Source organism: Patella vulgata, chromosome 6 (genome assembly GCF_932274485.2).
Source record: "Patella vulgata chromosome 6, xgPatVulg1.2, whole genome shotgun sequence".
Lineage (NCBI taxonomy): Eukaryota > Metazoa > Mollusca > Gastropoda > Patellidae > Patella > Patella vulgata.
Window position 1 is genome coordinate 24,343,207 of NC_065884.2, and position 114,823 is coordinate 24,458,029.

General features: G+C 36.0%; 3 protein-coding genes and 1 long non-coding RNA gene across 7 annotated transcripts; 2 read left to right on the plus strand and 2 right to left on the minus strand.

Annotated features, from left to right (window-relative positions):
- Positions 1-5,567: 5,567 nt before the first annotated feature.
- LOC126824876 (GATA zinc finger domain-containing protein 14) lies at positions 5,568-29,701 on the minus strand. Of its 2 annotated transcripts, none has more exons than XM_050554282.2 (11): positions 29,607-29,701; positions 28,274-28,335; positions 28,008-28,125; positions 26,086-26,736; positions 25,712-25,814; positions 25,324-25,488; positions 21,996-22,053; positions 19,807-19,960; positions 17,053-17,153; positions 7,213-7,253; positions 5,568-5,843 (listed from the first exon to the last, which is right to left on the minus strand). In XM_050554282.2, exons 2-11 carry the CDS (start codon positions 28,277-28,279, stop codon positions 5,693-5,695), a joined length of 1,548 nt encoding a protein of 515 aa, XP_050410239.2. In that variant the 5' UTR covers positions 28,280-28,335; positions 29,607-29,701; the 3' UTR covers positions 5,568-5,692. The 2 variants fall into 2 exon arrangements, with proteins under 2 accessions (XP_050410239.2, XP_055957808.1); XM_056101833.1 differs by lacking the exon at positions 29,607-29,701 and adding an exon at positions 29,469-29,603.
- A 3,540-nt stretch (positions 29,702-33,241) lies between these two features.
- On the minus strand, positions 33,242-71,940 carry LOC126824879 (nucleoredoxin). 2 transcript variants are annotated; one of them, XM_050554287.2, is made up of 7 exons: positions 71,537-71,940; positions 44,221-44,475; positions 39,071-39,275; positions 37,641-37,729; positions 36,440-36,530; positions 35,357-35,466; positions 33,242-34,608 (listed from the first exon to the last, which is right to left on the minus strand). In XM_050554287.2, exons 1-7 carry the CDS (start codon positions 71,840-71,842, stop codon positions 34,408-34,410), a joined length of 1,257 nt encoding a protein of 418 aa, XP_050410244.1. In that variant the 5' UTR covers positions 71,843-71,940; the 3' UTR covers positions 33,242-34,407. The 2 variants fall into 2 exon arrangements, with proteins under 2 accessions (XP_050410244.1, XP_050410245.1); XM_050554288.2 differs by lacking the exon at positions 71,537-71,940 and adding an exon at positions 55,340-55,444.
- Positions 71,941-76,647: 4,707 nt separating this feature from the next.
- On the plus strand, positions 76,648-94,394 carry LOC126823991 (methylcrotonoyl-CoA carboxylase subunit alpha, mitochondrial). Of its 2 annotated transcripts, none has more exons than XM_050553062.2 (16): positions 76,648-76,756; positions 78,905-78,939; positions 79,281-79,420; positions 80,924-81,019; positions 81,476-81,597; positions 82,307-82,454; positions 84,400-84,521; positions 85,324-85,435; positions 85,656-85,737; positions 86,678-86,989; positions 87,662-87,771; positions 88,461-88,674; positions 89,233-89,319; positions 90,816-91,006; positions 91,490-91,669; positions 93,426-94,394. In XM_050553062.2, exons 1-16 carry the CDS (start codon positions 76,650-76,652, stop codon positions 93,528-93,530), a joined length of 2,163 nt encoding a protein of 720 aa, XP_050409019.2. In that variant the 5' UTR covers positions 76,648-76,649; the 3' UTR covers positions 93,531-94,394. The 2 variants fall into 2 exon arrangements, with proteins under 2 accessions (XP_050409019.2, XP_050409020.2); XM_050553063.2 differs by lacking the exon at positions 76,648-76,756 and adding an exon at positions 76,809-76,894.
- Positions 94,395-100,294: 5,900 nt separating this feature from the next.
- LOC130013175 (uncharacterized) lies at positions 100,295-108,794 on the plus strand. Its single transcript, XR_008788529.1, has 5 exons — positions 100,295-100,869; positions 102,333-102,493; positions 105,462-105,621; positions 106,670-106,816; positions 107,446-108,794. It is a non-coding gene; the product is annotated as an uncharacterized LOC130013175 (long non-coding RNA).
- The last annotated feature ends 6,029 nt before the right edge of the window (positions 108,795-114,823 follow it).

Here is a 114,823-nt window from a genome sequence, read left to right on the forward strand (position 1 = left end):
TTTATTAAGAACAGAATGAATAAAAACGGGGGAATGCACGGGATTTTTCTACTTTTTCTCGTGCCCCTTATCTAGTGACAGCCAATTCTATTTTTGAATTGTGAGACACCCTCCCACCGTCCCATATAATAACTTTTCAACTTCAACGGAATTATCAGTGAAATGAAATTCGATCGTTTGTCTCTTACCGCTCGTTACTCCAGTCTGTTATATAGAAGGACAACTCGTGTTTGTCATGTTTGGCGTCACTTCCCGTTTCTTCACGTACTTGTTACACGTCTCCCGTAGCAATGATCTCTGTGTTATATAGAAGGACAACTCGTGTTTGTCATGTTTGGCGTCACTTCCCGTTTCTTCACGTACTTGTTACACGTCTCCCGTAGCAATGATCTCTGTGTTACAATTATATTTGGAATGTATTTAACCAGTTCTATCACATATGTAATAATGACTGACACCAATATTGTCCTTTAACCATAATTTTTACTGCCAACTGTTTTATATAGACTACGTACATGAATCCCTAGAACACATCAGTAGGGAACCAATATCTCGCATCTTCACCACACGACTAAAGAAGCTTAGAACAGATTAATAGGTCGCCATGGTCTAAGATGGGGGCGTAGATTTCCCTGACGTCATTACCGTTTGATCGCCAGTATTTTAAATTAGCTATATCAGAGAAAATCCGAATGTCAGTTGAAATTTTTCTTAGTTTGAAAAAAATATCACACAAGACTAAAAGAAAAACAAAAAACATTCGATGCTAACAGAGCTAGCCAAAACTGCAGAATGAGTTACATGTCCAGAATCAGCAAAAGAAATTCAGAAAGCAACATTCCATGTTAGCAGAGCTAGCAAAAACTGTTGAATGAGTTACATGTACATTGAATGGAAGTTGATGTCGAGAATCAGCAAAAGAAATCTAGAAAGCAAGAAAATTTGTGATTCCAGTCTAGAGGCCAAAAACGAAAGACACACAAAAAAAGAAAGAGAGAAAAAAAAGAAAGAACAAAAAAAAAAAATTTGTAATAAGTCTTAATCAAATTTATTTAACTGAACGAACAGCAATGAATATTAATCTGTTTTATATTGTCTAATTAAATTACTATAGGACAAGAAATTCCCGATATAAAATGACGAATTATTGCCGTTTTAATAAAAGAAAAGAGTCTTCAAGGATTCCCTAGCGAATCTTTAGTTGACCAGTGGATGGGGGTGGGGGAGGGGTGTTGTAAAACATTTTTTATAATGAAAGTAAAATCAGATCATAAAGTAAAGTATGACATTTGATTCCATACACTACATACGGATAATTATATATAATATACGCACTATATACAGTATTATATTATTTGAAGATTATTCACACTATTTTTTATTTTTTGTTTTAATAAAAGGTGCGAAGAAATCATTCAGTCTATAAATCTGTATTCACATCCATTTTTATTTTTGATCTTTTATTTTAAATAATGGTTGTGAAAAAATAGGCCCAATTGTAGCTATGAACCTATACATGTACATATATAAATGTCATTTTAAGACATAATGGTCTTTTTTATTCATAGGTTGCACTAATATTATACGTAGGTGTGATTTATTTCGTAAGGTCTGAACAAATTCATACCCCCAAGATTACGCAACCCCTAATATATATGGCTACCTTATCTTATAATTTGTAGAAATTAACTACAGCTTAAACACTCCCTGGCATAAATGATTTGTATTGCCGCCATACCCGCAACACTGCCCGTCCGTCTTTCCATAATTATTTTTCATTGCAATTTGGACACACTTATCATTAAGTCCTTTTGATTTTAACTTTTCCAGATTTTTCCAGTTGTGGAGGAGGAAGTTCATTGTTTTCAACGTTTTTCTATTTAAGGGGAAGAACCCTTTTGATTCTCATAGTTGAACAAATTACGAATGTGGTTCCTTGGTAGTTTTTGTTGCCAGTTTGGTCTAGGATTGAAGAAGATACATGCCGTTATCGAAAGGAGCTGAGATCTTTGGAATATAAACATAGTATTTTTTAAGTTACGTTAATACCGGATAAAAATATGTCGTCGACACAGACTAGGGCGTGTAATAAAAATATTAAACAGATAACAGCGTGTAAATACTAATCATTTTTATCATTAGGGGTAAAAAAAAAACCCGGCTTACCAAGTCTGTTAACATCGACAACAGCGTCATCTGTGCCCTCGGGTACTTCTTTTTCTTACAAGTTCTATTCTAGGACATCGGTAACGACTTCCGAGTTTTCAAAATTCAGATTAGGTCAGTAATCTGAATGATATCGCCACCTCTGATGAGTATTATTCTACACTTTACTATTAGCTGTAGCCTATTTACCATTCCGTAATTTGATTTCCAGAAATGCTGCAGATAAGGCACATCAAGCTAGTTAACAAATTAATGGGAAATTAAGTGTTATCTAAACCGTAATGTTGATTGAAATATAATGCCATCTTAACTGGGTGTTAAACCTAGTAACTGTAATTCTTCTAAGTAACAGGCTAGTTACATATGTACTAACACCTTTAAAGTTACAATTTCATATTTTCTAAGAAAGTCAAAACATAATCATTTCTATGTCTTTTGCTCAATAGGTTGTCAACTCACTATTATACGATCATAGGTTATCTTTCTCACACTTAAAAATCTTCACACCGGAAATAATAACATAATTACCTCCCAATTACCTCCCTTGTTTTCCTAATCCCCCACCATGGAATAGCTATCTTCAAACGTTTGAATTTGAATTTGAAAATGATATTTTTGCCAATTTCTCAACTGGCAATAGTGAATTATAGGATTAATAGGATTATTCTTTAACAAGGTAGGACTGTTTATAGATACCATCTATTTTAGGGCTTTATTTTAATACATTTTAAAAATATAATTTAAAAATATGAAATTGTAACTTTAAATCCACTAGACAACTCATTGCACCATATTGAAAAGAAAATGTACCTCATTTGCATAAATATTCATTGCACATGTTTTTGTGGCTGTGAAGTGAAAACCTGGTGTATCTTTTCTTTTCCACATATGACTTATATAAGAAGAAAGGGTCTCATTTTGTTTTTCTGTTATAATATTCCAAAGATAGAAACATATAAACAGTTTATTCTTTAATTTTCTATTTAAATACTATTGTAGGAAATTCTAAATTATATATAATATGACTCCATTAGCACTTTATTTTCAGCCTGATTAGGACAGTAATTATCATGCCATATGACCTCATATAGAGAGGATGTTGACATTCTCCAACAAGTCTACAAATTTGCTGACGTCAACTGTACGAGCTGAAGAGAACAAAAAATCAATAATTTGAAAAGCTGGTTTTGTCGTGTTGGAGGAGAACAAAGAACCTATATCCAGAATTTCTTTTCTAATATATCTAAATACATCCTGTGGTATTACAAAGATTACAGTGGATAATACTTCATATCACGTACTTTATCAAGAAATGTATCACTTCTTAAAGTAACATGTTTATTTTAAACAAATTAAATTATTTGGAAAGTACTACTTTAGAAGGTATTAGTAATTTAATTGCGTTTTAAATACGATAAGGCGAGGTCCGGGAAGATGTTTTCCATCCCAATTTATGAGAAATAACGCCTGCTGCACAGGAAATTATGTTTGTCAGTTGTCCCGCAAGTCGAAGGGTAGGGAGAAACCCAGCTGCCCTGAAAACTACCCAAACAATGCAAACGTTACCGTTTCCACAGCATTTTAAAATAGACAACGCGTATAAATTTGCCCACACAGCAGCTAAAATAGCCATAGCGGATTATCGGAAAGGAAAACGTAAATATTAATAAACTTTAATAAGGCTATTTATGCCTTCAAAAATTGTTCACCACGTTTTCTGGGCACATGATATGCGTCTATCTTTGGAACATAAAGCCACATTCTTAAAATCAACAGGGTTTATCCACTTCATTCCCAATGCTTCACATATGAAAATCTCTAGGGTTCATTCTCCGACCGAAAAACATTAGGGTGAAGCATCTCCCGTCCAATATGAAACAAAATCCATTAAAAACTGTAGCCCCTATCACATTCACAATGTAATGCATCTTCCCCAAAAGATTATTACCCATATATTGTAGCGTCGAATACAAATAATGGTACCCTCTAACCGAACGGAAAGGTGACTGTAATCATTAGTATAACGATTTTTGGGAACTTTTTAAATTTTAATTGTTGTTTTTGAAAAAGTTGGCTTTTGTGCTGAATTATCAATCATACCACTCTTGGTGTGTCTTTTTTCAGTTCTAATTACGGCCTTTCATTTCAGGACAGCTATGGTTATTATTCGAAAGAAACCATACTAAGAACAAACAAAATCTGGGTACTCTAAAAGGCGCATTGACGACGATGCAGTTCCCATGATGATGACTTAATGACGCGAAAATCGGACGTTGAACTTGTGTCTGGTGGTGTTGAACCAAAGTTAACGTCAGTGTTTAGTCTTGACATCTTGTATCTTTAAGTCAAATGGTCTAGGGACAAAATTTTATATGGTACTACTATGACGCAGTTTGCTCGAGGCTTAAAGTGTCCTTGGCAAAATACTTCCGACATAATGAAGGCTTACGATCAATGACCCGGACATTTAAGTTATAGTTTTATTCTTGATAAATACTCTGAAAATCAATTTGGTGTTCTGAGAAATGTTAGTGTGATTTAATTTGCCATTTCGTGTGCACACATTAAAAACTAAATAATCAGTTCGATCACTGATTTGCTGTTTGGTTCAATTCAAGTAGGTTCTTTATTAGCGTAGCAGAATTGGTCGTGGGTATTCACGCTTGAACTGACCCTCAAGAACATTCATTCTGTCAAGCCCCAAGACCAATGATGCAGGGACGTTGAGTGGCCGAATCATAAGGTCAGGTCGCGAGATTTCGATCCCATACTTCTACGTGTAAACGAGTGGGTTTTCTTCGCGTCCTCCGTCCCCCCCCCCCCACACTGCTAAAGACCCCTACGCGCAAGCAAATTATTGAAATAAAATTGTACCGCATGTAAGTCCCGAAATCTCCCTACCCTGTAACTCTGGTTATAAAATGTTACCTCTTTAAAAAGATGTTGACAGTAGGGCTTTTCAAATAATACCCAACAAGCAACGCAAAACAATTAATACTGCAGCTACCTCGATTATTCAGACACCTGGATCTTATAAGCTGATCATGAAATTAAATCTGGGTGGAATGAGTCAAAAACCCACAGAAACACCCCTTTATGGTGTATTCTAGCTTTTATTTTATAAAAATGAGTTTTAATTAAACAGGCTTTATGTAAGAGATGGGCCTTAAATGTTATATGAACTATTAATTAAACATTTATTAACATGACAAAACCATAATCATGATTCTATGCCATCGGGTAGGTCCGATTTTAAGTACCGGTAGATTAGAACGGTTCAGCCATTTAATGATTTAATCTAAAAATGGCGAAACGAGGCTAAGCCTCGAACAACTAGGGCGGTGGTTATACTTAGTGCTCACATCTTGTCAAACCTTCAAAGGCTTATATCTTCGCTCAGAATAAAGTAATTTGAAAGAGATTTTCAATATATTCATTTGTCATTATCTATTTTTGAACTATTATAGCAAGAAGACCAGCTGTTTATCTAAATCTTACATTATTAATACAACAAAATTACAAGTAATTATTGTTCGTTAAAGCTTTTAGTAAAGTGTTGTAACCATCGTTCTGATACAGCGGCTGTTATCTTCGCTGTCTTTCTTTCTTCAGCAGACGCTGGTCGTATAGCAACACATTTCATTTTACCAGATCTCATCTGTAGGCTTCCAACACACCTTCACAAAGAAAAATATAAAAATTGGCTGGTCGAATTACGTAAATTTACAAAATTTATCTGTGGTCAAATTCAAAACCAATCCCTGGTTCTTTAATACATGTATTATGATTATAACATAAGGCTGATCACAAAAATCCAATCTACCGTTCTTCACCATCCGATTATAGATACGGATGATCTCCAAGATTTCATATCCCAACTCCATCAGCGAAGATTATTGAATATAATCCAGGAACTATAGATCCAAATACTAGTTTGAGAATTTATTCCAACAACATAAAACTGGAGGTTAACAGATGAACCCTGCAGCAAAGACGTCCGCGTTACCTATAACAAGTTTCTATATGGTTTGACAGAAAACTGAAGCTGTTAGAATGCGATGAATCGAAATAAATAATTCACCCAAAACGTGGTTTTGCCAATCGCAGATTTGAAAAATATTGTGCAGTTTTATTTTATCATTAATTAGTCTTTTTATCTAAGGCTACAGAAATTGTTATATCAAAGTGAAAACATGTCCCCAATCATCATAATAACTGGACTCTAATTCAAAGATTTAAAATAACCCTTGATGTTTTCGATAATTTGGTGAGTCTTAAATGACGTTTTACATATATGTGAACGGATAGGTTAAACAGGTTAGTAATACAAATGAAAAACCGAAAGTGAAGATCATTGCCATTGTTCGTTCGTGATGTCTTGTTCCGGGTGGGACGCAAAAATAGGAGACCTTGTGTGTTAGAGAGTGGTAACTGCAGAGGGTTTTCAGCTCTGAAGACGAAGAGTTGTAAAATGGAATACTGACTATCTCTACACGATTTGCAAAAAGTTTTTTTAAGGTGCGACGTCTTCTGGATTTGCGATCGGAAATCAAAGCCCTGTCAAAATTTCGATAGGTTTTTTTCCGTAGGACTTGCAAAGCTTGAAAATATACCACCCATCCAATGACTTAACCTGGTAGAAAAATGTTGATCGAGTAAGTTGGACCGGGTTTTATTTATTCTTGAATCAATGAAAATTGAAAACATAAAATCTGATCGAAAATGTCTTTATACAGTAAAGCGTTTAAACAGACGTGTCAATTACATCAATACATTGTGCGTATTTGTTTTAACTGTATTTAAGTCTTTTACGTCATTGCATTTGACCAGAAATAATAAATATTGCTTTAAGGTTTATACTAACTCCTGTTCTTCCGTATCTTCACCTCTAAATGCCGTGTATGAAAACATTTATGTCCAATCAATAAAGTATTTGTGGTAATTTGATCTGCTTTTCATAAAAAAAAACAATACCGGTCAAATATGTAGGATAATCTACTGTTGATCTATTAGTACGGTTCAAAGATATATTTTATCAAAACGTACCTGTGCCATTGTCCTCTAACTAATCTTTGTAATTCTCTGTCCTGAAACAAGGCCAAATAGATTTATTGATTTTACATTGAAGTGAATGCTTGAACTTATTATAATTGATGGATGATAATGACAGCTACTTGAATTAAAGAATTCATAATAACTATCCACGAAACAAGAGGTCCGGGGGCCTGAAAGGAGAATGCTACCACAAAAAGTTGTTTTAATATGAAAAATAAGTGTAATATTTGCATATTTCCGGTCCGCGAAATTTTAAAAATCTTTCTGAATATTATTAAAAAGGAAAAACATACCAAATAAACCCTAATTCGGCTAAATCTATTTTGTTAAGGCCAGTTCAATTTTCGTCAAGGTCGTTGAGATGTATATAAGGTTAGGGCACGTGATTGTTGGCGGGCTTTTATCGATCAAGTTATCTTTCTATAGCTATGTTGGTATGTTGAACATCAGTCATGTTTGGCCTAGTTATCTGGAATAGTTGAAGAGGGACGCGGGCACTGGTTTGGCATTGAGTCGTTTCGGCCTACTTGGATATTAAGGAAGTTGTTTCGGCCCAGTAGAATATAACTTTTATTTTTACGGGATTCCAGACCACAGTTGTTTGTCAAACTGACTTGAAAATTTAATTGTCCCCGAGGGATGTAGCGTTTTGATATTGATATAAACTACATACAAATTTTATCCTTAACTGACACGTGATGAAAATTTGAAAGGGCACAATAATAACTCCGTCAATAATATGCAAAAGTCATCGCGGGTTGCGTAGTTATTCCTTTGTTTAAGAGTTTGACTTGAATTTAGTCTGGAGTGGTGATCAAACTAATTGTATATGTAATCTAATTTCTCATGAAGTCTTCAACAAAAGTAAAACGATTTTTATATAATATTATTACATAAGCACGTCTTAAATCAAGGACCATAATAATTATGTCTGGAGCATTATCGCCCGGTTGATTCTAGGGCATCATTGCATTTTTTTCTTCAATAAAGGTTATATTTATAATGCAGAACACGGCATGTGTGTTTGTGAATGGTCTCTCTTATATAATTTTGTCCTTTTCCGGTTTTGTGAAATGAAATGAAATAACATGGGGTTTAACGTCCTATTGTTCTGCTCCAAACTGGGCTAATGAAGACGGGCATACGCCATACAGTGTGCTATGAGGGAAATTTTGCCCGGACAGCGCCACTACGGCCTACTCTTATATCGAATTCCAACTGTCAAGGGATCTTTTACGTGCACGCCAATATGTACACGGGACCTCGGTTTTCCGTCCCATCCAAACGATTAGACAGCTGTCCTTGTCAGGCCCTCCGTCCTGCATCACTGACAAGGGGGAGAAACCACGGAGAACGCTAGATTGGAGACGGTCCTGCGCATTTTATGACGTCATATGTGGATTGTGGGTTGGGATAAGGATGAACTTTCTCCGCCAGTCAATAGTGTCACACTTTGGACGAACACTCAACGAACAACTTTGTCAAAGATGAATATTTTAATAATCCAGCATGGTCAGTGAAGGAACCGGAAGAGAGAGACACACTCGTTTACGCGAGTCAACAATACAAACATTCAGTACCATTCGACACTACTCGGTACTGGCGTGACTTCTCTTTTCCTTTAATTTACATAAAACACATGTACACATTATAAATGATCACAATAAAGTAATGAGTAAAATGTCTATTAAGTCTCATAGTCTTTAAGGTACGTTGGTGGTCTGCGAGGTCGTTGAGGACGAGACGGAATCAACTGATTATTTGGTAAAGGTGTTATCTCATTTTCAATTGTGCTGGGTTGAAAGGTTTCTGTCATCTCAGAGTCAGAGGCTGCTAGCTCGACTGGGACTTCGGGCAAGACTGGCGTTACAGGTAACGCTGGTACATGTAAAGGTTGATATTCATCTATAGTACAAGTATCAGTTGTGACAGTATCTGTTTCATCCTCATTATTTTCATGTTGTGGAGGATGAGAGGGAACACTGTGCTCTGGTACTTTAAAGATGTCATGTAACTTGACTTTGTAAGGCATGGAACGAAGCTGTGATCCTGCAAACTTTCGAATAAAACATCAACCATTTTCTACACTCATAACAAGATAACGATCACGAGCGCCGGTCTTGTTCCCTTCAGAGCAAAGGTAAACCAAGTCGCCGATTTGAATGTTCATAGCTGAGGAAGGACACACGTGTTGGTTTAGGTTTTTGGAAACTTCACTAAAGGCATGGTTACGGAGTCGTTGACTGTGTTGGGCCATGATGATGTCTTGGTCCAAGACAGGAATTTGTTGATTAGAGAATTGGTTTCGGTGAGTCCACAGTTCTCTTGCAGACAATCCACGACCACGAATTCGCGAATTAAGTCGTGCAGTTGCAATAGTGAGCGAAAGGGGGGTAACTGTACCACCTTTCGGTTCCTGACGGAGAAGTTCATTTTCTAATTCAGCGATGGCTTTCTCAGCAGTAGGATTTTTGTTTGGGTTCTTGGGGTAGCCAATTTCCAAACACAGATGGTATTGATTTAATACTGGATCGTTCTTTAATGCAATAAAGGCAGGAGCAGGATCGACTCGAACAACTGCATGGGGACCATCAAGAGGACGGAGTGCAATGGCTAGTTGTAATAAACCATCACGTAGAGAAACCTGTTGTTCATTTTCCAGTATACATGTGGCAGTATATGATGTAGTGGTTTCACGAAGAATAAGAATAAGTTGCCGGTTTCTCTTCATTACGTCGGCCGCGAACGACACACCTACTACTTCGGGTGGGTCTTCTGATGTTTGTTCAACAAAGGCATGCGGAAGCTGTTTAAGAGAGGCGCAAACATGGCAGGAATCCGATACTCGTTCCAGAGCAGAATCAAGATCAAGGGCATAAAAATGGCGTTTTACAACTAGTTTCAGTTGGTGCCGTGATGGGTGGTCCAACTTCAAGTGTAATGCAGTTAATAATCCGTCCAGAACTGGGCGTGGGACTATAATCAATTCAGTTGAGGTCATCAGAGGTGAATCCTGGTTAACTACCAATAGCCCGTCCTTAGAGATAGTAGCAAGATTGAGGTAACGTTTGATGTCGCGGATATTTGTTAACTTTTGGACGGTCGAGTGCCTTGTTTGAGGTGGGCATGAACACGGCGTAAATCAGGACAGTCATGTTGAGTTGCGATCCAACCAGAACGTGTGGTAAAGGGTAACCGTTGACTACCATTCATGACGTCCTTAACAGAGATACTCCGTACCACTGAATTTTCCGTAGTATTAATGAAAAGACAGATCTGGCATGTTGGTTCTACACAAGGAAGGGCATTTCTACTGGCAAAATCAGATGGCACGTTGGCAGTACCTGCCAAGTGCCGAATACTCACTTGGTATCTGCTGACAACCGAAAGGAAGGATGTTACACGTGGGCTGGCGGAAAATTCACCACGACACAGACGTTCAAATGCTTGTACACACGGTTTACTGTCTGTGAGAAGGCAAGCATTATGGCTGGATTGGATGATGTATGGGCTAAAATGTTTGACTGCTGCTGCTATACATAATGCCTCTATCTCACAGGGTAACCACGTAACCTGGTGTTTGCGAAGCTTAGCGCTGAAGAATCCAGCTAATAACTGCTTCTCTGAACGGGTAACGTACAGAGTTGCGCCAATGCCATGTTTTGATACGGAACCATCAGTGATTATCCATAGTTGATCGGTTGACCGAGGTAAAACGATGGATCGGTTGGTATGTAGGGACTGTTGAGCCTTGGTGAAGTGTAGTAAAAGTTCATCCGACCAAGTAAGTTTATCTTTGGACTGTAAACCTGTGATTGAGTCTTCGAGAGGGGTAAGTATGTGAGAACAGTTAGGAATAACTCGGCTCAAGACCTTATATGCGCCTAAAAATGACCGTAAACCACGAACAGTTGTAGGGGGTGGATATGACGAGAGCGTACTGATCCGGTGCTGACTAGCTGATATTGAACCTTTCGTCCATATCCAACCTAGTATAGTCGTAGTAGTAGGACAAATGACAGTCTTGGTAGGAGATAGCCGAAGATCACAAGAATTGAGCGCCGATAATGTCTTTTGAAAATTGGATAACAATTCCTCTATGGTGTTGTCGCCTATATACAAATCATCTGCTAATTTCGCAATAACTCCACTCTGTAAGAGGTCACCAAGAACACGAGACATAAGCTCTTCAAGTGCTGTCTCGGAACCAGGCATACCCATAGCAGACCTGGTGTAAACACGAACTCCTTTGTATGGGGTAGCGACACCACAGTATTTCATCGATTCTTTTGATAGGGGAATCTGATAAAATGCATTTGTTAAGTCAGTTACAATGATATACTGCCAGGAAGCAATTGTGCGAAGGATAGATTCAACGTCCGGCATTAATGAAGGTTGAGGCTTGCTGTATCGTCCAACGTCGGCAAAAGCGGTAACAAGGCGGTAACTACCGTTAGGTTTCTGTATTAAAAAGGAAGGGTTAAGATACTCTACTGACACACCAACATCTTCAGAACGACGAAACACCCCAGCTGCTTCCAGTTCATCAAATTTTTCCTGTAATGCTGTAAGTTTATCTCTAGCGTACTGCGGAACTCTGCCTTTTCTTTGTGGGGGCTGGACAGGACCCATGTTTACTACAGCTTGAAAATTACCAGCAGCACCATTATAGCACGATATGTTCTTACTGAAGAGATTATCAAATGTGTGTAATAGATTCTGGAACTTACTAAAGTCATCTGAAGACAAAATATTATCGGGATCTAGCTTTATGGCTGCTGAGTTATGACCCTGTGGCTGTTTAGTTTGTGGTACATTAGCTGAAGTTGTGACGGCCAATGAAGAATTGGTATCACCGGGTGTATAGTCCTTTACCAATCTGGCTTGACAGAAATGTGAATGTCATGAAATTGATTGTGGTTCAATAGATGTGTTAGGAATGCGAAGTTTACCGGCAACAGCGTCTAGTATTGTGGGTTGAGGCCATATCTGTGATGGTTTACTGTTTCGAGAGTGTGGGGAATCCCATCGACCTTCTATCGCAAGAGTACTATCTGGGTCAATATCTGATGGAATGTCAACTTCGAGGTAATCACCTGGCCATACGATGGTGGATATAGTAGGCGAGCGCAACACATATGCTTGAGTTCTGCGAACAGCATGGTGAGATGACTGCAGCGGATTAGGGCCATATTGAATGACATTTTCACCTAGTGTGACTTGCTGCAAGGCAGGTCGAACCGAGACATCATTCGTTGTCATAAACGGGGTACCGGCCAAAATATCCACATCTAAATCGTCGACAACCAAAGCTTCGAGTTGTAGAGTGGAATTACCTCTTGTGAGGGTGATGTAAGTCTCACCAATAACGGAAAGGTGTGTGATCCCATCAGCTTGCAGAGCACGCTGTGTGCTTTTTTCAATAGGGGCACCAATATAATTTGCCACTGATGATTTAATCATATTAATTTCGGCTCCAGTATCGATGGTAAGTTGTAACGGGTGGTGGTTGTAAAATGCTTTGATGTGGGGAGACTGCTTTATGCTAACACGACAGGCGATATGTCCAGGAGGAGATTCAACAGGTACAGGAGGGTTGTCGTCTTCATCATCACCATTGTCTCCCTCAAAGCTACAAATAAGTCTGGCTTTAGAAAGGAATTTTTGATCAGCTGTAGGTAAGAACGGACACGAACTGAGATAATGTTGGTAGCGAGGACGGCCAGCCTGTTTACAAATAGGACATGACTTGGCAGAAGGAGGTCTTTTACTAGTGTATGGCTTCTTGTAGTAATCATTTGTAGATGAACGAAGAACACGAGCTTCTGACGAGGATTGTATTTCATCTAAAAGGGAATCCAGGGCTTGTGAAATCTCAGGTTTCAAGCTGGCAATGGTACGTGACCTAAGTTCTGTTCCATACCGCTGTTTAACTAATTGAGGTAGGTCGGGATGAATGAGGCGAAGCCAAACCAAAATGATGATATTTTCCAATGATGGAGAGAGTTCTTCATCAAGGACGGGTACTACACCATGATGCGATATATCACCGTTAGCCTTTAATAAATTATCTTCAATAAATGACATGAGTCTTTGGTATAAATCCTCGGGACGCTCAGATGAATCCAATCGAATGTTATTAAAGTCCAAGAAGTGTGCGCCAGTGGACTGGAAACCAAAATGAAGGCGGATACATTGCCAGATTTGATTAATTGACGTAGAATTTTTAACAATAGTGTTCCTTGAAACAACCGGGCAATAATTTGCAATCTGACCCAACATTAGGTCTAGATGAGTAGCTTTTTGTTGAGCTGTACGCCTTGGGTCCGGTGCGTCTCGTGGGTCATTCTGAAAGCCTCTTAGAGGTTCAGCATTAGTTTTCTTTCGCCATACTGCACCGTCAAGCAGGAAAGGTGCAAAATTCGGATCCAGCGATAAACAATATTGGAGATTCTGTCGCCATGATTCAAAGGAAGTAATATTCTCGTGTTTAGTGAGGCACCACTGTTTTGGTGCACGTGTGTTATTCGCCATTGGTGAACTTGCTGGTTAACACAAAAATATACACAATACAAAGTATGGGAGAATTGAGTGAAGACAATTTATAGTAAAAAAAACTTCGTCCAACCGCCGTTTCGGTAAAGCGACGACACTTTTGACAGGTTTTTTTTTTTAAACTAATGTACAAGTTTATAATGAGCGAAAAGTTTGTATCCCACTCCGTCCACCACGCCAGTCAATAGTGTCACACTTTGGACGAACACTCAACGAACAACTTTGTCAAAGATGAATATTTTAATAATCCAGCATGGTCAGTGAAGGAACCGGAAGAGAGAGACACACTCGTTTACGCGAGTCAACAATACAAACATTCAGTACCATTCGACACTACTCGGTACTGGCGCTCGGCCAACGCAAGGATCGAACACCCGACCTCCAAGGTAGCGAGCAAGCGTCTTACCCACTTAGCCACCGTGACCCCCTTTCCGGTTTTGTAGATGGGCCTTTCTTTAAGAGAGAGAGAGAAATGGGGTTTAACGTCCACTCAACACAAATTAGTTCATTTCGGGACCAACCAGAAAATGCTCATCTTCGAACTCCATCAAGGCACTGACCTAATAAACACCTACACCAAGTTTGAACATTCTAGCTCAATTAGAAGGAGAGTTATTGTGTCCCAAAAAGTGTGACGGGCAACGATATGGCTTTAATCATTACCGGTATTAGGACTTTGTACATTGTACTTTTTACATACAATCAATCGAAAATACATTTTAGCGGACATTTAATATTGGTATAGCGATACCATTCCATACGTGTCACGCTATTTGGCGTTCCCGTAATTGGGGAAATTCAGAAAGTGTTTTAACGTTATTTTTTTTTTTTTTTTTTTTTTAAATAATTCTGAAATGCGTTACACAGTGAACTTAGTAAATGATAAAATTAAACTTTTACTATGGCATTCTCCTTTAACGGCACTGAAGATGTCGCTTTGAGAGCATATGATAAGGATTACTATAAAAGAGACAATCAAACATATTCAAAAACACCATAAAACGGCACATTATGATCTGATCAAAACTTTGCTGAAATTTAATAAGTCCAAAAAAAATGTCAAATAAGCTCCACCAAACTGGCCCTGTTTTGGGCTCATTAATCAAAGCAACGTCATCTAAGCAAATCTAAATATTGGCTATATAAGCTCTAAATTTAGCTAAAAACCACCATGGGTTTTAGCAGAAGAACTCAACAGTGTCTAATTTTACCCTTTAAGGTGTCCCTCTCCTGTTAATTTGCAAATCCGGACAAGCACACCCAATTAATATAACTATCAAAATTGGTTGAAATTCTTTAAGTCGTTTAGGAGAAAAAGTTGAAAATACATAAATTTGCCCATTAAGGTGTCGTTGCCCCAACCCTGTGTTTGAACAAAACTAATTAACAAAACTAATTTCACCAGACCCTAGTCAAAGTGTTACAATTTGCCTCGTCAATAAAACTATGATCACAAGGGCAAGTATGCAGACACATGAATGTCCAGACATTTCTTTGGGGTGAAATTTGGGGATTTACTGTTGACCCCTAATGTGAAATAGAGCCTTAGCCAGATCCATAAGATAAAGATTTCAGATAAAGGTTTCAAAACATTTCAAGCATATCTATAACTAGTACGATTTATCTGAGGCTTGTTCCTTTAACATCACAATTCTCTTGACAAATAGTTTTATGTTTATTGCAAACCCAGCAAACATGATTAATACATGCGGTATCTATATAGAGATATCTGTAATTAAATATATTTCTGTTATATGAATAGCATTACAGTGGGATGCTATTAACACTGTTACCATATACCTGCGAGCCATATGTTTACAACAGTATTATCCGTGTAAAATTATTTCAACATTCTTAAGTAAACTTGGTAAAATAAAAGCTATGAACTAATGTAATGTGGGTTAGCGATCAGTGTATTACAGTATGTTCTTCTACATGATTTTTACAATTCGTGATGCCATCTTGTTCGACGTTCGTCCCACTGACACTGAACACGTTTAGCATTATATATATCCAAAGATGTAATTTCGTGAATAAAGAGGACAGTCGGATACACGTATGTAAAATATAACGCTAAATTTACGGAATCAGTTATCCCATTTTTGGAGAAAAAAAATCACAGGGAGTAATCCAACCACCTTGTAATGACGTACTGTCAGGATATAGTTGCATTTTATAGACGCCATTTTTCTGACTGTTAAGATATTTAAGATTTAGATAAAGAGCTGATCGTTCTTGCAATAATAGTTCCAAATAGATAATAGATAATTCAAAATTAATATATTGAAATTTTCATTCAAATTACTTTGTAATTACTTTATTCTGAGCGACATGTCACTGTTTGAAGTTTTGACATAGATTGTTTATTATCGTACCAATGTTACTTGTTACTCGAGACTCAGCCTCGTTTCTCTATTTTTAAATTAAACATACATTATGCAAGAGCTAAATCTGCCTATTGCAGGTCTTTCTTTAGGCCTGAAATGTTTTCTAAATTATAAATTAGACATTGATTAACTTATTCAGACGATAATCAACTCTCGATGCCATCGGATTTCTCCGATATTAAATAGATTAGAACAGTTCAGCCATATATTGATTTAAGCTAAAAATGGAGGAGCGAGACTTGACTTTGAACAACCAGTACGGTGGTTGAAATTATTGCACACGTCTTGTCAAACTTTCAAAGGCTAATATCTTAGCTCGCAATAGAGTAATTTGAATGAAATTTTCAAATTATTCATTTTACATTATCTATTTTCGAACTATTATAGCAAGAATCGCTAGCTCTTCTTACATAATGTATCTTTAAATGGCGATCGTATTTCAGTCCGTTTACATCTGCGCCATCCCGATAATCTACAGAGTTGTTTATAGACTTGGTATGTGAATGAATGTCTAAATAAGAATTTATAGCATTTGAAGCTAAAACATAAAACCTGCAATCGGCAGATTTAGCTTTTACATAATGTATCTTTAACTTTACCAACCCATCCGTGATTATTGTTTAATGAACATATATTTAAACGTTAATCGAAACACCACAAACTCAAGTGAACGGACGGACATGGGCAACTACATAAATCGTCCACGTGAAAATGTGGGCGTATAAACATTGTGACCTCTAGAGTGTTTACAGACAAATTATATAGACGTTCGGGTGGACAGGGGCAACGGCATAACCACAGCATAAAAAATGAAACGAACGTAATTATCGACTGATTGCTGTCAATAAAAACTGCCTAGTCTTGCCCATAACAATTCCTTAAATCTTACTATTTCGTAGAAGAGACACTGTATAGATGCTGATCCATCATTGAGAATAAACTCTTTCCCCGTACCTGGAGCATTCATCAAAACAGCAGAGTCAACCATTCCTATATTATAAATTAAACAAGGTTATCATTTTATCTGATACTTTGAAACACCTTTAGGGGATGCCTCACAATTATATAAACTTACGGAACTTGCAAATTACATAAAACACTAGACACTAGGCGAGTACCATGGGAGCCACAATAGAACAAATGGGCGACGAACAAATAACAACATGCAATTGAAAGGCTGACAGCAGAATTAAAAAATAATTAATAGACAAACCACATCCAAATATATCTGAAATCTTGTAATTTTAATTGGGGAGCTGCAATTACACAAAATAAGATCCCCCAGTGTAGCCCACGACGACTTTATCACGTATGTAAATCTGCAAATCTTCAGACGGACGAACTGATTCCTGTATACTTTAGAGGTGTAAATTCTCTCTTCGGATATAACAGACTTCGAGAGATTCTTCAATTCTTTAATATACCGGAACATAAATATACATATATCGTCATACAGTACTGACAGGCCAGTTACTGCACTTAGTAAGGGATCCTAACTAGTGACTGCCTTCAATGTACAAATTTTGTAATATTTAAGGAAAATCATATAGAAAGATAAAAGTAAATGTAATTAAAACTGACATGTCGATAGATGAACAATGCATAAAAGATTAAACAATATAATAAATCAACAAAAACAATAGATGGGATTAACGTCGTTACCAATGACGGCTTGAAAAGTGGTAACAGGTTAACGACTTACTAGGAAGTTGACCTTAAAGTGGTTAATTTAAGAAGCATTAATTATATTAGCGATATCAGATTATCACACCATTATAATTTCCTGTGTTTTAGAAAAGACGCGTCCCTGCGTCTTAATTAACGATACAAAAGAAATGATATATTATTTGTTGAATGATGAAAAACACAATAATATTAAATATTGAATTCGTAAAGTTAAACAATCGAGCAAGAGAGAAACAATTTGAGCCGAACACGAATACTGACTGTAGCTAAGATTATCACACTATTACAATTTCCTCTGTTTTAGAAAAGACGAGTCCCTGCGTCTTAATACACGACATGAACGAAATGATACATTACATTGTTGAATCATGGAATCAGGTAAATAAAAAGATGACATTAAATATTGATTTCATTAAGTTGGAAGTCCTAATCAATGATTAACAAAATACACAAACGGGCAACAGTGGTATAATTCAAGAAGCAAATACTAATAGTACTGTCTACAGCCAGGAAATTTAGATCTCCATTTCCAGTTAGATTCCCATTCATAACTATTATAGCTTTCCACGGGCACGGCTCTTAGATTATAATCTCCACATTGTTGTCTTACAGTTTTTGCACATTCCCAGTATGTCCCTCGTTCGGTTTGTATTAGGTATTCATGGTCATCCGGATTGCCCAAATATCGCTGTCGTAGAATGTTTTCAATCCGAGCAAAGGGTGTAGGTTCCACTGGAACTTTAAGGTTTGGCATAATACTCTTGTGCTCCCCCATCAGCGTCACGAAGGTGTCGTCGCGTTTCAGATGTGGCAACCCAAAAATGTCGATATCTTCGCCGTACATGCCATCGTTCATCGAAGATTCTGTTTGAGAAATCGGGTCTTTGGTAACAGTAACAGCTACTGTTTGGGTTGTCTTGTTAAAAACACGCACTGCTTTTGTCTGGCATAACTTCGACTTAGATTTCTTTGTGGGGATATCAGGAAGAGGGTGCTCTCCAGTCAGTTTTTCTTCTGTATGTGTAATGGTACTTACGTTTGGTAGTTGAGTCTGCTGTTTTTCTTTGTAACTCTGACTTCTGTACCAATCTCGCTTGAGTTTACTGGCTGATTTCCTCTTTTGTGGCACCGAAGAATAGAAACCACTCCATGTTAGCACAACGCTAAAATTATTTCCTCTGCTTTCTATTCTCCATTGGTTGGCCACTGTTTCAATGTCCATGATTTTAAAAATCTCAGCCAATTTTTCAGGGATTAAAACCTGTTCCATTGTGAAGTTGTCGTTTGGGGCTGGCGTGGTATACTAGCTATGACTTGTAGAGAGGTTGGGGTCTTGCCACACAAAACTTCTCCGCCAACTTTAGAGGTGTAAATTCTCTCTTCGGATATAACAGACTTCGAATGATTCTTCAATTCTTTAATATACCGGAACATAACTATACATATATATCGTCATACAGTAATGACAGGCCAGTTACTGCACTTAGTAAGGGATCCTAACTAGTGACTGCCTTCAATGTAAAATCATATAAAAAGATAAAAGTAAATGTAATTAAAACTGACATGTCGATAGATGAACAATGCATAAAAGATTAAACAATATAATAAATCAACAAAAACAATAGATGGGATTAACGTCGTTACCAATGACGGCTTGAAAAGTGGTGACAGGTTAACGACTTACTAGGAAGTTGACCTTAAAGTGGTTAATTTAAGAAGCATTAATTATATTAGCGATATCAGATTATCACACCATTATAATACTAACTATCTCGATCAGCTTCGTTTGAAATCAAAAGTCACTTTTAAAGTGAATCCGAGAAGAGCGTGATGGAGTACCCGTGTCCATTTATACGTCCTAACGAGGTTTTTTTTCTGTCTATTTTTTGTACGCTTAAATTCTCGTTGATAAACAGAGAACATGCAAAAACTGTAAAGTTCATCAGTTCATACTTACCAAATATTTCAAACAATAAAATGAAATTGGTTTTGACTTGACCCCATCGTTTAACGCCTTCAATATCAGTTGTGATTAATTTCAAACTCTTGTCGATCTCATTATGTTTAGGTTGTTCTTGTGTATTTATACTTGTATTTAGAGATTTACCATTCTGATCGATAAAAAATTCAGATTAATTTTGAAATGATGTAATGTTAATTTGGATTTGGCTTAAATTAATATAAATCGACTTATAAACGCCATTTTATGTAATGAACATATTATTTGAACTTTAGTCAAAATGGAAAACATAAAGTTTACAAACAATTTATGTCAATAATATTATCATACATTGCACTAAATGAAAAGCGCAATTTTTGAAAATATGACATATTTATGATGCATATATTTTTATTTGGATGTAATACAGTTTTTGAAATAGATTTACTTGTACCAAATACAACTGGCGTATTTACAGTTCCGGATAAACCATTAACCAGAATAAGGACGTGCTTAAAGCACCAATGGAAGGGGCCACTGCATACGGGAATATTTTTCGACATGGTTGAAATCGTGACATTTAACCCCAGGGCCCACAAAAAGAGGCCCGTATTATTGGAAATTTTCTGGGATTTTGGTTTAGAAAAATAAAGGTTATTTTAATATCAACATACCGAAGTTTTATTCTATTTTAACTTCTTATTTTAAGCTTTAGTAACGCATTTTTATTATTTTGAATTACATATTATATGGGAGCACTACTGAAACTATCCGTCCTCATTAGCCCAGTCAGAGCAGAACAGTAGGATGTTAAACCCCATTTCATTTCATTTCCTGCAACGATATACCGTGACTGCGTGAGACGGTAACCTCGGTATACATGTCATGGTTCGGGTCACAGTACTTTAATTTAAATAGGGACCACGGTGGCTAGTTGGTTAAGACGCTGGCTCGCTAGCCTGGAGGTCGTGTGTTCGATCCCTGCATTGGCCGAGAAAGTTCATCAGGATTTTCCGACGTGGTTTCCCCTTGTCAGTGGTGCAGAACGGAGGGCCTGACAAGGACATCTGTCTAGTCCTTCGGATGAGACGAAAAACCGAGGTCCCGTGTATATATTGGAATGCACGTAAAAGATCCCTTGACAGTTGGAATTCGATGTAAGAGTAGGCCGTAGTATTGCTGTCCTGGCAAAATTTCCCTCAAAGCACACTGTATGGCGTATGCCCGTCTTCATTAGCCCAGTATAGGAGCAGAACAGTAGGACGTTAAACCCCATTTCATTTCATTTCATTTTATTTAAATCCGTACCGCGGTTCGGTACACACGATGTTTGAGACGGCATATGACGGTATACATGCCACGGTTCGGTTGTGAATCGCCCGTTTTCTTCACAAACTCAACTATCACGTGATAATGAGGAAAAAAAAAGGCCTCCACTTCAACATACAATATGCAAGAGCTAAATCTTCCTATTTGCAGGCCTTTCTTTAGGAATGAAATGTTATATAAACTATTAATTTGACATTTATTAACATGAAAAGACCTAAATCAACTCTTGATGCCATCTTATGTGTAGGATTTTCACTGGATATGAATCCAATCTGCTGCTCAACGCTCATTGATGATTCAATCCAAAATTGGATAATCGAGACTATGTTTTTTTTATCGTACCGACTTTAGTAATGATGATCGGAGCTAGGCCTAAAATTCAATTGCTAATATCTCGGTTCAGAGTGGAGCAATTTCACTGAAATTTTCAGCATATACCCTTTACATTATCTAGTTTTCAACCATTATAGTGGACATTTATTGGCAGTGCCACAAACGTAATTCTGAATAAATATGAATTGTTTATAAATTAGCCTAACAAATATGTTTCAGCCGCCATGATTGGTTGAGATGTGTTTTATGTAGTCGGCACATGCGTTGTACTCCGAAATTCTCCCTTTCACTCGATTGACACTAATTTGGAAATTGAGAGAATCTAATTCCGGAACGTTCAACGGAGTGTCCCTTTCGTGTTTGATAGGCTTATAAGGGGGATAACTCCAGTTAAGATCTGACTTGTCCTGAAATGATTGATTCCGTCTCATTTCAGAAATATCTGGAAATCATACAATGAAAATAAATCAGGATTGTGAAGCAATGCATATTTATAAACATTTTTTTAATCCAGAGACGCAAGAGATCATATATTACATACTTACAAGTGACTGATTAAATGACATCGGATAATACCCATAATTCTGTGTTGTCGACTGATACCTGAAAAGTAAACAACATCATGATCAGTACCCATATCGCGGTTTAGCGCCCTACATTACTTATACTAACAAGAGCATCGCTAACGCTGCAATATACGTCCACATTCCAGCTTTGATTGATATGGTACTTTTTAAAATGAAGAGAATGAAATATGAAATGGCTGTAATATGATCAGAGGCAAAGAAGGCTAGGCGTCTGGTTTGTTTTGCCAAATTTACAGAAATGAAATGAAATGGGGTTTAACGTCCTACTGTTCTGCTCCTATACTGGGCTAATGAAGACGGGCATACGCCATACAGTGTGCTATGAGGGAAATTTTGCCCGGGCAGCGGCACTATCGCCTACTCTTATATCGAATTCCAACTGCCAAGGGATCTTTTACGTGCATTCTAATGTATACACGGGACCTCGGTTTTTCGTCTCATCCGAAGGACTGGACAGCTGTCCTTGTCAGGCCCTCCGTTCTGCACCACTGACAAGGGGAAACCACGTCGGAAAATCCAGATGAACTTTCTCGGCCAATGCAGGGATCGAACACCCGACCTCCAGGCTAGCGAGCCAGCGTCTTAACCACCCAGCCACCCCAAATTTACAGACAAAATACTAACAATAAAGTGGGTGTGACACTGCCCCAAGAGGTCGGGGCAAGTATCAAAATAAATAGTTGCTGTCTTTATGGTATAAGGAATAAATATGCAAAGTTCCAAGATGATCCATTCAGAATTGCAGCCTGTAGACGATAAATACAAAAATTGGGCATGGCTCTGCCCATGGGGGTTGGATATGGAAACAATATAAATAGTTGCCGTCCTTAGGGTATAAGGAATAAGTACTCCAAGTTCCAAGATAATCCATTCAGAATTGTGGCCTTTGGGCGTTAAAGGGAAAATTGGGCGTTGCTCTGCCCCTGGGCATTGGGGCATTCACCAAAATCAATAGTTGATGCCCTTAGGCTATAAGGAATACATATGCCAAATACCAAGTTGATCCATCCAGAATTTGGGCCTGTAAACGATAAACATAAAAATTGGGCATGGCTCTGCCCCTGGGGGTCGTGACATGCAGTTGTCGTCCTTAGGCTATAAGGAAAACATATCCCAAGTTCAAAGAAATCCATTAAGAATCGTGGCCTGTAGGCAACTCACAGAGACACAAAGAAAAAATGGGTGTGGCTCTGCCCCTGGGGGTTGGGCAATCACCAAAAAAATAGAGGTCAGCCTTAGGGTATAACGTATAAGTATAAAAAAGTTTTCAAGATGATCGATTAAGCATTGCAGGCTGTAAGTGACATACAGACACACAAAAAGAAAATGGGTGTGGCTCTGTCCCTGGGCATTCACCACAAACAATAGGGATGTTCCTTAGGATAGAAGGAGTATGCATGCAAAGTTTCAAGGTGATACGTTATGAAATGTGGTCTGTAGATAACAAACAATGAATACAAGAAATGGGCGTGGCTCTGCCACTGGGGGTCGGGCATGCACCAAAAACAATAGGATCATCCTTAGGGTATAAGGAATTCATATGAAATTTTTTCAAGACGATCGATTAAGAATTGTGGCCTGTAGGCGACAGACACACAAAAAGAAAATGGGCTTGGCTCTGCCCCTGGGGGTTGGGCATGCACCCCAAACGATAGGGGTGTTCCTTAGGGTACAAAGAATAAGTATGCAAAGTTTCAATATGATGCGTTAAGAAATGCGGCCTGTAGACGACAAACAAACAAATACAAGAAATGGGCGTGGCTCTGCCCCTGGGGATCGGGCATGCACCAAAAACAATAGGGATCATCCTTAGGGTATAAGGAATAAGTATGTAAAGATTCAAGATGATAACTTAAGAATTGTGGCCTGTAGGCGACACACAGACACACAAAAAGAAAATGGGCGTGGCTCTGCCCCTGGGGGTTGGGCATGTACCCCAAACGATAGGGATGTTCCTTAGGGTACAAAGAATGTGTATGCAAGATTATAAGTTAAGAAATGTGGCCTGTAGACGACAAACAAACAAATACTAGAAATGGGCGTGGCTCTGCCCCTGGGGGTCGGGCATGCACCAAAAACAATAGGGATCTTCCTTGGGGTATAAGGAATAAGTATACCAAGTTTGAAGAAAATCCAGTAAGAATTGCGCCCTGTAGGCGACACAAAGACACACGAAAAGAAAATGGGCGTGGCTCTGCCCCTGGGGGTTGGGCATGCACCCCAAACGATAGGGATGTTCCTTAGGGTACAAAGAATGTGTATGCAAAGTTTCAAGATTATTAGTTAAGAAATGTGGCCTGTAGACGACAAACAAACAAATACTAGAAATGGGCGTGGCTCTGCCCCGGGGGGTCGGGCATGCACCAAAAACAATAGGGATCTTCCTTGGGGTATAAGGAATAAGTATACCAAGTTTGAAGAAAATCCATGAAGAATTGCGCCCTGTAGGCGAACCACAGACACACACACACACACACACACACACACACACATACATACATACACACACACACACACACAGACAGGGGCGACGGCATAATACGTTCACATTATGAATGTGGACGTATAAAAATGACCAGTCCGGGTAGTTAAAAAACATTCTAAACAAGTTACATAAAAACCAAATATATATAGTGACTGACGGAGAACTAGGAAAATCAATAGGCCTTATCCTCTCGCTGCCCCAATGCTTCATATCGAATTTGAAAATAAATGTTAAAAACTGTAGCCTCTATCCCGTTGAGAAGATGTCCGGCAAACGGGGGTAACTCCGGAACAGAAGGTTGCGTAAGGCTGAATATCGATAGGGTTCGTCATTTCATGAACCAAATGCTTCACACCAAATTTTAAAAAGATCTGTTAAAATTGTAACCGGTCTATCGCATTCACAAAGTTTTCGACTAAGGTGTGTTTGTTTCTAAGCTCTTCTAGGAAGTCTGATTATTGATAGCGTGCGTCATCATGACCCCAATGCGTCAAACCAAATTTGAAAATATCTGTTAACAAGTGGTTGCCGTGCAAGATACGAGCACAGTTTGCAAGAGATGGATATCACAAGCTAAAAACGCGATTTTTCGTACAATATGGGTGAATAATCAAGGCAGTTGCGGTTCGTTATGTGGCAAAATCGAAACCTATCCGTATCCACAAACAAATGTGAACGGGCCTATAATTATTTTAGATTTCGTCGAAAATCGATAAAAAAAATTGCTGTATAACAATGTAATAGAAGGAGAAAATAGAAAGCAATATGTATAATTATATATACATATCTACTTCTACTTACTGGCTACTGTTATCAAACATAGATGTTTGAGGTTGTTTAACTACCTGGGTTCCCCAATTTAATGGGTTAGGACCACTACCAGTACTGTATATATTTCCTGACGACGAGAGTGTTTTACCGCGTGATGGCGTATTCTGGTGACCAAAATCGGGTGCCTTTTGGAATCTATAAAACAAAATAGTTCATCTTACCTATAATTCAGACAATCGATATTTATATGTCATTATCACAGTCGTTTCCGTGGAACCAATTGATACCTTTGTTTGGCGCCCCTTTGTTGATGTTGAGTTATCTAATTTTAATCACGAAGTTTACGGAATGGTAATATTTTGACATTTTAACTACTTTAAAAATGGAACATAATTTTAATATATTCATGCAATCCTACCTGCCATCAAAGTTGTTCACTTTAGTGACGCCTTGATTTCCATGGAAATTACCAAAACGGTTATTCTGTTGATACTGATTTATTGCTTGATTGGAAATAACCTCTAATAAAAAAGAGAAAATTACTAGATCAATAAATAGAAAGGGTTTTGGTTTATCATTTATGAAACAATATATCTACCAATTATTCATCAAATGTGATAAATTAAAAGGTAAATCAGAGCGGTTAGGGAATTGGGTGTATTTGGTTTCAAGAAATGTTTCACAAACCAATAGGTTGTCATTATAGTGGCGCCTGACGAGAAGGAATAATACTGAGTAAATGGTGTATGTATTCAACATTTTAAAACTCCTGTTCCGTACCCCATTGCCTACCTGTTTTCTTGTATTTGTCACGTGAAGGAGAATAAAAGTCACTATATTCGTAACTGTTTCCGAAATTGGACCCAAAACATGATTGCTTAAATTCATCTCCGCTTCCTAATCCACTGCTGTTTGATTGGATAATGTTTCCTCTATTATTAGAACTAATTGGGTGGAAGACGTTGCTTCCCGGGTTACTGTTAAAGTTTGCCCTGTTGAAATTATTGTTAACTTGATTGAAGTCGCCTCTGTTATTATGTGTAATGCTTGACTGTTTAAAGCCTCCTCTGGTGTTACTTTGTGTTTGGTAGAAACCGTCTCTGCTGTTATTACTTGATTGATTGATATTAACGCTGTTTGGTTGGTTACCGTTGCCTTGAATACTTCTATTACAGACATTGCTGTTTCCATTTTTAAACTGATTGAAATGACCCTGTTGGCTTTGAATTTGTTGTGATTTGTTAAACTTTTCACTTTTAACATATAGTGTTTGATTGAAACCGTCACATATACTGCTCGGTTGATTAAAACTAGTTGAATTTTCTGTCTGGTTATAATTTTTGCCAGTCGTAAAGTGCCCTCTGTTAGATTTGTTTAGTCCACCTCTTGAAGAACTGGAGCCACCACCTCTTACACCCGAATATCCACCAACGGGCATCAAACCTGAAATATATAACTTGCCAATGTGGGACAATGGTGTCAAATATTTGTATGGGTATTTATTATGGTATGATTTAGTCTGTATACAGACCTTACGTATATAAGTAATATTTACTTTATTCTTTATCATACCGCGTTAAGGACTGTACCTTTTGTGCAAGTGGTGGGTTTTACCGTCGAGATCTAGATAAAATTGTTGCATTTGCTGATTATGTATTGCGAGAGAAGGCGAGACACTATATCTAGGGCAAGTAGTTGCTAATGCTAGGTACTCGCACTATCAGGATTCACGCTACATTGAAATCGTAGTTTCAATCGTGGGATAATCGTGGTAATCGTATCAGGTCTTATCATGTCTTGAGGTCAGTCGTAGCAATTGTGTTAATAGTAAAAAAAAGTTCTGGACGGTTCAAAATTTTTCTACCTTCAACAAGATTAATTGTCAATCGAGCACATCGTATTGGATCTTAACAAAGCGCAACAGATCGCATATAATCGGGCTTCCAAATCGTGGTGATCGGGATCAGCCTTGGACAAGAAAAGCACCACGCTCTGTAATCCCCCCGTCAGACCGAGTGGCGCCCCTACTGCGACGCTTCGGCGACGGAAAATGGTCGCAGAGCGTTGTGGAAACGCCAGATATTGTACCGTGGTCTCCATGGTCGCCAATAATCGCCGAGTCAAAACAAACGCCAAGGTTCTGCGATCTAACCTATACAGCTGTAAGAACGTGACTTTTTTCAAGTTTGTAATTTTTTGGGACATTTTCTTGCGTTGTGTTCACGGCAACCTTGTGCATTTTCTGGTCGCTGTACGGTCGCAGCAGCGCAGTAAGGACGCCACCCTGGTCTGACGGGGCCATTAAGATGCAATGCGATCTCTGTAGAAGTTCAGGAAACAGTGAAGACCCTGGTCAGTCGGGCTGTATATATAACAGTCGGGGTCCAATCGTAGCTCAAATCGTGGCACCATTCATTGAAGAAAGTTACGCCGATGATTTGATTGATGCTCCGTTCATCTAGATCAAATTTTTGCAGTATCATGAGATGAGTATTTCCATAATTTCCCTCATAATTTAAAGACATGATCTAATTAGAAACTTCTATAAAATACAGGATTTTATTGTTCTAACGGTTAACATACAATTAAAGTCCATTAAAATTTGGGGGTTATTTTCTGTTTGACATTAGAAATATAAGCCTACAGTAAGCTTATTCCTTAAAAGTATTATGTAAAATACCATTGTTTGGTAAGTCTAATTGGCCCTTTCTTACTTGTTTTAGACGATGTGGTGTTACAAGGATTGGTGGCAGGTTGTCCCGGGTTGATATCTGCAAATATTGCCTGTCTCTGCCTCTTTCTTTGATTAAATATGGGTGCTGGCGCTAGGTTCTATATATAAAAAAATAATTTAAATGTAGCATCTGATAAACGTTGGCTTACAATGTATTACAATTCTAGAAAAGGGGTTTAACGTCCGGGAATTGAAAGATCTATGATTGAGTTTGCATCATAAAAGATAGAATTAGAACCTGAATACCTGCATAACGATCGTTCTCTTGTTTTATCAGCAAGATGAAAACACAGCTTGGACTTTAAAATCTGAAATATTAACAGTTACATAGCATATTTTAATTAGCTGGAAGAGTAAGTAGTCGTTGGGTACAATCTAATCATACTTAGTCTTGTTCCATTTTTAATGTTGATTACATTAGCACTAACAGCAGAGAAGACAAACCAGTATTATAATATAAATGGATTTAAATGGATTGTTTTGGATTAGTAACTAGTCACGAACGGGTTAAAATCGTGTCAATGTAAGCCGATGATAATCACAGAGAACTTTTCCAAACAGATCCCCACACTTGTTTCGGCAGGTGTATATTATAACGGCTTCGGTTTTGTTGGGGCTTGACAAAAAAAGATATAGGGTAGAAATCTAGTGTTTAATTTGGCTATTTCGTGACTAGGCTATAATAATACCTGGAGGCTGGGTACGCTGGCGGCGTTATGAGTACTCATGAGTCTTACTACCAGTACCGGTACTTAATTAGAGACTTGACAAAGAGTCCTTATAAGCTGTGGGCTAGTTTCTCGGTTTGACCTGGTTCATTCCTTGTGGATGAGACGCCGGTGAAACCACAACGTTCATGTCTCTTTGTTTCCCTATTTTCATACCTATTTTATAACAGCCGGCCAATAATGATTAAGTCTATTTCTTTAGTGTGCTTTTCTTTTATAAAAAAAAACAAGTGTTTATTATCAGTATTTAATGGTAACGTGCCAAATCGCGACGCCGTAACACTAACAGTGACATAAACATAGATAGGGCTGTACGGTATCGTAGACCTACTCTACTGTGTTTAGAGCATATATGTCAAATAGCTAGGCCTTGTCTTTTTATGACGACCATTTTACTCTATACTTATATTATAGGCTTATATTATAGGCTTGTAGTCGTGCGTCGCTTTGCCGCTTTTTAATTTCTAACATTTTCCATTTTGATCAACAATAAAGATCATAATTATTTTGACTCTTGACTATATAGGCATGCGGCTTTGTGGGAGACTAGATAACAGGTCTTACAAATAGGCTACAACATCGAACATCATCAGTAGCCTACGGTAGGTAGTACGTGACAACTGTATCTAGTCTAATCTAGTCTGGTCTCCTGTCAGACTCAGCAGACGTAAAGTTGTCATCATTATATTAATACTCATAAAGATTTGTGAGACCTGTTATGATTCAAGTTTAAGGGGCCCAGCAAGGCCTACAGTTCTCGATTGTATCCCACGAAAAAACCCTTTGCTAGTAGACCTATTAAATTTTCCAAACTGTTTCCGGCCACTCGTTATGATGAAGTGAAAAAAAACCTTTCTTTGATGCCTTTGGCTTTGCATGTCTGCTCGATTTGACTTGTGCTCCGAAATAAGAGTTGCCTCCCCTTTACCAAAAGCCTCGTTTTATTCTTCTGTCTTTGATACACTCGGCAAACCTCAGCAGATTCCAGTACCTCATGGAATCTGCCGAGGTTTGCCGAGTTACTTTCAATGACGATTACTTTCATACATAATATCTCGGAGGAGGGGGTTTGCTAGCTAGGTGGTCCGGGTGGGTTGTCTCCCCCCTGCCTTGAAATATTTTTTTTAGAAATAAATGGCGTCTATCTATTTTTTATTGTCATTTTGGCGTATATCTGGGATAAGTAGGTCAATTTGAGAAAACACAAAAACTGGGATTTTACATAAAAAATTAAAAACATAGACTACTATGCATGTAGCCTACATACTACGTTACGTTTTAGTTTTACTGATATGCAATAAAATCAGATGAACTGCACGATTTTGACAGGAAACTTTAAGGAAGCATTATTGAAAAAAAAACCGACCTAAATATCAAGAAAATTCTCCACAGTGGTCGGAGAACACCAATCACTACTTGACTCATCCTCGGTATCCTTGGGGTCACGGTGGTTGTGGGTAAGACGCTGGCCCGCTACCCTGGAGATCGGGTGTTCGATCACTGCATTTGCCGAGAAATTTCATCCAGATTTTACGGCCTGGTTCCCCCTTGTCATTGATGCAGGACGGGGGGCCTGACAAGGACAGCTATATCAAGACGTTCGGATGGGACGAAAAACCGAGTTCCCGTGTACACATTGGCGTGCACGTAAAAGATCCCTTGACAGTTGGAATTCGATGTAAGAGCTGGTAAGAGTTGGTAAGAGTAGGCCGTAGTGGTGCTGTCCTGGCAAAATTTCCCTTGACAGTTGGAATTCGATGTAAGAGTAGGCCGTTATATAGTGCCGATGTCCAGGCAAAAGTTCCCTCATATAGCACACTGTATGCCGTATGTCCGTCTTCATTAGCCCAGTTCGGAGCAAAACAGTAGGACGTTAAACCCCATTTCATTTGATCGATGTAGCGCACTGCTGTGATGCCGCCTCCTCTCCCTGGACCAAAATTTGGAACGCCACACGACCCACTCTCTGGCCCAAGCCGATTCCACCCAAAACAATTATGCTTGGACCTCCCCATGAGTCTGGTTCCATGACACATTGGTCAGAATAACGCCGGCGACGACAACGCCATATTATGGTCCTGCCATCTGCAGTTGATACATAATACCGACTCTCGACTGTCAACAAAACAGTTCTCCATTGCCTGTGTCGCCAGTTCTGGTGTTGTTGGGCAAACTGTAGACTTTCACGTCGATGGCGATGGGTGAGGATTGGTCCACGGCAATGGATGTTCTCTCTGGTGAGACGTCGGCGCACTGTATCGGTACCGTACTGATGATTCTTCCGTGTGTTCCCACCGTCTGACGTGCTGTCTCAGATGACTGTGTGAAGGGATACTGCGCGTGCTGTCGCACAACATGGCGGTCTTGTCGCCTTGTGGTAACCCATGGTCTACCAGTTTGGGGGCGATCATCCGTGGTGTTGGTAGCCTGAAAGCGTTGCTGAAGCCTGTAGATGGTCCGGGGTTTAACGTCCACTCGACACAAACTAGGTCATTTCGGAAGTAACATGGTTCAATTTTATTTCAATAATTCGCATGCGCGTAGGGGTCTTTAGCAGTGGGAGGAAACCGGAGCACCCGGAGAAAACCCACGAGGTTCGACAGGCGACGATACTCCTTGTCACGTACAACCGGGGAATCGAAACCCCGCCAGTTGACTCAATGACAGACCGTATGATACAGCACAGCACGCACGTGCTAACCATTCGGCCATCAAACCCCTCTAGATGGTCCGAACATTGACCTGGAAATGATTGGCAACAGCTTGGGCAGTGTGGCCACCAGTATCGAGTCTTCCAAGCGCCTGGTTCCTCTGAGCTTGCGTGAGTTGTGGCATGCTGCTGACGTGAATGATTCAACCAGGTATGGGGGTGCATTTTATAGGGCTGGTCCCCATTGAACAGTACGTGCAGCATGAGTTACAGGAAAATCATGGAAAACACATTACCATCTCAGAAGTCAGGTTGCATTTTTGAGAACATTTCCTGGGTTCAATTCTGTGTTTGGAAGGGAGTCTTGTCGCTCAGGTAAAGTTGGAGATGTGGTCACAAATATACAATAAAACATTTAGCAAGTTTTATGCAATGCGTCTAATCAGAGTAACATACCAACCTGACGTTTCTTTTGCTGCTTAGTATATAAATATAACATTTGTGGATGAGTTCGAATTTGGCGAAAATCAGACTTTAACTTCCCGTTAAAATTGCCCTTCACTTTTTTATGCACACAGTGGCAAAGCATGAAACACTTACACTAGTGGGCCCTCTATAGGCCACCATTTTGTCCATTTGAGATGAACTTTACATATTATTAGCCTATGTGGATGAATTGAATTTTGGCGCTCGATGTCAAGGCTAGCCTTCGATGTTGGCTGGATTAGATTCCTATATGCCGCTAACGGCTATTGATAATTAAATCAATAAAAGTGGATAATCGAGACTATGCTGTTTATATTAATGATTTTAGTAATGATGACCGAGACTATACAAAAATTCACCCGCTTCCTTCTCGGTTCATAGTTTATCAATTTGACTGAAATATTCAGCAAATTACCTTTACACTATCTAGTTTTTAACTATTATAGCGAGAACTGCCATCTCTTTATCTATCTCCCATAATGTATCTTTAAATATTCTAATTCAGTCGCGGATAGTTTTAGAATCAAATTTATAGAACATATAGAATCGTTTCGTGGTTGGTAGATTTGTTATTGTTTGGAATAGGGCAGTAACTCATATTTCTAGAGCAAACGTACATCGTGGTTGACTTATTTCATCTTATTAGTAAAATAATATGTACCTGATCCTAATAATTGTGTAGCAATACTATTTTCAGTAAGTTGATAGTGAAATATCGTCAGTCAGGAGGTAATTAGTAGTTGAAATATTGCTAGCCGGATGTGGACAATGTGCTTGACAATGTACTGGATGTGGGCATGGCCTTCTTCTGTTTTTGTACGTCGATACAATCGCCATGTTTGTTCTACAAATTGAAAACAAGTATGGCAATTGTTTAGGGCAATGTGCTTGACAAGGTACTGGATGTGGACATGGCCATCTGTTTTTGTACCCCGATACAATCGCCATGTTTGTTCTACAAATTGAAAACAAGTATGGCAATTGTTTAGGGCGTTAACTTTTTTTTATTTAATTATTTCTTTAGTTTTGTAATCAGAGTTCAGCTTTAAGGCTGAGTATGGTTAAATACATCATGCAAGAACTAAATCTGCCTATTGCAGGTCTTTTCTTTAGGCCTGAAATGTTATCGAAATTATTAATTAGACATTAATTAACTTATCCAGACCATAATCAACTCACGATGTCATCGCTAGCCTGCGATGTTTATTGGATTAGGTTCCGATTTGCTGTTCGACTTCCATTCTTGATTTAATCATGAAATGGATAATCGAGACTATGTTTATTATCGTACCCTTTTAAATTATGATGGGTCTAGCTAGTGACTGTCATAAATTAAACACATAATTCTTTTAATAAATCCGGTTTTAATTAATTTTAATACAAATAATCCATACTTAAATCATGTAAAGACATGAAAAATAAAACACATTATCGTTATATCTACATGTATTGTATAATCAATATCAAACAGTACGATTATATATTTTTTGTTAATATTAGTACTATTATTTATCGCTGGAAAGTTATTGACAATTCTTCACATTTTATAGTTTAGGCTGAACATCCAAACTTTTCAGTACTAAGTTAGAATGTTTTTAAAAACAAGATATATGTGGAAAATAGAGTAGTTTTCTTTTCATGCAATATAATAGGTGGAAAAAGCATGACTATAATAAAGGAATTTAAGATTTTAAATTGGAAAACATAATCTTTTAGACTAGGCTACCCATTTTACAGTACACTTAAATATAAGGCTACACTTTTCTTTTCAGTAAATGAACAGATTAATGATATGCTAAAATATCATTTTTAAGGCAAACAAACTTTCCAGATCCTTAAAAAATTATTTTTTCAAAATGTATTAAATGCCACTGAAAATTCTTTATTTCAAAACCATTTTTAAATTTCTGACCCCTATTACAAATTAATTATTCATAAAAGAACAAATGAAATATTCTATTAAATTCTTTGAGATATAATTTTATCTTTTTGTTCCAGAAAAGAGGTCTTGATGCATGTTATCATACTTTTAACACCAGACAATCTGAAAATTGAGAATCTATTTGAATCATGTAATTGTTGGGTTAAAATAATTACAAAATACATGAATATTATTACCACTAACAAAAAACAATAATCACAAATATATTGTACATAAAAACAAAAATGTACACTCTTGCTTGAAACATCATACTCGTGTACATTAAACTAACAATCATTTAAAAGCAACCAATTTCAATTTAAAATTGAATATAGATTTAAGTTCTACTGAAATTACTTGCAGACGGATCATAGCTACACATCAATGTACATGTAGGAAAGTAACAAACAAATTAAAGGATGTTTTAACATCTTTTACATCATTCATATATCCCAATACGATTTAACATATACATATATCATGATCAAGGATACTCCTTTCCGTTCATTAAATTTCTGTCCAATTACTCTGTACAGAACAGCCATCATTAATAAATAACACTACACATTAACGTCACTAATAACTACCATATACTTCACACTGTTTTAGACGCTTTGAATGGACGCGGAGTAAGTTTATTATTGTGATAATTCTCAGTAAAATTATTTACAATGTCTTTTGTTATATCTTTCTCCGGACAAACATAAACCTGTTGGTCTGGAAGATCAAGAATGGCTAATAACGGGTTTTGATCATCCAGATTTGTAAAATCTCGAACCTGATCACAGAACTCATCCTGAAACGAAAATAATAAAATAACAACTTTACTTGCCCAATACACATGATTCTCTGTCTGCAAATAAAAGTTAACTATCCTTATATACATGTACCGACATGCCTACGCATACTGGATCGTTTATGTTTGGGAGGGCTCTGAAAATTTGCCTGTATTTATCAATGAACATTGCTCTATTATCCTACATTTGCTGAAAAATCTACTGTTTTAAAATTGGTTTAATTTGGCCAGAAAATCAGCCCCCTCCTGCTGCTTAATACATGCATGCTTACACAGCCTACATTTATGGATACCATGCATTTGCAATTCTTTTGAAAAATATAAACTCTGGTCTAGAAGTTGTGATGGCTGACTCACAAGCGGCAGGATATGCTTACTTTTTATGGAACGTCTGATTACTGATAGCACTGGCCTCATTTATGAGAGGATTCTTGTACCTAACAGCTTTGTTCACATTGACATTTGCATTTTTTTAAAGTTTGTTTTGTGTACTTGTATTGCCTTTTTGACATTTGGTGTTGTACACTCATTTTTTTAAAAAAAACTATGTGCTGCCTGTTCCTGTATTTTTTGTTCTTTGTATAATTACTGGACAGCATTCCTATTTGAACCAAGGATCCAAGGATGCACATGGAGCACAAAAAAATATTAGACAAATGTTGGTGCAGAAATATATTATTTTCACATTTAAATTAAAATAACAAATCTCTGCTTCTATACAAATGGAATCTTTATTAATTTAACTTACATCTCCACCATAGAAAAAAAAGAGTTCTTGATCTTCACCCTTCTGATGTTCTTTTGTAGCAGATTCTAATAATAATTCTTTAGCTCGTTCTATTTCATCATCTTCACCTTCTGTTCATATAATAAATTGATTTATTACATTAAACTACTGGTAAAAAAATACTATCTACAGACAAAATATATTACATGTAGTTTACTTTGTGTAATATCAACACTTTGTGGAATGTGTAATATCATAACCCTCCTTTACACAATTTGAAACTGTCCTTGTGTATGGGCTGTGATCATGAACCTTACATGTAATCTAGTATGGTCCATGTTGTGATCAGAGGCGTAGCCGTGAAATATATATTGGGGGGGGGGGGGGGTATGCAACCCTAACCTCTAACCCTAACCCATTTTTTAAAACCCCCCAAAAATATAAACAAACACCATGTGGCCATGCTGTCTACCAGGACACCGCGTGCAAAACCATTATGGTTACGTTGTTGGCTGAGCGGGCGATAAATATTTGGTTTAGGCGGTTATGTTTTTGGGTACCTACATGCGATCCACTCTGATAAGTGGCAGAAAAAAATTAACAAAATATTACTGACAGGCTAACTAGACACAATTTTATGGAACACAGGTACTTTTCACTTCACACATGTTTCCAGGATGATTATCTCTGTGTTTTATTTTAGCAGCATAAACCATATTGGGATATGTACAGGTTTTATACAGATAAAATCTTGACTAATCCTAATAATTGTTGTAAATAAATAGGAGTTTGGGCCTACTATGTAAATTTTGGGGGGGTCCAAGTATATTCACCCCCCCCCCCCCCCCGAAAAACAATTGGGGGGGGGGTCGGACAACCCCCCCCCCCCCCTCCCCCATGTGCGACGCCCATGGCCGTGATTGATGTGAGGGAGAACTTTTGCAGGCATGAGCATTATTAAATAAAATTTGTTGTAGACTGGACAATTTAATTTTATAAAGGATAATTTTATTACTAATTACATCAGGCAAACAAATAGGTTTAATTGTTTTGGCTCAATATTTAAAACATTTTTATTCTGTATAAAAATAAATATCATCTCACCAGTAAATAGGACCAAACACACTGATTCATTTAACTGTAATGCCGCATTCTGGGTAAGTTCATCAAGAGGTTTGGGATACCATGGAAACTCCTGCAACAGACCATATTATACTCCATTAGATGGAATGATAAGGTACCTAGTCTTGCATATTTTAAGATCAATGCACAAGTGACATTCTCTTATCTGGTCTTATCATAAATATCAGAAGAGTGCATCTGTGTGTAAGTTATGATATAGAATTGATTGCTTATCCAGATTGCTCTAATACATGTTCATCCATGTGATGATCATCTAAACGAAATGGCGGAATAAACTTAATGTATTACGGTAGATACAAGAAATGAAATAAAATGAAATAGGGTATAATATCTTACTATGCCAGAGCCATCCCCACCCAAAATCCCAAAATTTTATACAAATCTGTTGGATATCATTAACAACTCCTTTTTGACACTAAAACACATTTCTTATTTAATCAAGTATGGGAGACAATTCAGTTCAGATAGACCACAATTAAATTCAACCATCTAGGAACCATGAATGTGGCTCCTCTCTCCATCTCTCTATCTCTATCCCTGGCCATTTTTGTTGAGGGTTTGAAATGATATTTTCTACCAGGTTTTGGTAAATATTCATGGTTTACAAGCGGAAGGAAAACAAGAGTTATGAGGTTGGTTATGGTTATATATGGCAGATATTTACATGTTTATAGTATACTACTTAAGTCTGTGTTTCTCAAAATTTCAATGGTCAACGTCATAGAAATTCTGAAGCAATAACAGGGACAGTTGTTGCTCTGACTGTGGCGCCTGTAACGTGGAAAATATTTCGAAAATAACATCAAGCTATGACTAAGTATATGTCTAAAGTCTGTTAATTATGTCCATGTTCGTAAGCGAGATTATCAAATAACTGGTCTGATTCCGATTTCTAACTCAGGGGCAAATAACTTGTCTGAAAACAATTCTCTTTCAGTAGATACGAACATGGTCGTAAAGGACTTTAGACATATCCTTAATCATAGCTTGATGTTATTTTTTAAAATATTTTCCATGTTACAAGTGCCTGTGGGAAACGATACTAGGAATGAAATGGGGGAAATTAATGGTGGTCTGCCTCCAATATAATTAACTTCTATGAAATTGACCCTTATCTTGCCGCATACATTAGTTAATATCATACCGGAAATAGTAAACTTACACTACAGTTTCTATCTAATAATATAGATGTTCTACCATTAATGGTTATTATAGAACCCTTTTCATCTATCATCACTAGAGTTGGTATACCTGCAGAAATAATTTATACTTATATACTATATTACAAAGCAAAGCAAATCACTTGCTATAGCCAACACAGGTACATAGAATAAATATCGTGATTATTGCACAACAGATACGGAACATAATTATAATAGTGAGTGCTTGATATTTATGTTGATAAACTTGATGGTGAGCTTAAGCGTACAACAGTTTCTGAGATAAAAACCATGGAAAAAGACGTAGGCATTGGATAATCCGAGAATTTAATAAGGCTTCAATATTTATGATAAATAAATAGCGATCAAAGACAACATCGTCTTGTATATGCAATGAACTCTCCTCCGGCTTCGCATCCGTTGCTAGGTATCATGTCAGCCAAGTCACATGACACAAACATGACCTCTTTTAATAGATTTTTATAGCAGGTGTATTCCCTCACAATTACAATGTTTTGAGAGGGATTTGAAGCAAAATTTTGATAGATTAATTAGTTTGAATATGTTTTTAGTCAAAATATATCATCAAATCACTGAGTTTGTATGCGAGAAGGTATCTTTAAAACTGCCATTCATATTACAAATCACTGTGCTCGTACTCTAAGATGGTTAGCGTGTGTGTGCTGTATCTTAAAGTCTGTCATTGAGTCAACTGGCATAGTTTCGATTCCCCGGTTGTATGTGACAAGGAGAAGGCTCGTCGGTTTTCTCCGGTTTCCTCCCACTGCTAAAGACCCCTACGCGCAAGCGAATTATTAAAATAAAGTAAACCATACCTTAGTCCCAAAATGACCTAGTTTGTGTTGAGTGGACGTTAAACCTCATTTCTCTCTCTCTCTCGTACTCTGAAGCTACAAACCCGACAATCGTTACTAATCAAAACTTGAAATCATTTCATACTTTCTTCCCATCTTGTCCAACAAACAGAGTTAACTCTTTGAGGCGCAAAATTTGTGAGGATTATTAGTAAGTTGGATGGAGAGAGAGAGAGAGAAAAATGGGGTTTAATGTCCACCCGACACAAACTAGGTCATTTCGAGACTAACACATGGTTCAATTTTATTTCAATAATTCAATAGGGGTCTTTAGCAGTGGGAACAAAATGGAGGACCCGGAGAAAACCCACGAGGTTAGACAGGCGACCCTACTTCTTGTCCCATACAACCGGGGAATCGAATCCACGCCAGTTGACTCAATGACAGACCTTATGATACAGCTCGCACATGCTAACCATTGGGCCATCCCCTGTATGTTGAATGGAAAGAAATTATAAATACACTTTTTGATAAATAAAATCAACCTGATGTGTAGTTTTTGAGTATGACAACAATTATCAATAATCAAGGCATGTATCTTTTTAATGTATACCAACCATCTACTCCATATTGTGATGTAAGCAGTTGAAGTCTGTTGTCACCAAATGGAACAGCAAACCATGGCATACAACTGTAATATTGGGAAAAAGATTCTGAACTTCGATCAGATGATATAAATATAACTTCAAAACTTTTTCCTTCTTCTTTTAATTTCTCATATGTTTTTATCAACTCTGGTGTAAAATGGCGACATGGTGGGCACTGAAATTACAAAGATAAATACAAGCTATAAGAATTTAACAGAGAAAAGATATTAATAGTGTGAAAAATTTTGTCCATGTGTCCATGACACTAACTTCAAGAGAATACATTTTTAATAGCTCTTATCAATTTCAACTGAACAAGAGATCTAATTATCTTCAAATTATTAAATACTTTTTGTTGTAATTATCTGCACATAGGTCAGGTAGAATCCCATTTTTTATTTAAAACCCACACATTGCCTTGCGTCTTGTAATTACAATCTTGTCAATATTTTCAAAACTGTCTGCTTAATTTGTGAAATGAAATGAAATGAAATGGGGTTTACTGTCCTACTGTTCTGCTCCGAACTGGGCTAATGAAAACGGGGCTTGATTTGTGTATGGTGTACTAGAGAGCAAGGTGTGTCCAGTGGTGGAGAGCCACTGCACAATGATGCGATGGCCCCACATTTTTAAAGGGCCAAATAAATGACCATAGTAACTAAAACATCTAATAATCATTCAGCATTCATGGATTTATTTTTCTACTGGTGGGGAGTGGGGATATTCGTATTATTTGGTTGCCCCTGGGTGTGAGGGATACAATTAAGTATGTGGACCAAGCCCCACTTCTTTGTGAAATTCTGGCCTACAGTCTGCAAACTAAATATTCCTGGTATTACAATTAGCTGAAAAAAGTTATAATATTGATTCTGTAGAAATAATTTTTTATTTGATTTCGGCTCTATATTACTGGTAATATCAATCAAAATTGATATGCATGCTGAGTTTAGTCGTCTATGTCAACCTAACCTTTCATATTCGCAAAATTATATTTTGGGTTAGGGTTTTTTTTTCAGACATGTTATTTTCATTAGTATCTTCATAAATCTAATTTTCTTAGATCAAATTCTGAAAGCAAACTCAGAAAACATCAGTTTAAATTCCTATCAATTATCCATTTCCTCTTTTGAAGTAAACATAACAGTCATGTCTTCATTTTTTGGTAATAGTTTAATATCTTTAATAGATGTAAGAGCAGAAAAATTGAACCCAATTCCATTCCTCAAATTAATATTTTTTTTAATTTTTAAACTAAATGGTTGATAGTTAATTGTGATACAATAAAAAAAATCTAACCTAAAATACATACTGGTAATTGTAATTCATAAAACAAGGGTAAATCATCATAATTTAACTGTCATAGCACAGGATGGTAAATCAGATATTCTCTAAAAACTGGCAGTATTATGACTAGGAGTGCACAGCCTAGGTTAATAGGAATACATTAACCATTTCAGAATGCATAATTAAACCAACTTCTTTTAGCAAGGTTCAAATTCCTTTAGCACAAGGACATTTAAGACTGGCAAATGTTGCATACGTACAGAAAAGACAGACACAAAATGTCTGCAGATACAAATACATCATGTATGTGAAAAAGTCCTAAAAACTCACGTCTGAAGATTTGGGATGATTTTCTCCTAGTTTGTAACCATCTGTGCTATTTATTTATTACATAACCTGATGCAGAGTTCGAAAAACAGATTTAACATTTTACACAGCTGTTAGTTTCTTTATATTTTTATCTTCATCTTTTATCTTTACCTATATAGACTAGTAAACAGCAATAAGAAGGTGTTGATCTTTTAAGCAGTTCTAAAGCACAGATCCTGATTCTTTTCAAGTCATGTTTCTATGAAGTTATGTACTTATTTTATTTTGTAAATCTATTTACATGGACAAAAATCAAAGAAAACAACAAAAGAAAACTATTAGAATGTAATATCAAAGAATTATTGTAGTATGATTCAATCAGAGGTATTCTGGCTGAATGACAACTATAGGTGTTAAAGGGAATAATCTTGGATTAATAATGCTTTAATTAACACTGGCAAATGCTCCACTGAATTATAGTAGACAACATCCTGGACCACACCTTTATCTCAAATATTTTTGGGTCTTCTATGTTTAATTGAACATATATGTATCTGTAACACGCGTATCTTTTCATCTTGTGTATCTAGCACTAATTTCTTTCACATCCGTTTAACATCAAATCCTTGTTTAAAAATTCGTAAAAATCATTTAAGATCACCCAAAAGCATAAAATTTGTACATGTGTCCAGTTTAAAGCTGCCTTATAGTTTTTAATTCACCAATTTTTTTGAATAAAAAGTGGACTGACAGAATCCGATTCTAAACCTACCCATGCCTCTAGGTACCCACATTCATAAAAGTCACTGTTTTTCTTCTACTTATCGATCAAGTAACAGTGTATATTTTTTTATTAATTTATAACTACAAATTTTTTTAAAAAACATTACTCGGCATACCTCTGGTCCCAGCTACCCACCACCCACTCACAGGCCCTGACGGTAGCTGATAAGTAATGAAGTTCATTTATATACATTCACCCACATTATTCAAGTAATTTATAGACAGTCTGAGTTTGGAATTTAAACAGGGTGTTATTCATGAATATCTATACAAGGTAGAAAGGATAAAATCTGTTCAAATGTCTGGCATACTTACTTTCAGTATGCACCTGTCTCCCTGACTATAAATGTGCCATTTTATATTCTTATTCTAATGTTTATTGGCTTTTAAAATTATCCCACATCCATATATCTTATTAAAATATTTACTTACTGGCTCCACCATATGAATTACAAAACATTATTTTGCTTGTGCTCTTGATTACAAATCTTTATTGTAATCTATTAAATACTGCTTTTGTATTTTTATATGCCCACATTTTCATGTGGCTGTATATTGTGGTAGCACCTGTCTGTCCATCCGTCCACAATTTGTTTGTCCACAATCTACAGGTCACAATTCTTATCCGATTTTGACAAAACTTGAAATATAGGTTTATCTCCAAAAGATCTCAGTTAATTTCGATATTGGCATGTATTGGATCGACAAAACTTCATGGATTACGGCCCTAATTGTACGAAAAATCATAATTTTTATCCGATTTAGATGAAACTTGAAATGTGTGTTTATAACCCAAAGATCTCGGTTCCTGTTGATATTCACAAATATTGGACAGCAACTTCCTGGATTAGGCCCCTGATTGTACGAAAAATCGCATTTTTACCTTGTGGTCACCCTAGAGGTCACAATTTTTATATGATTTAAAAAAAACGTTCAATTATATCACTGTTACACCATAATGATGATTAAGTTCGAATTTCGTGAAAATCGGACAGAAACTGCTCTAGAAAATGGCCGCTCCTCAGTAAATAAAGTAAAAGTAGGGTATATTAAGGTGGTGGACTCTCTTTCTAGAGATAAAAATTTTGAACCGATTTTGATGAAACATTAAATTGATGTATATATCACAAAGATCTTGGATCCTTTGGTATTTGCGTATATCAGTCTGTAACTTCCTGGATTATGACCCCTGATTGTACAAAAAAAATCGCGATTTTAGTTTGTGGACCCTCTAGAGGTCACAATATTTATTCAATGTTACAAACCGTTTAAACATATCACCGTTACACCTTAATAATGAAGTCGTATTTGCCGAGACTTAACTGACTGAAAGTGGCATTTGCATGTCAGAAAATTAGAATTTCATCTTGAAACACTATAAATTCTGTTATTATCTAGTTTATGTGTATAAAAACACTTAAAAATAAATTAAGAAATTGGGATAATTCTAAAACTTGTCATATTTTTTGGAAAAAAATATCTTGTAATCTGAAGTAAACAATAAACTTCAAAAATTGAAGTGAAAGCACTGTTCTACACTCCAATTCCAACATGATACGGCACACTTTCAATATTTCTACTCCATGTCAATTAATCAGTCAATGAAAAAATATATCACAATATTCTCTTTTAAATTAAGTCACGTGTGAGATAATTACATATACATAAGCAATTATTTTAAGATGTATACATATAGATTTGAAAGCTTCAGACAGATTAAAGAAAGATTCATTTACTCATATAAGAAAGGATGAGTATATGCTGACTACTGGTATATATTGACTTTAGTAAACACGAACAAGTAAGATTATTGTTGCTCCACCAAATACACCTGTTTATAATGTCTACGTAGACAAATAAATGTCATGTGCAGTTTCTGATTCCCATCCAATAATAAAGACTGTTTCTGATAGTTTTCTAATAATAAAAACCTACATACTTCCCAGGATGTGCTCGGAGGTTTTTATTTAGCCAATTATACAGACTGACACATACATTTGTAGCATGTCTCAAACTTGAAGCTAGATTTGTCTGCAAGTCAGTTTTCTTGAGGTATAGCAGACACCATGGTTAGCATTAAAGGTCTAGCAGCCAAGCAATAAAATCTATACAAATATGTGTATGTAAAGACACACAAGGTATGTACCAGTATACACGGATCTTTTTGCAGCCCAAGAAAACCAGAGTACCAGTACATTTACAAATTAAACTAAATTCTACAGTATTTGGTCTCAAAATTTCATTAAACTTCAAATAATTTAGTATGATTTGTCTCCAATGCAATATGAGCATGTTCTAGTTCAATACAATTTTGCAAAAAATTTGTCCCATATCAAATTAGACCCACCACGCTACACACTGGCTAAATAACACCAATGGCACTTCCGTCCGAAACTAAAAATAGATTGCAACTTTCAGCAAAAAATCATTATGGGATATAGGTTCATACCATCAAACCTTTGTCATATTTGAAGACACTCGGTATATCAAATGTAAGAAAGTTCTTCCAAGCATTTTGTGGTTTAAAACAGTTACCAGATCCCTGCAATGTGATTATCTACATACGGTTAGTATTAGTTCTTAAAGTATAGGTCTGGTTAATCAAAAAATATAAAATCAGATCAACTTTAGTCGCGAGATAATGCGATTAAAGCTCAGTTTCAGATCACAAATCTCATTATATGCTGAATCAAACAAATTATAAGCACTCGTTGACCATAAAAAAATTAAAGATTGCATCTTACCCAATGAGCTGAGAAGTACAATCCTACTATTTTTCCTTTAATTAATTCGTTAGAATCAATCAGCTCGTCTTTTCCATTTAATAATTTTCCTTTAATCATTTCATGGAATGGTTTGATACGCCAAGGAAAATCTTTTCCTGTTTCGTCCTCCATTAATTGGCTAAACCCGTCTGTTGTTATTAATTTGCCGTTTTCTCCATCCAATAAAACGAACCGTGGTATTCCACCAACTTTATATTTCTTCGTCAATTTAGCCTGAAGTGAAAAAGGAAAGAAAACATTAGAGAGTTAATCAGACAACTCTCATCAAACATTACCTCACACAGAAATCACAAACCATACCCTTCATAACCCAAATGTTTTAAATCTTTTACAAGAAAATCAATAAAAATTCCTCAATAAAAATCAAAAGGTCTGTGAAGTAATCAGCTTCTTTTTAAATTCTAATTTTTCAAGTCAAATATCATTGCAGGATAAGATGTGTCTTCCTTGGTAGCCAATTAATTTCTCTCTGGAGGATGAAATCCCAAATACATGTTAAAGTGTCTTAACTGCAATAAAGAGTTACCCAAGTCACAGAGAAATAACTGCTAACGGAAGCAACTTAATCATTTTCCAAAGAAATGAATGGAATGGGTTAAAGGGGGAGACCAACGATTTCCAAAAAGGTTTCCATAAATCTTAAATATATATTCAGAAATAAGCGCCTCTGTAACACAAGCAAAACCGTTTTTGTAAGCGAAAAATGAATTTTTATCAAAACCGGAAGAGATGTAGAGAGAGGGAGAGAAATGGGGTTTAACGTCCACACCATATAAACTAGGTCATTTCAGGACTAATATATTGTTCAATTTTATTTCAGTAATTCGTTTGCGCGTAGAGGATTTTAGCAGCGGGAGGTAACTGGAGAACCTGGAGAAAACCCATGATGTTGGACAGACGATCATACTCCTTATCACGTACATGCAGAGAATCGAAACCATGCCACTCGACTCAATGACAGACCCTATGATCCAACACCCACGCGTTAACCATTCGGCCACCGGATTTGGGTATGTTTAGTGCTGTATTATGTTCACACAAGGGACACTGTTTATTGGGATATTATATATAAATATGAAATTATGTGTTTTTAACGTTTAATATACAAATCCGACATGTAAATTCACTCATACTGAACAGTACGCTGTGGCCCAATTCACGCCACACAGGTAATTAGTTACATCACATGATTTGTTTGACACCCAGCAAGAGACAGATATTATGTCTGCTTAAAATGTTTTTGTGGACAGTTCACTAACTCTTGAATACCATGCCACCCCTGAAGAAACCAATCAAAATAATTCTTCTGTGACTTGGCACATTCTCCCAGTTGTCTTTATTACATTTGAAAAGAAGGTCGTCATTGTTGTATCTTTTTTGAAAATGGACAAAGCAGGAATAACTTTACGTATCATAAATCACTATTCACTATTCACAAAATGTCAAAAACAGTTCTGAAGGTCAAACAAATAACTCAGGTTTAATAAGAAATAACATCAAATACAATTATTATGGAAGTTTAAGTGCTTCCTGAATACATAGGAATGCAAAAAAACAAGTATTACCAAGTGAACAGTACGGTAATTAAGCAAAATATTACTGCAAAAAATACTGATCAAAATGCCTTTTGAACATTTCAATGGTTGCAAGCCTGGTTCATGACCTTTAAAGCAAGTATGATATGTGGGATAATGTGAAGTGTACTCTCGCACAAAGCCTTCCAGGATCCTCCTCACTTCATACTCATGAGTAAAGTTTGTGGATCCATGCAGTGGCGGATTAAGCTCCACCAAGGCCTGAGGCGGCAGTTGCTGGAGGGCCTATTTAGTTTTTAAAGTTAGAGCCAAGGTAGTTGCTAACATTATAAACGTAATGTAACTTTATATGCCCATAAATGACGTCACGTGGATACAATATATTAAGCAAGACATAACCGAAAACTTACAAGGATTTAACGTACATTGTAGGCCTACGTTTAAAAAATAAGATCAGATCTCCAAACAATAGGGCCTATTTAAAATGGCGTGGGCCTAAGTAATTTTGGGTCAGGGCCTATGTTGATTCCCGTTGGGCCTAAACCCCAACCCCCTAACATTCATTGTCTATGCGTTTTTAATCGTATCAGACAAGTCTAAAAAAATTTTTTTTACAAAATCTTTGGGCCTGAGGCTGCATCTTCATCAGCCTCACTGATAATCCGCTACTGGATCCATGAAAGTTGGGAAAGCATGTGTCCAGACAGGGGGTTCACCATTTTGGCCTCACTCCACTGTAATACTAAACATGTTTGCATCGAACTGTCCAGAAATTTTGTCTCAGAGCTTCTGAGTTTACAAATTCTCGGTTAATCCCCAAGACCTATAGCTCACACCAAACTTGTTGTCTCCAACTTGGACCCTGCTCTGCTCCAATACCTGAACATGCTCCTACTAGGTCAAAGTAAGGGACATGATCATCAAGACTATATTATCTGAAGAGCAGGTAAAACAAATCTATCTCATATAAAAAGCATAAGATCTTTCCCATAACCTTTGATTAAAAAAGGAAACAGGTTTTAAAATATTGGCCTCTACTGAAGGGTGTGTAAAATGATCTTCAAAGTTATGTGAATGTCAGTATGACCTGAGTAAAATAAACTACAAATTATAATTAAGTTAATGTTGCGTCCATCATGTTGATAGAATGATTAGTACCATCAGTTTGAGGAGATTTCATGCTGGGTGATGATCTGTCTATAGAGATTTATAGAATACAGTTTTTACCCCATCTTAAATACATCTAGTTAGTTCATATATACTTCTCTAAATAATGGTGAAAACTATGGTTTTATATTATGAAACATTGGTTGTTCACTTCAAAACAATAGTTTTTGTTTAAAAACTGTACTATGGTTTATTATATGGAGTCAAAATGTTTGAGACCTGTGACAACTGTGCCAAAATTTAATGTTGTCTGAATAATATTGGGAGGTGGGGGGGATTGTGCCCCACCCACCCAACACTGTACACCGTGCACTGTATCCCTTGCTAAAATCGTGTAAAACCATATACTAGATATACAGGTATTGACAAAGAAAATTGTTTTTTAAGCCATGTAATACTGCTAGTTCTATACATCTTTAAAAAAAACATTCTATACTAAAATTTGAAAATTAGCTATCTGTGTTCTCTTTGTATTTTATTTGATACTGTCTAATGTTGGTGTTAACATCAAGTTTTTTCCCCTTTTCTAAAGATATAAACTGTTGACAGAGGAAACATCTTTTATCAACATAATCTTATAACACATTCAAATACATCAACAATGTAACAGTACACACAAAAGTAAAGTGGAGGTAATTTTGGCAAGATGAAAGAAGAAGAGAATGTGATTATATGAGTTAAGTGTGAGATAACTTGGTAACTGTTAAACAGAACAAGACTTTTAACTAAATATACTAGACTTCCTAAACACCATGAACTGATAAAGTGAAGAAGGTGTTGCATTTTAGATTCAGTATTAGAAATTATACTCCAACAGTGACAAGATGTCTTGGGCATGTTCTAGAATTTCACCCGAAGGGGTCCAAGTTTGGCATGGAATCTGAAGGAAGCTCTGGGACAAGATTTTTGCACATTTAGATGCATACATGTTTTGGATTCGTGTGGAGTGTGGCAAAAACGGCAGCAATGCTTTGCATGTTTGTTTGTTCGACTCTTTTTCGATGAATGTAGGAGTAAAGAAATATAAATATGCTCTGCATGAGCAGAGAAGGCTCTGGTCAGATTTATAAAAAAAAACAATTAATTCATGTAACATGCCATCCTTGCCAAGTTTTCTCAAATGTGGTTTAAAATAATCTCTACAGCCTGCTCACAAGGTTTTAAAAGAAATAATCATAATTTGAGATTAATTTGAAAAGAAAACATTTACTCTATAATGATGTCTGACAAGCAAAATTATGAAACAGCATCCCTGCTCTAAAGGCAAAACCAGTTGAAAATCGGGAGCAACGATGGCTCAGTGCGTAAGACATTGGCTCGCTAGCCTGGAGGTCGCAGATTCGCTTTTGATGTTGGCCAAGATAGTCCATCGTGATATATCAGCGTGGTTTCCACTTGTCAGTGGTGCAGAACGGACGGCCTGACAAGGAAAGCTGTATAGTCATTCGGTTGGGACAAAGAACCAAGGTCCCATGTACATATTGGCACGCAAGTAAAAGACCCCTTGGCAGTTGGAATTCAAAATAAGAGTAGTTCGTAGTGCCACTGTCCGGGCAAAATTTACCTCTTAGCACACTGTATGCCCATCTTTATTAGCCTAGTCGGAGAAGAACAGTGAAGTTAATTTCATTTTAATTGAAAATGTGTTACATGGTTTTGATATTTTCTCTGAAATTTTTGCAGGAGCTTTTTTTTCGTGATAAGAGCCTCGATCATGTGCAAAACATGGGGTATGTAGTAAGTTTTTCCAATTCCCTTAAAAGCTGGCTGGACATGGGTGAATAAAGGGTCTAATGCCATCATCATATAACATAATCTCACATTATACAACAATGAAATTAAACAAGAATCCCCATAGCCACAGGTGTAATTCCCAATTGACTTATATATCAAAATCTCATTTCAAATTCATTATCTTTCAATGAAACTGTTTGAAGTGTTTTACTACAATATTGACAAAAAGAATCAATTAGAATTAGATTTTTTTTTTTAGTAAAAGCAATAACTTAATTATAATAGTGAGATATTTCCTTTAATCCTCTACCTCATTTGAATTGTTTCCTTTGATTAGCCACGCGTAGTAAATTTAAAATCAATATGTGTATTAAGGACATTATTTCTAATACCTCGATTTTATAGCCCCATAAATCATTATGCTAAACACACACATAAAAGCCGTAGAATACTAGCTAAATGGTAATACTGTAAATCGTAAGCTCCGACTGTTTGATTCCATAGATTAAGTTACGTAATTTGCGACTTCAAAGAAGTATTGCAATAGTTTTGATACACTATTAGATCATACTGTCATCAAAATGACATATCAGCAATTAACTAAAATCTTTCGACAGGCTATCAAGTCAGATCGATTTCGGTTTTTTCTTATTTTGGCCATTAAAGAATAAATATTTTACTTTTGCTTCTTCATCCCTGACATTAAATTCGCTTATAGAAACAGGGTTATGCTTGATGGTGAAATATGAAGGATTCTGATAACACCAAATATATAGTTTTAATGAACTACCATTTCAAATGAGCTTTCATTTTGATATTGGATTCTTTGATGTGACATGAAAATATCCCTTTGGTTAAAAAAAAAAAAAATTCATGCGCTTAAAATTCTGAAAAAAACAACCCAGATATTCGTTAAATTTGCCAAACATTTTATGGATATTAGTAATTGAATATAAAGTTTTTGATCTTGACAAAAGAATTAATGAGTGTTAGTTTCATATGTCATTAATAAGTCATTAAGCTGCAGCTGCAACTCATATTTTAATCTTGTATCAAGACCATCAAAAGCACTGGTGAATATTTTCTGTGCTGAAATCCTTTTGTTACAACATCAATAGTTTAATCATTGTGTTTGTTAACCACATGACTTGTTTTGGTGACTCGCAATTCAATTGTTTATATCCATCAAACTTTCAGAATCAAGCAGTGTCATTAATTAGAGGAAACGTTGCAATTAATTCAGACAACGAACACTAGAATATCTGCATATTTTATAATCACTGTATGTAGCCCTGAGAGTATTGTTATTATTTCATTACACAAATAGTGTTTACAAGAAACATCTTTGATCCTATTTAATCATCCAGACACTTTTAAGGATCAAATTTTATAGAACCAGCAGAAGAAAGGTCTGTTTTATATATTGATTGAAAGAATGTATCCTGCATGGAAATATTTGGATGGGATCACATCTACAGTTTATTTTCATCCAAATATTTACTTGTAACAGTTATGTTTATGCCCAATAGTCTCCAAAACTAAGTTATTAAAAGCTCAAAATATGCACATTTTGTTATTGTGGGTGTAAAAGCCATTAGCATTAGAACAACTACTTATAGTGTTCTTAATTAGTTAACAACATTGTTACTAGCAATCACCTTGTGCCTGATTAAACCTGTTTATATTGTATGCCTGTGTGCAGTGACATCATCCTGCGATGCTTTTATTTGTTTGGTTTTTTGAATGAGTAATAGAATTTTGTAGTTCTGATTAATGTTGATCAGTTAGGTAAAATATAAAATAGTCATTTTTTTTTCAGGTCACTCAGTAGAGAACTGAGAGATGCCACTCTGAAAGAGGTACATTTTAACTCTTATAAACTAAATGACTAAATATGTTCAGCTTAAAGGGACTATCCTGATTTGAACGGAGTCTAAAAAATAAAAGTCTGAGTACGTATGAAATTTAAGCATCAAAATATAGAGAAGTGGTGTATTTACCTTGTCTCAAAATTACAGCTCACAATATTGAGTCGTTTGAACATGAACATCAAAACTGCTTATCAGGACACGTAACCCTTTTAAGATTTCAGGTCAATTTTTTCATTGGGTGACCTGATAATCAATTCCCGTTCCTTTAGAGGTCTATACAATGAATGACCCATGTGCTGTACTTGATAACGAAAGGTAAATTTCACCTACACATTATTTTTATAAAATAAAAGTCTGCTTTTATCCAGACACCACATAATACAGCTTGGGACACTGGTCTCCATTTCCAGATGAAGACTGATGGATTTAAGTTGTTTGAAAACGTATCACATAAGGTAGAGGATTTTAAGGGATTTTAACACAAAACAATGTAAAAACATTGGACTATCACCTTAAACTAATGTTTGAGAGGATTTCAATAAATATTGTGGTTGATAAGGTTAGCAAAGTTAAACCAGGACTTTAAACTTTGATAAATATTGTAGTTACTGATCTTTTCAAAGTTGAACCAGGAATTTTAACAGAGAAAACAAATAATGTATTGGTCAATCGACAGATCAGTTTACTGTGGATTATAAACCTCTTAAATAATGTCTCAGCTTAATCCACCTTCATATGTACTCAGATTGATTATTTAACGGTTAATTAAGAAACAAAATCAAAATATCAAAGCTAGATGAGTAGATAATCTCCCCGATTGGATTTAATTGGACAAAAACAGGCTCATCAATTAGAAACATAAAGATGGTGGTGGGTTTGTTATAATAAGCCTACTGTAGATTGTAAAACAGCGGAAAGTTTGACTGCAAAGAAATGTAGAACAATGTTGTTGACAGATTTGGTTGTGAAAAAAAAGCGAGAAGGTTCAGAAAGATTAAAGTATACCATTTACAAAGGGAATGGCATAGATCACTGAAATTTAGTACCACTAGCAGGATATCCGGATTCGCCCGTTGCTCAAATTCGCACAGCGCCCAAATTTGCCAGGGGCCCAATTCGCCAGGAGCCCAAATGCTGTTTAATTTGAAACCACATATGTAGGGGTACAGCGCGACAACGAAGCGTGATTAGCCCGGAAGCCCATACCTAATTTTGCCCAAATTCATTGTCCTAAAATATTCATAGGGTCAGGTGGAGCACAGCGACAAAGCATGATGGGTGAACATACACACAGCCATACATACTCACAGACATCTTTGATTTTATATATATAGATAATCTCTAAATCACCCTCATTTTGTTGAGAAGTTTATTTGTTTTTTTTATAATTGAAACAATCTGTCAAAAAAGGCAGGCTCCTCTGATTAACATTCCTTAAATAAGTTGTCAAATCAACTAAGATTTAATATATTAAGTAAATTAATATACCTCCTAGTTGTTAAATAGTACTTTAACATGTCTGCTTTCATTATACATATATAGGGTAGATAAGACTGTTCACTATGTGATGGTTAATAATATACCATGTTTAAACTATTAAACAGCATGGAACCAATCTAAGATTTCTACTTAAAGTATGTAAAAATATACTAAAACGTAAACTAAACCTTTATTATAAACAACTAAACACATACTGTACATGACAGTACTGTAAACTTCTACCGACTATTTGAAGATTATCATCTGGTTGTCTCTGCATTTTGCTTTACACAAGTTTGTAAAAAAATAATCTTATAATCGCAATATTTCAAGTCCCTAAAATAGACTTTTCCATAATGATCAACTATTTAACTTAGACAATCAAATTTTATCTGAAGATCTGATATTTATATAATGCTCAGAAAGCTCAGAATTATAAAACCAAAATGCATACATAACAAGCTCACATTAAATCAAGCAAGTTCTGAAATTAGCATTTCAACGTGTTCTGTTCCCCCATTACATAGCGATCTTGCTAGAGTAAATGCAATATGCATTTGTATGGCAATAAGATGTATGTTAAAATTTGTATTATGTAATGTTTTGGGTAATAATTATATTTCCCCCCATTGTTTGAATAGGAATTCCTGTTGATGGTTGTCATTTAAGTATGTCTCTAAATCAACTATTTTCTCATTTGAAAACTGTGACTTTTTAACATTACAAACTAATAAAACATATAAACCTATGAAGTGATGAAAATTTGACCCAACATATATCATGACTCCATGTTGTGTCAAGGAGATTGGGTATCTGAGTATTCAGTCATTTACCAGATGTTAATTTTGAATCTTTGGATGAAAAATATACTCAAAGAATAATATTTCCAGCAGCTTTACATAAGCTCGTAAAAATATATATCCCAACAGAATATAATTTACATGCGAAAATGTACAAAATGTTTTTGAGTGTAGGTTTTTATGATAGAGTAAGTAATTTGACATCAGGATGTGTTTTTTGAAGTCTGTGAATATAAAGACATGTTAGAGACTTTGTGTGTTTGTTCTGACCATACAGTTTCTATTGAGTTGTATCTGGTAATAGTTTGTCCATGATATCATTATACCTAACTTATACCAGATCTCACCATTCCAAAAATATCTCGTACACTTTTATTCACCATTCTATATTCTTTTTATATGTAAAATAATCTTGGGTATAAATCTCCAATTTCACAAAAACATTTTGGAAATGGAATGCTCATTATAAATCCGAAAAATCAGATTTTTACCAGGTATACAAAGTAATTATGGAAAAGATTTGGGCAATGTTACTGATGGAATCAATCTTTTTACAGTTTTCATTTTCTATGCAGGTAACTTTGGCTTTCAACACATCAATCCTTGTAAATGAGCAATATAGGCTCAGTAATCTCTTCAAATGAGAAACAGCTCCAGTGAACCTTAAAATGAGCAATGTGAGCTTAACAATCCTCCAAATCAGCAATCTCTCCAATTGAGAGACCTGCATCCAGCAATCACTCTAAATTAGGTAATGTGGGCTCAGCAACCCTAAACACAGCTGTCCAGTATATGTCCATCAGTTACATTTTAAAGGTTGGCTTTTCAGAAACAGTAACTATACAGAAAATTGATGGACAAGTCTGAAATTTGTAGTACTAGTCTCACAATCACAACAAGTTTAAAAGATAAACCAGCATTTGCCAGGCAAGATACGCCCACATTTTGTAAGAGATGGATGGAGAACAATCGAAAAAAAAAAGTGATTTTTCATACAATCAGGGGCTATAATCCAGGAAGTTATGTCTGATAAGAGCGAATATTGAAAGGGACTGATATATTTGGGATATAAAGATATATTTCAAGTTTCATCAAAATCAAATAAAAATTTTGACCTCTAGAGGGTCCAGAACCTTTGTATTACATACTTTTACACAAGTAGTGTACAAGAAGCGGCCATCTTGTTGGGCAGTTTCGCTACGATTTTGCCGAAATTTTAACTCAACCTCCATTATGGTTGAACGGTGATATACTTAAATGTTTTATAAAACTGGATAAAAATTGTGACCTCTAGAGGATTTACAAGCTAAAACACACTATTTTTTGTACAATCAGGGGCCATAATCCAGGCACTTACGGTCTGATATGCATGAATATTGAAAGGGACCAAGATCTTTGGGTTATAAACATACATTTCAAGTTTCATCAAAATCGGATAAAAATTGTGACTTCCAGAGGGTGCACAACCTTGGCATTACATACTTTTACACTACAAGGAACCATTTTGTCCAGCACTTTGGTAAGATTTTTATGAAATTCGAACTCAACCTTCATTGATAAATATGTAACAGTGATATATTTAAACAGTTTTTAAAATTGAATACAAGTGGTGACTTCTAGCGGGTACTCCAGCTAAAAATGCTATTTTTTTTTAACAATCAGGCGCCATAATCCAGGAAGTTATGTTCAGATATGATTCGAAAGGAATCAAGATCTTTGTGGAATAAACATAAATTTGAAGTTTCATAAAAATCAGATCAAAATTGTGACCTCTAGAGAGGATCCACAATATTGATATACCATATTTTTTACACTATTTGTAAACGAGGAGCAGCCAATTTGTCCGACAGTTTTGGTCCGATTTTCAAAATTCAAACTCAACCAACAAGATGGTGTAAAGGTGATATATGCTAATTTTTTTTTTTAAATCGAATAAAAATTGTGATCTCTAGAGGGACCACAAGCTAAAAACATGATTTTTTGTACAATCTTAATTCAGGAAGTTACGATCCGATATTGCGAATACCGAAAGGAACCAAGATCTTTGGGTTATAAACGCATACCAAAATCGGATGAAAATTGTGACCTCTAGAGGATCCACAAGCTAAAAATGCGATTTTTCGTACAATCAGGGGCCATAAACTATGAAAGGAATCGAGATCTATGGGAGATAGAACTATATTTCAAGTTTTGTCAAAATCGGATAAAATCTGTGACCTGTTGGGGACACATGGAGACAGACAGACAGATGGATGGACGGACAGGGACAACGACAATATACGTATAAAAAACGTAATTTCAAAGGGGCTCTCCTTAGAATTAGTCAAACAATCCCAGCAATCCTACTACAATGTTTACAAGATGTTGGTGACAGAGGCAGCAACTCTGCAAAAACTCTATGAGCTACTCTAAATTTTAATAGGATTCATCCTTACGGTAGCTTAACAATCCTTGCATGTTTGACAAAAATGATTTAAAACAAAACTCTTACCTGTGGAGTGTTTACACGACTTAGGTAAAGATGGACGTCGGACCGGGGTGAAACTAACATACTTTTACAGGAGCTTAACAAAATTCTAAATCAGAGAACTATCCGTTCAACGAATCATCAACTGACCACATTTATTGTACTGATCAATGAATAAATTTTTTTTTAAAAAGCATGAAAAAGTTTTGTATTCAGAAAGAATAAGTTACATGTTAAATAGATACTATATTAATTATGGCAACATAAAGACGTCAATTCCACGTTCTACCTATTTAGTAAGCAATACAGTCTGTCTTGTAAAAGTACCAGAAAAGCAGTTCTGACAATAAGTTCTAGTCTCTTCATGTTTTATGGGACTGTCAGGAATTCCTGGGTATTTTATATTATGTTCTGACAGCAATTAAAGGTTTTTGTTGTAATAACATCATCATTACAAGGCTCACAAACTTGCAATCATCTATGAATATTGGCAGAGATAACAGTAAAACTTTCTTAACTTGAAAAACATAAATAACATGATAATATTTATTTACAAGATAAATGGTTTTGTCCATATGTTAATTATATACATTAGTAACACTTCGATGATATGGACATGTTTAACTATATCTACCAGATTTTACTGTCTACTTGTGATAAAGTAGGAATTATCACAGGCATTGGTGTAGGACACTGTAGGTGGCACATGGGGCACAAATAACAATTTGTGTTCCCCATCCAAACTGCTAAAAAATATATTGCCATCTTGTTGGTATGAAAATCAAAAATATAGATAAAAGACATAGGCCCCTATACATGGTAAATAAAAAAAAACTACATGTAAACATGAATTTTCAATGATAAAAAATAACTAAACTATCTGCTAATTCTTGGGCTGACTAATCTGCCCAAAATATGCCAAATAGGGACCAGTCTGAGATGTAACTACAATCCGGGATATCTGGCCCAATAAAAATATGTGCCCCTGTTTATGCAAAAAAGCATATTTCAATACAGCACATTCTAAAAAAACATCGTTATAGCTATAATGAACTTCCAAATCCATCTTTCTCTTGTTTGGAGTTCAGATGTCAAACTGTGATTAGGGCTCCCTCTACTTTTAATGTGCTATTTTTGTTAAAGGTGAAAAAATATGTCTGGATATTTAACAATATTGATTAAATATGATTGTAAAAATCTTAGACTAAGTGTGTCATGAATTTCACTTAATCTTTATCTCATGACTGCAAATGTTGAGCATTCACAGAGTTTAACAAAGTGAAACAAGAGCCATTACCTACTCTAGACATAATTAATGGAAATTGCTGAAATTCAATAGGCTTCTTCGATTCACTAATGTTAGTGATACATATGAATTTCATACCGATCAGATGATAACTTTTGGTTTTAGAGCATTCAAAAGGTTGCACAAGGTGAAACAAGGCCCATAACTCTACCAGTAATTGACAGAAATTGCTGTTATTTAATAGGCTTCTTTTCTTCACTCATTTAAATGATGCATATAATTGATACTGATCGGATAATAACTTTTGTCGTGAGAGCATTCACAAAGTTCAGGCTTCTTCGTTTTACTAATTCAACTTGGTGTTAGAGTGTTCACAAGGTGCAACAAAGTGAAACAAGGGCCAGAAGAAATTAATGGAAATTATTGAAATTAAATAGGATTCTTCATCTCACTAAAGTAAACAACATATATCAATTTTAAAACAATCAGATGATAAATGTAGTCTGTAGAGTGTTCACAAGAAATTGTGGACGACGGACGGATGGACGAGGGGCGACAGCAGTATATGGCCACATGAACTCTAACTTGATAAAATTGACAAAAAATTCAACCAAATACTACATATGACATAGAGTTCTTTTAAAAAGAAAGTTCATACAAGAATACGTTTTTCAAATTAACAATTTGAAACTGAATCATCTCATCTGAAACTTGAGAATTTTGAAAATTTTCCAGCTATTGTCTGTGTGTTATATGATGCTTTTGTAATATATTTTTTTACCAGCAGAAATCAATTCACCAAATGTTTTACATGTTCTTATTCTTCATCACCATACTCAAAATGTGTAAAATCTGGTCATTATGATAAATTGAATCCTATCATATTACTTTATGAAGCACCCAATTTCCTACAGGGCCTATGAATAAATAACGCCAGCATGGATCCTAGATTTTTGTAGCAAGGCAACCAATTATGAAACACATGTTGCCATTTGCCAGGAAATGAAACATATGCCTATCAACAGCTTTGGTGTTCGGACAACAAAACCAACAACGGTCAAAATTGTAATGATTTTGGGGTTTAACGTCCACTCAACACAAACTATATCATTTTGGGACTAACATATGGTTCAATTTTATTTCAATAATTTGCTTGCACGTAAGAGGTCTTTAACAGTAGGAGGAAACCAGAGGACTGGGAGAAACACCATTAGTAAGTGCTGGAGGGACGAAATACACACAAAACAAAGACAGGTTGCCAGGCATCAAAACATATGCCCACAGCAGCTAAGTCATCCGGGGAGTCAACCAGGGTTGTCTCATATTTTTTCTTTTGTCAGAAATGAAAACATTTACCGGTACAACACACTAAAATCTGATTACAAGTAACAACCCATTTGGCTTTTAGTTCTGCCCTATTCTAACATTTAGCAGGGAATCAGAACCACACCACTTGACTCAGTGACAGACCTTATGATCCAAGGCCACCCAACCCCCTCAATGTTTTTTGGAAGACCTAAGTATCTAGTTCATTTTACTGAACATCAATAGAGTTCTTTCTGTCAATACACTGATCAACCTAGATTTTCCGGCATGGTTCTCCCTTGTCAGTGATGCAAGACAGAAGGCCTGACAAAAACAGCTGTCTAGTCATTTGGATGGGACGAAAAACCGAGGTCCTGTGTACACATTGGCGTGCACATAAAAGATCCCTTGACAGTTGGAATTTGATATAAGAGTAGGACGTGGTGCTGCTGTCCGGGCAAAATTTCCCTCATAGCCCACTGTATGGCATATGCCTGTCTTCATTAGCCCAGTTCGGAGCAGAACAGTAGGACGTTGAACCCCATTTCACTTCATTTCATTTGCACAGATCAATTACAAATGTGTAGATCAAAGAATCCATCAAATTGGCCATAGTACTGCATGGAAATAGTCTAAAATCTCAGACCACATAATACAAAGGGCAGCCATTTGAAACAGTGCTCACTCACTCTCAATACGGTGAACAAGGTACTAAAATTTCAGTTGACAACAACACTAATTCCACAAAAAAATGTAAACACGAATTCAATTTTTGGATTTGAATTCAAAATTTGTGATCCAGAAATCCGAAATTTTATAGAGTTCTTTCATACGGCCCAATGAAGAATCCATTAAAACTTCCATTAAAAACTTTGATTGGAGTCGTTGCATTATTCTTCCAATTCTGATCAAATGCGGTATGTGACTTTACATCAACGAAATCTCCAACAGGATCAACTTGAATGCGATTCATTATTTAGTTGCCATGTAACTGCCCCATAACTTAGTGAAAATATTCCAAGAATAGCTAGCATAGTTTGTGGAGTTTTCATTGAATTTAAATGAAACTTTCTATGTAACCATTGATAAACGGTGAAAAAACAGATTTACGAAAGTGAAAAATTATCTTCTGTGTTTATTTTTAAATTTAGCAATTTATATAAATGTTAGTAATAAAATATTCCATATCTCATGCCGGATAAAAGATAGATTTTAATTTTATGTCTTTGAAGTTTTGTAATTGAAGTAGGTGTTTAAGTTCAAACTGCACAACCACATTAAACTATATATAGATTTAATTACTCATACCGGTATCATATTAAAATCTGTTTCAAAATGGTTAAGATACCATTTACATGTAACTTTGCATCTGTACACATTTTACGAACCCTTCCAACATCTCAGCCATGGCAGAACTGGAGACTATGGAAATGATACAAGGAAATGTTTGATGTACATAATTATTAGTAAATATTTACTAAGTAAATATTTGAGGGAGAAAAGTGTAAATTGACATATTTTAGAGGTGTAAATTCTCTCTTCGGATATAACAGACTTCGAATGATTCTTCAATTCTTTAATATACCAGAACATAAATATACATATATCGTCATACAGTACTGACAGGCCAGCTACTGCACTTAGTAAGGGACAGGCCCATAGCCAGAGGGGGGCAAGTCAAAAAAAAAATTTGCCGACCACAGCTCTAAAATACCTACTGTAGACTGTGCCCCGGGTGTGCCCCCCCTAAAAACTTCACTGCCCCTCCGAAACTAGCACTAAAATCAACCTAATATTACCCAATCAAATTACTAAAATTTGGATTTTATCTTAGTTAAAATTTCGTGAAACAGGCCCCTGGTAAGGGATCCTAACTAATGATTCCTTCAATGTACAAATTTTGTTATATTTAAGGAAAATCAGATAATAGGATAGAAGCAAATGTAATTAAAACTGACACGTCGATAGATGAACAATGCATAAATTGTTAAACAATATGATAAATCAACAAAAACAATAGATTGGATTAATGTTGTTACCCAATGAAGGCTTGAAAAGTGGTGACAGGTTAACGACTTGCTAGCCAGTTGATCTTAAAGTGGTTAATTTAAAAAACATTAATTATCGTAGTGATTGGCAGATTATCACACCATTATAATATTATATTTAAATTGTAACTTTAATCTCACAACAACACAGAAAAAACTCATCACATTAAATTATATTCAATTTGAAGACAACATTGTAAAACATATAATTCCATTTTCCAAATAGAGGATCAACATGATTGCTTTGACTGACCTAAATTAAAGACTTGATAGGATCACCATGATTACTCCACGATTAAACCACGATATCAACCGTAGCGCGAATCGTTATAGTGGGAACCTAGCATAAGGAGTAGACTTACACTTTCACCCTCCCCTCCCTCCCCCATCCTCAATACTTTAAAAGATTGGAATTCCAAATAAGCTCCTAGGTTTTCAAGCAAAGTCCAACTCTGTTTGGATGGTCCAGGACGGATTATTCTTCAGACTATATGCAAATTGGTCAGTCTTTTTTTTTAAAAATGACAATACATGTACATGAAGAGGGCAGTGTAACCAGAACTAGGATGATAGCAACATGCCACATGTGTATATATTTTTACTTTAGCTCAGAAATCATGTTAGATATAGGTACCAGTATGTTAACAAAAACATTCTACTGTCAATATTTTGTTAACTTATCAGTCTTACTCTCTCTTTTTTATCCAAAAAATTGAAACATGTAAAAGATGATTTTGTCTACAAGTAATAGAACATCAATCAGTGTCTGCTGTGTTATCTTGTTACTTTGTAATAATATTTATTTAAGTTTGTTATCTTAATAACAGTGGAACAATGCTATAATAACAACTATGATACATGTACCAATACTAGTCTATAAGATATGGTTATACTATAATAGCCTACCTAGTAGTTTGTGGTATCTTTAACTAGTTTGTACTCTATCATTGATAATATAATAGTGCTTCATGCCAACTGGTAAACTATAAGCTATGTATAATGAGATATGCAGCATGTCTTTCATGCATCTTGAAACAGAGAAAAAGTGGGAGAAATGGCCTTTACAGCTCATTATTTTGCTTTGGGCAAAGCATGCCATGTTGCCTGTTGTTACACAGAATTATACTCAAACTTACAATGGCACCTATGCATCGTATTATAGTGCAGCTTAACCCTAACCCCTTTGACAAGTTCCCACTTAAGTTTCCTGTTATGTGCTATATAGAGTTGGGAAACACAAGACCCTCGGAGAACATAGTGTAACCAAACAACAAAGACAACCTATTATTTTGATCTTTAGAAAATGAAGTTAATCACCACAAATTAAAAACATACAACATAATATGCCTAAAATCTTTTATGGAAAAAGTTACACCGTTATTATTCTGAAAACTTTATAGATTTATGTTTCCTAGAATGAATTCCATATTAATTACAAAAATAATTCCAATAAAGCTATGCAAAAGTACTTTTTCTGTCTGCTGGATAATGACGCATAATTGATAAAATTCATGACATTAAAAATGAATTCATTTTTTAACAATAAACTATAATTTCTAATAAAGAGCTTCACCAGTCATTCACTGGCTTGTCAACAACTACCATTATTACATTCAGTTGCAGTCCATAATGTAATTCATCATACCATCTGCAACCGGATAATCCGATCAAACAGAATCATAGTTATCCAGTCAAAATTCCTTTCATTAATTTATTGCATGCTTCATATAACACACAAACATTCCACGATAATGCATGTTCATTGCACGTGTTTTAATCAATAGGTTGCACATTATACAGAGGAAATACAATAAATTATGAACATTAATATCACAGCAAATAAACAAGGGCCTTCTACAATCTTGCTTCATGTTTGGGTAATATTATATATCGGCACGCATTCTTCATGTCTACTTATATTTAATGCATGTGCATTCTATCTTTCAAATAACATCGTACTTAACAAATCACGGTCACAGTATCTCAGAAAATAAATAATGCTGCTCTAAAATCTCATCAATTCATACTTTGTGTAATGTTACACATTCTTAAAGCATGTTCAATGCATGTGTATTTCTCAGTGGAGAATATACAAATCCTAGTTCACTAAAACCAGAAATATAATATTGCCTATTAAAGACAGAAAACAAACAAAAGATAACGATATCAGCCAAGCCTAATAACCTGCTGTTGTTCCGTCAAATCTAACTTATAAACTTTCATATACATATAAACTTCTTCCAGATTTCTATGGCATCTGGGAAACATACTTGTAAAATCTCTTCATTTATTTATCTTATATTGGATCTCATCCCTCTAACAATATATTACTTATATATACACTATCAAAATAAATCCACAAATATAAACGTCTTGTCGCTAAAGCCTTGAACAGTAAAAATGGTTGCAAATGTTAAATTTAACATCCTAACAGTTCAGTAGATTGATTTATTCAGAAATCTATTGTTTGGACTTGTGTCCTGTTGCTCACTGTACAGACAGGACATACTCAACCTTGTTTACAACAACACTATGTGATTTTATAGTACCACTGCCCTGGCAAAATTCAATCACTATATATAATAAGCTAATCATATAGCGGTCTTTGGTATTGTTTCATTTAGTATGTAAACATACAAAATGTATGCACACTACTCTAATGGGAAGTGGTATCAGATTTTCTTAACATAATAAGCATACCATGCCTTATGCATAGCAACCATCTCTACTTGTGGCTAAAAGAATAATTGATTTTATAAGCTGAAGCTATTGGGTAGATCTGGGATGGCCAATCTTTCACAAACCATGCACCAATTTGTCACACACGATTTTAGATGTGCCATACAACTCTTGTACTCCCATTTACAGACATAAATTGGCATTTTTACATGATAAAATTATCAAATACGAAAACAATGTCTGATAAAGTAGATAAACATCAATTGTGCATAAAGTAATAAATTCACCAAAAATAATGAGTAGACTTACTGCCTTACGTTATTATTATCACAGGGATGCAATGCACGAACCAACCGTTTGTCATCCCAGGGGTAGATGGTATAATCTTGTGCTAAAGACTATGAAGTTACAGTGCTATAAAATATATTTCAGTTTATGAAACAGTACTGTGTGTTTGGTACACTTAACACATGTTCTTTTTTATCTATATTAATCATTGTCTAGCTAGTTCGTGTTTGAAATGTCAAATTTTTCTCTAAAACTGATAAAAAAGTAGACAATAATACATATAATATGTCAATACAGATTTGTTAAACTTATTTGTTAAGAAGGATCCCAGGAAAAGATTTGGTTCAAAAGACTGACAATGTTTGTGGTGATTTAGAACTTAGAACAATGGGGTATCTTAATAATATCACGATCCCATTTTCCAGAAAATATTTTTTCAAACAATCCCCAAATGCAATTTGAAGCTTTCCTTGTACTTCAAATTTCATCTGACTCCAATCCTTATTCTAAACCTGTGTGACTCCAATCCTTACTCTAAACCTGTGTGTGATCCAATCCTTATTCTAAACCTGTGTTACAGTTTGGCTTATTGTTCCCAATTGGTGTGTTCTCTTGCATATGGAGAGGTATGACTTCCAAATAAACTGTCTTCTAAAATGTCTTTTCTAATGATTGAATGTAATATGTAAAAACTCATTATGTCATTTACACTTTCAATTTCTCAGTTGATTTTATTATACAAGAAGAATCTGATATTTCCATAGATGTTAATTTACATTTCTTTGCGTTTTGCATCTCTAAATCATTATCTCTAAATTATTATTTCGTAAAAATGACACGCAAAAAGCATAACAAACAAATGACATTTGGGCCATTTGGCTATTGTAACATTTAAATGCAGGGTATGCTTACTCTTTCTAGAATGCTTGATTTGACTTTCAATAGAAGATTTCACATATTATAACCAGTACCACATTTTGGGCTGAGTACAATATCAAAAGTTCCATTGGATGACTGAAAGATTCTAATTTAGATTTCAAAATATGAAGGTCTTTCTCTGAACCCTCATTCGGTCGGCCTACAATTGGGGGCCCCATTCCAACCCCTGGCTGTTGCATTCAATAGGGCCCCTTTTACACCAAAGACTATATAGAGTTCTGTGGGTAATTTTGACTTTGGCTTCAAATGTGAGATGATTCATATGACTGATTGTCTTTAAAAAGGACTGGCTGGAATTCATAACTTGATTTAAGTTTGAATATACCTCACAATGCACCAAAATGAATCTATTTTTCAATTTCTTAATTCATGCTCCCCCCACCTTCCACTGGCTTGTCCTGGGACCCCAAACGGTTAATTCGGCCATGTTTATAACCAATTCTATTTTACAAATCTGTATTTAATAGACAATACATCATACTCCTAGATATACAACTTTAAGAGAAAAACAAAACCATCAAACTTTGTCATTCATGCAGATTCAGATCTCAATTCTACTCAACTCAGTTGCTATATAACATTTATGTAGCCAACATGTATATACTGTACTCAGACTAATTTACTGGCTAATAGTATACATATGTAAATAATGTTTGTTTAGTCTAGAATCATGTTCTGTTCATTAATGATGTCTTCCCTAATTATTGTATAGAAATTTATTAAAGTAACAAAAAGAGGATACAAATTTCATTTCAGAATTTAGCACAATAGTTAAAGAGACTTAAAGACATGATGCCAGTGTACATGATGTTTGGAATCGTTCCAGGAATATCTTATCTGGACCTTTTTATGGAGCCTATTATCATGTAGAAAACACTGCTTTACATTTTGATAGCTGCATAAAGCTAATTTTATTGCAAAGCCATAGGCCTACATTCTTATCACTGAATGCAAGCTTATCACTGAAGTCAACAAATTAGTCAGCAAAAGTCTGAACCTTATATATGATTTAAAGACACTGATTGGCATTTGAGTGGAGTTATTCTCAATCCCCCGCAAACTGCAAAGATGAATCTCTAAAAAGAATATCAGTCCAAAAATCGTTCAATTCAGTCAATGCCGGATTAACCATGGTGGGGGCCCTGGAGCCTGGAACATGTGGGGGGCTCCTGATCACCGACCGCGGAGCCGGCCACCGCGAGCGCCACAAAGCCCCCCAGGAAATTTTCAGAAATTGGAGGCCGGAAACGTGATTTCCTGGCATTTCAGGCACTTGTGTCGGAGCCATTTAGAAGTACCTCCCCTAGAAAAAAAAAAATTCTGCCACAAAATTAGCGCATTCTAGAGGGGGGGGGGGGGGGGCTGGAGTCCATTGAGCCCATTAAATCCGCCACTGTAAGTCAGCAGAGCTACATCAAACCTAATTTTGAAGTCGCTCAGTGATAAATAACGGGGTCACTTGATTCGGAATCGTATAATATCCCCCACGATGATTTGATGAATAGAGGCCGTAACGTTACGACCAAGCCGGACTCGATTTTTGACGAACGTCTAACACTGTAAGTACCAAACGGTAATACGAGATTTAATCAAGAAATCTGAATATTTCGTGTGATCATGATGTGCATCTCATCAAATTCAGCTTATACCCCAAACAAATATCAACAACACTAACAACAACAACAACTACAGCTTATATATACAATCGTACGTCAATCTGAGGCAAATTTCGCGCTACTCGAAATGGTGGGGATGGGTAATTTGTTCGAGTTAGACGATGTTCGGTCCGATAGAAGATCTCACGACAATAAAAGACCATGTGTTACACCCTTAGATAAAGCCACAAAAAGCGTTTATTTTTCAAATCTTCAAGTTTCCGAGAAAGTTGACAAGGCAGAAATTCAACCCCGTACAAGGCAGTACTCTCATTATAATTTGACAATTCGCCTGTAAATAGTGTTGAATTCCGGCGATCCACTCAGAAAACATATCGGAGCATCGGAGGGGCCCCGTCACTAGGTCACCGGCCGTTGGAGTCCTCGGTCCGACCATGCTCGAGGAGCTCAACTGAGATTTTTGTGGGGGGTCCTCTAATGTGGGGGGGCCCTGGGGCCTATGGGGCCTATGCTACATATAACAACATGTAGCATCTTCTGCAGATGATATAAACAAGACTGGACCAGATGATAAGATCTTTTAATAGGTAATTCGTTTGAATCCAAACTGGGAAATTATCTACCATGGATATTTTGGTTTGTTAAATGATCAATTTCAGTATATTTAAGCGTGGATTAAACTGTAAAAAATTACAATTTGTCTGAAAAATGCAAATGACATCTCGGTGCTTTAAATGACACCATAGAGAGAGAAAGAGAGAGAGAAATGGGGTTTAACGTCCACTCGACACAAACTAGGTCATTTCGGGACTAACATATGTTTTTTTTATTTTATTTACATAATTCGCTTGCGCGTAGGGGTCTTTAGCAGTGGGAGGAAACTGGAGGACCCAGAGAAAACCGACGAGGTTGGACAAATGACACCATAACTTGTGTAAGATTATATTAAAGCTTTTATAAGACTGTTTCAATCAATCACAGTGTAAACTTACATGTCACTTTCAGTCATGAATTTGTAAAATAATTGTTTCAAACTTGTATCTTGGCCCTAAATGTAGTTTCTTCATGTACCTGGCCATTTTTCACAAGTATAATTTTTCAGATTAAAGTGTTTTGTGACATTTTGAAAGGCAAAAGAGTCTCTTATAAATCTATTTTCTGATTGTATTAATGTGTACACATATATCATTCCTTTAGCAGGGTTGACAGGCTGTGGAGAGACCCTATAATTTGTTTTTTGTTTTCTTGAACTTTGCCCTCATTACAATTTTTCCAATTCTATTGTCCCAATATTACTTCTGAGTTCTGATGGTCTAAAAAAATTCAGCAGTTATTACATGAGGCCAACTTTACCTTGTACTTGATTAGGAGTATGGTTGCTTGTCTAATCTTGTCAGTTTTCTGGGGGTCTGGCTTCCCCCCCCCCCAGTTTCCTCCTCTCACCCCAACCCCCACCCCCACTGTTAAAGTGAATTATTGAAATAAGATTGTACCATGTTAGTCCCGAAATAACCTAGTTTGTGCCAAGTGGATCTATCTCTATTGTATTTATTCATCCCAAATTTTCATACCTGATGCCATAACTCCAAACAGGATTAAAGGAATAATAAATGTATAATTTATATATAATCTTGATTACATCTGTCAAATATCGTCAATCATACATTTGAATTATTCTCTCTAATTGTCAGTCTACAGATGTTACCAAACCGCTAGACATGGATTGAAAATTGGAAAGTTCAACTCAATTTCAACAAAGAAATGAACTTTAAAATATAAACTTATTTGTCATTTAGTTCAGTCTGAATGAATAAAGATAATACTTAAGTTGTGACTCATTGAAACGCACCAACTGACAAAACATTAAAAGGAAATCTCCAAAGCCAAAGTATAGAAAGTTAAGGTTGATTTAATCCTCAGTAGGACTTCATAAAATAATCTCTTTATAGTCTCAAATACATGAATATGATATGTATTATATTAGAGTGCTAATAAAATAGATAGATGTTTGTCTTTCATCTTATCTAAATGTATTTGGTACAACTTGAGTGTTGACTGGAAAGGGAAATGTAATCTATTATTTTTCACTTTTAACTTCCAGAATTTATTACAAAAACATAACTAAATAAAGATAATACAATTAAATATGTGTGAAAGATAGTAAAATTTAAAATATTTATGAGATTGTTTTGTGATCTATTAATTTATTCATCAGTATAATAACTGAGTATGAGAACTAATATCTAAACGGTAGAGTATATCACAAGTAGATATTATTGTATTATTTTATTTGATTGTCAATCATGTGTCAAGTTGTATCCTTAGCACTTTTGGTCAACTACAATGAAAAAGTTTGCCGGTTTAACAATTTTCCCTATGTCATTTTCATATTTTGTCTAACAGTTTAAGTGTGTTTGATGTGTTTTCATGGGAGATGTGTTGGTAAGCTTAAGGACCGCCCAGGGCGGCACAAACTCTAATTACACCACTGGTTAGGAAGTGTCATTATTAGGGAACAATTCACAAAGGGCACATTTGTTTAATTAGCGACCTATGGTATGGACAAACAAAATTTTACTGGAAAAGAACCATTTGTCCATCTACAAGTAAATGACAGATTTACAGTAAACATTTTGAGGTTAAGATATTTTTATTTATAACAAGTTTAGAGAAAAAAGGGCACATTAATTATTAGCACTCTTGGATTCACTGTTGCAATGGTATTTCACCTTATGTGAACAGAGTCTACCTGCATTCTACACTTCCAGTCAAATTCACACATAATGACCTTTTAAACTTGTATCAGTCAATTCATGTATGTGTAGCCTATTTAAAATACAGTTGAGCAAACTGAACTGATGAAAGTCATATATTTAGATTGCTCTCTGATTTATGTTAAAAGAACTGCATTTAAGGAGGAATTAGTACCACTTTCATCAAGGAATAATAAATCTTTAATGTTATCATTTCATGCAAATTAACCTAAATAGGGCACAATGCCAAAACTTAAGGATGGGTACAAGATTTTAACAGTATTTAAAACCATCATGAAACTCCAACCTTGTAATGATAGGTTAACAACAGATAAATTAGCACTTTATCTGTTTTATACTTTATGCCTGCATGAATCTGGTCATCTATTAACTTCAAAGACTATGACACAAACTGTGCAGTTTTAGAAGGTCACCCACCCTCTGTCAAATAACCCATGCTTTCAAATAATTTCGCATAATGGTATGCATTTACCTTGATGACAACATAACTGATTTACTGCATTAAATTTTTATATTCATTATATATACTGAGTATTATATGTGATTTTAGCAGCATAGAGAAAGAATGAACGTTATTACTAGTGTCAGTTTAAAGTTAGATAATCATGTAGTGCATGGGTGTGTCAGGAATCTGATTAAATATCAATGCAAATAACATCATTTAGTCTAAATCTCAGTAATGGATCAGTGAATTAATTAATCACAAATGTTGCACACAAATAACTATCTAAGATGAACATATCAAATCATATTCAGTTGAATACAGTGTTTCTGATTGGTCTTTTCTGCCAAATTGAGAGTGCCTCTTTTATGTCATTGTTGTAAAACATTTCAAGCATAAGAAAGACCTTAATAACTTTCATTTAAATACTTTAATAGCCGGCCTAACTTTTTAAGTAAACAGTTTTGACATTTTATTTGAATATGTTCTTATACTATTTTCTTATAATGAAGTTAAAGTCTTTAACCATGTTAACTTATTCAAAGTTATCTAGGTCAAAAAAACTTGATATGCTTTCACATAACCCAACTGAACTAGGATATTGTTTTAAAGATGCCATCCAAGACTTTACTATAATGTTGATATGTGGCTGTAAATACAGAAATTAACCAATCTAAAGAAATAGCCTCATCAACATTTTTCAGCACAAAACAGAGCTGTTCAGAAATGGATACACCAAAATGGTTGTAGAAGAAAGAATAAGATTGTGGATTACCGAAATATAATTTATTTTTAGGTATAAGGCTTGACTTACATTCAATCGTTTCTGTTTTTTCTCTAATTTCAAATAAGTTATGTTCACCGAAATATGCCAGAAGTCTCAATCGAATGACAGTCTCTAGCATCTGGTTATACCAGCCTACACAGATAGTATTTATTGCGCATACTCTCGAGATAAAAATATGGCATCACCGTTTCACATGACTTGTGAAATATGTCTAGCCTTATTCTGCGAGTTCCTTGTTACAAATGGCGCTGAAATGCATTATGTTACACGTAAAATGTTTATTTTTGTCTTAAATAATGGATATCAAAAGCCCATCTTTTCCCCGTAAGATCACAACATCAATGTTGATTTAAATTGACAAATAATTTGTGTTTCAAATGTCGAAGATATATTGAGTTAGATACTTATAATAGCTACTTTAAGTCATCATATGTTGCATTTTCAAATTTAGAGCAAATTTCAAAAATAATAAAACATTGCTAAAAAATGGAATTTGACACTTGTAAATCTATATAAGCCGGGTATGCTGCTAGTTCAAGATATAGAACATACGACAGTTGAAATATCCGACAGAAACATAACTTAAACTATCTTTTAGACGCTTTATATTTATGGTATGCAAATGACAACAACTAATCCCGTAATTTGTGCTCTTTTCAAATGACAGCTCACTTTCTGATGTGCCAATATAATCACAAATATGATTTTTCTATCATTTTATGTATGACACTGTTGCACACAGCTTGTAATATAAGATTATTATACAAACATCAGATTTTAAATGTTTTTAGATTATTATATTACCAAGAAATTAATTTTGATTTCAAACTTGAGTTGTCTTGTTATTATAAGTCTTGCTATTGGATCCATTAAGAGGGACGGCAACACTCCCTTGACAAGGTGACTAAAGCTGGTTATTATAAAAGTTGAAGATGACAAGAAATTAAAATCTGTAATACACCCAAAGTTACTTATAAATGAAATGAAATGAAATGGGGTTTAACGTCCTACTGTTCTGCTCCTATACTGGGCTAATGAAGACGGGCATATGCCATACAGTGTGCTATGAGGGAAATTTTGCCCGGGCAGCGGCACTATCGCCTACTCTTATATCGAATTCCAACTGCCAAGGGATCTTTTACATGCATTCCAATGTATACACGGGACCTCGGTTTTTCGTATGATCCGAAGGACTAGATAGCTGTCCTTGTCAGGCCCTCCGTTCTGCACCACTGTCAAGGGGAAACCACGTCGGAAAATCCCGATGAAATTTCTCGGCCAATGCAGGGATCGAACACCCGACCTCCAGACTAGCGAGCCAGCGTCTTAACCAACTAGCCACCGTGGCTCCCAAAGTTACTTATATCTACAGTGTCTAAAAGTCCATATTCCTGAAGCAATGCTTCTGGTGTTTCTGATTGATTATCTACACTAAGGAGGCTCACAATTTCACTCATAATGCATCAGCATCTAGCTATGAAATGAACTATAAATTTCCAAAAAGCTTAATTGATGCACATTTGAATGATTACGGGGGGGTGGGGGGGGAGGGGGTTAATACAAGTACAGACATAAAAACATTAGAAAGTGTATGCACAATCATCTTGACTAAAAGGCAAGCAAACAATCTTCAGATGGGATTAAATCACATTTAACAAGTGATACCAGTTGTTTCAAAAATGGATAAGCAGACTCTGCTTCATGCACAATATTGTCACTCAATGAACACAAGTCATATAAAACCAAAGAGCTAAGAAATAAGAAGAGAAATCTGAGATATTACAGTAAATACAATATTATTCCTGTACCTAATTTACTATAAAATATAAGAAGTGATTGTGCATGCCAATGTGTAATTTTGTTCAGTTTTTAAAATGAATAATACTTTCTTAATACGGTTACTATTGGTGAAATTAGCATCTCTGTTCCCGTGGTATGAAGACTACCCGTCGGGCATAACGCAAACAGTTATGCAACAGTTATGTTGACTGCCTCAGAAGCGTAACGCACGTTAATTCAGAATACACAGTGCCATAATTGTCCATAACTCCCGATCCAATATTGCAACGTTATATTGGAATACAGAATAAAACCTACCTTTTTGTCTCGATCAGAATATGGTATGGCAAGCCATGGCATTGAAGAGAAATACTCCGTAAATCCGTCTACATCTTTATCCCAACTTACAAAAATAATTTCCAAATTTTCACCTTTTTCTGATTTCTTAAAGTTTGTATAAAAGTCGGCAAGCTTTGGTGTAAATCCCCGACATGGCGGACACCAATTTGCTGAGAAATACAGCCCGACAATTCTGTCTTTTCCACATAATGATTTGGTTAAAACTTTGTCTCCATTTTTCTTTATGACACTCTCACCAATTAATCCTTCTAATTTAGCTGCCATTATTGCCTAAAATGAATAATTCCACACAGACGACAGAACGTAAACCACGCGCTCCGAACCGCCACACAGAATACTTGAAGCTTTTCGCTAAAAATAGAATTCTTTATTCTCGTTTGAGGTAGACCTATGAAAGCCTGCGCGGGACATTAAAACCTTGGATTGTTCGATATTACTGAGCCCTGGTTAACAAGTTAAACACTGCATTACCATACGGAATTTAGTAACTTATGCTGACCAGGCCCATGCAAGGAGAGGGGGCCGTAGCCGGTACATCGCCGCGGACGCCCTTGGAGTCCCAGGGGGCCCAAAAATATTTAATATTTTTACGTCGGCTTTGCCGATATTCGTGTACTACTCTTGGATGTGGGGGTGGGTCAAAATTTGTCACGCTCTGGCACCTAAGATTATCTCTGCGGCTCTGCCACCATACTCCTCGCAGTGTTTCGTTTGATTAGAGCTAATCCCACTACTCACTGCTGTAAAGAAGGCAAATTCTTGTTCTAAATTATAAATGGTCAATAGTCCGATTAACAACCAATAGCTAACTGCGTAACTATACCAAACAGAGCTCCAAATTGGACCAAATATGTTTAGATAACGTTACGTCATGACTCACGATTTTATTATGCCCAATTAACCAGTGCATAGCAGAATTTTGCAGAAAAACTAATTGTGTGACAAACGAGGCTATCAGCACGGGTATAATGTAAACAATATTGTTTTGAGTCGAACAACACTTTCACCGTTTTTAATACCTTAAATCACTGTCCACTGTTTTAGAAAAGGCCCATGATTAAAAGAAGGGCTGTCATGTTGCTGTGCTTGGGGATAGATTTGATTGAACGGGAAGAATCTATGACACACTCTCTCAAAAGCGCAAGAATCAGAAGCTAATCCAGCAATGGCCAGAGAGGGATTTCTCGGACCATAGCTTCAGGAATATGCTCTGCCACTGACATCAAGTAGATATTTAGCTGTGTGCAGAATGACTACAGTATGTATACAGTAAAAGGGAGTAATGCAGAATAACGAACGGTCTAGAACTCAGGTACCCCCGCCCCCCCCCCCCACACACACCTCCACACCCACGCAAACGCACCCACACACACGCACACACACACACAAATAGGTTTCGAGGACGTTACTAATGCCGGTGTCACGGTTTGACGCGCCACCCGGTTTGAAATGGTTTCTTGTACATGACATGCATAAAACTGCGCATGTTACGTATGATCGTATATGTTCGGATTCGATTCCTATTTTCTTATGTTACCTATTTTATAAAAACCCAGATTTCATTTATTATGTTACGTCATTGTCTCATCGTCTTTATTTCAGCAGCTCGGGGGGTTGGATGGCTGAATGGTTAGCACGTGCGCGCTGTACCATAAAGTCTGTCATTGAGTCAACTGGCGTGGTTTCGATTCCCCGGTTGTACGTGACAAGGAGTAGGGTCGCCTGTCCAATCTCGTGGGTTTTCTCCGGGTCCTCCGGTTTCCTCCCACTGCTAAAGACCCCTACGCGCAAGCGAATTATTGAAATAAAATTAAACCTTATGTTAGTCCCGAAATGACCTAGTTTGTGTCAAGTGGACGTTAAACCCCATTTCTCTCTCTCTCAACAACTCAATTTTTTACTATTATTATGTTACGTCATTGTCTCATCGTCTTTATTTCAGCAGCTCGGGGGGTTGGATGGCTGAATGGTTAGCACGTGCGCGCTGTACCATAAAGTCTGTCTTTGAGTCAACTGGCGTGGTTTCGATTCCCCGGTTGTACGTGACAAGGAGTAGGGTCGCCTGTCCAATCTCGTGGGTTTTCTCCGGGTCCTCCGGTTTCCTCCCACTGCTAAAGACCCCTACGCGCAAGCGAATTATTGAAATAAAATTAAACCTTATGTTAGTCCCGAAATGACCTAGTTTGTGTCAAGTGGACGTTAAACCCCATTTCTCTCTCTCTCAACAACTCAATTTTTTACTATTAGTATAAATATTTTCGAAAACTTTTTAGTTTGGCTTAGCCTTAGGTCTTCACACAACCATATATTATAGTTTCAATTTTTTTATTTTAAATGTATTGCAGATATTGCTAATGAAGGCACAACTGTCGTGGCGAGGTCTTTACAACGACATGACAAATATATATATATATATATATATATATATATATATATATATATATATATATATATATATATATATTTATATCACTAAATACAAGATCAAACCACAAGGTTCAGTTTATGTGTCAAAATAAAAACACCGAATATCTCTATCACAAATGTAATAAGTGTTCCTGTAAGAGTAAGAATAACTTATAACCTGCATCGTGCACGACGTTCAACAAAACTTGACGTCCTACTGTGCCCTCCTTCCCCAAGTGTGTTTCTCGGCAAACTTAATCGTGTTGTTAAGAATAGTCTTCCGTAAATTCTCATGATCAGCTGTCGGTGCTATTCGTTACGGGACACCAAACGTGTCAGGAAATCTTTGCAACTGAGAAGTGCATGTCGGAGTTGCTAAGATATAAATCTATTGCACGAGGTATAATTAAGGTTGAAGACAAGTGTTAAGATAGTATAAATTCATTTTGATATAAAACTGTTTAGTTTATCAGTTGTTGATGTAAAGTTCGAGTGTCAAAAGTACAAAAAAATTAACTGTTTATACGTATATAGTTAATTGAACTAAACGGCTTGATTGCAAACCTGCGGGTATGCTTAGAACCCAAGGAGATGTTTATACATTTACATAATAAAATCTTTTATTTTCTTATCCTTTTACTGGAATTAGCATATTTGTGTGTCTTATTGTGGAATATATAGAAACACGTTCGCCAAATGCTTATAAAGGGGTTTATTGGTTCAGTTTTTAGTATACCAGTAACAGCTTTATCCTGGAAGAGGAAATATAAATCATTCCATAAACTAAGTCTAAAATGGTTTGGGGTGAAACTACCGTCTTACTGATACAAAAAGCCTATAGACCTTACATTCTTTAGTCGACAACGGTTGTAATTTAAAGCATTACATTACTTCTAACTTTCACCAGTTTTTCCGATCTTTCTTCAGGTTCTATTGATAAAACACTTGTTGTATTCTGGCAAAATATCAATTCTATTATATATTCGTTTATAAATCACTAATTCCGATATATATACATGTAAATAAAACGGGGAATATCTCGAAATTCTATTTGGCCAAAATCCAGCGTTTTTCGGTAATAAATAATTTACGTGTCTTTTATCTATAAAACGATAACATTAATATGCTATAAATTAATGTAATTAATTGAAACTGTTGAGTAGATTCCCCTCTTCACATATTCTAGATTATCTTATACCTATAAAGTAATATGCAGATAAAATTGCCAGGTGCAAGTTATCAACAGGAGCTAAATCCACAATTAGTTAATAGTCACTCCATAAGTCAATATGTCTGAATTTCAAAATATTTCGACGCTTGATCTCTGCTCGTACGTTGTTAATTTTCCACTGATATTTATTTGCCGGGCTCGCGCGAGGAAGTACATATTTGATATAGTGTATCTTTGTATATATTTTATTATTATTTTGAGTTTAGACTTGTCTGATGAATTATCGTCGTTAGTTTTGGAATAAGTAAGCAACAACCTCCAAAAAAACAGCACCACTGCGGACGTAATGGGCCCTTTCATTTTGGTGAAGTGCTAATAAATTTTTTGTTTGCACAATTTTGTCAAAGAATAGGCCTACGGCCCGAACAACTCACTTTTTGGCAGAGCAAAGGCATAATCTCCCATCATACAAAATGCTTTCCGAATGTAGACGTGTGTAGCGTATCAATTATTTTATACTGACCAGTGGCTATCGCTTAGCATTTCTGTGGTGCCATTTGCCACGTGCGTTTTTTTTCAACACTTAATGGGTGGTGCGTGCCGCTTGGAATGTAAAACGTCATGTCTGTTTACTTAACGGACAATCTGGCGGGAAGATAGGAATTATTCCAGATGTAGACCAGACTTCAAGTCTCATTTTCGTATGTGTGGTAATTGGCGAAAGCCACAAGGGACTGGTAGATAAAACCTAGAAGATGCTTATCAAGGCTTTACAAGATTTCTTGTTAGAATGATTGACGTTATTTTGGCAATTTCTGATTTTCATCGCTGGGGATTAGCAGAATTTTTCTCCCAGACTAAAGAAACCAAGTTTGGATTAGCAAAACATTTAGACACAATACTATTCTTGTATTAAAAAAAGTTATCGTGCACGAAGCAGATAACTGATACAATTCTGGAACATATATCATATGACATTTTAAAATCAATAAATGTTCGGATCGTATCTGATTTTTAAAGATGGGCAGTGTATTATACAATTTTTTATTTATTTATCGGATAATAAGGCCTATCTATTGCTTTCTTATCTGGAGTTATAGATAAAATCCTCTCGGGGAAAATGCTGGATAAACCGTTGCAGTAGGGGCCTATAGGTTATACTGAAATCATACCTGTCCGTTCAAATTAAATCTATTTCGTGACAATTATTGCAGTGCCCTGGCCTAAAATTGACAAGGAGTTTGGTTACAAGCGGTGGGCGCTGGCGGTTATTTCATCTGTTTTAACAGAGTACACAGGTCACAATTCTAACAGAGGTAATGCGTAAGCTTTATTATAGCGGCCACGCGAATATTCACTGCGATCAGTTTGACAGTTGCCCTTTGGGTAATGGGAGGTAACTTCATTTCTGTTCATGGTGTAAGCGACCGCGCAACTGAATTTTCTCAGGGGGGATAACTTTAATTGTTCTTTTTTAATGATGTGAGGGGCCACATGATAAAAATAAATAAAACTTTTAATTTATCTTCAACTCTGATAGTATTTGCAGGAATGGCTTCTAGATTTTCAAATACAAAGCAGATTCTTAGAAATCTCACACGGTGAGTTATCTGAGAGTACAAATTGTTATTACTAAACAGAAAAGAAGTGTTGTCAAAGAAGATCAATAAAAGATAATCGCTCCTACTCCTAGTCCTGTACCAAGCATATTAGAATAGACACTATTAAAGATAGATACCGTAATATTATATAATATGTAACAGGCATGCATTGCCTGAGTAGAGCGAAGCTGATTATTGTCAAATATAAAACCTTCATAATTAATTTTCTCAAGTGATACAAAAAATGTTAAATAATTTAGTTTTTCCAAATTGATTTTCATTTAGATCTAAATTGTATACATTAATTTTGTTTTTAAAAAAAGAACAAGAAAGTGTGAGAATTATTTTCATTGACATCAAAAATATGTGACGTCATTGATTAGACGCGTCATAGAAATAGTTCTATGAGGCGCGTAATCTCGCTTGGGCGAGATTTGGTAAGTTGACATGCGCATTGCCTGTTTTGCCCAGCGTATCCGGTTCCGGTCTGAATTTTTTTTTAATCAACAGTCTGTGGGTGACAATTTCAGTTACGCTCCTGTGTTACCGGAAAAGAGCTTTGCTCAAGCACCGCGCTTCGCGCGATGCTTTAGAGCTTCGCTCTATATTAATTATAAGGTCCATCGCTTCCATTCCATGGTTATGTTGGTATCAAATGTATGACCTTATGTGAAACAAGTGTGCAAGTTTAGTAATTATTGGGAATCCCAGATTTGATCTCAGTGTTCCTGCCTGGGGATTTTCCTGTTAGGGTCGCCCTAATTGTCAATGGCCCAAATGGAACAAATAAATTAATTAGTCCCATGTAAACATGAGTTAAAACACCCACTTTCCTGAAAATTTTGTTAGCACGATTGAGGCTATTCACCACCTGGCTGGCAAAGAGTAATTTGCCAAGCATGATTGTATTTATTTCCTATACTAACCCAAATGCTAAACCTAACCTTAGAATATAGGCTAGAACCGTACCGTACATTAAATGGAGGTTTCTCTATCTGTCACTTGGCTGAAAGCAGCATGGATATTTGCCACCCAAGTGAAGCTAAGACTCAAATATACCAGTACCATGGTTACGATAAATAAACAATCAATGCACACAGTGGGTCAAATACTACAAACAGTGATTTAACTTGGCTCAGAATAAAGTAATTTGAATGAAGTTTTCAATATATTCATTTTGCATTATCTATTTTTGAACTATTATAGCAAGAACAGACAACTCTTTATCTGAATCTTACATAATGTATCTTTAATGTTCTAGAGAATACCACGATGTTTATTGTTTACATCAAGTGCCAAATAGGATTGCCATACATCCCGGTTTTACCGGGATAGTCCCAGTTTTGGGTGGTCTTTTCTTCTGTCCTGCCTCTCATGAGCCTAAATGTCCCGGTTTTTACATTAGGTGTTTTTCAATTGAAAATAATAACACAAAACACATATACTAGTGATTAATGTATACTTTGTTTGCTACAAACACTCGTGCTTCATCATCTAAATATAGTTCAGTGCATATTACAGGCCTAAAACAGGAATTGGAATATGCTTGTCTATATAGAAATTGACGTATGATCTTGGGTATAATTTTATTGGTTAACGACGTAGAGGTTTACAGACTTTATAACACAATACAAAATACAATACATTTAATTAAGACTTGTAAAACAATCTACAAGTTGACAAATCGTAATAATAATACCCATCAATTGTCCATTCAACAGCATAATATGTTTAGTGTAACTTACTACCTTCACAAAATGATGGAAAACTTACTACCAGCTTCTAGAAGTGAAAAAAATTCTGGGGCTGCATACTCCCAACCCCCATAGCAAATTCGCCCCTTCGGCCCACAAAATATCGCACTCTATGGGCGCTCATTTACGTCAAGCCCTACAGGTGCTTCACTGCCTTCAGGTTCATTTTTGCCTTTGTCTTATCAGAATAACAAATGTCCGGGTTACTTCAATGAATAATCTGGTAACCCTAGTGGCAAATAACAATTTGTTTTGTTCTAGGATATTTTCGCCACCTGAGTAGCAAATAACCACTCCCATTGACATTGTATGATAATTTTACAGTCATATTCATTGTAATTTGAATTGAGTAAGATAATAACCAAATTACCGGTACTGATCTGATATTCTTCAGGTCAAGATCATGCAATCAAAGAAAAGCCTCAACAGGTTGGTACAAATTTATCAAACTTGAAGATTGCTTATTGCATTTAATTAGGTGTTAGATATTATGGAAAGCCATGCTTTATTTTATGTTATTTTTTTGTTGTCTGAAATATTATTTTTTTCCTCGTTCAGTCATTGTGAAATCACTTGAATACACCAGCCTATTATTTTGAAATTGCAAGTGGTTCCTATAATTATTGTTTTAGAGGATCTGACAGTCATAGGTTGAAACACTGTCAGGTTATATGCAGAAAAAAATCATTTTATACCTTTCTGAAGAGATCTAGCTATTTTTTTTTAGCATATTGCACTACTTGATACTTCTTCTGTACTTATTATTTTAGTAACCCAGCCTATAGACAAGATACTGATTGCTAATCGTGGAGAAATAGCATGTCGTGTCATACGAACAGCAAAGAATCTTGGAATAAGAAGTGTAGCTGTTTACAGTGAGGCAGATAGCGAGTCTATGCATGTTGCTATGGTAATGGATCCTTTTATATTTCTTGATTTTTATACGCCCACATTTTCATGTCGACGTATTAAGCTGTCACCCCCGTCCATCAGTCCGCAATTTGTTTGTGGACACTGAACAGATCACAATTTTTAACCGATTTTGACAAAACTTGATATATTGGCATGTATCGGACCATAACTTCATGGATTATGACCTCTGATTGTACGAAAAATCACATTTTTAGCTTGTGGACACTCTAGAGGTCACAATGATCATCTGATTTTGTTGAAACTTGAAATTCATGTTTATACCCCAATGATCTTGGTTACTTTCAATATTCATGCATATCGGATCATAACTTCCTGAATTATGGCCCCTGATTGTACGAAAAATCATGTTTTTAGCTTGTGGTCCCTTTAGAGGTCATAATTATTATCCGATTTAAAAAAACGTTCGAATATATCACCGTTACACCGTAATGTCGGTTGATTTGCATGATAATAGGACCAAAATGGTCGCCCCTTGTATGCAAATAGTGTAAAAATATGGTATATCAGGTTGATGGTTATAACTCAAAGATCTTGGTCCCTTTCAATATTCGCGCATATCGAATCGTAACTTCCTGAATTATGGCCCTTGATTGTACGAAAAATCGCGTTTTTAGCTTGTGATCCCTCTAGAGGTCACAATTAATATATCACTGTTACACCCTAATGATGGCTGGGTTTGAATTTCGTGAAAATCGGACCAAAACTGACAGACAAAATGGCCGTCCCTCGTACGCAAATAGTGTAAAAATATGGTATATCAAGGTATATATGGTATATAGAGGCCACAATTTTGATCCGATTTTGATGAAACTTTAAATTTTTGTTCATATCAAAAAAGTCTTGGTTCCTTTCGATAATCGCGCATATCCGAATGTAAGGTCACAATCTTTGTTTGATTTTGATGAAACTTAAGATATATGTCCCAAAGATCTCGGTTCCTTTCGATATTCATGCATATCAGACTATAACTTCCTGGATTATGGCCCCTGCCCAACAAAATGACCGCTCATTGTACGCAAATTGTGTAAAAGTATGTAATACGAAGGCTGTGGACCCTCTAGAGGTCACAATGTTTTTATGAAACTTAAATTATATCTTTATATCTCAAAGATCTCAGTCTGTTTCGGTATTCTTGCATTTCAGACATACCTTCATGGATTATGGCCCCTGATTGTTTGAAAAATCACGTTTTTATTTTAGCTTGTTCTCTATCCATCTCTTGCAAAATGTGGGCATATCTTGCCTGGCAACCGGTGGTAGGTTTTAAAGTACATGCCAGAACTGTCAGTTTAGGTTTACTCATGTGAGAAATCCTCTCACGCAGACTAACACAAACTACAATAATTCAACACTCTCACTTGACTGTACTTGGTCGTATTTCAGGATTCTTTGAAAGTTAACATAAAAGTTACCACAAAATTCCACCAAAGAAGGTTTATAGAATTGATTCATGAATTGAATATTTTAATATGTATTTCAGGCCGATGAAGCTTATTTGATTGGTCCTCCACCAGCCAATCAGAGTTACCTGTGTCAAGATAAAATAATGCAAGTTGCTAAACACTCAGGAGCAAAGGTAATGTATTTCTGTTACATTTTATTAGATTTCATCTGTGTATGTAATCTATAATTATCAAGTGATTCTCAAACTAGACTTATGGCCCCCCATAGGAGGAATCTCAAGTCTAATGGAATGACTTTTTGTCAGAGGAGAAATTAGACAGGAATTTTACTTTTAAGTCAAAAAAAAAAAGAAAATACCAGTATGCACAATAATAAGGGTGATCATGAATAAACAATTCACAAAAAGCTACTGCTTCGATCAGATATCATAAAGTTGGAACTATTCAATTATTGATGTTTGAAAAGCTTGCTCCTGTTACTATAAGTTTTGTGTTGCGAGGATTTATTGTGGAGACATTTATTAAAGTGCACGTTTATGCCCTTCCTAATTAAGCCTTAAATTAGTGACTGGATCACAGAACAGATTTGTAAAATTTGAAATTTGTGTTCATTTTTCTCTCATGTACAGGCTGTTCACCCAGGATATGGTTTTCTGTCTGAAAATACAGAATTTGCAGAATTATGTGAGAAAGAAAACATAATTTTTATTGGACCACCTGCTTCAGCAATTAGAGATATGGGTATAAAAAGGTAGATAATTATGTCTGATTCATATGTATCTCTGATATGACTAAGGGGGATCACGTGGCTAAGTGAGTAAGACGCTGGCTCGCTAGCCTGGAGGTCAGATGTTCGACCCCTGCATTGGCCGAGAAAGTTCATCCAGATTTTCCGACGTGGTTTCTCCTTGTCAGTGGTGCAGAACGGAGGGCCTGACAAGGACAGATGTCTAGTCCTTCGGATGAGACGAATAACCGAGGTCCCGTGTATACATTGGAATGCACGTAAAAGATCCCCTGGCAGTTAGAATTCGATATAAGAGTAGGCGATAGTGCAGCTGCCCGGGCAAAATTTCCCTCATAGCACACTGTATGGCGTATGCCCGTCTTCATTAGCCCAGTATAGGAGCAGAACAGTAGGACATTAAACCCCATTTCATTTCATTTCATTTTGATATGACTTAAGAAGCTGATGTTAAATCCTACTTATTTACATGCTGCATGAAATAAGACTTAATAAAGATGCGAGTATCTTCGTCAAAATGTCACTTAGTATTAAACTCAGTAATTGTGTATCCATAAAATTATATCTTGTGTTAATATATTCAATTACTAAATGCCTATCAAAGAAGACTTGGTTACTTTTGGTTAGTTTTTGGTTATAGAACCTTTAATGAAGTGCGAAAAAACGTATTGTTCATGGATTCTTTCAAACTAATTTTTCAAAATGTTTATTACAGTACATCTAAGGCTATCATGGCTTCGGCTGGGGTACCTATTATTGAAGGTTACCATGGTGAAGACCAATCAGATGAGAGATTAAGAAAAGAAGCAGATAAAATTGGTTTTCCTGTCATGATTAAAGCTGTGAGAGGTGGTGGAGGAAAGGTGTGTTCCTTAAAATTCTTTTCTGATAAGTTTGAAAGTATTTTACACTGCAAATTGGAGTTTCTCAAAACATTGAATGATTTTTTTAATCAAAATTTGTGAACAAAATCTCAATATAGATCCAAAAAAAAGTTAAACATGCATTATGCAAGAGCTAAATTTGCCTATTGCAGGTCTTTCTTTAGGCCTGAAATGTTTTCTAAAGTATTAATTAGAGATTAATTAACTGATCCAGGCCTTAATCAACTCTCGATGGCATCAGATTTCTCCGATATTAAATAGATTAGAATGGTTCAGCGATACTTTGATTTAATCAAATATGGAGGACCGAGACCTACCTTCGATCAACCAGTACGGTGGTTGAAATTATTGCACACGTCTGTCAAACCTTCAAAGGCTAATATCTTCCCTTGCAATAAAATAATTTGAATGAAAATTTCAAATTATTCATTTTAAATTATCTACTTTCGAACTATTATAGCAATAATGGCTAGTTCTTTATCTAAATCTTACATAATGTATCTTAAATATGAGCCTTAGACAATAAAATACAGCACCAAACAATAATTTGCAATTTTTTACAACCTCTCTGTATGTCTCTTGACTCTATGAATAATATCTATATGCCACGGTCTGCTTCACAATTATTTTGCCTGATCAATGATCATGTATAATTTCTCTTTAAAACATTCACCCGTGCAAATGTGTCAGGACTAGGAACCGATCCTTGATTTTACTGCAAAATATTTCGGATCAAGTATTAACAAACCAGAATAAACTAGAACTCCGAAGGAGTACTGACATGTTTTGGTATGTCACGTTACATCGGGCCACGCCTTGTCACATCAACAATCATGTTACACCATGAAATATTGAGTATAGTAACATCCAATATCTATTAAAGTGGAAAAACTCTTATAATAGGACAGGAATTTGTACTCTATGACCAAGTTTTTTTTTATATTAATTGTTAGTAGACATTAGGTCATCATACATACAAAGGTCAAGGGTCATTGAAAGGTTAGGTCACCATCTAGAAGGTGAAAAGTCAAACAAAATTCAAAGTGACACCGGAAGTAAACAAAATCGAAATTCAAAAGACGACTCCATAAGAATTGTTGCCATTTGGAGTAAGTTCAATACAAAGAATAGTTTTCGAAAATCGGAATTAAAATGACGGCTGAATATCGATTTGAATGTTTTTTGTAAATCCAATATGGCGACCAAGCGGTTGAAAATGTTATCGAACAAGGTCTTTGAAAATGAAAGATAATATGCCATTTTGAAGGCATCGGTGTGTTCCTTATTCCTACTAAGTTTCAACTTGATACGTCAAATAGTGACAGGGATACGCCATCTTGAATGTCGAAAAAATAAAGGAGAAAACTTTTGCAAATCTTTGATGTTAATATTAATCGATCAAAAACCATCAGTCAAAGCCCATATGGGATTCGTCCAAAGAATCCAAAAATAACCGAGATATAGGCAATCTAAGATTATTTTTTGTCCCATCCGTTTGTCAAAAATGATCCAATTTATATATAATATATAGATCGACGGAGGCCAACCACAGCTACGTTGGCAGAATGTTTGCACCATGCACAGTTTTGGCTGCAAACTCTGACTAAATTTCCCACCACTCTCCCCCCCCCCCCCCCCAAAAAAAAACAATAAAAACACTTATGAAAACAATAAGCAATAAAATCAATATGAGAAAAGTGGATAAGATTTAAATTCTGAACATTTTGATTTCGCATTAATTAAAATAATAGTTCTTTCCCAAGTACATAATATACCTTTTTTCCGGTAGTTTTTATTGTCATGAATGTTTGTACATTCAATTACATGTAGTAGATAACAGCCTTGAGAGATTTGATACGATATGAACTCTTAATAACCGACGAGCATATAATCTTAATAGCTATTCTTTCTGTGTTTTTTTCAGGGTATGAGAATAGCACTAACTAAAAAAGAATTTGATACACAATTAGAATCAGCTAAAACTGAAGCCATGAAATCCTTTGGTGATCAGATCATGTTATTAGAAAAATATGTTGAAACTCCGAGGTAAAATTATTTTTGAATACAAAACTTATTTGCCATAATAAATGATAAATAGACAGATAAATTTATATTTGAGAAGGTATCAATACATGTAATTAGTTTTGAATACCATGTGACAAGTTTGTAGTAATCGGTCTATAGATATTTGGTCAACTCCACAATTGGACGAACCCTTCAAATATGATATCAAGAAAAACAAGAAGACTCAGCACCCATTTCGAAATATACAAAAAATTTAGTCAAAATCCAAGAAATTTCTAATAAGCAAAGGACACATTTACTGTACATAGTTGATTTGTGTACAGAGTTTCACAGAATTATCTAGAATGGTTTATGAGATATGCTTCTTTCAGCACCAGATAATAAACTTTAGGCAGTGGCTATTGTTACGATGAGTCGTAAAAATAGTCCTCAAGCTATTGTTACGACGATGCTTTCAGAGCCCTCATTTGGCAAAGTTTAGAATGAATTCCAAAATGGCTGCCAATCTCCCCAACACCAGCTTTGAAAAAGGAGCAGTATTTTCAACGTTTTCAGAACTGAAAGCAGCAATTAAGAGATGGTTAGGGTTAGGGTTTGGACCAGTTTTACGGCTATTCAGTTTTTAACTTCGCCGATAGAGGGCTCTGAAAGCATCGTCGTAACAATAGCCTGGGGACTATTTTTACGACTTGTCGTAACAATAGCCACTGCCTAAACTTTATATAATCCATTTCCCAATCATGATTAGGATTTTACATTTCAAGAAATCTTGTCCATAGAATCTAATTACATTGTTTACGAAAATATGAAATTTTTATTATAGACATGTTGAAGTTCAAGTATTTGGTGATCGTCATAGTAACTATGTCTATCTATTTGAGAGAGATTGTAGTGTACAAAGAAGACATCAGAAAGTTATAGAAGAAGCTCCAGCAGTAAGTAGCACCATGTAACAAATAAATAAATTGAATTCACTGGGTAACAATAATATGATAGATAATTCTCTTTAAAAAAATATCACACTGAATGCAAAGTTTACAAGTCCGAGGCTTTTTCAGCAAGTAATCAGGAATTAATCAAATTGAAATTAAATAGTCTTGATATATTATGAAAAATTCAAATAGGAAATGTTTAATTATGATTACTATGTTTTAGCCTGGTTTAAGTGAAGAAGTAAGAAAGTCTATAGGTGAAGCTGCTGTTAGAGCAGCTGAAGCTGTTAATTATGTTGGTGCAGGTATAAATACTAAAATATTTTATTTTAATCTTATTCTAAATTTTAAAAAAGCTGTGGGCCTAGACCACTACCCTTACTGCAGATATTACAAAACCTGATATTACTACCGTGACTGCATATATTACAAGACATGATATTACTACGCTTATTGTAGATATAGTTTTCAAGGTGTATCAGTTGATACACTGTCTCTGTTTTGAGTGAGGCTCTGATTTGAAGCCGAGGAGATCTCCTCTCAAAAAAGAGACGGTGTATCAACCATACACTGAGAAAACAAGGTATATAACTGAATTATAGTAAATACTTTTTCAAGAAAAAGACATTTTTTATATTTTTCCCAATTTCAAAAGCATTTTCATTTCACAAATTTATCAAAGTTTCCCATTCAGGGCCCCTCAATCTTCTCTTTGCAAATGCTTATTTCTACTCGGGTAAATATGTCAGTACATCGTACATGCATTTCACAGTTTAAATCAGGTCAGAGAATATGTTCATAACAGGGCTATTGATTGGTTGAGAAAAGCAAATGTCATCCAATCATTTTGTACAATAGTTATTTCTTGTTGTTTTTCCAACATTCTGGTTGTGTCGATTGTAGTGGATGGAAGAAAATGGATGGGGAATTTGACGAAGAATCTGTCTTTATAATTTGCCCTTACTGTAGAAAACAATAATATCATTACCAGCCTTATAATTACCGGTAATCAAATTTTCAAAGAGGTCAAATGAATTGTGTATTTTATAGTATTAGTATTTTGTGTAGAAAGTCAGATATTTTTTTTGGTACAGTATTTATCATATTCTGACTACCCATCATCTCACACCCTTATTTTTATAGTTGGTACCCAGATTAAGGTTTAAGAGCTTAAACGACTTTGACCAAGGTCCTGCTGCTATTTGATGTAATTAATTGTATGTAAAATATGCTTGTATATTTCAGGCACTGTAGAATTTATAATGGATAAGAACCAGAAATTTTATTTTATGGAGATGAATACAAGACTACAGGTAGAGCATCCAGTCACTGAAATGATCACTGGTACAGATCTAGTAGAATGGCAGATTAGGGTGGCCAGTGGAGAAAGAATTCCCAAGACTCAAAAGGAATTAAAGTTCAAAGGTCATGCTTTTGAAGCTAGAATCTATGCTGAAGATCCTAACAGTAATTTTATGCCTGGGGCTGGTCCCTTATTACATCTTAGCACACCAACACCCACCGATAGTATTAGAATTGAAACTGGAGTTAGGCAAGGTAAAAGTTGTAACAAAAAGAGTATTTTATCTGTTAACAAAGTTATACAGTTTGTGTGTACAAAATATAATTAGTTGATTTAGGACAGGGTTTGCATTGGGTTAGGTCGATACAAAAAATGAATGCTACTAGAGTTATTATCAGTAAAAGAGTCAATTTGATGTTCAGATTATCAAAAAGATTACACTTGTCAGTTCCTCAGTGGTGTCAGGGGCCTTATTCAAGAGGACTTTAACTAAAATATGTTAGGAATGCATCTTTTTCATTAGCCAAGAGGTAAAATTTGTGCTATGATTTTACTGCTAAACCAATAAACCATTAGTATTCTTCTTTAGAAATAAGCCAAAAGATTGCCGAAACAGGGTAAGTGGAAGCCAGGTTTGAATTATTTTGAGTAACATTAGTGTTGTCTTTCTGGAGCATTTATGATTGAAGCTGTAGTTATCTCCCCTGCTGTTGAAAACTTTGAAGCCAAAAGTTACGATTAGAGTGTTACACCAGTGTTATATTACCTCAGGAATATTTACTCAAATGCTGCTTCCGCCCTCAAACATTGAAGAATTCTTTAATGTCCATAATACTGATGGTTTTGTTGTGAATGAAAATGTTTGTTTCCTCAAAGGAAAAGAAATTATTGACCATGTAGATATTAAATATTGTGAAATATTACAGGTGATGAAGTATCTGTACACTATGATCCTATGATAGCTAAATTAGTTGTATGGTCAGAAGATAGGCAATCAGCCTTACAAAGAACAATAGCGGCTTTAAATCAGTATCAGGTAAATTGTTACCCTATTCTATCTATACTGGGGGAGGGGGTAATGGCCGAATGGTTAGCATGTGCACACTGTATCATAAGGTCTGTCATTGAGTCAACTGGCGTGGTTTCAATTCCCCGGCTGAACGTGACAAGGAGTAGGGTCGGTCGCCTGTCCAGCCCCGTGGGTTTTCTCCGGGTTTTCCGGTTTCCTCCCACTGCTTAAGACCCCTACGTGCAAGCGAATTATTGAAATAAAGTTGAACCATGTGTTATTCCCGAAATGACCTAGTTTGTGTCGAGTGGACGTTAAACCTGATTTCTCTCTCTCCCCTATCTATACTGTAGGTATACTTTGTTTGTGGAACAGTTTAGGGTTATTTAAGTATGATGAATAAGGTGTCAATCCTGTATATTTTTCCAAAATTCAATAAATGTTGTGCCATTTTTCAGGAAAAAGTTTCTCGGAAAACAGACAGTTCATAAATAGATCTGTTGTGTTTTAACTAATAAATACTACTTATGTGAGACATGTGAAAATTGTTTTGAAAAAAATGAAGGTTTAAGTTGATTTTGCAAAGAGTTCTTCATAGTTTGGCATTATCTTTATTGTCTATGTATTGTATTATCCTTTTGATAGAATATGAATTCCAGATTTTAACATGTAATTGATTAATGTACTCTAAAATATCATTCTTTTTATTACTTTAGGTTGTTGGTCTTAGTACTAATATACAGTTTTTAGTAGATTTAGCCAAACACCCAGAATTCCAAGCAGGAAATGTAAATACAGACTTTATTCCACAGTATTCAGATGAACTCTTCCCTAGTCGACCTTTAACCAATCAAAACTTATGTCAGGCTGCTCTGGTTCTGATATTATGGAAACAGCGTTCTTTATATACAAAGAATATTGATTCTTTAGGTAAATGATATATTTATTGTATCTACCAAATTAGGTAATTAAACCTATATAATTGATATAGCATAATACAGAAATATTTCCATATTTATAGATGATTCCTTTCATTTGTTAAGTTAAGAGCTAATAATCATCACACTAAAGACTACATATGGAATAATAATGGCTATAGTTTATTAACATGCAACAATTTGATGGTAGTACTTTCGTCTTTATCAAGCAAGTGAAAACATGTAGGGTGTGTGTGAAATAGCTTTATTTAATGTCCGCTTCCACCGAAGTGATATCGCAGCTAACGAAAAAAAACAAAGAAAAAATGTATAGGCAAAACCCTAAGTATTTATACAGTAGAAAGAAACCATGAATGTATATATCATCAACATATTGCATATTAACTAATCAGTCATTCTTACTGTTCAATTACTAAATGCCACTCAAATAAGCAAATAATCAAGTGTCATTGATCAGTATTGTTCAGTCAATTTAGTTCTAAAACCGAAGATTATGATGTGGAATGAATCAATTGGATAAATTGGTCTATTTTATTAACTTCATTTTCAGATCCATATTCACCATTTTCTTGGTTGTCTGGAACAAGAATTAACGAAGATAGAAAACAACAGGTCACATTATTTGATGGAGATCAAGGTAAATATATCTCAAAACCTTATTTTAAAAAAATTAGAACAATTATTTTAAGTCTTGACCTTGTACGCCTATATTGAAATAAAATTGTACCCTGTGTTGGTCCCAAAATGATCTAGCTTGTGTAAAGTTGAGGTTAAAACCCGATTTCTCTTTTTTACGCCCACATTTTCATGTGGACGTATTATGCCGTCGCCCCTGTCCGTCCGAACGTCCGTCTGTCCACAATTGTTTGTGGACTCTCTACAGATCACAATTCTTATCCGATTTTGACGAAACTTGAAATATAGGTTTATCCCCAAAAGATCTCGGCTGCTTTCGATATTGGCATGTATCGGATCGAAACTTCATGTACGAAAAATCACGTTTTTAGCTTGTGGACCCTATAGAGGTCACAATTTTTATCTGATTTTTTTGAAACTTGAAATATAAGTTTATAACCCAAAGATCTCGGCCCAAAATTGACAGACAAAATGGCCGCCGTTCATTCTCAAATAGCGTAAAAATATGGTATATCAAGGTTGTGGACCCTATAGAGGTCACAATTTTTATCCGATTTTTTTGATACTTGAAATATAAGTTTATAACCCAAAGATCTCGGTTCCTGTCGATCTTCGCACATATCGGACCGTAACTTCCTGAATTATGGCCCCTGATTGTACGAAAAATCGCGTTTTCAGCTTGTGGACCCTATAGAGGTCATAATTTTTATCCGATTTATTATTATTATTGAATCACCGTTACACCCTAAGGTAGGTTGAGTTCGAATTTCGTGAAAATCGGCCCAAAATTGACAGACAAAATGGCCGCCGTTCATTCTCAAATAGCGTAAAAATATGGTATATCAAGGTTGTGGACCCTATAGAGGTCACAATTTTTATCCGATTTTGTTGGAACTTGAAATGTAAGTTTATAACACAAAGATCTCAGTTCCTTTCGATATTCGCGCATATTGAATTGTAATTTCCTGAATTATGGCCCTTGATAGTAGGAAAAATCACTTTCTTGTTAGCTTGTTCTCTATCCATCTCTCGAAAATGTGGGCGTATCCTGCCTGGCAGCCGCTGGTTTCCATCATCATATAAAACAATCTGATTAAAACACAGATCCTATTTTGTTTCGTTTTTTATAGTTCAAAATTTCGTTTTACTTGTCTTTACTACACTAGGATCTGGAAGAGTTGTTATATAACCTGCATCCTGGTTGAAGTGAGGGATAAGCCAATGAAACGGTCTGTTATGGCGAGTTCTTGGCGTGCGATGAACGGAACTGTTGCAAACCACTAGAAACGTCAACGCTGATTGATTAATCAATGTCTGATGTCATAGAGTCAAAAGCTGCTCATATGACCCCTGACCTGACCTCACAGTACAACCGGTCAGATCTTCATGTAGTGTGGACCATCGAAAGTAAAAAAAGGAAACGAAATATATAGATCTGTATTTTAATCAGATCGCATATAAAACATAGTGCATATGTATTTGTTTTATATATTTTAGAAGTAAAGGTAGATGTAATACAGTATCGTGATGGTAGTTATGATATGACCACATCAGATGGTATACAACATCAAGTTACTGGTGATATAGATGGTGATGGTGATCAACTTAAATCAACATGTTTTATTGATGGTATCAAAACTACATCATCAGTCGTTGTTAATGGAAATTCTCTACATTTATTCTCTGGGGTAATTGTTAGATATTTATCTTTAGATTGAAATATTCATATTATATACATATTATTATATATATTTTCATAAACTGATGTTTCTGATCCTTTACAGTTTAATCATTACAATGCTCTTATTGAATCTTTCCTTTAATAAAAATTCTATGCTGATAAGCATAACATGAAAAGTATTAAGAATTCTATCGTAATAGACATAATATTATGAGAAGTAATAAGTAACATTAGAAGTAATAAGTATATTTATTATATTAGAAGTGATTAGTATACTGTATATAATAGACATATATTAAAAGTAATAAGTATTCTGTTATAATAGACATGTTATGTTATTAGAAGTAATAAGAATTCTATTCTTCCAATAGTCATAATAAATAATCAGAATTCAGCCCTACTAGCAGACATATATAAGAAGAACAAGAATTCTCTTTATGGTAAGGGATACTTGTATATAGCCTACTCCAACCATATCCTCTTCTTTTAGGATGGAAGTTATGAGCTTAAATTACCAGTACCAAAGTACATGAAGTCATCTGTAGCTTCGGGTGCTGCAGGTGATGCTGTAGCACCAATGCCAGGTGTTATAGAACGTGTGGTTGTAACAGAGGGCAGTACTGTAGAACAAGGAGATTCACTAGTTATTATGATAGCAATGAAAATGGAAGTAAGCAACAATTATTTTAGTTGATTTACTGTTTGTTCACTCTTTCTTGTAATAACACCTAAAAATTGACTTGTAGAGAGATTTTAATACACCGTATCAGGAATAGATATCATGTTGATTTTAGTTCTTACAGAAATATTGGACTATTTAAATTTGAATAGTTTTTCAGGCTGTTCACACTGATTTTTTAGTATTTGTTATTTTCAATGCTGATTAAAATTAAGTAAAAATACTGGAATTTGATCAGCTTCTATTTCCTTACAGAAATTTTAAATCATAATCAAGTTGAGAAGGGGTTTCTAGAAGTCACGGTGGCTCAGTGTGTAAGATGCTTGCTCGCTAGCCTGGAGATCTTGGGTTTTGTGTTGGTCGAGAAAGTTCCTCAGGTTTTTCCATCATGGTTTCCCCTTGTTACTGGTGCAGGAAGGAGGGCCTGACAAGGACAGCAGTCTAGTCATTCGGATGGGTTGGAAAATCGAGGTCCATTTATAACACATTGGTATTCACTTAAAAGAACCCTAGATAATTGGAATTCAATTAAATAGTAGACTGTAGTGCCGCTGTCAGGCTTTATTATCCCAGTCAGTGTAAAAAAAAGTAGGACGTTAAACCCCATTTCATTTCATTTCATTTAAGGGCATTGACTAGTCTAAGATACTTTTAAGCGCCAATCTTATTAAGACTTTGCATGTCTGTTCCATTTGTAAAATAACCCAGAGGATACATAAGAGTCTTGACTGTTTATTGTGTACTAATGGAGATACAAATGGAAAGAAAAAAAACTAATTATAGCAAACAAGGTTTCCATAACCTAGATCTGTTGTTGAATGAATTATGATGTCATACACATCAATCACGTAATCCACAGTAAACACAAACAGTAAACATGATTGCCTCCAGCAACAGTATCATGCTGGATGACCACCGATCTATTGAGTCATGTGACCAGAAGGAATCCCCACTATGACGTGATTATCCAGGTCAACCGACGCGATTATTCAGGTCTACCATCTATTATGACTGGAACATTGCTGAATTTCTTTTTTTTTGATGGTCAAAGACTACCATTTTTGAATGCATAAAATGAGTTTGAGTGCGGCGAAGTAAATATATACTTTTTACGTCCGAATTGTTGTATTTTAAAATTTGTTATGGACATATTCAAAGAATTTACCCAAAATCACAAAATCTCGTTTGGGGGTAAATAATGAACAAAGATTTTAAAATATTTTTTAACAGTCACAAATTTTGTCCGATTTTGATGAAACTTAAAATATATCTTTATATCCCAAAGATAAAAGTCTCTTTCGATATTCGCACATTTCAGACCATAACTTCCTGGATTATTGCCTCAGATTTTACTAAAAATCGTGGTGTTTTTTTGTTTTTTTTTAGCTTGTTCTTTATCCATCTCTTGCAAAATGTGGCCATATCTTGCATGACAACCGCTTGTATTAATATTATCATGCATTTGGGCCAAGTTTGGAATATAGTTGGTAAATAAAATTGATAATTTTTGGGGGTGATTAATCTGTAGTTTATCATCCCTAATAACAAAAAAATGTCATATCTTATGAACAAAACTTACAGTGCTAGCTTTAAAATGTGCATTTTACAGTACTCAATACCCTTAAATAGGGGTTTACTGTCCGACAAGCAACCTTTTACATTGTTCACCTCTAGCTGATCTGGTCATCATAATTTCCAAATAAACAAATTTTAAACAATTTTTTTAAAATCCTGTTTGTTTTTTCAGTATGTAATTAAAGCTCCAAAGGCTGGTGTTGTTGAGAAGATAGTTCATCAGGTTGGAGAAACAGTAGCAAAGGGAACATTATTGATACATATGAAGGAAGACTAGTCAACTGTGATGTTATATTATAAAACTAACAAACTACTTTGAGATCAAAACACATCTACCGTAGTTGGATACAAGTGGAGCAATAATCATGTCCAGTGTCCTTGTTTTGTAGTCTCTGTCACCCAGAAAAATATTCTACAAATATTAGTCTGGATGTGTTGTCAACATTTGAGAATAATAGGTCATTAGCTAGATTATCGGTCTTTTACATTAACAAAGTCTATGTCGACGCCCATGAAATAATTTAAGCGTGCAATTTCAGATTATTCAGAAAATCTATTTGATTTCATTGCCAGATCAATATCCAACATTCTTATTTTTTTTTACTGTAAATTTCTCTTGTCATGGGCCATATCTATGTTCTAATTCGTTGTCACGATTCATGTTTGTTTATAATAATGCAAAAATTATGGGATTTATTGCAGGAAGAGCTGCAACTCTTACTTGACTTGGCCAAGGATACTCAATAATCAACCACATAAAAAACCAAACTCCCGGATATGCATGGGCAATGGAACTTTCTGTCAAATATTGACAACGCTCCCAGACCCTCCGTACGTTGAAAACTAGGAGGTTCTGAGTGACCGAGACTACTTGTTTTGTTGTGATTACTTGATTGAGGTGAAATTATATTGGCTCTCTTCAGTCAGTATTACCTGTATGATATTAGAGAAAAACTAATGGCATCCGTTTTGCACATAAATATGGAGATGCATGATATTTCAACAAAAACTATATAGTTTTGCATTTAAGATGATGCCGTTTATTATTAAAATTGTTAATATAGATGACCATATTAAATAGTAATTATTATTAGTAGAGTGTACAAATGTGTATATATTAATAAACATAGGTAAAACAATTGATCTATATTTTCTTTATAGTTTTACAACCCGATGAAAAGTATTTTATTTTAGGTTTTCGTGAATAAATAGATTGACTTCCAGTCTATCCAATGAAGGACTGTATAGGGCTGTTGGGAGCTGGGTTGAGGAAGTCTGTTGCCTTAGAAGATAGGTTGAGGTCAATGTGAATCTTATAATCTAGCAATAAAAATACATGTATTTTTAAATCCCTGAAAATTAGGCAAGTGCAGCATCATTTAACAGACATGTAACAATTCCAGTATATTCTGTTGTTTGTATTGCTAATGTGTCTTGCTTTTTGAGGGCGTTAGGAGGTATGGGGTCACAACTCACATTAATCAATAATATTCAATAATATTAAAAAGTTAAATATCCCTAAATGTAAATTGATACAAATCTGTAAATTGATACAAATATGCAAATTGATACAAATATGCAAATTGATACAAATATGTAAATTCCCATGAATTTGTAAATTCACACAAACATGTAAATTCACACAAACATGTAAATTCACACGAGTATATAAATTCACACGATTATGTAAATTCACACTCTTCCTTGAATTATGTTTTTATCTTGAAAAGCATAAACAAATACCCCGAAATGCCTGTTCAAGAAACATTGGTATATTTAGCTAGACTGAAATCTTTGTTATAATATTAATATAATTATAGCCAGTGACATACTATAGCGATATACATGTAGGTGGTAAAAAAAAAAAAATGTAAAATTTATATGCAGCCATGCATAACACTGTAGATTTTCTATTTACAATAAAAATAGCCCACACATGGCTAAATCTATTTGTTAAGGCAAGCTTAATTTTCGTCAAGGTCGTTGTGATGTAAATAAGGTTGGGGCATGTGATTGTTGGCGAGATTAGGATTAGGGTAAGCATTAGGTCTAGGTCCAGGGTTAGGGTTGGCATTAGTGCTAGCCCTGTTTACATCTCGTGACCTTTGACTAAACTTGAAGTTGGCCCTATCAAATAGATCTAACCACCCACACATATATTTTGTCACATTAACTCGTCTTTGGAGATTCGCTCATGTGAACCCAGTATCGTAGCTTATATTTTTGAAATTTTTTATACATGTAAAATGTCAATCTGTTTCATAGAGATTGTGAAAGCAGGGGCGTAAATGTGGGACCCCCCCCCCCCCCCCTCCAGATAAAAAATAGTTGGTGCAGTCGGTCGCAAAATAAGAGCAGTCAGTATCAAAATAAATGCTCTCTGCATACGTCACGCTACTCGCGCAAAACTTTAGTATAAAATAAGCTTGTCAACTTATCATGTTTAAAAAAAATGTGTTTCAATCTTATTCTGTTGTATGTTGGTCTAGGAACAAAATTTCCCCCCGGGAGAAAAACAGTCGGTCTCAAAATAAGTGCAGTCACTACAGTCTGTCTCAAAATTATGCATACGTCACACAAAAGTATAGTATAAAATAACCATGTCTGCTTGTCATGTCTGAAAAAATGAATTGCACTCTTATTCTGTTGTGAGTATGTTGTTCTAAGAAATGTTTTCCCCCATGGTAAAAAAAAATAGTCGGTCTCAAAAAAAGTGCTCACCGCAGTCGGTCTCAGACTAAATGAATTAATGAGGTAGATAAACAATGCCAAAATAGAAGGGAATAATTTTGTGTGAAATGAAATGAAATGAAATGGGGTTTAACGTCCTACTGTTCTGCTCCTATACTGGGCTAATGAAGGTGTGAATCTGTGCACCTAAATTGCAACGGTATAGTATAAAATAACCTAGTCAGTTTGTCATGTTTGAATAAAAAAATTCCCTGTTATGAGTATGTTGGTCTAAGAAATTGAGAGAGCTTTTTTCGAAGATTTTGATATTTCAAATTATATTCTTGATTGTCATACGAATAATATTAGTCGAGCAGTTGGTAAGAAGTCATCGGAAGTATAGTTTGTTTCAGAAATAGTAAAAAACTCTTTAAATTATGAAATTTTAATGCGATCTATTGCACTTAAGAATTTTTACTTGTTGCATATTCAATCCCAGGAGAAATTGAAATGTATTTTACTCATGTTGTATGTGTTTTCTGACCATCAGAATTCTGCAAAATCTCTCTGCAAAGTGCCCCATTGAGATAAAGTGCCCTCGGGGGACAGTCCTCAAAAATTAAAAGCTCAGTTACATATCGTCGCTCAATTCCATTATGTCATCATCCCAAAAAATTAAAAGCTGTTACGTGTCTGAAATATGTTCGCGCCGCCGCGGCGGCGCTCGATTCCATTATAACATCATTCTTCCACTCCTCTGTTGTCTTATACTGTCTCAGCACTATCATATTCACGGTTATAGTGAACTGTCCAGTTATATTATAATTAGTAGTACCACTGGTGTGTGGGTCGGGGGGCGTCAGACTGTACAAATGTTAGTCAACTCTTGCAAAACAGGCGGAATCGACAGGGGAAGATCTCGAGATTCTGTCCCATTGACTCACATTTTTGATCCTCAATCCCACAATAATACATCCCAGCAATGACCTCAAATGCCAGAATATTGACTCAATTTTTCAAAATTTTCTCAGGTTGCTCAGTGTTATAGGCACAATCATCATTTGATGATATAAACTTTATGTCAACATAAATAAAAAGGTTTTCCGGCGAGACAACGATCGGCGAACAACTATATAATTATACAATACTATCTATGTTCTACCTGTATTTTGTTGACATTCATTGTGGGGTGGGATCGTGGATGGCGGCCTAGATTTGGAACCGCCCCCACCCCACCCCCTATTCCCAGCGTCTAGATCCGCTACTGCACATGGCCCCTAGAAACTCGTACTAGGGGTATGTACATCTCAGTCGGTCACATTTTGGCTAAACACCCCCCCCCCCACCCGAAAGCCTTGCAGCGGTCTAGCGAATATTGACTGCTGATCCGTATGGTAAAATGTACGTTGTGCTGAAGGCAACGAGTCGGAAATATTACACTGCGAACATACATAATATATCCCAGGTGCAAATGTCTTACAAAGATCGGCACAAAAAAATATGTTTTTATCTGCTATAGCTTTGAATGTCATATTATATAACTATACAATTTATATTTTAAGTCTTGCATTCGCTTATACTGCATGTAAATTAAAATGAGCGTAGAGAGGTGTAAATGTTTCAAGGAAATATATCCCACATGGATTTTCAGTATTTTAAACAAAACAAGTCCCCATAGTCAACTTGCCTGACAACAATATTCCACATTTTAATGAACTCGATATAAAAGTAACTAACACAAGGATGAGCTGAAAAGGTTGCCAATATCTATGTGTGCCACTAGGCTCACTATCACTATATGAACGCCTGCCGTGCCTGTTGTTGTGGGTGTGGACAAGAGGGGCAAAGAAAATTGGCCCAAATCAAAATGCTACACTAGCTCGTTTATTAACCGTGGTTCGCTTTTCGGGGATTTATTGTGGTTAATTTTGTGTGAAAGATGTTTCGAAACCTTGCGGATCTGTGATACATTTTTGTAGAAAGACAAATTTTCAGTTTCCTTGTCAAGTGGGCCACAACTCCTTAAAATCCACGCTGTATAAGTTAAGATACATTTGGAAATAATAGAATTTGTTGAGGCATTGACACAATTTAAATTACTCTCGCCGAGAAAGTAAATGTAATTAACATCACAACATCATCAAAATGTCCATAGATTCTCCAAATTATCCAAAAAAAAGGTACTTATATATGTGTCAAGTAACGTATTTTTCGCAAGCGTTTTTATAAAACCCTTCAACACCGACAAATATTTATATGACTCGTAAATTGAAAGTTTAAACGTCTATAGATATCTCGACGATGGTCAGGTAGATTTGTTACAAGGTTTACATATATATAATCTAATTTGAATATCCCCGATGTTACTGTACACTTCAAAATCGGTGAATCCTAAATAAGTTGTCTGAAAGGCGCAATTTTTCATAAAGTGCCACTTTTTCAAAAAATATTTAAAAAAAAAAGTTTTGTTCACTATTGAGATAAAAGTTATTGTTTTCATTTTTATTATCGACTGGTCTTGGACAAACATTCTTTACTATGTTTTGATTTCAATAGGCTCACATTTTCATGTGGACGTATATTGTCGTCGCCCCTGTCAGTCCGTCCCTCCACAGTTTGTTTGGGGACACTCTACAATTCACAATTATTATACGATATTGACGAAACTTGAATTATAGGTTTATCTCCAAAAGATCTCGGTTCCATTCGATATTGGCATGCGGATCAAAACTTCATAAGATTATGGCCCCTGATTATACGAAAAATCACGTTTTTAGCTTGTGGACACTCTAGATGTCAAAAATTTTATTCGATTTAGATGAAACATGAAAAGTATGTTTATAACCCAAAGATCTCGGTTCCCTTCGACTTCCGCGCATATTGGACCGCAACTTCCTGGATTTTGGACCTTAATTGTACGAAAAATCGCGTTTTTAGCTTGTTGTCCGTCTAGAGTTCACAATTTTTTATCCGATTTTAAAAAAAAAATTCAAATTTCGTGAAAATCGGACCGAAACTTTCGGACATAATCGGCGCACTTTGTACTCAAATAGTGTTACATTATGGAATTTCAAGGTTGTAGGCCTTCTAGAGGTCACAATTTTGATGAAACTTAAAATATATGTTTACATCGCGCATATCGGACCCTAACTGCTTGGATTATGGCTCCTATAGTTGTACGAAAAATCACGTTATTAGCTTGTGGACCCTCTAGTGGTCACAATTTTTATCTGATTTTAAAAAAGGTTTAAATATATCACCGTTACACCCAAATGACGGCTGAGTTCGAATTTCGTGAAAAGCTTGACAAAATGGCCGCTCCTTGTACGCAAATAGTGTAAAAGTATACGTAATACCAAGGTTGTGGACCTTCTAGAAGTCACAATTGTTATCAGATTTTAATGAATATGTTTATATCCCAAAGACCTTGGCTCCTTTCGATATTCGCGCATATCCTGGATTATGGCCCCTGGTTGCACGAAAAATCACGTCTTTACAATTTTTACCCGATTTTAAAAACCGTTCAAGTATATCAACGTTACACCATGATGATGGTTGAGTTCGAATTTCGTAATAATCGGAACGAAACCGCCCAACAAAATTGCCGCTTCCTGTACGCAAATAGTGGAAAAGTATGTAATATCAAGGTTGTGCACCCTCTAGTTGTCATAATTTTTATCTGATTGTGATGAAATTTAAAATGTTTATATCCCAACGATCTTGGTTCCTTTCGATATTCGCGCATATCGGACCGTAACTTCCTGGGTTATGGTCCCTGGTTGTACGAAAAATCACGCGTTTAGCTTGTGGATCCTCTATGTATAGAGGTCACAATTTTTATCCGATTTTAAAAACCGTTTAAATATATCACCGTTACACCATAATGATGGTTGAGTTCGAATTTCGTAATAATCAGAAACTTCCCGACAAAATTGCCGCTCCTTGTATGCACATAGTGTAAAAGCATGTAATACCAAGGTTGTGTGGGCCCTCTAGAAGGCACAATTTTTTATCCGACTTTGATGAAATATATGTTTATATCCTGAAGATCTCGGTTCCTGTAGATATTCACACATATCGGACCGTAACTTCCTGGATTATGGCCCCTGATGGTACGAAAAATCGCTTCTTTTGTTTAGCTTGTTCTCTTTCCATCTCTAGCAAAATGTGGGTGTATTTTGCATGGCAACCCTTTGAAACATTATTTGGTACCGGTATAATTTGTGTCATGACGCCCTTTTTATGAGCTCGAACTCCCTCCCCACCCTCTTACTTAAGAACCTGGCTACGCTCTTGCCGCTTTATGTCGTTAAAACAGGTGACAATGTATAGTGCGCTCTCGTAACATTATATTTGATTTAGTTGACTGACTTGTACACTATTGTAGTATAATGGTTGTTATCGTATAGACGTCGGTGCTTCCTTCGATTTTAACAAGTAAAAGTGTTCAGAAATTCTTTCAAACGATACACGGACTGTATACTAGTTTTTCGTGGTAGACATTTTTGTAACAAGATTTTTAGACAAAAATCGGATGTGGCTGTGTTATAAAACGGAATACGAGTTAAAAGTGACACAAAGTACAATTTGTTTCGTTACGGAAAAAATAATACTACATTATACTAAGAGTAAACGTATGTGACTTAATTATAAATTATATTTAATTTTCAAAGTATAGCGTTTACACTTACTTTTCTAACTATACAAAACATTGTGCATTTGTTGAACATTCCCAAAAATAGTATTGGCCTAACTGTTCACATTTGTTTTAAATCTTCAATTTAACCGGAAAAATTAAAAATGTTTTCAACCAATATAGGACAGTTTATGTACATGTGTATGGTATGTGTGGTTACAGCAGAAACCATGTTTTACCGATCTGGTGATATCTTAGTAGAAATTGAGAGGTCGGCTTCAACAGAACAATGCTATGTATACGGACATAGGTCAGTACAATAAATTTTTCGAGACAAATATGTAAAATATTTTGTTTCATAGCCATGCCTATAATCATGGTGATAAATATATATTGACGATTGTTTCTGTGCCAATCTGTGGCAAGTTAATCGTATTTATCTGTCGGTTATATAGAAACAACAAAGCAATTATTCAAAATTCTGCAAATTTATACTCATCTGTAGAGTTTTGTGAAATTGAGAGTTGTATTACCAGGCTTTATTTTGTAAACAAATTTTCACAGAGACATCGAGAACAAACCAACTTGCTTATGATGACAAACCAGCGGCTGCCAGGCAGGATACGCCCACATTTTGCAAGAGATGGATAGAGAACAAGCTACAAACAAAAACGATTTTTTGTACAAGCAGGGGCCATAATCCCGAAAGTTATGGTCTGAAATGCGCAAATATCAAATGGGGTTGGGAATTTTGGAATATAAAGATATGGTGTAACGGTGATATACTAAAACGGTTTTTTAAATCGGATAAAAATTGTGACCTCTAGAGGGACCACAATCTAAAAACGTGATTTTTCGTAAAATCAGGGGCCATAATTCAGGAAGTTACGATCCGATATGCGCGAATATCGAAAGGAAACACGATCTTTGAGGTATAAACATGCATTTCAAGTTTCATCAAAATCGGATCAAAATTGTGACCTCTAGAGTGTCCACAAGCTAAAACGTGATTTTTCATACAATCAGGGGCCATAATCCACGAAGTTATGATCCGATACATGCCAAAATCGAAAGGAACCGAGATCTTTGGGAGATAGATCTATATTTCAAGTTTCGTCATAATCGGATAAAGATTGTGATCTGTAGAGTGTCCACAAACAAATTGTGGACGGACGGACCGGGGCGACGACAATATACGTCCACATGAAAATGTGGGCTTATCAAAAGGTGGATCGTCAGCATAAATTTGAATTCAAGATTATTATTCCTGGATCGATCTCCAGGATTTAGCATAAATCGGGTGTTCGATCCCTGCATTGGCCGAGAAAGTTCATCCAGATTGTCCGGCGTGGTTCCCCCCTTGTCAGTGATGCAGGATGGAGGGCCTGACAAGGACAGCTGTCTAGTCCTTCGGATGAGACGAAAAACCGAGGTCCCGTGTATACATTGGAATGCACGTAAAAGAGTTGGGATTCGATATAAGAGTAGGCGATAGTGCCGCTGCCCGGGCAAAATTTCCCTCATAGCACACTGTATGGCGTATGCCCGTCTTCATTAGCCCAGGTTAGGAGCAGAACAGTAGGACGTTAAACCCCATTTCATTTCATTTTATTTGTAGGTCTAGAAACAGATCCCAGGGATGGGGGGGGGGGGGCACAGAAATTGGGGTTATCTCTTGTTGAAAAGATACAGTTTTATTCAGATTTAATATTGTTTATTTTGATGTAAAATATGATATCATGGGTCTAAGTGTATAGTTTATTGTTATTTTAGGGGTATTATAAAACAAATACTTGAAGAAGAGACGTCATCACCTGTTATACCAATCACACGCGAGGAAATCCATAGCATCATCAACTCATGTACTACTGATATTAACACTTTATTGAAGCTCTCCACCAACAAGAGATATAAAAGACAATTAATTTTCCCTGGTATGTCTGATTATGTCGATTTTTGTGACAAATAATTATGTGAGCTTAGACAAACAATATTTAGATCTACTAAACAAAACTAAATTCTGTACATGCGTACTATTTGGTTTGTTCAAAAGGAAAAGCCCTGAGTAAATGATACAATGTTGCCATCGTTGAAAGGTGATTGAACATCGCATAGCCTAACATCAATTATTAGTGCTTATCATCATTAGTTTTTAAAATATTGGTTCCACTGGTGGATTACCCTATAGCCAGTGTAGGAAGCTGCCTACGAACCGAGAAAAAGATGTGACGACCTTTTTAAATTTGGGTTATGACGAACCTCATTCGGTTGTATTCGACAGTGCACTGCGAGCAGAAGGGCCCACCCGATCGCGCTCGATCAACACCAGCTTTCTTTTTGAAAAAGGCTTTGGCGATTTTCTCCTTGAAAATTGTCTGTCTTTCTTTAATTGAAGGTAGCTATTTATATTTGTTAAAGTATTGTATGAAATGGTCACACTGGTCCACAAACACACTTTGACGGTCGTATACCCTAATGTCGAGGTAGCTATCAAGATTGATCTTAGTATAATGGTGTCCAATACTTCGAATTTTATTTTTACGTCCACAATTATGAAATGCCCCATCAGGAGTTCAAAAAGCAAACGAGACTGAATTGTCTGTTTTTAGTGGGAATGGAGTGACGCTGGTGTTGTTTGCAAAATGGACAACCAGTGATGAACTAATAGACATTTTCTTGAGAGACAAAACCAGAAAACTGTTGCACTTGTTAGGCATTGAAATTAACTGGTTCTATGTCACAAAATATATAACACAAATTTCTACATATAATATATATACCTGAGAGGTAGACGCTGAATTTTTTATATAACGTTAATGTACATGTAATTGCCTAACTAGAAATGCATTTAGTGACTAGGCATGTTAAAAATACAAAGATCCTTTATATGGAAAACAATCGCCATATAAGCAGATATTTTCTTTTTACCATTTGTATTTTTACAAAAGATAGTGGAGACAGCCAGTTATTAACATTACAAACAGTAAGCTATTTTAGACACAGACCTCCATTAAAAATCTATCGCACAGTCGATTAGAAACCAAATTTTATTATGGTTAAAAAGACTGTCACTTATTGTATTCTCAAAATTATTTATCTGCTATGTTTTATGATGTTCCCATAGCTCACAATATAGCATGCTTTAAGGCCCATTCTCACGGTGCGACTTGTAGTAACTACTTGTAGTATCGACCCAAGATGCAGCGTGAGAACACCCTAGTCGTACCAACTTTTACAAGCTCCCAATCAGTTGAAAGCTAGTTGAGCGAAATAGAAACTTCCCTATTTCAGTCAACAGATCGTATGAAATTGACCAATCAGAGACGTCGAGTATTAGTACAAACACGAGTTCTCTCCCTTTGTTGTTGGTAAACATGGACGCGACGCGCACCCATCAAGAGCAATAATAGCCAGCTTGATGACGCCATTATGCTAAGACAAGACGAGATTATCGCGAGATTCCAAGTCGTATCAACTCATTTATATACGATTTTGTAATCTACATGTAGATACTACAAGTAGTTGCTACAAGTCGCACCGTGAGAACGGGCCTTTAGCAACTTTCTGCTATTATTTACCATGTCAAATAACTAGTATAGCCTGTATAATTATATAAAATTCTAGAACACTGTCTATATTATTTATGATATCTATTAAGTTTTATTACGCCATATAGTTTATACTTTCGTGTTTCAAACAAGTTTGTTCTTGCTTTGTGGCATTAATTTATTTTTTCACCTTATCCTTCCTTTCGAATTGTAACCTCAGGGAACTGGAATGATGTGTAAATATTTAACAGCGTGTAATTTTATGCCAAAGCAGCACCATTTTTACACAGACTGACTAAAACGTTCGTCTATCGGATGTGCTTTTAGTTATCCCTGGATACCTTTCATTCTCCTTACAAATTCGAATATATCATTAGTACTTAAACATACTTTATGCAAGAGATAAATCTGCCTATTGCAGGTCTTTCTTTAGGCCTGAAATGTTATATAGATTATTGATTAGACATCATTCAATTAACTTTTCCAGACCATCAGCAACTCTCGATGCCATCGCTAGCCTGCAATATTTATTTACTGGATTAGGATCCAATTTGCTGCTCAACTTTCATTCATGATTAAATCATGAAATGGATAATCGAGACTATGTTTTTTATCGTACATACTTTAGTAATGATAATCGAGGCTAGGCCGAAAAATCAATCGCTAAATTCTCGGTTTAGTGTGTATCAATTTGACTGAAATTGTCAGCAAATTCCCTTTACATTATCAAGTTTTTAAGTATTATATTGAGAACTGCCAGCTCTTTATCTAATCTCCCATAATGTATCTTTAATTATGTCTCAAATAATGTTCATTAACGATGTCAAATAGCAATTTTCGGATCACGGGTCACCACACCATGTCGCATTCTGCGTAATTTACGCTATAGTTTCTAATACGTATTCCGCGCTAATTTGGTCTCTGCATTTATGAAGTTTTGATAAATAAAAAGACTTGTACGCTGCTTTGAAAAAAGATACAATAGATATCACACAGTTGCAGCCGGAGTGATTCACGGCAGCTATTCCAAGACTTTCTAATAGGCAGAAATCACTTGATTTGATTGTGGTGCTTATTTGGATTGCTTCAAGCGACGCCCCCCTTGCCCATAGGAGAAGTGCAAACTCAAAGAATAAACTTTAGACAGTGTATTATTACCACTTGCGTTTAGGCACCTCCTAAACTTTAGACAATGTCTTATTACAACTTGCGTTTAGGCACCTCCTAAACTTTATACAATGTATTATTACTACTTGCGTTTAGGCACCTCCTAAACCGCTTAATGAGTATCATGGGCGCAAAAGCCCAATTTGGCTCTTGCAGTTTATAAAGTGTTTGTTATTTAATTGTCCAGGAACCAAATGGTGCGGAACTGGTAACATATCATCAAATTATTCCGATTTGGGTGAAAATGCTGAAACAGACCATTGCTGTAGGGAACATGACCATTGTCCGAACTATATACTACCATTCAAATCAAAAGATGGTTTGACTAATTATGGTTTATTCTCGAAGTAAGTTGTAATATGAAACATATTTTATTAACCGGTTTAGTCCTTTCATTCCACCGTTTCCTTGGAGCTAAATAAATACTTTTCTTGAAGAAGCTAATTGATTTCGAAAAAATAAAGCGCTGTATTGAGTTGAATCCACTATTATTTCGTTTATAATTTACAGACAGGAAAAAATCTATACATTTAAGAGTTTTTGAAATTATGTTGAAGAAACGATCACATCTGATGTCTTCTGATCGGTTACTATTTAAATCTTATAAGACCAGACTGCAACTCAAGATCACTAGTAACAAGAATAGATTTGGTGCGCTGTGACACGTATAGACCGAACTAAAATCTTCAATCCAGGTTCCATTTAAAAGAGTGACCCGTTAAAGCATCTCAGTCCGAAAGGCTTGCAAAGAAGTATAGCTGAACATATAAGGACATCAAACTTTTTATTTTCAGAGGTTTAGTCATTTAAAATGGCGCAATTACAATCAGTTTCATCATAAAAGTTAACATCAGGACATCAATGCTCTATCATAAGATGCAGTATAACTTTAGAAACACCTTATTATCAAACACCCAATTAGCTAATTTAAACATACATTATGCAAGAGGTAAATCTGCCTATTGCAGGTCTTTCTTTAGGCCTGAAATGTTATTTAAACTATTAATTACACATTTATTAACAAAACAAGACCATAATCAACTCTCGATGGCATCGGATCCTTGCGATTTTAGCTAGATTAGAACGGTTCGCCTTTTGAAAATTTAATTTGAAAATGAGAAAGCGAGGCTAAGTCGCGAATATACCAGTGCGCTAGTTACACTATGCACACATCTTGTCAAAACAATAAACAGTGATAATTTGGCTCAGAGTGAAGTAATTTGGCTGAAATTTTCAATATTTTCTTTTTTTATCATCTATTTTTGAATTATTATAGCAAGAATGACCAACTCTTTATTAAACTCTTAACTAATGTATCTTTGGTCTGTCGTGGTTTGGTTGTACAGTTCCATCTTGAGTTCCATCAAATTACATCTGTTTTATTGTGTTGTACAGATTCCATTGTGACTGTGATGACGCCTTTTACAACTGTCTCAAATCCACCACAGAGAAAGCTGCGAAAGATGTCGGTTATTTGTATTTCAATATTCTAAAGATAAACTGTTTTAAAGTGATCGATGTTGAAACCTGTCTAAAGAAGGGGTTTGTATTATCTTCATATTATTTGTTACATTCCTTCCAATGACCATGCCGTGCACGTAAAAGATCCCTTGGCAGATGGAATTCGATATAAGAGTAGGCCGTAGCGCCGCTGCCCGAGCAAAATTCCCCTCATAGCACACTGTATGGCGTATGCCCGTCTTCATTAGCCCAGTTTAGGACCAGGAACAGTAGGACGTTAAACCCCATTTCATTTCATTTCCAATGACCAGGAACTTGTGGTCTATGGACGATATCTGAATATTTGTTGATATTAACTTATAACCTGATCAGAAGCGGCTGTTTTATCCCCGAGAAATAACATTAAGCTACACAAAGCAATAAAAAATAAGCAGCAATTTAAACCATAAATGACAATGTTTTAATACATTTTTATTACAAGTATTATATAACAACAAAGAATTTCTTACACAACCATGTATTAACGATTATACTGGCGAGGATACATTATGCTTGGGCCATTATATTCGCCTATGTATTTTAAACCATTATATTCACCCTATTTGATAGCTTGTTTAAATAAAGGAATGATGGTGGTCACGTTAATTTGGTTTTGCAATAGAAGTCAAGATTTAACAATATCTGTTGTTTTTTTGTTTTATTTATTTCAGGTGGTGGTTTACGTGTAGTGAGAAAGGAATTGTAAAACGTACAAGATTTGTTTCAAACAAATCGTTTTAATTTCTTATTGTTAGTGTATCGATTCTATATACTTCCATTTAACTTTCTAATAAACGTTTTCAGGTCTGTTTTCTCACTGTATGTTGGTATTTCTTCAGTTGTTTGTGAAATCACAAGCTGAAATGACAATTTGTATTCTTTTAAACACCTTGAACTAACCTTGACTATGGACACCAAATTTGAAAAAAATAAACCCAGGCCTTGACTACTTATTCGGACTACAACAACCTGTCAGAGCTTCCTTGTCTACTGAAACCATCTTCCATATTATCTATCTATCTCGAAGTATACGTAGTATTTTCGACTAAAATCGTAATGTCGATTAGTTCAGAAGCGGAGCTAACGTAGACAGTCAGCCTAAATTTAGTATGTACTTTACCATAATATATTTGTAGAAATAAGCTATTAGTATTAAGCGCCCTTTTGTTAGGTCGGGGGTTTGAGAAATAAAAAGGAATCACGTGATACACAGTGCGTGTGCCCGTTGTGTAGTAATATTGAGGTCATGGATTTGTGATAAGGAACTTCTATGTATAATAATTTTATGGTTTTAATTAATTATTCTCCATTGCCAGAATATTAGCTACGGTATAAGTTAATTCTGAAACGCAGCTATAGTTTAGTAAACATGTTGGTCATTTGCATTTTTCAAGGATAAATTCTAAAAGCACGTGATAGGAAAGATACCATTTCATATTTGGCAAGAGGGACCAATCACATAATTAATTACATCATAATTAGCCAATAGAATAATTAATGGATGTGAATCTGAGAATATATAATTAAAAGAATGTGCGCTCTAGCCATTAGTTCTCGTATGGAGAAGATGTAGGAATTTCCATCAGCAGACTCGCAAAGTCTGCATGAGGGCGGGTTAGAGAGAATGACTTTATTATGCTTGTAACTTTGTAACCTATATGTAGCAGTGCTTAATATAAAATGTAGGAGCAAAATGTGTTATTGTTGTTACTGTGTGCACCCATAAACTGAATGAGTGGCAGAACAAATACGCAATATTTAAAGTGGAGTCCTAAGAAGAAAATAAGAAACAAACGCGGCCAGAGACAATACTAGTAAGAAACGATGCATGGGTCATATGTAGGATATGGCGACCGGTTTGTGTAGCCCGCTCTCCACGTCAGACATATGTCCATGGTGCTACAGTTGTTCTTTAAAAACGACGTTTCTAACGTCTTTTCAGGAACATAGGGCGTTCGGTGTGCTAAAACCCTTCTTTATTTGACAGATATTGAAAGGAACGTTCGCGGACAGTGTTCAAATTTTAACGAATATCTAGGCTAGTTGTGTATATTTTAGCCCGATATGTTATAATATACTATTCAAAAAAAGTAGGGGATATTTGATTTTTAAGTGTTATTAAAGTCACCTAATGAAACTGACGAAGAAACAAATGACAAAATGAAATGAAGTTCACATTCATCGATTTATTCCAAATGATCGTTAGACTAAGTAAGGCACAGACTGGCCATTATAAGGGTAAAATGATACCCGGGGTCAAACAGCAAAGTTACCACAGCATCACAACCAAGTCAGTAACGGGTAAATCCTCCTCTGTTTGCCAAACAAGCATTGATCCGACGTGGCATACTCCTAATGAGACGTCTAAGGTCATTTTGGTCCAGATTGTCCCATTCCTGTTGCAACGCAGCAGCAAGTTCTTGGACATTGGCAGGACGTTGTTGACGTTGACGTAACCTCTGTCCAAGCATGTCCCAGACATGCTCGATGGGGGAGAGGTCGGGACTCAGTGCTGGCCAGGGTAATGTGGTGATGTTCTGTTGTTGGAGGTAACCTGTAACGATCCTGGCCCTGTGACATCTTGCGTTGTCATCCTGGAAGATGAAACGGCGGCCATGACGTCGTGCGAACGGCACAACATGGACTGCCAAGATGTTGTCCCGGTAGTACTGGCCTGTAACACGCCCTGCAACAACATGTAAAGCCGTTCTTCCAGCAACAGTGATGCCTCCCCACACCATAACAGAACCACCCCCAAATCGATCATGTCTGATGACGTTAACGTCTTGGAAGCGCTCGTTTCGACGACGCCACACCCTCCTACGTCTGTCCAAAAAATCAACAGTGAACCTTGACTCATCTGAAAACATCACATTGCTCCAGCGTCGATTATCCCAGTGTTGACGATCCCTACACCAACGACGTCTTGCCTGAATGTGATGATCTCTCAAACAAAGGATCACGCGAGGACGTCGGGCGCGAAGGTGACCCCTATGCAGTCGATTCCGAATCGTCTGGCCACTCACTGTCACACCAGTGTCTGTTTGAAGACGAGCGCTGATCTGATTTGCTGTGATGACACGATTTCTCAAGGCCAAGGTACGGATAAATCGATCCTGGGCTTGAGTTGTCGCCCTTGGTCGACCTGAACGTGGTCTGTCCTGTACAGATTGTGTATCACGGTATCTGGACCATAGCCTGCTTATGACAGACTGAGAAACATTCATCGTCCGCGCCACAACCGCCTGTGTTGTGCCGATCTGTAGCATGCCAAGGGCACGTAACCTTTCATTTTGGGTAAGCCGACGCATATCAAAATTTGTTTTCTGGTCACTAAAACAATTAAACTGATGTTTCCACCCTGGAATTCAATGCCACAATGACTGTAACATTCAAAGTCAGAGTCGTGCAAATCTTGGGTTGGACCCCCATGATGATCCCAAGCATCACCTGCATTCCATGCGGTAGCTATTGGTGCGTTTGGGCGTCACATGTAACTGGAAATGTTTCTTCTGTTAGGTTCTATAGTGACTTTTTTCGTAGTCATTTGCATATTTTAGTATTATGCCCCCAAAATCAAATATCCCCTACTTTTTTTGAATAGTATATAATAAGAATACATTCAGACGTGTCTGTCGGCTATTCGATATACAGTATAGCGCACACGTTTTTTCAAAAATTGTCACTTTCATGCCTCAAACCTAAATAGCTGTAGCCCTTTCTCCTGTTACTCCAACTTAAATCCGACCAGCCTCAGTTCCATATTTTCGCGGAAAGAAACACTGTTATGTTGTAACGCCTTTAGGCGGAAGCAGACGTTAACATCCAGTAGTATTGACTAGAAATATAAACTGGTAAAACTGGTTCTGATAAAATATATAGCTACGAAATATCTTCTGTGTTCTTGGGTTACCTTTACTTTGCCGAAAATTTTGTTAAGTCAATAGAGGCTACGGTTTTTAACGGATCTTTATCAAATATCGATATTCAGCATACCGCAACCTTCCACCCCAGAGTAACCCCGCTTTCCGAAAAACGTGTTATCGCGACTAAAGCACTTGGGTCATGAGATTGAGATGACAAGATACCCCGTTCCTGTGTGACAGCATCCTTTTCCAGTTACCCTGTGAAAGCTATATAGGCTATAGTTGTAAATGGATTTTTTGTTCAAATGTACTGTAAAGCATTGGGTGTTTATGAGGACGAACCCTTTCGATAGTAAGCATTCCGTTCCACGACCTTCCAGGGCCCTCACATGGCGACACTTTTTGGGGGTGGCAAATTATCTAAGTGCATACCAGAATATTCAAAGGGGAACCCTTAGGGGAACCCTTTAAATATTTATGGACTAGCCTTCTTGGAGCCTGAGATAGCCAGTCACCGGCCTTTGGTTCCCGTAAACTATGTAAACCAGTTTATATTTCGGCAAATAAAGAAGGTAAAATTAAGATTTTTCTAAGAAATATAGGGTTTTTGGATCAAATGGAGGGTTGAAGGGGAAATCAACTTAAAAGTTTTACATATAAGTTGATTTAATTATAAAAAGGTCAACTGGTCGCAGGCACTGAACAAAGCAGTTACAGTATGCAGGGCGGAGCGTAACTAAAACCTTTGCCCTGGGGCACCATGCATAAGCCCTGCTGCCTTCTTGAAGGATCCTTGATCCTTATCAAATTTGGTTAACATCCAAGTTTTCCTTTCCTTTTTTCAAGACATAGCAGCTGTGTGGTCGTATTTCCAGGCTTAGGGTGACTCTCTTATTTAAAATTGGGAAACTGTTTGTGCTGAAACAGTGAGTGACAGTGTGAAATAGTAAATCAAGGGAGACAACTCGTACAACTCTACGTTTACTAAACTACAGTTTGACCAGGAATATGCAGTTTGACAGGCTGTTTAAACTGGTCTTATCGTCGAGCAGAACTCAAGCCCCATTTTGAAATGATACCACTACTGTATACATAGCAGTCAGCCCTATCATTACAGGCAGTTGGGTTCACATTATATAAGGGAACAACCAGGCCCGTATCTTCAGGCGTCAAGTTGGGGGGGGGGGGTGCTTCCCCTACAAACAAATTCCCCCTCTTCCCCCTGAAAAAACCCCTTGATGAACAGTCATTCAGATCACTTGGGTCGTCGGTTACAGCTTGCAGGTTGTCCAGTGCTCGATCAATGACCAAGTCCGATGTAAGGAAATGAAATGGAGTTTAACTGGGCTAATGAAGACAGGCATGCGCCATACAGTATGCTATGAGGGAAATTTTGCCCGGACAGCGGCACTGCGGCCTACTCTTATATCTAATTCCAACTGTCAAGGGATCTTTTACGTGCACGTCAATGTGTACAGTGTACACGAGACCTCGGTTTTTCGTCCTTGTCAGCCCCGCCGTCCTGCATCACTGACAAGGGGAACCACGCCGGAAAATTTTGATGAACTTTTCCGGCCAATGCAGGGATTGAACACCCGACCTCCAGGCTAGCGAGCTAGCGTCTTACCAACTGTGACCACCTGTAAGGGAAGGAGTTCGGTGGAGCTATGGGTGTAGATCATTTTTTCTTCATTCGACGCTGTCCGGTGAATGCAGCTGCAACATTTTGATTGATTACAATTTTTCTGGAATTTAGGTTGGTGTACCCACAGGCCGGAACTACAGGTGTGTGTTTACAGGCACTACTGACCCCCCCCCCCCCAAAAAAAAAACAAAAAAAAAACCAACAAACAAACAAAAAACCCCAACATAATCGTACTCCAACGCCTATATTATGAGACCCAGTGAAGCTGTCTCAGGCATCTATTTGGTTCACAACTTTCATTTAAAACCCATTTTATAACATTCAGGAACTGATTAGTCACGTGGCTTTACTTTGCAACAGAATACTTTTTAATTCCCTTCTGGCAGTAGCTTGTTTAGACGGTCACAATAAAGGAGATGGGGTGGGGTACGAGTGTTTGTATAACGGCGCCCCACAGTGGGATTTAGATAGCAGCCAAAGTCAACATTTTGTAGTTATTGGTTGTTATTTTGGAGTTATTGGGTATTATTGGGCAGTTATTGGGTGTTATTGGGTAATTCGACGTGCCGCCCCAACCAAATATAATTATTATTCTTAATTTTGTAAGCCCCTGAAATTTGTTTCGATTTTTAACCCATTTGGCTGTTGCCATGCAGTAGAATTCCCCGAGAAAATTTGGCAGTTTTATTATTTGTATTATAAATTTGTGACTAACTTGAATCTTATTTATTCAAAATAAATAGAAATATTCTAACCATCAAATTAAAAACAGAATTTCTGTGTCCGAGTAGTATGGCCTAATATTTTAAAATTGTAATTTAATACGACATATATGCAACATTGCACTGTCAAGTAATGTGCATCTAGGCCTTATAGGCCTATACTGGTCACAAATTTAGCTACCTTTAATAAAAGTTCACTCTTGAAAAGTAGCTTTCTGGGCGGGTTGGGAGTGACCAGGGAGCTAGAAATAGAAAGTAGCCGGCCGTATCTTTGCAGAATTCTATTTACATATTTTTTTTTTATTGGTTGATATAAGGTTAGATCTAGTTTGGTCAAAGGTCACGAGATGTAAACAAGGCTAGCGCTAATCCCAGTCCTAACCCTAACCCTATCTCGCCAAACATCACGTGCCCTAACCTTATTTACGTCTCAGCGACGTTGATGTAATTTGCAATTACCCCTAAGTACCACTAGAATTTCCAGTCAACAAACTCGGTCGATGGTTGGGCTAAAATTTGGGAATAGTTTGTTTGACTGAAATAAAAAACGCACTAACTCAAATATGATTACATCGTTTTTTGTCTATTTTGATTATTTTCCCCCAAGTTCAAATCTGACAGTTGAAGTCACAACTTTATTGAGATTTTCCTTCCAATAGCAATCGCCTAAACAACGTGTTGACCTCTCTTTGCGAGTAAGGTCGTCATCTAGGGTTAAGGGTCAACGACTGACGTCATCAACTGAAAACAATGGCCGTAATAATATAAACAACTTGAATTCAGTCTGTGTCCGATGCATAAAACTGATGACAGCATAGTATCTAGTCGCTTCGGAATAAAAACAACCATGTGGAGGGATTTATAGAGGAGTAGGCTACATGTTGTTATCTTAGTTACTGCCACCACTGCTTAATAAAGTCAAGCTTTACGTTTTTCCTCGTCATATTGAGCGACTGGATTATTCGACTGGATTATTCGACTGAATTATCTGCTTGATTTTTTTTTCGACCAGATTATTTGACTGTTTTTTCAGCTATCCCCGGCCCTAAATACCTAATTATCAGACTACTTTTGCCCCATAAATTGAACTTGAAACTATTTGGCAGGGGAGGGAGGTGCAAGCCCACGGCTCTTTTACAGCTATGGCTATATATATGGGTATGACTGAACTACTCGGTATTATCTTAGTTCACTGCAATTCCTGCTTATTATTGAACGGCTGTTTTTAACTTCTCATCATATAACTGTCAAAAGCACATTTTGTCAACTTGATCTGGTATGAAGACCCAACTTGATCTGGGATGTGGATTTATCGACAGTGATATTCGTCTAGTTTTATTGACTGAGATATTCGACTTGTTTTATTGACTGTGATATTCGACTGGTTTTATCATGGTATTATAAGGTCCATGGTTTTATCGACTGAGATCGGACTGGTTTTATCGACTGAATTATTTGACTCGTTTTATTGACTGAGATATTTGACTGGCTTTATCGTCTGGATGAGGCCACAAGAAAATAGTTTTATTGACTGGGATATTTGACTTTTTTCGACAATAAAATCAGTCAAATAATTCAGTTGACAGAACCAGTCGAATAATTCAGTCAACAAAACCAGTCAAATAATCCAGTTGAAAAAAAACAGTCAAATAATCTAGTCAATAAAACCAGTTGAATAATCCTGGCGAAAAAACAGTCAAATATCCCAGTCGATAAAACCAGTCGCTCAATATTAAGTACCAGTGGCAGTGAGCTAAGGTAATATAGAATAGCCCAATCATGGTCGTAGCCAGGGGCTTCATCCCTCGCCCCTCCC

Coding starts and splice junctions, on each gene's coding strand:
- LOC126824876 (XM_050554282.2), bottom strand. Junction 25,489..25,711: donor GTGAACAACTTTGATGGCAG/GTAGGATTGCAT, acceptor TTTGTTTTATAG/ATTCCAAAAGGCACCCGATT. Junction 17,154..19,806: donor TTTATTGTTTGAAATATTTG/GTAAGTATGAAC, acceptor TTTATAATATAG/GAATGGTTGACTCTGCTGTT.
- LOC126824879 (XM_050554287.2), bottom strand. CDS start 71,842: ATGGCAGCTAAATTAGAAGGATTAATTGGTGAGAGTGTCATAAAGAAA. Junction 44,476..71,536: donor ATTCTGATCGAGACAAAAAG/GTAGGTTTTATT, acceptor TTTTCACTTCAG/GCTAAATTGACGAAGAAATA. Junction 34,609..35,356: donor TTTTTTTCTATGGTGGAGAT/GTAAGTTAAATT, acceptor TTTTCGTTTCAG/GATGAGTTCTGTGATCAGGT.
- LOC126823991 (XM_050553062.2), top strand. CDS start 76,650: ATGATAAAAATAAATAAAACTTTTAATTTATCTTCAACTCTGATAGTA. Junction 78,940..79,280: donor TCAAAGAAAAGCCTCAACAG/GTTGGTACAAAT, acceptor TTATTATTTTAG/TAACCCAGCCTATAGACAAG. Junction 91,670..93,425: donor TGATAGCAATGAAAATGGAA/GTAAGCAACAAT, acceptor TTGTTTTTTCAG/TATGTAATTAAAGCTCCAAA.